This window comes from Plutella xylostella, chromosome 11 (genome assembly GCF_932276165.1).
Source record: "Plutella xylostella chromosome 11, ilPluXylo3.1, whole genome shotgun sequence".
Lineage (NCBI taxonomy): Eukaryota > Metazoa > Arthropoda > Insecta > Lepidoptera > Plutellidae > Plutella > Plutella xylostella.
Genome location: NC_063991.1, coordinates 615,566 through 737,019, shown reverse-complemented (window position 1 = coordinate 737,019; position 121,454 = coordinate 615,566). Strand labels below are relative to the sequence as shown.

The following is a 121,454-nucleotide window of genomic DNA, read 5'->3' as shown; positions in this document are numbered from 1 at the left end:
GAGCCACTGACTTGTTTACGGGACGAGGATGAGGCGTTGACCTTTGTGTTTAATATAAATAGTAAACAACTCACATTAAAACCTGTGCTCCAGTTCAAGAAATATAATTTCACAACGGAGAAAGTCAGCTTAGCCAGAATTTAAGTATTTGGCTGTAAATTTTAATGACTGAATCTCATTGATAACCGGTAGATAAATTTACTCTTCAATGTAGTTAACTAGTAGGTACGTACCTTTCTACCTATTGCTAATACATAATTATTATCTGTCGGTACCTACTCAAGATAATCAAACGTATTGTCACTGCAACAGCGAGGTCGAAATAGTGATAAAATAATCTAGATTGTTAGTGCCACATTTTGTACAATAGGTAGTTAGATTTTGAAGGATACTTACCTATCTCTGTTCTGCACTCTACAAGTTGTAGATTACATAAATTTACTAGAGAGCTAGCTAAGGGTGATTCTAAATGCACTACAGAAAAACTGTGATGATATTACTAATTCATACCTAAGCCTTCCTCTCTTGAACCAGTAGGTACAAGATCTAAAGTCTGTTTTTTAATCTCAGATACTACATTGACAGATTCAGAACGGTTCATCAACAATGACGTATCGTTCTATTTAATCGCGGGACAATCGACTGTTGATGATCTGTTCAGGATCTGTCAATTTAGTATCTGCGATTGAAAAAAACAGACTTTAGTACATAGCCATGATGTTTTAACAATGTTCTAATATTACATAATAGTCAAGGATGTAGCAATTGATATTCTATTGCATTCAAAGTTGGTCATCTTGTGGCTCGGTTGTGTCTGGCATGTATTCGTGTTCTACATTTTATTTACAACTGTTGGTAATGTAAGTTTGACTTTTTTGACTGAACGTTTTCTATTCTATTCTCTGTGGGGGTGTAAGTACCTGCACCTGGCTCTCTCGAATGGAACCTTTGTGCATGTCCCCAAGGTCTAAACTGCCTTCCTAAGCTTGGACCATTTCCCACCACGCTGGTCCACTGCGGGTTGGTGGGTTCACATATATAGATGTGCTAAAATGTAGGTTTCCTCACAATGTTTTCCTTCACCGTAAGAGAGATTGTACTTAAATTCAAAGAAGTCATTGGTACATGTCAACTCCGGGATTCGAACCCGCATCTCTGGCGTGAGAAGCGGGCGCTTACCCGACTGAGCTACCACCGCTCCGTCTGAACGTTTATAATAAAACGCCTGCAGATAGAGAACTAATGTAATCCATAGTAAAGTAAGCTTTCTTTCTGTGTACGGTCATGTGGATACTGCCGACAGAGAGGTAGCCGGTAGTGGCTTGGTGGGTTAAGAAGTTACTTGTGGCTCTAACCAACGTAGTGTTCTTTTCTCTAAAAAGAAAGTAGGTACCTACCTAGTTGATCTATATGAACCGAATGATGTTCCATGATGATGATGATGATGATGATGATGATGAACTCTACAGAGTCCACAGAGTCAGCGTTGTTCTATGGCACCTACCGACTCACAGACTCACAGAGCATTAGGTAGATATTATTATTAGGAGCCCGTTATTATTTTGAGGAATTTGCTGTTCATATTATGCCATTGAGTAACACCCGAGTCCGCGTTGTTCTATGTATTATGCCGTTTTTTGACGTAATCATGAGAATACATTTTCTAAACACTAATGTTTACAACAAAGAATGAGAAATTATTTGATTCACTTGATGGTATTAGTTGTGGCTTTCCATTTCTCGTCTCTGATATTTGTGTTTCATGTTTTTGTCGTGTGAGTGAGTTTATATTTGCCCTGAAGGCTTAGCACGGGGCGTAAGACGTGCACGCAAAGATAGGTTACGTTTTTTTATCCCAATATTCCCACTTGAAAAACATTTATGAAAATCCGTTTGGTCAGATAGTTTCGATGCCGATAGGTGTGTGCTTTTACCTTATGTCGTTTCTATACGCTTGTAATATTAGTTCTATGCTAGGTATGAACTAAGGTATGAACCTACCTACTTACTGCGTAGGGTACCTTAGGACAGTATTAGAGCGTTTGTAGACGTCCGTTTTTTTCACCGGATAACGGACCGTCAATAAACGGCTATCCTTGTATACATATTTTTTTTACCGGATGGATGGACTGCCGTCTATCTATATGCGTTAGTTTTGAACTGGTAGTCAGAGATTACACACGTGTGAAATGTCGAATAATAAGAAAAAAAAACTCGTATTGGCCTACTATTTGTACAAGAAGAAACAAAAAGAAATAGAAAAACGTAAAAGGTCATCGTGGGTGCATCCTATATTATTGGAAAGGGTACCAGCACGAATTATCTTGAGACTCGATCATGAAATGCGTACTTGCGTCTATGGCGACATGGTGACAGAAGAAAGAAGACGGGGGTCAGATCTCCAGTTACTTCTTGTGGTCTATACCTATACCTAATTTTATTTATTATTTGTTGCAGGTCCGCCATAGGCGATAGGTTTGCCGATGCTCGTCTAGTGAAGAGATCGTTGAATATTCATAAAGGTTAGTTCCTCCAAGTCTAGGGTATTTTATCTGTTAGTTGGTAGGATGGTAGTTAGTATCTAACTACCTAGTTATTGATTTTTAATTAATAGTAGATAGTAGGTATTTGATGAGTAGTTAAAACAGTCGGAGGCGAAGAAGAAAAAAACTACGGATGCCCCTTTCAATGGAGGAGCAGTACCTAACCTCTTCGCTTGGCGCGCTCCCCCAAATTGACAGGCTGGCTGTTGTATTATGAAGCTACAATTCGAAGTTCTATTTAAAAAATATTTTATGTAGACATATCGCACCTTTTTTGTACAATATCGAGTCAACTCATAGTTTTGGGATTTTGACTTTTTGAGCTGGTACGACTGAAAACTCACTGCTCAACAAAATGGCTTTGTCTATCTAAGTAGGTACCTACATGCGATACCAAATTCTATAAACATGAACTATGAAATGAAAGTTAGACACCAGAGGCAAATTAGTGAAAAATCACTTAAGTAGTCATTTTTGTTTTTCGCGTTTCCCCATAAAGTCGGTTTTTTGAGTTAGGTCATAATTGTATTAAAGACGCGATAAAGTTCAGCACATTCAGCAACATATTTCCCCTCACAGACGCAAACATGTCGTCGGCGCGGCTGCAGGCGCTGCGGGCCGTCATGGCGGCGCAGCCCCGCCCCCTCGCTGCCTACATCGTGCCCACTGCCGATGCGCATAATGTGAGTTAATGGTCTACTACTTGGTGGAGGAGGTAGTCACGGTAGTCATGCAGAGTTAACTGTCTTCTTCTTAACCCTCTACTGCATGAATTATGAAGGGATTGAGATAAAAAATATTTTTTACTTGAATATCGTTTAATAAGGGATAATAACAAAATTTTTTAGTAAAAAAAAAATTTAGCGTACTTGGTATATCCATGCCATTTATGGCTTCCCATGCACTACATAGACAGATGTCAGTTTTTGTGAAAATATTTCATATAATTAATTTTCTATTTATACATACGAAAACTATAAACTTTTCATAGTTGGATTGAAAAATGGTAAATTCTGTTTGTTTCTATTAAATTCAAACACAGGTAAAGCAGGTCCTCATCTCCACAGTACGTTTTTTTTGGGATGGTCCAGGAGATTCGTGTCTACCTGTAAGATTTTCTGTTCTGCTAGCATTTGATAACATTGAGGAGTTTCCCTTGCCAGACATTCTGGGATATGGTAGCTGGACTACTGCAGAAGGCAAATAAATATTATCACAATTCCTGAATTGCTTTATTACAGCTCTTTTTTCGGATCAGCAATTTATCAGTCACAAATTATTATTAAATCAGAACATATATATATTTTTAAATAATACAAGTAAATTTAGTTAATTAGTACATTTTAAAAGTAGGAAAATAAGTCATTAGTGACATTACGTAAGGAATCATCATCAGGTATTGTATTTTTTTAGGTATAAAAAAGCGAAGTATTTGTTCTGGAAAGATAGGATAAAAATCTAGTATGTATGTACGAGTGCATAGGAAGCCATTTCTGGCATAAATATTATAGCCTGAACGCATAGGAAGCCAGAAATGGCTTTCTCAGATAATTGAGAAAATAAGATATATAAAAGTAATAATAATTAATTAATTGACAAGTTCCAGAAAATATAAGATATGCACAAAAGGAAAACATTTTTTTTACTACCAACAACGTACTATTTATATTTTTTGCAGAATTTCAAAGTTTCAGAAAAATCACATTCACAGAAAGCAAGCATTGCACCTGGGATAAGGTGCGATTGTATTCGCAGATGGCACATACCATGGACAAAAAAAATATGTTTATATAAACAAAGAAGTGACTAAAAGTATAGCAATATCATTTTTTAAATATATTTTTTTGTTGGGGTAGAATAAAATATTAAATTCCAAGAGCCATTTATGGCTTCGTATGAAGTAAAGGGTTAATGAACCCCTGTCACTGGAGGAGTGGAAATATACAAGCCCATGATTATCCTTTTAGCATGTGCTTAACCCAGCGCTGTCAAATTGGCACAGTTAGCCTGTTTTCTACGTGTATACCTACGCCATTAGTGCGCTTAGGTATTATAATTTTATATTCTTTATAAAATAAAATAAATCAAATAAAAAAGTCTATAGCAGTCAACTGCTCGACGAATGCCTCTTCCAATGCACGCTACTGGATATAGCTTTCCGCATCCAATCTTTACCAACCACTTTTTGCAAGTTGTCACCCCATTAGGTGCCCCTTCGGGGATTACAGTCGTGAGCATATGTATGTCACCCCACTGTTACGATCCTCGTAAGAGGTGCGGGCCTACTTAATCATAAATACAGGCTACATGTGAGCTTAGTTATGATAGTAGTCGTCAAAACTATTCTGTTATGTTAATTTTTACTATGAATAAAGATTTTGATTTTGACCCCATTATTATATATTTATTATGTTTTTAAACCAATCCAAACTCTTTAATCCCCCAGTCCGAATACATCTGCCCGACCGACGCGCGCCGCGAGTGGCTCTCCCGCTTCACGGGCTCGGCCGGGGTGGCGGTGCTGACGTCATCACGGGCCCTTATGTGGACCGACGGACGGTACTACACGCAGTTCGAGAAGGAGGCGGATATGGAGGCTTGGAATCTTATGAAGCAGTGTGAGTATATACCTATCTCAATCAACAAACTATTTAGCCCTACAACAAGTCCTTGTACCACAAAAAGATAGGTAAGCTATGTGTAAAGGTTTGAGCGGTGACGGAAGATTGCGTTACTTACTGTATAGGTCAATATGGTGATTCTTGATGCCGCTATATTTTCAATTGAGAGGCGAATGAAGATATAATATCTTGGGTCTTTTATAGAACCACATTTTGTTGGTTGGGAGGAATAGACAGTATAAATAGTGATGGAGTGGTCCTATATTGTGGAGGAGTGATGCTATACAGTGGAGGAGTAATGATACGGTGCTGACGTCATCGCGGGCCCTCATGTGGACCGACGGCCGGTATTACACGCAGTTCAAAAAGGAGGCGGATATGGAGGCGTGGACGCTTATGAAGCAGTGTGAGTATGGGTACTGTAGTGGAGGAGTGTTCCTTTTTAGTGGAGGAGTTATGGCACTACGCCTGCCCCTCACTATAATAAAACTGGCGAAAATTTTATGAAAGTACGAAAAAAAGCGTTAGTGACGTCACCCAGACAACTTAGTATGTAGCAATGAGAGATACAGAGAACATTAATAAAAAGCTAGGTTGAATATCTATCTTACGCAAGAATGATACTACGGTGGAGGAGTGTTTCTGTTCAGTGGAGGAGTGATCCTTTCCAATGGAGGACTCATTTATTTCGCTCTATACAGCGTTTCATCAAATAAGAAATCGGACAGAAACAAAAACTACCCTTATTCGAATGCAATAAGGGTTTTGACAGATGTCTTATTCAGTGAAACGGTCTATTAAACCTATATTTCTCATCCCCAGCTCTGCCCGAGACACCCACTATGGAGAAGTGGTTAACGACTAACCTAACTGAAGGGTCTATAGTCGGTGCCGACCCGACTACCATGAGGAGGGAAGAGTGGACGCCATTGCAGGTCAGTAATGTCTATGCCTAGTGACGTTGTTTAAAGAGTAAGTACGTGTGTTAAATTTGAAATAGACCAGGGATAATTGATAAGGAACTGATAACTGGGTAAATGTAGTGTCTGTTATACGCCCGATAGGTGCGGTGCCTAAGATTGAATGCGACTGACATGGTATTCACATTGGATGCAATCTCAAGATATTTTCATACATGGATATTCTTACCTTCCATCTGTATTACAGCAGGCGCCTATGTTTAACAGTATACAGCGATTGAAATATCTCGGATTCTCCTTAAAGAGATCATCCGAAAGTTATTATTGTGCCTTGAAACAATTTCAGATGTCTCAAAAATAACCCAGAACTTATTAGATTTCAACAAACACAACCAGTCCTACATTATTATAACGTCACTGTATTGCAGAATATTCTGTCATGGAAATGTATACTTAACTACATTATTCTACCAACAGACGGCGCTATCCAAAGCGAACATGGAGCTGCTAGCCGTCAAGGACAACCTGGTAGACGTAGCCCGGGTGCAACTAGACGACGCGCCGCCGCCGCGCCCCGCCAACCCGCTTATTGTGCTGCCGGTGAAGTATACTGGTGAGTTGTTGTGATGATTTTTAGGGGCCTGCCTCACTAGGACGCCATAGCGTCGTCGCCAACAATAATGCCTTTGCCATATATTTTTTTGCTGAACTTAACGACTTAAGTGACAGACTTTTTGTGGAAGGAAAATTAAACTTAGCAATTGCAATCGTGCAACGCACACGCAATAAGCAGAGAATCGTGTGCACCCGCACCTATCACCTTTCGTTGTATCATATCATAGTATAAGAAGCACTATAGTCTAGCTCTAGTGAATTTTTTGTGCTATATCTTGTATGACCCTATTTTTACCCTCATTTGCTTAAAAGACCTCCTTTTCTAACACTCAGTAGATCCTAATATAACAATGTCTTTACAGGCAAAAAGTCGGGTCAGAAAATTGCAGAGCTACGTGAAAAAATGCAGGAGAAGAAAGCTGCAGCGTTGATCATCACCGCATTGGATGAGGTTGCTTGTAAGTCACGTTATTGCTACTTTTTTATAAAACTTTCATGTATGAAAATTCATGAATAGAATTTTCAATTTCGATAAACTTGAGCACAATAATTAACTACTGCACAATCAATATCAATAATATATAAAGTGGGCCGTAATAAAAATACTGGCCCGAAATCTTCTATTGCGCTTGGCTGCCATAATCTTGATATTCAACGAAACGATGACGCTATTTCGACATGAGTTTCTCAAGGTTCCAGGGCCTCACCATATATGTATATAAATTCCTATTAACAAGTAGCTTAACTAACAAACGTGCCATCACAATCCCCAGATACGCTTAACCTGCGCGGCTCAGACATAGAATACAACCCAGTATTCTTCTCATACCTCCTCATCCGTCCCGACAGTGTCATCCTCTTCTGGCACCAGGGGGCGTTGGAGGCGGCCGTGGAGGCGCATCTGCGGGATGAGGGGGTGAAGGGGGTGGAGGTGAAGCGGTACGGGGAGGTGTTTGGGTATTTGGAGGGGTTGGCGGTGAGTTGGCTGAAGTAGATTTTTGAGTTATTATTGTTGTGATCACCATTAGACGACCGAATGGCGTAGTGGTTAGTGACCCTGACTACTGAGCCGAAGGTCCCGGGTTCGATTCCCGGCTGGGGCAGATATTTGTTTAAACACAGATATTTGTTCTCGGGTCTTGGATGTGCCCGTAAAATGGCAATAGGCCCGCCCCCTATTACATTGGGACTAACAAAACACTCTGGCGAAAAGTGGGTGCAGCAATGCACCTCTGCCTACCCCGCAAGGGAGTACATTATTTTATTTTATTGAACAATATGGTACACAAAACAGCAATTAATCGTAACATGAGAAGAGGTATTCATATATATAATTAAGAACTAGATTAACTACCTAGGTATGTATACACATCATGAAAATCTTAAGCTAACACAAGTTTATAAGTATACAGCAGCAATGCCTATACAAAATTAAATAATAGTAAATCTATATACATTAGTACAAGGCGTGAGTGTGCGTGTGTGTGTGTGTTTTATATCCACCATTTTGTTTTACAGAAGGAGCTATCGGAGACTGGGGACGGCAAGCACTCCATCTGGCTGTCTCACGACGCCAGCGAGGCCATCCACACCGCTGCTGCCGGGGTGACGTATTTGTATTTATAACATAGATCTCTCAGTACCACCTTTTGTCCATAAGCTTCGATTCTTAGCCCTCTTGTACTACCTATTCTGCTCACCCTCTGGTAAAATGTAGCTTTTAGCATAGCATTTTTATCGATATAAGCCGTTATATTGGCTTCGTGGCCGTATCCCAGTATTTTGTGCATTATCAGAACATCCAAAAATAATTCAAAAACAAATTAGAAAAAATGGTCCAGCTGTATCTACTTGAATTTTAGCAATACTATAACATGAAACACACTTATTAGGTCTTGGTGGTGCCAGAAATATAGCAATATCTAGGCTCCGGTAATAACCTGCTTGTTTACTTTCAGGTGGCTACATTGAAGAAACCACTCAACCTTATTTCGGAAATATCACCCGTGGCTCTCGCGAAACAAATAAAGAATGAAGTTGAACTTCAGGTGTGTTAACATACAAATAAATAATGTTTATCTTATACTTATGTTAAAAAATGTGACATTATCTTCCCCTTTCAATGGAGGAGTGGTGTCACCTTCCCTCCTCCACGCTAGTATTTCTCCAATAGTAACAGTTTTCCAAAATGAGTGTTGAAATAACTAAAGCCTTATTATGTTGTAGTATGTTTCGCAAGGCTAGGTACTTATGCAAGAAAACGTTAAAATTATTAATATATGTATAAGAACATAAAGACAAAGGTACCTACACTTCTTCTTGCCTCTTGGACGTCCATTAAAAGCATATAACTATAACTAAACCTCCCAGGGTTTCCGCGCCTGCCACGTCCGCGACGGTGTGGCAGTCATCCGCTTCTTCCGCTGGCTTCACGAGGCGGTGTCCCGCGGGCGCACGGTGACTGAGATACAGGCGGCGGATAAGCTGCTTGAGTTCCGCAAGTTAGTATTATGCAAATATGTGACAAATATGCATTTTCTGGATAAACATTAATGATTTAGCGAGCTATCTGCTTCTTCCGCTGGCTGCACGAGGAGGTGGGCCGTGGCCGCACGGTGACTGAGATACAGGCGGCGGATAAGCTGCTGGAGTTCCGCAAGTTAGTATACAAATTTGTGACAAATATGCAGTTTTTATAAACGTTGCTTGTTTTAAATCTATTCTCCGTTTGGAAAGGGCTTCTTGTCACAAAGGATGACCATTTGATTTACCTAAACCAATAATTATGATGATATCCAGCACGAGGCAGTGTCTCGCGGCCGCACGGTGACTGAGATACAGGCGGCAGATAAACTGCTTGAGTTCCGCAAGTGAGTAGTTATAAGCTTTTACGGGGCTTATGACCCCAAGTTGATTTTAAATTTTGCAATCAGAAATTAACCTGTTCCTACCAACGAGTTGCCCTTATCATTTTGTAAAAGTACATTAATACATTAAGGGTGGGTTGCACCATTTAACTTTAACTATTACAAACGTCAAATCTCTTGAAGATTGATCCCTCTCGTCAAGGGATTTGACGTTTGTAATAGTTAAAGTTAAATGGTGCAACCCACCCTTAAACTCAATGCGTAGTAGTGTCAAACTTGTGTTCACAGCGTCTTGGTGGCGGTATATAGATAGATAGATAGATATTCTTTATGTATATATCAATTTGATAAAACAATAGCATTCACACAAACATACCTGGCCTTAATCATGCAAAGACTTCTATCTAGCGCCCTAGAGGGCGTCCCCAGATACGATTAGTTACCTGCTAGCGATCCCCAAACCTTTTCTCTAAATTTTTACCCTACCTTTTATATATTTATCGGAGTTTCAACATATTTGACCGATCCATTGCAACTTTTGGAAATTTTAAGAGTCCTTTAAAACGAATTTCACTTCTTTATGATGGATGAGTTCACAGGTACACCTAAGACACACCGATTACCTTACCTTACCTTAGTTCCATACTAAAATACATAAAAAATATCTACCAAACAGAGACGAAGAAGACTTCATGGGCCCGTCATTCGAGACGATAGCGGGCGCGGGCGCCAACGGGGCCATCATACACTACGGGCCCTCTAGAGACGGACCTCAGACGGAGATTAGAGTTGAGGATATGTTCCTACTGGACTCTGGAGGACAGTACAGGTAATTGATACACAATGTGTCATCATAATATATCTTTGTAAGACATATTTAATAAAATATACTTTATGGAGGAGTAAAAGTATGGCCACTCCTCCATTGAAAAGGGATAGGATCCTCCGATCTAGTAGCAACGTAAGTATTGTGTTCGTATGACGTTGCGTTACGTTAGGCGTATAAGTACTTATTAAAGCTACTAGACTCTGGATGACAGTACAGGTAATGGAGGTTTTTACGATATATTTCGTCGCAAATAACCATAAATATACTTTATGGAGGAGCAAAAGTTGCCACTCCTCCATTAAAAGGGAAGCGTGAAAAATTCCTCACAATGTTTTCCATCAGTAGTCGGTACAGAATGGGGCAGAGAAACCTGACGTCGCCCTCTTAAATTCACAGTGTTATTATATACTACATGAAAAAAAGATTCATTTGTACCTACATACATAGGTACCTAAAAGCCAAGTATTGAATCCAAGGCCTCTCTTTAAATGAATGTGACCCGTTACGCCACACTCTCTGTTCAAATAGGAATATTCTATATTCGACGTAAATTCTAATCGTGATCGATATTATATATTCCAGCAATGACTGACTCACTCAATGATTCCTTCAATAGCGAAAGAAACTCCTTAATTTTATTCATTTTTTTCCAGGGATGGCACAACAGACATAACCCGCACTCGCCACATGTCCTCATGCAGCGCGGAGCAGCGAGAGACGTTCACTCGCGTGCTGAAGGGACAGATCACCCTCGGCGCCGCTCTCTTCCCTAGGGGGGTTAAGGTGGGCTATAATTTACTTATTTGCAGTAATTCTGACGAGGCTAACTTTACAACTGAAATAACAGTTAGGCTACGGCCGCACAGTCAGGAGGCTTGCTTAGCGCTTAGAGCCTTCGCGCTTATCGCGACGAAACAACCAACACGTTTGCTCACTTCGATACACGCTAAGCTCCAAGCGCGCAATGCGGCCGTTAATGGGATTTCTAGCTAATTTTGCCACAGAAACAAGTGCCGACACCAAAAAACTAAGCTTCAAATGTACCTATAGAATCGCATACAATCTGTCAATATGAGCAACCTATAAATAACGGTAAGTCAGCGCCACAACAGACATAACCCGCACCCGGCACATGTCTTCATGCAGCGCGGAGCAGCGGGAGACGTTCACTCGCGTGCTGAAGGGACAGATCACGCTCGGCGCGGCGCTCTTCCCTAGGGGGTTAAGGTGGGTTCTAAACTAACGTAGGATGATAAATAGTAGAGACTAGACAAAAGCGAAAGCACGATCATCACAACATTCACATCACAACCCGTGACGTCCTTACTGTTGGGGCAATAAAGTAAGGGTTTTAGGTCTAATCCACCACGGCACGGCACCAGCCCAGTACCGGTTGGGGGACCCCAACACAAGCAAGCTTGTTCTGAGTGACATGTCGGGGTAGTGTTGAACCCGACTGTCAGATGTTTTCAAGCTGACTGTTTTTTTAATGAAATCGGAAGGATCCGATAAAGTTTGACCCCCAGTGACTTCTAAATACCCTGTCTAACAAATATAACCCTACTTTACCCCCAGGGCAACGTCCTAGACACTCTCGCCCGCCACGCCCTCTGGCGGCGCGGGCTGGACTACGCGCACGGCACCGGCCACGGCGTGGGGCACTTCCTCAACGTGCACGAGGGACCTAGTGGGGTGTCGTGGAGGCCCTACCCTCACGATCCTGGTTTACAGCCTGCCGCCATACTTAGCAATGGTAAGTGAAGAAAAAGTTTAGTTTTTCACCAATAGATGGCGCTGAAGTGGAATTAGTTTGAGAGCCTACATCGCGGTATTGAAATTTTACCGCTAGCTGCGATAAAGATACAATAACGCATACGTTAACAGGTTTCTACAATTGAGATATGTTAAAACTTTCGCATCTTAGCGTAGGTGCGTAGTATTTGTCATCCCTCAAATACAAAAAGTGGTCAAATCAAGAAAAGGTTCGATAACAAAAATGACTTTAAACTAAGTGGATCCTGACTGCCGGAAGTCCTCATTCTCATATGCGTAGAATATGTTTCTATGTCCAGTAATGGATGATTACGAGCTGATGATGATGCATGTCTGTTTGTTGCAGAGCCTGGCTACTACAAAGTGGGGGAGTACGGTATCAGACATGAAGACCTGGTGGAGGTCGTCGAGGTCACCAAAGACTCCGACCATCCCATGGTGAGACAAACTTGATCAGTTGAATAAAAAACCTTCCATCATTTCCTTGTTGCTAAGGCCCTTCTCCGATACGCCCGCATGACTTTTTGTCTCGGAGACTTTGCCGCGACATATGCCACATACATATACATGGAGACTCTCACATTACGATACTGGTATTCTACGCGTAAATAGATAGATAGACAGATAGAATATTCTTTATTTGTACACTCACATAAAATAAACTTACATAACTTAAATACTAACACATTTATGTGCAAGCAATAAATGTATATGTGGCATACTTCGTGGCGACTAGTCTCCGAGATTAGAGTCGCGTGGGCGTATATCGTAATGGGAGAAGGGACTATGTAAGCATTGTGGAACATACCATACGCTAATGACGGTCAATTATATTGCTGCCTTGCTTTGTCAGTATACGGACAGAAAGAGACAGATATAATAAAGTTAGGTTAGTGCATATATTAAATGCCGACATAGCTTAAAGTTCTTTTGTGCAACTTGGCATCTATTTGAGCTTAGGTGCATTTTTCATAACTGCATTAAAATGGTTTCTGTGTTTAAAGTTTTTTTTTATTTCCCATCTCTCAGGCTAAAGATTTGATGGGTGACTTCGACGGGCGCGGTGTCCTCGGGTTCAGTACCCTCACGATGGTGCCGCACCAGACGGCTTGTGTAGATGTAAAGTTGTTGGATGACTTCGAGGTACGTACAATATTATATTTAGAGCGCTACATTAACAATACATTATTCTCGTGTGGGGTTTTTACGCACTCACGCGCGTATAGACCGTTCCACCGGATACTTGATATGGCGAAACCCTTATTACATTGGACTAAGGTTGGATTTTGTCTGTTTAAGTCATGTTATTTGATGAAACGCTCTATTATTGCGTTTTGTTGTTAGGTATATCGACGGTGGAAAGGCAGAATGTTTTATCCGCCACTTTTGGCGAATATGAGTTATATACACCGTTGGAATCGCCTGATTTTTCTCTTTCGAATGGTGCGGGTCTCGTTTCGATCTGAGCACTTTTTTGGCGCTTAAGACATCGGTGATTTTGGAAATCTTAATACTTTTTTCTTGTATTAAGAGCCACTTTTTTAGTCATTTGTATGCTCAAACATACATGATCAATAATAAAGTTATATAAAACATTTTACCCTTACTAAAACTGTAAAACACTGTGACCTAATTCATTTTGAATGAATGTGAATTTGTATCATTAGTTACTTAAGAGACCTACCTGATTGCGAAATAAAACATTATGGATATAAAACTAAATGCCTTCTTGTCAAATATAACATAAAAGCACTTAATATATTTTACGTAATTTTAATTTAAGCCTCACTGGCACTTAAACCATTTTACCGGTCAGTTTTACTCGCGGCGTTTGGCGGTTAATACAACTTTACCTAAATCTGTTTAATGGTACAATTGGCACTTAAGCGGTTTTTTGCGATTTGTAGATAATTGATATAAGTGATATAAAACAATTCAAAAGAATCGCAATGAAGCGGTTTATACTGTTTAAGCTGTTTATTATTATTATATCCAGAAGTATATTGCGTGAAAATGCCAATATATAAATAGGACAGGTTGGAAAGGTGTCGCTTCAGTACCCCGCCGGGACGTTCATTCGGAGATGACGTGCGTCTATGCGACAGTTGGCGCCGCGTGCGCAGCGTAATTACGTAGGTACAAACTCAGATTCGTTCGCCAGTATAAAACTATAAATATTTTTTTATTATAATATCACCAGATAATTACATTAAATTATTTAATATCTATTATATATTACGGTTCTAAATAATAGTGTTGCTATAATTAATATTTATTGAGTTATTAATAAAAATATGCACTTGGATCCTTTCTCCTAAATTGCTGTTTCTATGCAAGAATGCAAGTAGGGAATTTTAACGTTTCTCTAAAAGGATCCAACCAAATATTTATTTTTCTATGACAATATGGTTCTTAATGTAAAATATTTTTAATGTATTAAAATGACATTACTTTTTATACATAATAAAAATATAGGTATATCAGAAATAAACTTATTATTAAAAAATTTACCAATATCGAAATCTAGTCAGAAACAGGATTTCTTTTCTACCTATATAAAAATCTTACTGAAAATGTGTTCCCAAGCGCAAAACTCTGGATAAACTTAACCGATTTTGATAATTGTTAGGTAATTATACGAAATAGAAGACCACGTTTTAAGTGAGTGACCACGAGTACCACGACCTGTTTGTATCCCATAATTTTCAAAATAAAGTATTTTAACGAAAAGCAAACCTTATAGGAAAAAGTAGGACATGAATTAAATTAACTTTTACTCTAACTTCACTTCATCATCCTCCATAGCTGAAGAGTGCAATATCTGGTATATTGCATCTATCCTGCTTTTTATGTCTCCGTAGGAAATCGTTCCCTGGTACTTTGCCACTCTTCAGCGATCGTATGGTCCGTATCAATTCGTCTTATTTGAGGGTTGGATATTTAAATTTCTGTCAAGATGCAGGATAGTCATAAATCTCATCATTAATCATCATCACGACCCATTACGTCCCCACTGCTGGGGCACGGGTCTCCTTCCAATGAAGGAATGGTTTAGGCCTAGTCTACTACGCTGGCCTAGCGCGGGTTGGTGGGCCCCAACACAAGCAATCTTGTGCTGAGAGAGTTGTCAGACGTTTTCAAGCCGCCCGAAGGCCTCTGACTAGCCTTAGCGACCTGCCGATTTTATTAATCATATTGATTACGATTATGCATCAAGATGCAAGATGCTCCTAGTATATTTGCATCTGCATCCAACTCCTCGGGTGGTGGTTAGGATCATTAAATCTTCGGCAATATGGCCATACCATCTTGAAAGTCAATCTTCCATAGTAACAAGCAGATAACCTGGGTTTTGTTGCAATGTTCTTCAAGATGCTTTGTATAGATCCTTCATGTTTCCTATGGCAGACGATGGTTGTGGTCTCATTTCTGGACATAGAGTCACCCCTAGCAGCGTTTGTCCTTTTATAAACGTTAAGTCTTCCTTGATGGTTGATCATATCCCATGTTTCTTTAGACATACCATTCATTCTTTAAGTGTTCCTTGTGCCTTATTATTTCTTCGCAAATTTTTAACAACACGTCTTTGATGTCAGACCTTTGATTTTTGAATGAGACCTCGTCCAGACTTAGTGGATGGTATTTGTTGTCGATCTGGATACTAAGTTATCTTCTAACTTGTGGGTCCTGCAGCTTATTTACACGACACCTTTGGCAGATCTTGTGGCCTGCTCCTAAACTCCCACTATCTTTAAGCAGATTTTTCCATCGACTTAGTGGTGATCACTATTGACATCAGCAACCCTCTTATTCCTAACATCCAGAAGTGTCTCCATTTTCGACTAATCGTCGGTCGATTTGGTTCTCGGTCCGGCTGTCGGGTGAGACCTAACTCACATTGTGATAGTCCTTTGGGGTTACCACCACTAAACATTAGCCATTAACAATCCTAAAGCATCGTCGCTTGCTTATCAAATCTAGCGTATCTTGTATGAATCTGACATAGAGACTGATGAATAAGTAAAACTGATCACTTGGATCTCAATCTCAAAGTGATTTCGCGGTGAACAATATGTTAATAAAGTTTATAATAACATAATGCTTCGAGAAAAGGATGGTACGGCCGTGCCGCTTCTTTGCTCGACTTAGTGGGGGCACTGCCGTGCCCCCAGATATTATGAAATTTTTGTTTTCAATCTAGCTGACCTTTTATACTTTCCCTGGACTTCCACAAATGTTTCTAGACTAAAATCGGTTCAACCGTTCTCGAGTTCTGAGGTCTAAATTATAAGTTCATTTATTCTTTAAGTCATTCATCTTAGATATAAATTGCCTTAGTTTGGCGGTTAATTCATTCTTATGGAATGTTTAAGGTAACATAAATTATTATAAAACATTATGCTGGTGTGATGGTTAAATCTCCTTGGTCTTTACATTGTTTTTTACTTGTATTTTATTACAATGTGAATGTCGTTTAAGCCAATTTTACCTGACTGAGATTTCAGATGCATATGTCTTATGTCCCTTATTACAGTAAATAGAATATGTACATTCATTTTATATACAGAATTACATAGAAAACTATTTAAATTTTACGTATTTTAATTTTCAAAGCCATAGCTAGAATAAATACAGAGATATGATTTTTTTTCGAAAATTTCAAACTTTAAATCGCTCTGGTGAACATTTTAAGTCATGGCGCTTCAAACATTCTGCCTTTCCACCGTCGATATATGTATAGTTCCAAGGTATATACTTCGTTTTTCCTATTGTTCATTGCGCTGCGTGGTTAGGGCTCTAACTAATTGTATTAAGCGTACCATTTGCGTGACAGCTCTCTTTCGTTCGTTTTCTGTAGTGACAATTTATTGACACCTGTGTTAGGCCGCCTGTCCACCAGAGCGGAGCGGTGTGCGAGGTAAAAATCGACCAATGAAATCGCATGACCGGTGTTTTATTGCCTCACATCACACACCGCTCCGCTAGCCCGCTCCGCTCTGGTGGACAGGCAGCCTATAATGTTATAAAATATGTTTCCCCACACACCCCGCTCCGCTAGCCTACTCCTCTCTGTCTGGTGGATAGACAGCTTTATTTTATATTATTATGTTTCCCCGACAGCTATCCTACCTGAACGCGTACCACGCGCGTGTGCTCGAGACAGTGGGGCCAGTTCTGCGCTCGCGCAACCTTATTCAAGACTTGGAGTGGCTGCAAGAGGAGTGCAAGCCTCTCACCAGGGCTTAGAGGTCAGTTACATGTCAGCGCCGGGATTCGAACCCGCATCTCTAGCGTGAGATGCGGGCGCTTACCCGACTGAGCTACCAGCGCTCCAATTTAGAGATAAGATCTCAGTTTGAAATAATACAAGTACCTACTCTGCACTGGCCTTATGAGCGTACAGGTCAGTTTGGAAAACACTAAAATATTCATCCTAAACTAAAGGTGAAAGTTACGAGTATTCAGTGAGTAGTTCCCTCTTCTGTCGTGGCGCTAGTGTTGCAAAAATCGTTCAATGTTGCTTTTGATATAATACACTACATCGCCTATCACGGGCTTAGAGGTCAGTTTGCAATTCAATATGATTAGTTTATTAGGTACCGTAAGTAGCTCTATTCATAATTCGTATCATTATTTCTAGACCTCTATTTTTCTTATTTGTTAAATAACTATAAAAAAATTGTTTCAGATTCAATGAAATTGGAAGACGGCATTTGTAATTGAAACATTTAACACATCTAAGTATTCGTAACCATGGATTTTAATAACTAATTTTATATATTTGTAAAAATGTGTTTAGTTTATTCTATTAATTTATGATAATCGCTTACTTTTAACAAACAATTATTAAAGCTGCTTTATATTTTGAATACAAATGTTTTTATTATTGTAGGTACCCTTATTTGTAGGTACATAGGTACAGGGTGTTACAATAGTGGCATAATAAGCCGAAAGGGGTTGACTCAGTGGGTCCCCAGAAACAGAGCCGTCAGCATAAATTTTCATCGATGGGACTGTCATCGTCACTACATCTACATAGTGTACAAAAGTCCCTATATAAGATTATAACAAAAAAAAACATCGTGAACGTGAAGTAAAATTCATCGAGTTATTTTGTATGAAAATAATGAACAGCGCCCCTGGCGGTCGGTAGCAGAACTAAAATTTTCCTACAAAATTCATCGAGTAATTTTACTTCACGTCACGATGAAAATTTATGCTACGGGCTATGTAGGTCTAGTACAGGTTTGATAGAATGACGAAAACTATAAAAGTTTACGTTTTCACGCATACTAGGTGGCGCCTCTAATGGAAACTATCATAAAACTTTTGACAGATAATGTATGCAGGTGACAGAAGGAAACCAAAACTTTTTTCGTTTACTTAAATTGCAAAACCCGTAGTAGGGCCCCTGGTGATATGTCACTCAGTGACTCTCTTTTCGTGCACCATTACTTGGCATCAAGTTGCCTACTATTTCCATAGCAACATTAAATTCATTTCATTTTTTGCATTGACTTGATTGATAATACATAATAATTATCATGGCCATCTTTTGATAATTGATATTATCCTGTCCCAGACTTAAAGATGGCAGACAGATAGATAGAATTTTCCAGCTGCCTGCTATGTACTTATATTTAGGTACCTACTTTTTGCACCAGTCGAGTAGGTAGTGTAAGGTAAATGTAATTTTTATGGCGCGGAATAGTCGCCACCTATAGTTTCCACTGACAAAATTTTTAGTTCGACATTCACATTTGTCCTTGCAAAGTACATCGATGCTGTCAGTCTGAATGCGCCAAAGGGTGATAGCAATAGACCTTATATAAACTTATTTGAATTTTAAATACGCTTTCTACAATACTGAGGTAGCTCCTAGCTATAGCTATCGGTAATACTACAATCATACTTTTATTCTCACAATGAGTTAGATAAAAAGGGAAATAAAGTTATCGCATTATCATTATGATATTATCAATAAGTAATATTGGATAATTTAAATAATCAATTAAATTGGCGGTATCTAATCTACCTATTTGCTTTTTAGTCAAATAATTCCCTCCGAAAGTATGGCTGTGTTTTGGGAGCATTTTCTGTTATTATGGTAAGTAAATAAATTAAAATTCTATGGATATTCCTATACTTAGGTCATTATCATTATCATGGACCTGCGATTCTCGAATGGTACTTTTTTTTCTTAAACCCAGGATATTATTCTGGGGCCTTCAATGTTTCGTAATATTGATATCTATTTAATTAGAGATGGCAACAGGCACAATCCCTATTACATTCTAACGAAATAGCACTGGGGAAAATTTGGTGCAACAATAAAACTATGCCTACCCTACGAACTGTACGAACAGTAGTATTTTTCAGTTAATTTAAGTCGCCAACTAACATTTCTAATGCATTTTTCAGCGTCCTACCAGCCTCGCTAGTAGCTCACATCCCCGACTCTAGCTACTCGTACTATGGCTGGTCTGAAGCTGGTTATGGTACGTAAATAAACAATCATTTTATAACTACCTAATGATCTACTGTATAATCATTATACTTACAGTTTATTATACTTTACATTATATTATACTATAATGTACCATCCTGTCAGGCCCTTAGACCTGTCCCCTCATGATCTTCCTGAACTTGGGCCATTGTCCGCTGGACTGATAGGCAAGGCAGCTACTGCGGTTACATATATCTAGAATTTTCAGGTTTCCTCCAAAGGACTAATTGGTACCAGTGGTTGATGACAAGACAGAAATGTTTGCCCGCATCTCTGTGGCGAGAAGCGGGCTCTTACACCTAAAGATAAAGAAAGAAAGAAAGATAAAACTTTATTTGACAATGGCAGCAATCATACTTAATTATACACCATAATACAGAAGTTATGTATAAATTTGCTGTCCGCCAAAAAGACGTCCACTCAGCTATTGCAGCGCCCTTGGCCACAGCCAAGGACACCGCGCTGGTATTTCAGTGGAGGCCTCTGATTACACCTACTGAATAGAGTGGCGAGACAGTATCCTCAGCCGTCACTACTACTACTCGTATCTTACCAATTGAACGAGTGCTCGGCTGAGGATACCGTCTCGGCACTCTACTCGGTAGGTGTAATCAGGGTTACCCAGTCGGGTCAGTCGTCAGTCAGTCGAGCTACCACCACTTCTCTCTCTCTCTCTCAACAATTTCTAACAAACCTCCACCCAATAGGTAATAACCACCTCCAACCTAAGTTTGTTATTCCAGCTGTATAGTAAAACCTGCATTAATTATACTCATGTTCTCCCAGCTCTACCAACATCTCGTCTCGACAATGCGGAAAGTGCGAAGCGTCTGATGGCACTGCGTGACGTCATGAGTGTCAACAACATCGACGCTTACGTCATACCCACGGCTGATGCTCATCAGGTAAGTTTATCATCACATCATGGTAGCCCTGTGGGGGTGTCGACTTGCCTTGGAACCTTGCCAATCTATCCTTGATTGTGTTTTCTTCATCCTTAAAAACTGAGCGTCCCCCAGTAGGCGCGGCGTATTCCGTGATACAGAGTAACTCATTCATGCAATTCATTCATTCAAATCAAACCCAGTTAATAGCCCTGTGGGTTGACGACTTGCAAAATGTAGCTAGTAAAGATTGGATGCGGGATCTTTAGTAAAGATCGGCATTCAAGCGGTGTAAAGCGCATCCAGTAGCGTGCTTTTGCGAGGCCTAAGCTTATGTCCAGCAGTATACTGATATACGCTGAAGAAGAGAAGATGGTGTTGAACAAAGGCCTCTCTCTGCGCCATCTTGCCTGTTTTTTATACCCTGTATAATGAACCGTCGACACATTACCCAAAGAGCCTCCTTATTACCTAAACCTTTCCACTTTTCAACCCTCCCAAACCGTATCCAGTCAACCTGCATAGCGCCAAAGTGGAGTCACATTCAGCAATAGTCGCTGTTTGCCCATGCTGCGACCGACTGACCGTATACCTTACCACCACCGACAAATTCGGTGATAGGTACTACGTCACTTGAAAAGATCCTTTCCTATAAACCCTAACCTAACAACCAACCTCTCTTCCAGTCAACCTACATAGCCCCCTCGAACGCTCGCCGCGAGATTCACATTCAGCAATAGTCGCTGTTCACAGATGATACTACGTCACTTAGAAGCCTTCTTTCCTATACACAAAACCCTCTTAAATTGTAACAACCACCCTCTCTTCCAGTCAACCTACATAGCCCCCTCGGACGCCCGCCGCGAGTGGATCTCCGGCCTGTCCGGCTCATCCGGGACGGCGGTGGTGACGTCATCCGAGGCTCTGGTCTGGACCGACGGCCGCTACTACACGCAGTTTGAGATACAAGTGGACCAGCAGCTGTGGACGCTCATGAAGCAAGGTGAGGGGGAAGACAAGTCATTTGGCAACTTTTACAGCTTGTTATGGAGATGCAAAGGTAACAAATCTACTCTGCTTTGTTAAATTTAGCATAAGCCCTATGACAGCTGTCAAATCTATGTCAAATCCATACATGTTATTTGTCATTTGATGGTCATTTGTTAGTTTTCAAGGGAAAACCAGGCATAAGGATCTGTCAATTAAACTTTATAGGGTTCTACGTCTGTGGGCTTTTGCTATATTTGACAAATTACAAATATGCACCTCTGCCTACCCCGCAAGGGAGTACATTAGTACAAGGCGTGAGTGTGTACAAATATGCAGGTTTCACCACCACGATTTAATCCTTCACCAAAGGATGTTACTACTAATTCCGTTGCAGAAGTAGCATTAGCAGACTAACTATCTCTTTACATATTCTGTTCTCCGCAGTGAACGCTACCATCCCGCAATGGCTGTCGACTCTCCCCGCCGGGTCGGTGGTGGGGATCGACCCCTCCACCTACACCCGGACCGAGTGGACTAGTCTGGAGGTCAGTTATTTAAGACTCCTCGTAAATAACTAGTAAAGCAACCCGCAATGGACCAGGAGGGTCACTTTATACTGACGTAAAACTAACAGTAAACGTGATCGTCGTGCGTCGTAGAGTCGTAGTTCGCGCAGCTCCGAAACTTCGTTTTTCGTCATATAGAGTGACCTTCCACACGCCTTATGACGTGGTTTTCAATTATATTTATTCTGGTGGCTAAAAATCTATGGCCTATACTTTTGCCATTATCATGTCTGTGCAGCGAGCACCGGATTCGATACTATTTTTGAATCTACACGAAGGGTCACTTTTACCAAACGCTAAACGTATTTAAATCAAATTTTAAATACATTTTGTACTAACTGACAGACGTATGACAGGCTACTAAATACGTTGAGCGTTTGGAGAAATTCCACCTAACATATGGAAAAAACAAATGTCACTTTTGGAACTAACTTTGCCTTAAGTATATTTTGACAGTGACAGTTGACGATACGCAACGAGCTGATCTGTCATGATTTTATTTCTTGTTCCAGGCTACTCTAGCCAAGAGCCAGATAACTCTGACAGCGACGCCAGCGAACCTGGTGGACGTGGCGAGAACTAACATCGACGACCCCCCTCCACCGAGACCCAACTACCCACTACTGCCTCTGGGGGTTGAGTATACTGGTGAGATAGTCGATTAAGTCGATTTGAATTGGTTTAGGGTGCCCGCACATAACTGACAGATATTCGGACTGATTTACATATAAAGTACCTACTTACTATTTTTGGACGACTTGTACTTATGACGATTGCGTTGCTCTATAAGTCACTATTGCACTGAGTAGGTAAGTAGGTACGTACTATTTTCTCCTACAAAAGGTCGATTACTGATTGTGAGTCGTGTGCCCTTATGCTTTTGTATTATTCTTTAAAGTTGAATGTGATCATTTAAGGGTTATTTTGGACCCAAAATGTGTTATTATAAACTATACAGGGTGTTGCAAAATTGGTATACTAAGCCGAAACCTACATGTGCAGCATGTTATATCTATGCCCGAAACTAAAATTCGCGATTTTTTTTTCTATAGTAAAAGTCACGTGACCAACAAAGTTTCTATGGAAAATAAATTTTTTTTTCGCGAATTTCCAAATTCTGATTTCAGTTTCGGGTCGGGCTTAGATATACCATGCTGCACATGTAGGTTTCGGCTTAGTATACCCTTTTTGCAACACCCTGTATAGGTATATTTATAAGTAGTAACTATCTATATTTATTAACAGGAAGGCGAGCAAGTGAGAAAATATCGGATTTGGTGTCACAGATCAGAGACAAAGGAGCCAAAGCCTTGGTGATAACTGCACTGGACGAAGTCGCGTGTAAGTTACCTTTGCCTTAAAAAGTTTTCCCGTGGGAATTCCGGGACAAAAAATAGGCTATGTTCTTTCTCAGGGGTCCAGACCTAGTTTTGGCGTCACAGAGTATCAGACAGACAGACACAGTTACTACAGTTACAGCATTTATAATATTAGTTAGTTAGGATTCTACCATATTAAAACAGAAGTTTATGAAAGTGTAAGCGCTAGTGGTGAATATACTTAATACTTACCATTGTTTTTGACAGAAATTTTCAAGATCTTTGTATGGGTTTTTTACCTTTTATCTCTTGATTCCAGACACTTTGAATCTCCGTGGCTCGGATATTCCCTACAATCCAGTATTCTTCGCGTATCTCATCATACGAGTGGATATTGTAAGTTATCTTTCGCTATCTACTAGCTGTTCCCGCAAGCTTCGCTTCGCCTTAAGCTGCGTACAGACCGGCCCAACCAACGCCCAAAGAGCGCCGAACGATGGATATTTATCATACACAATACAGGGCAGATTGCAGCAACAAAGGTCAACGAAACCCGTTCGGTGGCGTTCGTTTGGCCGGTCTGTACAAAAATACGTAGACTGTAGAAGAAAACTAAAACAACCCTTATAAAATTTAATCATACATCATACCTTTTTTTATTTGCAGACCACAGACAACGTAATTCTGTTCTGGGGACAAGGCGAGCTGGCCCTGGACGTGGTTCAACACCTGGCCACAGAGGGCGTTAGTGTGCTAGTGCGCCCGTATAGAGACGTGTTTGAGTACTTGGATGTTTACACTGTGAGTAGAAATACTCTTGTAGCTATAACCTTTTTATATGTATAACACTGTATATTTAAGTTATTCTAATCCAGCCACTACCGGCTAAGGTCTTCAGTCCAGCGGGCAGGAAGGCGTCCCACGCTGCGTTTGCCTGATCGTGGTCTCCACTCGAGAACTCGTCTATTCCAACGGTAATCGGTTCTTCAGCAGATATGAACAGCCTACTGCCACTTCAGCTTGCATGATGTGTGGCTGGATAAGGAAGACCGAGGTCCGAGTGTTGTGGCGCTCCTTGGGAGAGGCCTATATGTCCAGCAGTGGATGATTATTGGCTGATTATGATGATGCGATGATATGAGGATTATTAGTAAAAAAAATATTTTTGGTTACTTAGAAATTATGAAATAAGTAAATATTTGTTTCTGTATGCAGGGTACGCTGGCAGAGGGCAGCACTATTTGGTTATCAAAGGACAGCAGCCATGAGATTTTCATTGCCGCCGAACACGTATGTTTTTTTTTATCTCTAAAATAATTTGTCAATCCAGATGTAGCGATAAGTAGATTACAGTGTCACAGGTGTAGAAAACTCTTGCCCATTTTCTTATTTGAGTAAATCTACCAAAGAATAAACATAATTTAATTTGTATAATTCTCATCATCACGACTCATTACGTCCCCACTGCTGGGGCACGGGTCTCCTTCCAATGAAGGAAGGGTTTTAGGCCTATTTAATTCTATATTGCACAAATATAACATTAACAATGTTTTAATCGCAATTTATTAATGAGTGTGTTCATTAATTTACAGGATGGGAAAATCAAGACGGAAGCTACGATTTCACCAGTCGCGCTCATGAAAATTGTCAAGAACGAAGTTGAACTCGAGGTAAAAGTACAATTTGGTACTTATCATAGTTCATAGTATATAGGTATATAGGTATTGGAAAAAAGTTTGTTTTCAAAATTTTCTTCATGATACTTTTCCCTAGAGGGCGCCACTTATAGACAGAAATCCCACACTTCCATAGAATACGCTACCAACCCGTACCTACCTCCTTTACTATTTCATCATCACAACAACGCATCACGAGTCCGTTCACGGTCTCCTTTCAGTGCAGGATTGGTTGTAGGTCTTAGTCATTTTATCTTAATTTAATTATTGTAAACATTACAAAATAAGAGCCTTACCTACAAAGAGTGGACTTAATGCTAAAAGCAACTTCCTCCCCAGGGTTTCACGACAGCATACTTGTAACATTAAAAAATAGGAGTACCTACAAAGTGTGGACTTAATGCTAAAAACAAACCTCTCCCCAGGGTTTCACAACAGCCCACATCAAGGACGGCGTGGCGGTGGTGCGCGCGCTGCGCTGGGCGGAGACCCAAGTCAGGGCCGGGGTCCAGGTCACTGAGGTGGAGCTGTCCGACAAGCTGGATGAGATGAGGGCGTATGTATTGTGATTGTGACGGTTACTTACGGTATAAAAGCACCTTTCTGTCTTGGTAAATTTGCCGGCTTTAAAGTGGATGTTGTATTTATTAGATTAGAATTCGTAGCATCCTTGCCGTATAGATGAATGTGCCGCTGGTTCATATCCGGCTCGAAGGACCATAAATGTAGAGGTAATCATATATATTCTATCATCCAACCTGCAGGAGGTACTTGCAGGAAAACCAATAAAAAGGTGTGCAAATAAAAAAAGGAGTCAGATAAGAAAGAGCAAAACAAACCCTTGATATAATTAACAAAATATTCACCAGTTTCTCTTAATCCAGAGAGGAGTCCGACTACATGGGCCCATCATTCGCGACGATCGTGGGCGCGGGCGCCAACGGAGCCATCATACACTACAAGCCGTCTCGGGAGGGCGAGCAGACTGTTATTAAACCTGATGACATGCTGTTGGTGGACTCTGGGGGACAGTATAAGTGAGCAGTGATTCAGAATTGTAGGTACCTAATTCGCGTTGAGATTTGGATGATGCTTCAGAGGAGACACCTTAAATCGGTGTACCAGTACGTTTCTATGTGCGTCATCACCGGCAGGACACCTTGGTTGAAGGTTTTTGTCGACTCTGACCGTTAAGTGTGACCATTATGGTCAATCTAGCGTTGCTCTAACCACGACTCTACTATCTCGTTCCGTTAACAATAACGTTTGCATGACAGCTCTCCGAAACTTTGTAGGTATTTCAGCTGCTGCTGCACGGGTACCTTATCGACGTAGATAAACGTCATTAAATCGCACCTCCTCATAAATACGGAGCTGTGATTGTTGGAACTCTTTGTCACGTCTTTAAGCTGGGCTACGTAGGCCTTCAGCGAGCAAGACACCTTCTTTTGTTGAATTTATTGACTCTACTCTATTATTCCAGACAAGGCACCACCGACATAACCCGCACGCGGCACCTGGCGACCCCCACGGAACAACAACGTCTCGCGTTCACGCTGGTGCTGAAGGGACAGATCATGCTCGCCACCGCCGTGTTTCCGAGGGGGTTGACTGTGAGTTTTATTAACTTAGTTATGTAGGTATTTGGACCATCATAAACCCTGGGATCTCCGTGGTGTCTCCGGGAAGTATTAGCAAATCTAGGTTTTCTACAGATTTTCTGGAGTGTGCTTGGGTGGCTAACAGGTAGATAGGTAACAGTGCATATATAGTCCACCTTGAAGGCTAAAGGTGTAAAATAAGCTCCCCCGTGTAGGTATCATCGTTTCTTAATTCTTCTCTATATTGCCTCGAAGTGTCGTACATTAATTCACTTATTGATATAACTATAACCCAGTGTCACCCCGTCTTCTTTTTCGCAACTGTGAGCTACTACCACACTTCAAGCTATCTACCTCTAACTCCTATACCCTCGCACTCCAGCAGTGGAATCCTCCATCTCTGGCGGCGCGAGCTTGAAATAGGGGCCAGTACCTACTACCATAGAATAACAAGTACCTACATACTAGTACTCGTTATTCTATGCTACTACATAGTTTAACAATATAAAAGCCTACTGATTAAGTTAATCTTAGGCCATATTGTTATTACTATTAACTTTCCTTTTTTTGTGTTTACTTAAATAAGTAGTAATAGTATAACTTTATTGTACATAAAAAACTTAAAATAACATTTATGACTTAAAATCTATAATACAATAAGGGCGGCCTTATCGTTAAAAATAAGCGTTAGGTACTATTATTACTCTTCCTCCAGGGCACAGCAGTAGAATCCTTCGCCCGAGTCCACCTCTGGCGGCGCGGGCTGGACTACGCGCACGGCACCGGCCACGGCGTGGGGCACTTCCTCAACGTGCACGAGGGACCCAACCGGATTAATGCAGCCCCTAGAGACGACCCGGGGGTGCAGCCGGGCATGGTTTATAGTAATGGTAAGGATATTTTAACAATCAAATGCTTACCAATGCCCTACTGAATGAACCAACCTAATCTAACTGCGATTAGGTAATTTCCCAATTGTTGCTACCTGAAAATTACGGGACCCTGACCTACATTTTTTCTGGTATAAATTAGTGTCGGTGTTAATTTGTTGTACTTACGTGTACTAAAATGGCTATACAATGAAGTTATTTAGAGGGTGTAATGGGTTGTGTGTGTGGAAGAGCGAAGACAGTGGCGCAGTGGCTGATTGCTGATGATAAAATCTACTTAGCGTGCCGTTTCCAAATAAGAACTACAACTGAACTAGAATTTGTCACTGGAAGGAATAGCCATAGGTTTATTTTCCCCAGACCCAGACATGATAATAAATTCTACACTAAGATATTGTCCTCAGAGCCTGGCTACTACGAGGTGGGCGAGTACGGCATCAGACACGAGGACCTTATGGTTTCCATTGAGATGAACAAGGATGTAGAGCATATCTATGTAAGTAACAACTCTGCCTTTACTAGCACTCTGTTTAAATGAGGTGTTTAATAAAAACAACCGTTCCGGATCAAAGCTGGTTTATTACTGCCCACACAAGTGTATGAAGGTAGGTGCGTATACAATGACGAATGCACATACATATCATCTCCTACGGCCTTATTTCGAAAACCTGGAGGACAAGGAAAATAAGTTTGTTTAGGTACATCTAAAGAACTTTCTACAACTATCAATTAAACAATTAAATCTTATAATTAACAATCTTATTTCTAGGTCTTAATCTACTTGAATAGGATTCAGGCTCAGTGGGCGCGAGCTCATTGTCAGCAGCCGCCGGTGCCCCAGCCGGCGGTGACGTCACCGCGGCGCTGGTCCCGCTATCGGGCACGCTCGGCTCTGCGCTCGACGTCACAATGTGCTCGGGCTGTCCTTCCTCCTCCCTACTATTATTTTCTACCTCTAAAATAGTCTCCGATCTATTTCCACTAGGGAAGAATGATGTTCCCGTTGGGTAAGATAGTTGCTGGTGAGAGTGCGGGGACTCAGTAACAGGTGCAAGTTCACCGTTGGAACGTTTAATCAGCTGATCAATATGCCGTCTTTCACACTCGTTGAAATCAATGAAATATACAGAAAACATTCTGTTACCAAGCCTGTCTTTGATTACTCCCTTACACCACATTGGCTTTCTGTTGATGAACCATCTAGCCCAAACTAAATCACCAATATTAAAACTACGCTTACAAATATGTTTATTCGGTTCCTGACTTACAGAAGATTCCACCTTATTCGGTGGTAGAATAAGGTCGAGTTTAGTTCGCAAATTTCGCCCAAACATTAAATAGGCCGGCGTGTAACCGGTTGTACAGTGTATTGTGTTTCGAAATTCAAACAAATAATCATTCAGTTTTTCATTCAAGGTCTTAGAATTTACAATATTGTTTATTATAATTGATTTGATCATTTTCTTGCATGTTTTTACTGAATTTTCAGCTAAACCGTTACTGCACGGGTGGTATATCGGTGATGTTACGTGCTCCACCCCATTGTTTTTGCAAAATGCCTTAAATTCATCAGAATTTATTTTAACATCGTTATCTGATACGATTATTTTTGGCAGGCCAAAAGTTGTGAATAGGTATTTTAATTTAACTATTAAGGCATTACTACTAGTGCTATTATCCATTAATATACATTCTACCCATTTACTGTAGGCGTCCACCACGATCAGATAGTTCTTTTGCGTAACTGTCATATAGTCTATATTAGAGATGCCACGAATATTCGGCAACTATTCGGTATTCGGCCTATTCGGCCAGTTTTTTCAGTATTCGGTATTCGGCCGAATAGTGCGTACTATTCGGGCCGAATACCGAATAGTAAATCATGTAAAAATGACTTGTTATTTTAATCAAAATTGTGTATTTATTTCCAAATCACAACATTTTAGTACTTAAAGTTAATCAGTAGTAAGTTGTGCTGTATAAAAACGAGCATTTCAGCATTTTTTGGTAGCCCACGATTGCGCTTTTCATTGTAACCATCCTCAGAAAATAACCTCTCACTATAGACGCTACTTCCAGGTGAAGAAAGATAAGTTTTTGCAAATTTCAAAAGGTTCGGGTACTGTTTTTTGTTTGCTGACCACCACTTGTAAGGATCGGCCATCCGATATAGGGGAACTATTATCAAATAAAAATTCAACTCGTTTGCCACAGCATCTGACTCCTGATAATTAGCATTTCTAATATAATCTTCGACTTCTTCAAAGCAGTTCTCGGAACAAAAAAAAACAGGTTGTAGCGCCGAATATTCGGCGGCCGAATATTCGGCGCTTCGGCCGGCAGCGTCGCCGAATATTCGGTATTCGGTATTCGGCCAATTCACTATTCGTGGCAACACTAGTCTATATGAATTCGCTCCCAGGGAGCGGCGGGTCGCGGCCAGGGCGCCGGCGGGGCGCGCGGGGGGGCGGGGCGCAGCGCACAGCACGAGGCGCACGCGCTGATCAGCTGTTCGATGTCGGTGTCAATGCCCGGCCACCACATTTTTGCCCTAGCTAAGGCTTTTGTCTTAACCATGCCCATGTGACCTTTGTGCAATTCGTTCAATAATTGATTCCTATGTTCTGAAGGTACAACAACCCGGTGCCCGCGCAATAAACATCCCTGCACTATCTCCAATTCAGATTTACAATGAAAATAGGGTCTAATTAAATTACAGTTTATTTTCCTCGGCCAACCTAATTTCATATACCTACACACTGTTTTTAAGACCGAGTCGGACTCCGTTGCTTTCTGAATTGCCGAGAACGTAACTGGCGCAACGTTTACGTTAAATAATTGAATAAATCGTAAGTCACTAACTTCGTCTTTATTTTTCATTTCCGAACCGGAAATTGGAGCTCGTGAAAAGTAATCAGCTACACTATTATTTTCGCTTGAGATGTATTGTATCGTATAATTGTATGCAGACAGGAATACTGCGTACCGTTGCAGTCGAGATGCTGCCATCACCGAAATGCCGTTTTTCTTGCCGAATATCGATAACAACGGCTTGTGATCGGTTTTTAAAATAAAAGGTTCCTGTCTACCGTACAAGTACTGATGAAAACGTTTAATGCCGAATATTATTGCCGTAGCCTCTTTTTGTATTTGGCTGTAATTTCTTTCATTAGATGACAAAGACCTAGAACCAAAGGCCAAAGGTCGTTCTACTCCGTCCTTACAGAGCTGTGACAACACGGCCCCGAGCCCTTCCGGCCCTGCGTCTACCGACAGTAGCACCTGCGCCTCCGGATCGAAATGAGCTAACACCCTATCTGATGCTAACTCTCGTTTAGCTAACTCGAACGCTTGTTGTTGTCGCGCGCCCCACTCCCAGGCCGCGCCGGCCCGCAGCAACTCATGCAGCGGGCTCAACACCATTGATGCATTAGGTATAAAGGTACGGTAATAATTTACCATTCCTAGAAACCTCTTAACTTCGGTGACATCTTTAGGTTTTGGAGCATTAATAACGGCCTGTACTTTTGTTGGACACTTATGTAAGCCGTATTTATCTATTACATAGCCCAAGTACGTTATACTGTCCTGGAAAAATTCGCACTTATTCTTTTTCAACTTAAGACCGGCCTCCTGTAACCTTTTTAATACCAATTCGAGCCGTTCTAAATGAATTTGCCTTGTTGGCCCCGTGACTGCGATATCGTCGATGAAAACGCAAACCCCGTCGATGCCCGCGAGGACAGATTCTATGGTACGTTGGAATATCGCCGGCGCGTTGGCCAGCCCGTACACTAGGCGCGAATATTTATACAACCCTTTCGTTGTACTGATCGTGGTGAGCTCCTGAGAGTCCTCGGACAGCTCCAGTTGGCTATAGGCTTGTTTTAAATCAAGTTTTGTGTATTGTTGCCCACCTCCCAGTATAGCGAATATTTCCTCAATTCGAGGCAGTGGGTATTTATCTATATACAAATCGTTATTGATAGTTAATGCGAAATCGCCGCATATTCTTATCTCCCCGTTGGATTTTACCACTGGCACTATAGGAGTACCGTATTTGGAGTACCTTAACGGTATCAGTATACCATTATCTACTAGTCTTTTCAATTCCGATTCCACTTTATCTTTCAACGCGAAAGGCAACGGTCGAGGCTTGAAAAATTTTGGAATTGAACCTTCTTTCATGTGTAGGTCTACCTTAAATTGATTAAATTTACCCAGCTCGTCTTCCCATAAGGCGCTGAATGAATTTAATAAACCGTCGACATCTGTAGATAATGGTATCACACTATTATGATTCAAGGAGGTGAGCACAACACCAAATTCAGACATGAAATCTCGGCCTAACAATGGAGGGCCCCCATTCTTGATTACAAAAAATTTAATCAACTTATCTTGACCATTGTATGTAACCCTCACTTCTAGAAAACCTAGTGGTGTTATTTTATGCCCATCATACAAACACATTCTAATATTACACTTTTTTATAGGTAGCCTTGAAAATCGCTCGAGATATAACTTCTCAGACATAACTGACATTCCCGACCCCGAATCTAGCTCCATATCTAATGTAACCGAATTAATACAAACAGATACTAACAATGGTTTATGATGTACATACCGTAAATTAAATAATTTACATTCCTCGCATTCCGAGTCACTGTTACTCAGATCACTTGCCGTCGGCACAGATTCATCTGCAATATTATTTAACCGCACTTTATTTTTGCACATTTTTTTTAAATGGCCTTTTAGCCCACATCCTTGGCACTTGTACGATTTGAAACGACACTTTTCGGTTGCATGATTTTTCATGCCACATACCGCACAACGAGATACACCGCTGACGTCCCCGTGCGCGTGCGCGTGGTCGCCGCGCCCGGGGGCCCGCGCCGCGTGGCGCCGGTGCTCGCCAGACCCGCCGGCCTGGCCTCCTCTGCTGCCGTAGTACAGTGCCTCCTCCTTCAGAGGCATGTCGCTCAACCCTGCGCCCACACTCCTCGCGAGCCGCGCGCCGCCCGCCTGCTCCGCCAAGTCTATCGCCTTTGACAAGGTCAACGTGGCTGGGTCCTGCTCGAAAAGCTTGTCCCGCTCAGGCCCTATGCCCAAGCCCAGAACAAATCGATCCAGCAATATTGTGTCCAAGGCAGTCAAAAAGTTGCAATTTGCGGCCAACCCTCTAAGCCGCGCCGCCCATTCGTTCAACTTTTCGCCTGGACTTCTTGTAGCCGAGTAGAATTTCGCCTTGTCAGCATACGATGGTTTACTTGGGGCGAAGTGTTTGTCGAGTAATAAAACCACATCTTTGTAAGCCAACGTTTCAAGCTCACTCGGGTACGCGAGGTTACGCGCCAAGCGAAATGACTCCTCCGAAAGATAGGTTAGAAGAACTGCACTTTGTTCACTTTCCGTTATCTTATTAACTTTAAATAACTGCTTCAAACGTCCGTTGAAAATAGTCCAATCATCACATTTATGATCAAAAGGGCTAATGTTCACTTGAAAAGCCATGATAATTTGAAAGTAGGGTACTTTGAACTGCTCCTCGGCGCCACTGAGGTGTTTAATAAAAACAACCGTTCCGGATCAAAGCTGGTTTATTACTGCCCACACAAGTGTATGAAGGTAGGTGCGTATACAATGACGAATGCACATACATATCATTAAACATAAAATACAGGGAACAAATCCAAAGAAACATATTTTTATGATCCAGGAGTATCCTTTTTAGAATTTAAAATAAATGAGTCATTTGGAATTTCATAACAATGCATTACCATCGCTCCTATGACGAAAGAAAACATTGTGAGGAAACCCAATACTTATCTAGATTTAGATTAGTTATGTGAAGGCAGGCTAAGGCAGTTTCGACCTTGGGGATATGCACAAAGGTTCCACTCGAGGGAGCCAGGTGCAGGTACTTAAACCCCCACAGAGATTAAAATAGTATTAGCAGTCTACATTTTTATCAAGTATTTTACGAGAGAATCCGCTCCCGGTCTCTGTAACTTGTTGCCATTTTGACCCATCCTGTAGCTGGACGCTCAGCGGGTCAATGTTTAAGTAGGTAGGTTCTGATTTTTAGACATTTATGTCTCTACTTCTTCCAGGCCGACCAAATGCGAGGAGACTTCGCGGGTCGCGGCGCCGTAGCGTTCCACACGATCTCGCTGGCGCCGCACCAGACCTCCAGCCTGGACGTGTCACTACTCACTGATGAAGAGGTAAAGTATCGTGGATTAAGAATAAATATATAATTAAAATGGCGGACGTACAGGCTATCTCGCCCTGTGAATAGTTCTTCCATTTCCGCTTATACATAGTTAGTATATAATCTATGAGTTCTTAGTACTCCTACTTTTGTAATAGACATTTTTGTAGTGTTTCCTGGTAAGTTATTACTTACACTTCACTATTGTGAATCTTATCGTTATCTACCAAATAGGTGTTATTTCCAATCAGGCTAGAATTATATGCTTTCGCGCGGCCGAACATTAACACCGCTCAGCGCGAATTGTAGGTATGCCTCGAAGGAGGTGCAATTTTAATAAATCGTGTTAGTAGTTAGTGATAGTAAATATTACCGGTTGGGCCGCTCTTTGTGTGACCCAGCGACCACTGGTAACATTTAGTTACTATCATTTAATTAACAATCCTTTTAGTATAGACCTATTCCATCCTTCTGGAGTTAAGCTCCTGCCTTTGGTGACTTGGCTATGTTTGGAGCAGCAAACCTCACTGGCCCACTAAGTACCTACTAACATTTCCCTCAATTTTCCAGATAAAATACCTGAACGACTACCACGCCCGCGTCCTATCGACGCTGGGCCCGATACTGCAGAGCCGCAACTTGTCTGAGGACTACCAGTGGCTGGTGTCAGAGTGTGCGCCAATAACTAACGCCGCCATCTTGTTGACGGCGACGCCATTGCTGCTGTTGGCCGCGCTTTGTCTATGGTTTTAGATTTGGCATTTGTGATTGGTATTCTGTTGTTAATGTTAAGTTTAAATGGTGTAGGTACCTACCAAGTACCTACCTACTTTTTACGAATAAGATTTTATTACTTGCAATAAAAATTGTAAATATAATTTATGAACTATTCACAATAACTTTTGTTTTATTTCTGAGTGCGTTTAGATATCTCTGAAACTTGCAGATAAAAACATTTATCACCTTATTCATAGAAAATTTGTAAGGTATTTTAGATAACTAACTGTTTTGCCCCTCTCTGTCAAATAGCTAAAATATCCTATAACTCTTCTATGAATAAGCAGGTTAGTATCAATCCAATAAGAATAGGATACCTAATTCTAACCAACGAGCATAAGTACTTCTGATTCTAACTAATATATTAGTCTATGCTAATAACTCCGTTTTTTAACAAGAGGCGGATAGAAGGATGATGGTATGTAAAATGACTAACTAAATGCAACTAACTTTGAATTAAACCTAAATCATAATAAAAACACAATACTGATTAAACCATCACATTTAATCAAAGAAACTTACAAACTGAAGCTTGCCACTAACATAATTCACTATGATTTTACAATAACATATCAACGGTACAGTTTAGTCCTTGCTGCGGTAGTTCTTGATGTTGACGAGCACCCACGCGGGGATGGCCGTCCAGCCGATCACCATCGCTGCCGACAGGAACAGGAGCTCCTGCACGAAAAAACTTTATGTTAGTATAAGTTTAGTGGCCCAGTTTTGGGCGTGTATTATTTAGGGACTTTGTTGGTTTGTCTTCAACACAATAAGAAGAAGAAGTATAAGTTTAGATAGACCGCTAGATGGGTTTGTTATTGATGTTGATATACTTGTTTAATTCCACCAATTATAGTGCCATATTTTAGCGAATCGCGATATAGTGGTGTTTATCTATGTCTATTCTATTCTATTTTACTATATATTTTTATATCTTATCTATGTCTATAATGAACTGTTGTAGCAGAAACAGAATATTATCAAGCTAGACTAAGGTTTATTTATCTTTACGGATGAGAAAGGATTTTCCAGTTTATTGCTGACTATTTAGGGTTTGGCCTAAGGAACAGGTGATATCTAGCTTGAGGAGCATTTCTTGAGTAGAAATTTCCTCTAAAATAGAGTGCTTATACATACTAGACCCTATCAGAGAGTCATTATTAGGTAGACATAATTTTCTTTTTATTTTTATAGTAACTACCCAACATAACCCAATAAGTTTGGAAGGTCAATACCGCAATTTATTTAAAGTTAATGTCACTAAACATAACTTTATCGAACCTAACCTAACTTTTGCAGTAAATTACGTAATAAACAAAACAATAAAAATCCTCTAAAATATGTAAAAGAAACACCTGAAAATTCCTTTAGTAAGTAGAAAAGCGAAATGTTTTTCAGAAACTCTTTAGGGTGAATCTAAATGGAGTTAAATTAGGATTTTTTGAATAGATAAAAATACTTACACCCTTGGAAACCTTGTTCCTGGCAGGAGTGGAGATGGCGCTCATGCTGCGCTGCTGCACAACATTCCTGGAGACTTGAGGAGTCACCCTCAGTAAGTTACGGATAGCCAGCATGATGAATACTTGGAAATTTAATCACTTTTCCCGAAACACTTGGCTGAAAAATTGGATTTTCAAGTGAATTTTGACATAACACGACAAACGTCAAACAGAGAAACGTCTGCGTTCCGAGTTTTTGATGCAAACTTGACAACGACGGTGGATTTAATCGTTGGATATTATGGCATTTGAGTTGATATTACTAGTCATTTGATCCATATTTTGTCCAAATGGGACTAAAAATACCATTACCAGCTCATTTGATATTTTTTTTCCAAATACCTACGGAAAATTTGTTATTATTTTGAGTATTAAAATTGATGTCTATGGATCCACAGGTAAAGCAGCAATGCATGAAAATTTTCGATGAAATCTATGGTTCGTAAAGTAGATTTTCTAATCAAATAGAAAATTAGTCGTAAAAACAATCATTCTCATTAAGCCATAAGCTGTATCTGATAGATGATATTAATTTCATGTTATGAATCTTAAACGACGACTTTAATTAACGTTTTATGAGTAAAATAGCTGAAATACACGATACATAATGTGACAAGGTTCTAACTCCGCAAATATATTCATTCCGTGTCTGCTAGCTTTACCCTCACATTTTGATTTTGTGGATGGCCTTCTTGAGGTGGTTTTAGAAGACTATTTCGTAATTTCTTTAGAAAACAAAGTTTCCAGTCGACTTAACAGTCAAGATTGTGTTTAGATAAGTCAATGGCCCGATATTCAAGAGAGTGATCAGCGGTGTTTACCATATTGCCAGGTATTTATATTGTCTATCTATTTCTACGTTGTTGTGGAGAGTTGAGGTACTATTATTTATCATTACCACACACTGCATTACATGTCATCTATCTACCTGCTTAGGTATATTGGAGTTTTAAATAAATAATGCTTCTTACTCGCTAAATTAATAATGTGTGTAATTTTAGTATTCCTTACCTGTGTGCTTACATTCATGCTGTGGTGATAGTTTGAATGATTCATTTTCATTGGTAACTTAAATACATCTGTAACATACGAAATGCAGTAGGGGCATGATGCATGTTTAACAAGATGTAAATTCAAAGTTTGTACATATAGGTACCTACTTACATCCAATCAAATGTGTTATTGCTGTTACCTCTATCTTTTAAGCACACCTTATATACTTATACGAATTAATAATGGTATTAAAACCTAGCCAACTTCATCAATGGTAATAATGATAATCAATTATAAATATTTGTAACACTCATTAGACTTATTTATTTGATGTTGAAAAACCTCAAAAAGTCATAACAAATCCAAATTTCTTCTCTTTCAGACAAAACCTTGGTAATCATGGCTTCCAAATCAGCTGATATGTCTGCAGTGGCCTCTAAAAGGGTTACTAAGAAAGAAGCTATGCGGACAAGGCAGAAGACTGCACAGTCTAAGCGCATCCGCAACAAGCTTGTGCACTTTCCCTTAACCCCTCGTAGTCTAACAAGCCCACCACATCTACAAGTCAATAAAAATGATGATGCTAAAACTTATGGTAGCCCTAAACCAGATGTCAGAGCCGATTCACCAAAAAGTCCAAAGAAATTGGCTGAAAGTATAAAACCTTTGCCTAAAAGTCCCAAAAATAAAAAATGCAAAGAGGTTTTAGAAACTACCAAGGAGTATTATCCAAATAAAAAGAAAAGAACAGTTTTTAGTAAGAAAGTAGTTTTGAAACCAAAATATGAATTAAAAGTTGTAGAGAGATTGAATAAGAGGAAACTTATAACACCAAGAAAAGGTTAGCATACTTAGTACTTATCCATGTTAGCATAAAATTATGGTCTTATAATTTTATTTCATGAAAATCTTCATTCACATTCCTGTTGGGGGGTTTAATCTCAAATACATAAGGTTCAAAACCATTTTAATCTCTTAAAATATGTCATGGCCACAGCAAATTTGTAAGTAAACCTACTTATCTACTTTTTCTATTATTACAAACCAGTAACATCACAATTCCAGATTCAAATTTCTACATTCCCATAGTAGACCCTGCTCTGCCACCACAGAAGGTTCCGGAGCCAAGTTTTGAAGAGTTGCTCCGTTTAGCGGATGACATGGACTCGATGACGGATGAGGACCTGATGGAGATCCTGACCTGCCCCAGCCCCGTGTGGTGGGAGGCACCCGTCAACCCTGAGTATGAAGAAGGTAAATAAAAGTAGTTCAATTAATTATTACTTATACACTTGGGAGCAATGAAAAAGTTCCACTTGCCATTGCCATTCCATATGTCACTACAACTTATACATTACTTGTGGCTCTTGTGGTAAAAACAATGGTAAGTATAACGTACACAGATAAAGAAACTAGGGGATATTAGAATAAGAAAATAGGGGATATTGCATAAGTGAGAACTGAATCTTTCCTATTACTGTAAAACTAAACATAAATGAAACTCACAAAATCTACTGCCAGAATATATCGCATAATTTGTGGAAGGAACCTTCCCAGTTTTGGAACTACGTTAATTCCCTGCGTACTCGTGGAGGATTAGAACAAAAGGTAACCCGTGGGGTCACCGAGTACAGTGGTCCGGCTGCCGCATCCGCCTTCGCCGAGCACTTCCGGTCCGTGTTCCTGCCGGAGCCGCCCGCGCTCGACCCGCGCGCCGCCAGCGCCGACACCGCGCCGCACGCGCCCTGCGTGGATGTGCCGGGCATCTCTCTCAGTGACGTTACCAAGGCCGTGAAGAAACTGAAAGGTCAGACGTCACCTGGGCCAGACGCAGTACCTGCATTTATTATAAAAGGCTGCTTCGAAAACCTAGCAGATCCCATTGTATTTATTTTTAACCTTATTTTAACTACGAGTGAGTACCCAACAGTGTGGAAGGAATCAAGAGTTTCTCCAATACCTAAAAAGGGTACCAAGAAAACTGCAAAACTGGAAAACTACAGACCCGTGGCGATACTGTGTGCAATGGCGAAGGTGTTCGAGATGGTTCTCTACGACCGTCTCCTGCCCCAGTGTTTGCCTCACGTCACCAGCACTCAACACGCATTCTTGCCGCGACGCTCCGTGGCTACCAACTTAGTTACATTGGTAGATATTCTATCACAGGAGATCGACGCCAAATCGGGCAACCAAGTAGATGTTGTTTACCTGGATTTCCAGAAGGCGTTCGATAGGGTAGATAATGATGTAATGTTACTGAAACTTGGTCAGATGGGCTTTGTACCCAGACTGTTAAAGTTTTTTTCAAACTTTCTTAGAGACCGGAGACAATTTGTTAAATATGGTCCTTACATTTCAGATACCTATCAAACGCCTTCTGGAATAAGTCAAGGATCGAACTTAGGACCTTTTTTATTTTTGCTCCTTATTAATGACCTACCTAATGTTGTCACTAACGCAAGAATGCTGTTATTTGCTGATGATGTGAAGCTCATTGGGGTAATTAAATCTGCGGACGACTGCCTGAAACTGCAAAATGACATCGACGCTGTACTTCGGTGGAGCGTCGATAACAAACTGTTTTTTAATTTTAGTAAATGCGAAATGATGAGTTTCACTCGCTCACCTTCGCCATTGCAACATCAGTATCTGATAGGGGGAGACCCCATCGCTCGAGTGACGGAGGTGCGCGATCTCGGAGTAATATTCGACCCGCAACTGACCTTCCGTCCTCACGTCATGAAGGTGGCTAATGCTGCCTTCCAGCGACTCGGTTTTGTGCTGCGCAACGCGGCGCCGCTCACGGCCGCGGCCACGCAGGCCCTGTACGGGGCTCTGGTGCGCAGCATCCTAGAAACAAACGCAGTGGTCTGGTCTCCACATGAAGATAAATATATCCTTATGTTGGAGCAAGTCCAGAAACGATTTCTTAGATATTTATATAAGAAAAATCACGTTTACTATCCGTTTATGTACCCTACTAGGTTTCTGGAAGGACATTTAGGTTACATTTCGATAGAGCTGCGTAGGAATTTGGCTTTGGTAAAGTTCATCTTAAACATTATCCGAAACAAGATTGATTGTATGGATCTTGTTGAGAAAACAATTAAATTGTTTGTACCTGATAGGTACCTAAGGGCGCGTAGCCACAAGTTGTTTGCGGTGCCGCCGTCGCGCACGAATCTGTACCGGTGCTCGCCCGTCGCGCGCGCGCTCCACTTGCTCGGCTCCCTGCTCGCCGAAGCACCAGAATGTGATGTATTTGTGGATAGAATGAGTTCGCTGATGAATGTATGTAAAGGAATGTTAGAGAGAAGTATGAAAGTGAGTGCTATATGTTAAATTAATATTGTAACGATTTGGGTTTTGTGTTCCTGTTATGTTACAATGTACGTGTGTAAATAAATAAATAAATTAGTACTGTATTGACCTGCGTATGAAAGGCATTTGACTAATAGGCCGAGACAGAATGAATCCGGTCGCCATTTTAAAATTGTTTCTTTATGTGTGCGCCTTATAGTAAAGATTAATAGCATAACTACCTAAAACAGATGTTGAGGGGAGGCCTATCGAGCAGTGAATATCTTTACTGGCGATGAATATGAATAATACAATTGATGCATTTGTTGTTAAAAGTGATCCCTTAGGCAACCTTTTGGTATGCAACCAACCAACATAATTAATTTAGGTATATGTTTACTATGTATTATTTTATAATTTATATTACCAGATAATAGTTGAATTGATTCAGTTTAGTTCTTAAGCATCCACTGAAAAAATAAATATAGATAGATAGATAGATAAAATATTCTTTATTTGTACACACACAATTATACACATATAATGAATAATATCATTATCGTTTGATTTGCAGATCCCATATTTCCCAGACCACGGCGGCCCGCGCCCACTCAACAAGAGGCAAAGCCTACTAATTTACAAAGCAGTACAAAAATTTCAAAAATGCCTGAACTCAAACCAGAAATTAAATTAATCTCGGAACTTGAAGAAATAGGATCAAAATCAAGCAATAAAATCACCAAAAAGAGATATTTAGAAAACATCCTCGGAAATATTAAGAAGAAAGTGAACAAAAGTACCCCTTCTAATGATAGTGATACGCGAAAATCAAACAAAAATGATACTAAAATCAATAGAGTACAAACAATATCACTTTCTGAAAGCTCAGCCACCGAAGATGAACTGTTTACAGATAAAAACGAAGATATACTGAGAGACCTAGAAAACCTAGATATACCAGTTGCAAAATCCGACGATATCAATGAAAAAGTAGACTTATTATCTCCAGTAGAATGTATATTTTTGGAAGAAGACGCAGCTCCTTGTGACCCAATGGTGGACTATGTCTCTAAACAACCAGTATCAGAAATTGAGGAGAAATTTGAAGCTTCAATGCTAGAAGGCATATATAAAATACAACCTTCTTCGTCGTCCTTAATTAAGCAGACAAGGAGTCTTGTGCCAAAGAAAATCATTTTTACTATCAAAACGAACGACAAAAAGAAAATTAAACTGGATCTTGAAGAATATGAAGATAATAAAGATACAGAAACTAAACAAGAAGAAGAAGTAGAAGTTCCGAACGAAATGCCACCACTGAAAAGGTTTCCTAAAGTTTCTGAAAATGATGCTGACATAGCGTGTCCGTATTCGAATCCGTCTAGCGACAATTTTGAAATGGATGCAGTTGACAGCAGCAGCATTACCAGTCGGGAACCAGACACAATATCTGACACTAACATCAAGTTCCTCACCGATGAACAGGTAAATGGTGAAGAAAACTTAAACGGTGATGAAAATAATGACCCTCTAGCTCCAGACACAAAAACAGAATCCGATCTTGAAGGTGAAAAACAAAAGACAGTCACTGAAGATTCCATTGAAAAAGATAAAAATATGAATATTGGAAAAACAAATGAACGAGATGATGAAGAAGAGAAGATAACAGAATATGCTGTCGATGATTCTGATATAACAATTGATGACAATGAAAAGAAAAGGGAGCGTATAGTTGTTTACAAAATAATTGAGGCAGATTCCGACATAGAACAACCCGCGTCGGTTACTGAACACAACAATTATTTTAGCAACAAATCTAAAACAGCGAAAGCAAACAAGAAAATCAATGAGACAGTAAATGCAGATAAAGTTAACAAAAAAATGACGAATAAGATAAGAGTCAAAGTTAAAAGTATTAAAAGAAAAGCGAATGTCAATGTAGATAAAAGAAAAGTGGAGGATGATCTCAAAATACCCATAACTGACTCTAACGGTCCCAAAAAAGCAAAAATGCACTATTGTCGTGTATGCTCCTCAATATTCGATACACCAGAATGCAAGTACTGTAAAGAGAAAAGTATTCAAAATAACAGTATGGAGACAAATAAACTGTGACTTATTCAATATAGTGTTGTTTATTATTTTACTTGTGACCTAAGAAAGGGGTGATAAAATGTTGACTGGGTACGCTCTGTCAAAGATGAAACGATTATTATAATAGGGTACTTATTATAGTTTCCTTGGTATGATTATATTTAGTCCATATTTTAGAGAATAGAAAAATAGCAGACACGTATTTTCATTCAATAGTCAGTAGTCAGGCCTACCTGTATAGGTACTTACAGTTATTATTGTATTATTTATGATAAACTTTTCATTTCATTCGAATTTTCAATGTTTTTTTACTATCGAAGTTATATTTATTGGCTACCTATAAAATAAAACTGAAACGTAAAACATGCATAAAAACGTAGGTCTACATACAATGCAAATTTAGGCAGGCACTTACAGTCTTACAACTCTATTCCTATGTTATAGTCATGTATAAAACTGTGGCTTTTCTTCTAGTATTTGCAACCCAAAAATATGTTTTTGCCCAACTGTGGTCCAAAGGTGTAGTTCACTTCACTATAAATAAGAAAGACTATGGTAAGTAATTTAACTTGAGTACCTAAGTAGGTAAAGGTTTTTCATAGGCTAAAATAGGGGTATTATAAGTTTCACGTGTGTGTGAATCGTCTGTGATATGCTCCGAAACGGCTGACCAGGCCGTCTAGGGGGCCGTCCATTAATCACGTGAGGTCGATTTTCTCATTTTTTTCCTCCCCCGGTGATATTTGGTGAGGTTTGGGACCAACCCCCCCTCCCCCCTCGTGATGTTTCGTGAGGTTTTCAGTACCCCCCCCCCCCCCTTTGAGCCTCACGTGATTAATGGACGGCCCCTAGTACAGGTTTGATAGTCTATCGAAAACTAAAAAAGTTTATGTTTTCTCGCATACAAAGTGCGCGCGGAAACTACGCTTAAACTTTTGACAGATAATGTATGCAGATGACAATAGGAAACCTAAACTTTTTCGTTTTCAAAAATTGCAAAACCTGTACTTGACGGTCAGATTTTCTTTTAGTTTCTTTTGTGTTATAACTAGATACATTTAGTATTAACTAACTATGATTTCAGATCTCCATTCTCAAGACATAATACTGTCGACACTCGCACAGATCGAGCAAGAGATTTGCGTTAAATTCTTCAATAGCCCATTCAATTATAATGCAACTACTGCAGATAAGATTCTGTTTATTACTAATGAGAAGAAGAAGAAAAGCTGCGATCCAGAAGCGTTTGATTTTAATGGCAGTGTTGTTGTGAGTAACTATAATGCCTGTGAATAAATCTAAGACAAATTAAACTTGGCGGACGGACTCATGCCATCTTATTTTAATTCTAGGTCTGCTTATTCTCATACGTTCTCCTCTCTCTCTCTTCGCTTATCCTCAGTTCTCGAGTGGAGACCACGAACAGGCAAACGCAGCGTGGGACGTCATCCTGCCCGCTGGACTGACGACCTTAGGCAGGTAGCCGGTAGTGGTTGGATGAGGGAGGCCGAAGACCGAGTGTTGTGGCGCTCCTTGACAGAGGCCTATGTCCAGCAGTGGTCAGTGGATGATTGTTGGGTGATGATGATCCTCATACTACCTTTAGATGAGAGAGAGAGATACCATTTTAAATGAGAGTAGGATTGGTAACTAGTATGGCTGGATCTATGACACAAGATAACAAGAATCCGGCCGCCATGCTCGCATTCTTTCATTATACGCGCGCGTTATATCTATTTTGTAACAGTCACTAAATTTGTCTATGGTTTCTGTAGGACATGACCGTTGGCTACAAGTGCGTGAACCAAGCTGATATAGCGAGGATAGTGGTCGACATGCTACGAGCTAGTATCGGGACCGCTCGTGAGTATTCATTTATTTATTATTATTTTTCACATCATACATAACTAACATTACAGGCTAGAGACCTATGGCGCTACTATGGTTGTTTCTAAAATTATACCCTTCATACGAATTTCAAAAAAAAGTAGGTTGCGCACAGAACAGTAGTCAGAATCCTAGGTCATCTTCTTTGGCTATAGTAGTATTAGTAGTTACTATAACCTTCGACCATTAGTCGAAGATTATAACATATAATTTTAAGGACAGCTTATAAATCTAAAGTAAGTCCTACCTAGGGTCCTATGTACATTGTACATATAGCCAACCATCGGCAGTCCTACCGTTATCGTTATCGTTACTTCGAGAATTTCTCTACCTACCATACTATACTCATCTTAACGTTATTAAAATTAACAGTTGATGCAGAGAGCGACAAGCTAGCGAAGAAATACCAGCCGAGGGTAAGCTTTTTTTTTGTATTTGAAAGGTAACTGGACTGCTTATAGGATTTTTTGATTATACCTACCTTATAACAACCTAGCAACAGTAAAGGAAGGAGATTATACTTAATTATGATTTTCAGGGTACCTACCTACTCCACTAGGTATTATCATGTTTGTTGGCCCGTTGTTACAAGTTTCCCAATCATCTGATGTTGAAGTAATAATCATCCACTGCTGGACATAGGCCCAGGGAGCGCCAAAACACTCGGTCCTCGGCCTTCCTCATCCAACCACTACCGGCTACCCGCCTAAGGTCGTCAGTCCAGCGGGCAGGAGGTTTGCCTGTTCGTGGTCTCCACTCGAGAATCCGTCTACCCTTTCTTGGTGTACAATTAATGAGTAGTTAGATTACTTACTTATCTATCTATCTATATCAATTCAGGCGGCGACCCCAGCGCCCCCCAACCTGCTGACGGCGGCGGACCGCAACTACATCAACGCGCACTACGCGGCCGAGTGTGCGCGGCTCACGCACCGCGGACTGGACCCCAGCTACAGGCGGGGGCTGTGAGTAGCGCTCAGGATCAGCGAATACCTATGCAGGGTGTAGCAAAGAAGGGTAGGTACTTATACTAACCCACGTATACTTACCCTTATTCTATTTTAGCCTACGCCGATGAGTATACCCTTTTTTGCCACACCGTATACTGCACACGTAGGTTTTGGCTTAGAATACTCTTTTTGCAACACTCTGTATAAACAGCGCTCGCAGTCAGCGTTATCTAGATGAGCACCTTTTGTCGCGCTTATAAAAAAATGGCTTGCTAACGGAGAGGTAGAAATGAGAAGCCAGGGTTTAGCTTGACACAAATTTATTTAGAGGTCAAGTGTGGGTCTACACTACACGATCAGTCAGTTTTCAGTTGGTACGGATAGGGACTCCCCTGAGTCGTAGAGTATCGGCGTGGAATCCCGATAACGCGACCGGCGTGGAAGTCCTCTTCTCCAGTGCCCAGGTAGGTAGGCAGGCAGGTCACGTGGCCGTTGCGTGCGCGTGGCGTGTAGCTCGGCTGCGCGGCGTGGACAGCAACACGGAGGTAGGGGGTTGCCGAACCAGCACGGAGAGGGCGAGCCGTAGAAGCCACGTAGCAGATCCGTGTAGTCGGTAAACTGTACCGTGGACGTAAGCGTGGACCTTGGAGTAGTAGCGTGGACCTTGGACCCTGGAAAAGATGGAAATCCAACGCATCAGTACACCGTTATCGTCTAGGTTCCACATACCGTCATCAAGACCTACAGCAGAGCACCTAATTTAACTTGATTGAGGCGGCAGTGAAAACCAGAACGGAATACCTAACATTAATTAAATAAGAAATAGTAATAATAAGGAAAGGCCGAAAGCGGTACACTAGCTGCAGCATAATTTGAATAAAAGTATTCAATGCATCTAGGCAAGCTAGCGTATTCAAAAATAAAAGAAACAGGAAAGCTGATGAAACATCTAAATGATAATGCGTAATTGCATATCCGCCATCTTGGCTGTTATAAGTGCGCAGTAAGTTAAGTTAGCTAGCGCGTAAGCAAGCGAATAAAACAAGAAAGGAAGCTACATATACGTTAGACAAATTTAAATTAACGCTTTTAAAATACAGTAGTACACGTTTAAAACACAAATAGGTTCCTAAAATGAGCTAAGCAAGTCTGATCACACTTAACCCGATATTGGGGAAGACACGCACAAGGTACCACTGGTAAGGTCTAGGTCATTCGACACTTTAGAGCGGGCTAGGCACCTAGAGGACTGCCGTGAGGTAGGGTCACGCGCAGTCGATGCCGTAGCCCGTGGACGAATGATCGAGAGCCAGTGGTCACCGAGTGGGGCTGCCGCGAGAGGTGGGGACATGAACAAAAGACCGCTTCGCTGGCTAGGGATGGGAACGCGTCGATAATTTGAAGAATTATCGACGCGAAGATTAAGTTATCGATAAAGTCGATACTTTTAAAAAGGGAATTTACAATTAAATTATGAAGTTATTTACTAATATGTAAGTTATTTATTTAGAAGAAATAAATAACGTTACACTTTATAAAGCGAGTTACAGTTCGGTCCAAAATACTTGATAAGTAGATAGTTCTTGAGGCTGCGACTGCTACGACCGAGTCTGCGTTGTTCTATGTGTCAACTAGGGCATGCAATACCGGAACTATTTTCAATACCGGTATTGAGTTCCGGTAATGCAACTCAATACCGGGATCCCGGTATTAGATTTCCTTGTAATAAATGGCATATATTGTGATTAAAGGTCGTATAGGTCAAAATAAAACGAGAAAAAGCAAAGAAATTCAGTTTTTTTAAATAGATTTTTACGAGAATTGAGTATTACAGTTTAAATTTTACAAGAAATTATTATTTTTACATCCAGTGTCCGTTTACGCATGGGCAACAGAAGTATCAAACGGTTGGAAACAAGTGCGCTTTCACAGAAGATAGGAATACTATATCTTAATCGCTTTATTATAGCCTAAAAAAGTCCAATTCCGGTATTACTTCAATACCGGTATTAACTTTCAATACCGGTATTGAAAAAAGCGTGAATTTCGTCCCTGATACCGGTATTACGAATACCGGTATTGCAGTATTGCATGCCCTAGTGCCAACCTAACAAACAACTTATTTATCCATTCTTTCAAAGATTGACTGTTGGTACATCAGCCAACTTTATGGGCTGCTGCCTCTGCCTTTCACTAAATCCCAAACCACGGCCATCCATATCCGGCCACTAGGTACAATAAGCTTTCTTAATCCAGCGGAAACCTTACCTAAGTACGTAATTTAAGTATGCTTAGCCCTGTTCGTGAACTCCACTGCAGAACCTCTGTGTTCTACAGACACGTATCTCCTCCACAGAGACATGACAGACATGGCGGCCCCGGAGCAGCTGTCTGCGGAAAACGCTCGGTATTACCAGGACAAGGTATGTATGGTCAGGTGCAGAGAAACCTGACCCTCCTCCCATAGTAACAATGCTTCTGAGTGGGGTCAGGTTTCTCTGCCGCTTACTATATACTAGTTATCACAGTGAATATATTTATAAGTACATTCTTATTTATACTAGTAGTAAGCGTAATCTAATATACTTGGTATTGTATTGTAGGTAAGTATTTGTATCGTGCGTTCTTTTTTTTAAAGAACGCACGTTAAAGTTTTTTAACTTAGTTCAACAGAAAAAAGAATGCACAATTAAAGTACTTAAGTCACCCTCAATAATTATATAGTTAAGTACTTTTTACTCATCTTAAGTTATAGTTACACATCTTCTGAAATGGTTAAATATATTTTTTATTTTTTAAAAGGTGTGGCCGCTCGGGATTGTCATGTACGGGATAGCTGATGATGTCCGTGAGTACCTACTGTGTTTAAAACTTTACCTACGGAACCCTTTAAAGGTAAGAGTCCACCGTATCGTACACATCTCATTCAGTATTCTTTGTAAATCACGTGTGACGTGTGAACACGCGACGCGCGACGGAGAACTCCTGTCACGTCTTAATAGCGCCAGGGCCAGAACTCTATATAGGTATTTAATTGCGTTGTATTATGGCTATTAGGTTTGGTATGTTCGTAGATCATGCTTCCTAGACGTCTAAAGCCATGTTCTCCTTTATCCAGGCAACACTCCAGACCATAAGACCCTGGAGCGCGCAATGTCACAGCTGGAGCTAGCCAGCTCCTGTCTCATCTTCACCGAGATCGAAGGCGCGAGGAATCTGCTGTGGTTCGGCAGGGAGGGAGAAGATGTGCCGCACTTCGGGTTTGTGAAGGGGAATCAGGTTTGTAGTGGATTTCTTCTTATACAAATATACATAAGTAGTATACCTACGCCGGGTGTACCCTAGGCAGTCAGTGACAACGAAACTGTACCAACCTATCAGAATAACAAGCAGGTACCTACAGTTATTCTATGGTTACAATATGCAATAAATACAGCTAGCTGCGTCCTCAAAGGAACTCTACCACACTCTGTCCTCCACCTTCAGCTTCTACCTAGTAGTCCAGCTACCTGCTGTCCCAGATCTTATGTTGATAGAAATTAAGGGCTTCAGGGTGTACCGTATCAACCTAGGTACTATAGTACCTCGAAGTTACGTTTACTGTACAATTGGTCTTTACCCGATAACTCGTATTCATACCTATAACCTAACTACATGTAAAGTAGTCTTCAGCTTGCACCGTATGTAACCATCAAACAACTATCCCCAGTCCCTAAACCTAGCCTCCTTCACCTTTATTATATATCTCACCTTACATCCTAAATGGCTAAAATCTCGCCACACCTATTTGACCTATCATGAACATTTCAGTCGCTAAAGCTATCCTCGTTCACACACGGCGCGCCGGGGCACGCCGCGCACGCGCTGTCCCTCCTGCTGCGAGCTCTGGGCGCGCCCGCCGCCAGCAACCGACCGGATAGAGACAACTATGTGACCATCAACTGGAAGTATGTTGAGAAAGGTAAGAAGAAACCACCAACAGGATTCCAGTAGTTAGGTATGTGGGTAGGTGGGCATGAAAGCAGAATAATCGCCAATAAACTATTGTTGCTGTTTTCAAAGACTTATTACACCATTTTGCATCATACGCATTCCTGATACCTAAAGGGCGAACAGTTGGCCTACTGGAAACGCAGGCTAATCCAATGGAGAAGGCCTAGCACGAGGCGCAAGACGTGACAAAAGTTTTGCGTTGCGCTCATCACTCACATCGCGCGGCTTGGAGAGCGAGTGCGACGGAAAACTATAGTCATGGTCACGTCTTACGCCTCGAGCTAGACCTTCAGCTTATCTATGATTTCGTTTACCGCTGTGGCCGCGCTAAGTTAAGCTTAACCTTGTTTACCTTTTAAAGAATCGCTCCCATTAACAGGTAAAGAGCACCTACTAGAAACCCTACCCGAAGCCTCCTGGCTGCGTCAGTTCCCCTATGACTTCAAGAGCGCGACCCACGCGCCGGCCAACTACATGTGTGGGGACGCGTGCCGGCTGGGAGAGCAGACCGTGGTGCCGCTACAGGTGAGGAGAATGGAAGGTGCTAGTAACTATAACTAGGCTCTAGGAGTGACGTATCTACTAGAGGGTGATGAAGGGAGCTAGGAGTGACGTATACAGATGCTGGAGGTGGTAGCGCATCCCCTTGCAAAGGATTCTCCGACCAGGCCAGGTGCTGCGGCACCAACGGTTAGCGTTGTGGCTCTGTATAATTATATTGCAGTGTAGCTAACAGGGTGTCCACTCAAAATGCTCCAAAAAATTCCCTGACTTTTCCCTGACCGTTTCAGAAAATTTCCCTGACCAAAGATCAAAATATAAACCTAATTTAAGTAATTTGAAGACAAAATCTTGATTTCAAAGTGTTGCGTTCATTTTTTTGACACTTATTAAAACTTGATTGCGTAAAATATGTATACAGGGTCGGCAAAAGTGGTATATTAAGAGGCAAGTATAGCACTTAACACACACTAACGTCGTTCTACTTCTAGATATAATAGGTACAATCTCCATGATTTTTTAGGATATTAACGATACAATAAATTACTAGGTTTATAGTAGTGTTGCCACGAATAGTGAATTGGCCGAATACCGAATACCGAATATTCGGCGACGCTGCCGGCCGAAGCGCCGAATATTCGGCCGCCGAATATTCGGCGCTACAACCTGATTTTTTTGTTCCTGGAACTGCTTTGAAGAAGTCGCTACAGATTATATGAGAAATGCTAATTATTAGGAGGCAGAATGCTGTGGCAAACGAGTTGAATTTTTATTTGATAATAGTTCGCCTAGATCGGATGGCCGATCCTTACAAGTGGTGGTCAGCAAACAAAAAACAATACCCGAACCTTTTGAAATTTGCAAAAACTTATCTTTCTTCACCTGGAAGCAGCGTTTATAGTGAGAGGTTATTTTCTGAGGATGGTTACAATGAAAAGCGCAATCGTGGGCTACCAAAAAATGCTGAAATGCACGTTTTTATCCAGCACAACTTACTATTGATTAATTTTAAGTACTAAAACGTTGTGATTTGGAAATAAATACACAATTTTGATTAAAATAACAAGTCATTTTTTACATGATTTACTATTCGGTATTCGGCCCGAATAGTACGCACTATTCGGCCGAATACCGAATACTGAAAAAACTGGCCGAATAGGCCGAATACCGAATAGTTGCCGAATATTCGTGGCATCTCTAGTTTATAGTTTTTTCTTTACTCTAATTTGCTATAGATTCAAACTGATAGGCACCTCAAGCAACGCAATTTTTGTGATCAAAACTGCGCCTAAGTTGAACAAAAACAATGTACTTATTTTTTTAATAGCGAAACCACAACTCTATAATATATTATGCTGAAGCGATTTTTATCAAGGAAAGTACCTATGTCAGTCACGAGCTGCATTTATCTCTATAGCACCCGAGCCCCGGGAGATGAGTGCACAAACGATAGCAAATGTTTTTCTAAATACGTATTTCTCGAGGTTCCCTCTTAAGCCTTAGGAGGTCATTCTAAACAACTTTTGTCGTGCGAGTATTGAAAATTTCCACAAAAAAATGCATCCGCCTTGCAGCTTCCGTAGCCTAAGTTGCTATACTGCCTAGTTTAATAGTGTCACCAAAAATTTACTGATTACCATCGAAGTAGAAATTGACACCGAAATAGAAATTGAAACAGAACCATTTTTTTGTATGGCTCTCGTCTGTCTGACAAAGTTGTTAGTTGTGTAAGTATTTTTTTATGAAATTTGATTGAACATGCAGTAAAAAAACATTACCCTCCTCCTTTGGCAGTCGGGTAAAAATAGAATAAAGTTTGTTTTGCTCTGCTAAATTAGTAAAAAAAAATATTATTGATTAATAGATGCCGCGCGGAGGCATCGTATGCAATCTCTCTGACATATAAAATAATTAGCCAATTAAGAACCTCCTCCTTTAATCCTGCCCTAAGCGAAAATTGACTAAAAAAAAGTTGCTTGTAAGTGTTTGGTGGACTAGTGCCGGTGTCGTTCACTACAGCTTTCTTAAATCTGGCCAGACGATTACGGCAGATATCTATTGTCAGCAACTGCAAACCATGATGGAAAAGCTAGCTGCTAAACAACCGAGGCTGGTCAATCGCTCTGGGCCACTGCTGCTTCAGGACAACGCTAGACCACACACTGCACAACAGACGGCTACCAAATTAGAGGAGCTTCAATTAGAATGTCTTAGATATCCACCGTACTCTCCGGACCTTGCTCCAACAGATTACCATTTTTTTCGCAATTTGGATAACTACTTGCAAGGAAAAAATTCAACTCCGATGGGGCAGTCCAAACCGCCTTCAAAGATTTTATTGATTCCCGCCAAAATGGTTTTTTTAGTAAGGGGATCAATGAACTACCTATGAGATGGCAAAAGTGCATACATAGCAATGGTACATACTTTGATTAATTTAATATATTTCATTTAAAAAAAAAAACGACTTTATGTTCCTCCTATAGAAAACGCCAATTTCATATGTAAGGACCTAATATACTAGAAAAAGGTCATTTTTCCCTGACTTTCCAGGTGGTCCATCAATTTCACTGACTTTCCCTGACCACCTAGAGCTTCCCTGACTTTTCCCTGACTTTCCCTGACTTTCCAGATAGTGGACACCCTGAGCTAAGAAACTTCGATACCGCGATTTAGGATTTTATAGACATTTTCTTCGATTCCATCTGTGTGTTGCGTTCCGGGCGCCATCCGTTGATTGTGTGGCTAGGTGTCCATGGAGCAATGAGTGACGTATCTACTATCTAGTGCATGTCTAGAGAACCTCCTGGCTGCGTCAGTTCCCCTATGACTTCGAGAGCGCGACCCACGCGCCGGCCAACTACATGTGTGGGGACGCGTGCCGGCTGGGAGGCCAGACCGTGGTGCCGTTACAGGTGAGGGTGGTGAAGGGAGCTAGGAGGCTGTAGGAGAGACGTAGGTATCTGCTGTACCTTAGCGCATCCCGAGCAGCCGGTGACTAGTTACCCACAGGTGAGAGTAGTGTAGGGATCTAGGAGTGAAATATGGAGATGCTGGATTTAGTAGCGCATCCAACGCAGCGCAGGGAGGATCCTCCGAGGGTGATGTAACCAGGCGGGCAGCTGCACAACGGTACCTAAGCGTTGGGGCTCTGTATGTATGGCAGTGTATCTGAGATTTCAATCGTGTAGGATTTCATTGAGATTTGCTTCGATTCCATGCATGTTCTGTGGATTGCGTCCTGGGCGCCATATATCTGTTGATAGTGTGGCTAGGTGTCCGCCACAGACGTATCTACTGTCTAGTGTAGGTAACTCCTGGCTGCGTCAGTTCCCGTACGACTTCGAGAGCGCGACCCACGCGCCCGCCAACTACATGTGTTCGGCCGCGTGCCGCACGGGCGCGAATTTTGAAATTCTGGTTTCAGATTCGGGCTTAGATATAACATGCTGGTTTCGGCTTTAAGTATACCCTTTTTGCAACACCCTGTACTTATAGGGATCCTTTCGAACTATGTTACTTTCAAATTATGCCTATACGAAACCTACTAAGCCACTATACTAACAACAATTTACCTATTTCAAACAGGACAGGCTTTGGTACCGCACTCTGACCATGGGACAAACCACTGAACTGAGCGACATCGACCAGGCCATCCTAGACGCCTTGTATCTGAGGGAATGTCAGAAGCGGACCGTATCGCCGTCGGTAGCGGCCGCATCGCCGGTCGAGGCCTTTGAGGAGGATAATGCTGCATTGGTGGAGGCTGGAGAGGGTGAGTAACTTAATGATAGTAGTTTTGTACCGAAATTTAGAAAATGGAACATAATTTTCAGGTTTATTCAAGTACTTAAATATAGAAACAAGGTGAAAATGGCGGCCGACAAACTGTCAATACTTATCTCTATGTCCACGGGTATTATATCCATAAAATTTCGCACTGAAACGACTAAATATACTTAATACGTGCGAATAAAGAAACAATCTATAAATGGTGGACGGAGTCATGCTATATTGCTCTAACTTCCGTCATTTCAATATTCTGCCATTTTGTGTTTTCAGACAAACGAATGGCGTAGTGGTTAGTGAACCTGACTACTGAGCCGAAGGTCCCGGGTTCGATTCCCGGCTGGGGCAGATGTTTGTTTAAAACACAGATATTTGTTCTCGGGTCTTGGATGGGCCCGTAAAATGGAAATAGGCCCGCCCCCTATTGGGACTAACATAACACTGACGAAAAGTGGGTGCAGCAATGCACCTCTGCCTACCCGCAAGGGAGTACATTATAGTACAAGGTATGAGTTTTTGTTCTTCTGTGTTTTCAGAATCACAAAATGACGCTGTAACTGTCGATGAAGCCATAGACAATTCAGATCCAGACCAGGATAACCAAACAACAGATGACACACAGCCAGAAGAAACCACGATTTCAACGGACACCTAATTTATTAAATAATGTTAATAATTTAAAATATCGTTTATTTCGCTTCAACAACGATGTTTTTTTAAATCAGTAAATAGATATATAGGCAGTGTGCAAGTAGATATTATAAACACTGCATAGTATTTTAGGTATCACAGTTCGTATTTAAAAATCACAGTAATGACTTCAACTCTCATTTAAGGAGAAATAGATGTATAAAAAATAATGACCTAGGTCCTACCTAATACCTAGGTACTTAGACAAGTTGACTGTAGGACAGCTTAGTGTTTGCATCGAATTCGACCTTTTCAGTAACATATTTAAACAAGGAAACATTGCATAAAATGCATTAAGTTATACTTCTCTAAAGAACTTACTATCAGATAAGGTACAGAAACTACAAAAGTAGTTACCTAAGTAAATTAAAGTAGTTTGGGAATCGGTACCTTCACATTTCAAATACAAATTTCGTATTTTCATCACAGTTATTAATATAACACTAGTAAGTATTTCATGAATAAATAAAATATGGTAAGTATAGCCATTCATTTACTGTTCAATAATAATTATTGTATCAATGTTTATTCGACTAGACAACAAAAAAATACCTGGTCAAAACATCATGTTCAGTTTCATATTGTGAAGATATTATGAATATTCTCGTAACATACAAATATAAAATGTATACAGGGTGTTGCAAAAAGGGTATACTAAGCCGAAACCTACATGTGCAGCATGTTATATCTAAGCCCGAAATTGAAATCAGAATTTGGAAATTCGCGAAAAAAATTTTTTTTTTCCATAGTAAAAGTCACCTGACCAACAAAGTTTCTATGGAAAATGAAATTTTTTTTTCGCGAATTTCCAAATTCTGATTTCAGTTTCGGGCTTAGATATAACATGCTGCACATGTAGGTTTCGGCTTAGTATACCCTTTTTGCAACACCCCGTAGATTAATTTAGATAATCATCATAAAGTTGTGACACGGCTAGCTACCTACCCATGATAACAAGTCCTAACACAAACATGAATATGACATGGTTTCTCCTGTGTTTACTCGCGGTTGACTGGTACAAAATGCTATTAGCATTAAGTCCACCCTTGAACAAAATATCTACTTATACATTTTCTATAAGAAACTGTGCATCATCCATCCATAAATACAAATATCCTGCGGGTTGACTGGCAGAAAATGCTTTTAGCGTTAAGTCCACCCTTTGTACTTTTATTTGTAATATTTGTACAATAAAGAGTTAAATAATAAATATTTACACTTTGAACCATAACGAAGTCTACAATATTAGTACAACTTGAAAAGATACTTACCCCTTCCTCAGATATTACAATAATACATACATTATTGTCTGTATGGTTCGACATAAGTGATTTGACCAATGCAACTATTACATTTATCTATTTTATGCATAAGAATGCAAGGTTTGGTACAAGGAAATATCCAATATTCATCTGTTGAAATGACATTGAATGACAATATAATTTTGTAATTTTTGTTCATCTTTAGTGAACCGTAGTATACAGGATTGCAATTAGAGTCAATACCACAGCTCCTATTTAACAATAAGATGCATCATTACATTTGAAATTGTAGATAAAGACACAAAATTGTATGTTGTTACTCTGTATTAGCAAAGTGTACAATATTAAAAGGTTGTCTGGCAGAGATCGCTTGAAGTAATAAGACTTCCTTGTGTACCCTCATTAAGTTACAACTTGTCAATTTAATTATTCTTTTTGGTGTACAAATGAAGAGTATTCTGTCATTATTCTATGTATAAAACAAAAGTAAGTTGGTGTTTTATGAATACTTAAATCTAAAAACAGTCTTCTTTCTTCGGCTTCAGGTACAATATAAAATGAAACACTCGATCACAGTTTTACCAAGTCATTTATCTTAATTAATCATAAACTAAAATTATAATTTAACTTTTCAGTTAAGTCCTTACACCTATTTATATTCGTGAGGATGAATAAATGTGACTTGATTTTTTCGTGAATTTTCTCAAAACAGAAATGTATGTAACTTATACATAAGGAAATAGAAATAATTAAAACTTTTATAAGTATAGTAGAGCACGATATTGAAATTCTACTGTAAGTACAAAAAAAAGTAACTTTTTATAAATCAACAAAAAACGCGTAAAGTGCTTTTATTGCAATCTTATTACATTGCACCACAAGTGCTACAGTTTATTATGATCAATGTCTGTGTTACATTCAAAACATAACCAAGTCACACACATACGCAATGCATTGAAGTTAATAAAAAAATATAAGTAGGGTACAGGCCCTTAGTTCAGCATTTCTGAACTTAAAAACACAGTCTAACTTTTGTAGACATAGGCTATAATATATGTATAGCCAGTTTAAATATTATATTCTTGTCTATTTCTTATTTTTCACGAGTCTATTCAGCTCCACACCACAACACTCACGAAAAAACCAAATGACCATATTTAACATCCACACCCCCAATTTATCTACATGTAGATAAAATTGAACCGACACAGACTCTGCGACAACGAAGATATAATCGGCCCGTATCCCTGAGCGTTGTCATACAACTCGAACAGTGGCGCCGCCACAAGCTTGTAGTTTTTGGGCACAGCGAACAGGGCCCGGTCTTGCAGTTGTACTAGGAAGAGACGTTTGTGCTCTTTTGGCTTCGTGATGTGGGGAGGGATGTACGGGTATTGGGGCGGCTCGAAGTTTGGGCGCCACCAGTTGCCTGCAAGAATAGAATAAAATAGAATTTTATTCAACGTAATATTATGCAATTATTTGCAGATTGCCAAGTTTATGAGTCATTTCAAAATGGCTCAGAAAAAGGGGGTTGAAAACTTTAGCATAATATGGCTTGGTAGGTGCTTAAGAGAGAACAGCTTTAAAAATATACTGAAGAAACAGCTTCTGCCCATTTTATAGACAACAAACCTCTGATGTATTAGATTTCTAAGAATAAGGGCACTTTAGCATAGATCTAGGATATGCCAAACTGAAGGAAGGCAATTATCCCACCAGAAAATAAAAGGGAGCAGCTAGGCACCTCAGCCAACCACAAAGGTGAATTCATTAATAAACAAACTTGTTAGGTAGTACATAATATTATGTCAAAAGCATACCGATAGTGTCCTCGATGACCCACTCCTGCTTGACACCGTCCTGCCGCCCCAGCGTCTCCGTCAGCAGCCGCTTCAGACCCTCAATCTCATCCTGGAAATGGGAGATACAACATTTTTTAGTTATGACAAATAGCTGTTGGAAGGTAAATAAAAAGATGGAATACAAATCAGTGACACTGTAATGAGGGGATTTTTATTAAAAGAGGCAAATAACAAAAGGAGAGCAAAAGAGGGATCTAGGAGGGAAAGATCTATACTATTAATCCCTGCACACAGGCATTTTATAAAATTTCCCTTGCTTTCTCAGGGAGGACTGTCAGATTCTAGTGCTACTTAACCCACCAGGAAGAATGTTTAATGCTTGAACCTTTGCTTATATTTGATACCATATAATACACCACTAAATGCCAGTGGCTAGAACTATTCATAGGGTTTTTTTTTTCATAGGGTTAGAAATATTTTAAGTAGTGGCAAAGGATTTAATACACAAAATTCACAGATTCCTTTTTCTGCATCTCTTGCATAAAGTATGGACACAACAGTACACATAGCAGTATCTATCCTCACCTCGCCAGGGTTGAGCTCTCCGCCGGGCAGCTTGAAGAATGCGGTCCCGAGCTGCAGCAGCAACACGTGCGGGAGACCGTGCTCGTGCACCAGCAGGACTCCTTCCACTGACCTGGAATATTAACAAGACGTGATAATGATTAGAGAAGAAGAGAGTGGTTGGGTTACCACCACCGAACATTTACAATCCACAGCGCAGCGGGGTTTTAAGGGTGTTATCTGATTAGCTATGGCTACCAGCCAGGCAGAAGTTTATAACCAACTAAAATACTGGATGTACTCAGCAAAATTATGGAGCCAACAGAAAAGTTAGGTTATGTTTTGTTTACAACAAAAACCCACGGCATTTCATGTTTAACTCAAAGATGCTTTCGTGATACACAAAATATACTGGAAATAATACCTCCTCATGCCAATTTTCACAAACTCCTCCCTCATTCTTTGGAATCTGGCTGGAACTGACGCATCTTTTTCAAACAGCGGTTCTTTGGTCCCGAATGTGTAATTCGTCAGGGGATATAGATTTATCGACCTATTAATGGTTAGACTAGAGTTGTTTTGGCTGTTCTGGTGCTGAACTCCTGGCCTGTTGCCTGCCCATGGCTTATTTCCTGGTGCACCCTGAACCGCCGCCATAATTCTGATATTATACCTAAATCACAGATTCCGCCACTGAATTTATAAATGAAATAGACAAACTATGTTGATTACTATGTGAATTATAAGTTGCAGGCTGTATTTTAACGTAAAATATGAAAAATGCAACGATAAATAATCACAGCGTCTTTTGCTCACTCGTCAGCCATGACAGTTTAGTGATGGGAAAAAAGAAGCGGTACGGTCAGTGCGGTTAGTTACTAAGATAATCGAATCGGTAAAAGTTATTCAAGTGGTTAAGTGAGCTTTGTCGTCAGATTGCCTGAAAATAAAGTTGATGTTGAACCATATCATGGATATCAATAACCAGCCTCTATTGCTCAACTCGTACTGCTTATTCTGAGATTAAGAAGTTATAACTATCACAGATTAAAAATTGACAGCTCAGCCACAGATTAAGCTAGATCAGCTGAAACTGTCATTGGTTCATGAAATTTTTACACTTTGTATTTGTTTTTGTTGGGGATTTGTTTGTATTTTGTTGAATTTATGTATTTCTAGGTCTGCCGCAATGTCCCAACAGTTAGAACTTCTTACAGAGAACCCGGGGCAATGGACAGCAGTCCTATATGTAACCCCAGAAATACAGAAAAAAGAGATCAAACCATTTGTCGCTTGTAAGTTTTCAGTTTCTGCTTATCTAGATAATTTGAGAAGCCGTTAGTATCCAGACTAAGGCGCCGTAGACCCGGGTACGATCCCCCGCCGTGGCAGCCGATAGATGATGGTAAAAGCCCTCTTTAGATTATAATTTAAACAAATTGTTTCAGTGTCTATAAAAGAGCTGGAAGGCACACCAGACAGCAGAACATCCAGTCTGGTGAACGTGGACAAGTTTGCGGCAGTCCGCGCCGTGGTCCGGCACGTGGCACGGAGCAGAACCGCTACAAAGGAGCCATGGCAGTTGGATGATGTGCAGACGTTTCTGGAAGGGCTTAGGTAAGGGCACAAGCCCACATACACGGTGACTATTGCAAAAGTGGTGTAAGAGAGCTGAAAGGGGGTCATTTTGTACAGATTCTCTACAACCACTTTTGTAAAATCAAGAAAAAAAAAGTTTATAAAACAGACTAATGTACCTATCCTATATCCTATGTAGTCTCATGATTTTCATCCTCATTAATGTTAAAGTGGCATTTTGGGTATGCCCGAAAAAACAAACGTAATATTAATGGTCAATGCCCATTTCATTTGGAATAGGACCAACATTTGCACTTATCAAAAAATATTGGTTAATTTGTTCCAATGTGTTAGCCTACCAAACTACCTACATAAAGCATGAAAGTTCACATAACCTCAACATTGTCAGGTTCACACCAGAATGCATAGCAGAGCTGTCTCCGCTGCTCTGCGCTGATCAGATCTACTCGGCGCTCCCAAGACACCTGCGTGTGCTGCCCGGTCTGGCGGGGCTGCAGTGGAGGATTGATGTGTCTTTGAGGTATATGCCTTTTTTTTGACATAACATTATCAGGTTGGGTGTAAGCTTCCTTTTGTGTACTTGATGTAAGTACTGTTTTTCATTTCTGTGCCACTCTTGACCACTGTTTCACTGCAAGACTTTAGACTACCAACACCTCTTCAACTGTCTCTAGGTGACCATTCTTTGGCCGCCTTTGGTATCATCCCCCCAACAAATATTTGGGTGTAATTTTTTATCACAAAACAGTGGCTGGTGATCGAACCTAGGGCCCTCAGCATAGGAATCAAAGTCACCACCCTCACAACTACTCCATCTCATCTTCATCATCATCACCAGCCGATATCTCGCGCTCATAACCTAACCAACCAATCACAATTCACCACCCTTTCTTCCAGCCAATCAAACCTCGCCACCGCTACCGACTCGCCAACGCCGGCCAATCAGATCTACGCGCGTTCTACTCACGTCATTCTGACTTTACAACTGACAGATGGGCAGACAACCACATACAGGTTGTCCATAGCTAAGTTTCATGAGCTGAGGTATGTCGTAGCTAGTTGTTTAAAAAGTGTTATAGTGCTGGAGAGACGGAAGTGTATGAGGCGAGACTGACACAGGACTGGTTGGGGGTAGGTACAGGGTTAATCAGGGAATATAATTTATTTAACGTAAATTTTACAATTATACAGGATGTTGCAAAAAGGGTATACTAAGCCGAAACCTACATGTGCAGCATGTTATATCTGAGCCGAAATCACAATTTCAAAATTCGCGAAAAAAAAATCCGTTTCGGCTTAATATACCCTTTTTGCAACACCCTGTATCTTGTTGATCGTCAATATTATGGAGTCTACCACCATTTCACAAAGGCTCAGTCATTGAGGAGAAGAAATGGCTACAGAAACTCCTTAAGTATATTATCACGCTGAAAATCAAACCTTGATTCATTGCAATAAGGTTCATTTTTGCATATCATGAAAATCTACTCTCCTTTTCGAGCCGGTCTGTGTGAATGGACCTTAAAGTGTTTGTAGTGATGGTGATGACCGTATAGTATTAGTGAACTACTATGAAAAAATCAACTACAGTGCCACAAACTTATCTGTTCCGGTGACAGCTCAGATAAATCCTAACTTCCTAACTAATATTATAAACGCGAAAGTAACTGTGTCTGTCTGTCTGTTACTCTTTCACGCCAAAACTACTGAACGGATTTGAATGAAATTTCGTATACATACGGTCTAGCTAGACCCTGGGAAAGAACATAGGCTACTTTTTATCCCGGAATTCCCACGGGAAAACTTTTTAAGACGAAGCGAAGCGCGCGGGAACAGCTAGTGTCTAATATTTCTTAATTCTATAAGATTTTATGTTTGCTGGTATTGTTAATTCGCTCTTGCGGTAATAATAAACCCATCTAATCTTTTACAATATACAATTCATTAGTAAGTAATGAGATATGGATCAATTTAGTTCGCTCTCACCGGAACAGATAAGTTTGTCGCACTATAATGGAAAGAGAGCAGTGACAGTGGCAGTGGTCAACTCACGTGAATTGCACTGTACACTTGTCCAAAATTAATAATGCACATGCAGATCTTCACGCCCGAATCATTAAATCGTAAGAGCCTTAAAAAAACTCTTGCATTTTGCACCTTGTTCGAAAGAAATAGGAGTCAATATCATGTGTCACATAATCGAAAACAACCGATCTGTCAAAGATTTCTATGCGCATTATCAATTTTGGAGCACTGTACCTATGTTTATTTTGATAGTAAGAGCGATTCCGATCACCAATACACAAAACCTACAAAAGCAATAAGAAAATTAAACTTTCTTAGAATAAATCTTAAATTGTTGTAATTAAATAGTTATCTACTAATATTGCATAGATTTTAGAAAATTATCATTGTTACTAGTTATAATGTTAAATTACGCTGGATCGAAAACCTTCCATGTACATAGATTCTGACAGTACCTAGACTTGTTTATGAATACCTAGCACGGGGTGCAAGACGATCACGTCAAGACGTGATAAAAGTTTTCCGATGCACTCGCTCAAAGCCGCGCGATATGAGTGAGTGTCACGTCTTGGCGTGCGCGTCTTGCGTCCCATGCTAGGCTTAGTTAGGATTGATTATTTATAAATTATACCAATTATGAAATATAAATAATAATAATAATTAATCCGAAGCTTATTGGATAATTTAATTACTTACCGGTCTAAGGCCTAAGGTCCTCGGCCCAGCGACATATATTTTGCATAATATTATAAAAATACGTAATTATTTTAGGTAACCTATAAGTAGATCCCTGAACACTCCACGTATCTCTTTCTTGGGCCTGCTCACACCATTCCGTGTTAAAATTGTCCAAGTCGTCCCGCCATCTCTTTCTTGGTCTGCCTCTGCGCCGGCGGCCGTTGTTGGGTATCCATTTGGTGGCATTTTTTGCCCACCTCTCCGGCTGCAGTGTTCAGGGAGAGACCTTTGCCCAGCAGTGGGACACTAGAGGTTAAGAAAAATAAAAAAAATAAGTAGATATTAATAATATTAATATCGAACTCTTATTATGAATCTTGTGATCTTTAACTAATAATATAAAATGTAAACCCTATCCATTCCATTGCGTTTAGAGCATTAAAGTGCCTCCTTAAGTTTAAAATCGTGTTTAAATAAAATATATTTTGATTAACATTTGCGTTATTTAACTTTAAAAATACGTACAGTGCTCCAAAATTGATAATGCGCATAGAAATCTTTGACAGATCGGTTGTTTTCGATTATGTGACACATGATATTGACTCCTATTTCTTTTGTAAGTGTTTTTTTAAGGCTCTTACGATTTAATGATTCGGATGTGAAGATCTGCATGTGCATTATTAATTTTGGACAAGTGTACAGAGGTTTTAAATTTTTTTAAGAATAGTACCTAAGCCGAAACCAAGTAAAAACGTCTAAGCATATCTACATAGTTAAATTTATGTGTAAAAAAATATTAACTGAACTTTCGACTTACTGGGTAAGTACTATTTTTGAAACACCTGTAAGTACCTATACGACGGACGACCGAATGGCGTAGTGGTTAGCGACCCGAGCCGATGGTCCCGGGTTCGATTCCCGGCTGGGGCAGACATTTGTTTAAACACAGATATTTGTTCTCGGGTCTTGGATGTGCCCGTAAAATGGCAATAGGCCCGCCCCCTATTACATTGGGATTAACATAACACTCTGGCGAAAAGTGGGTGCAGCAATGCACCTCTGCCTACCCCGCAAGGGAGAACGTACAAGGCGTGAGTGCGTGTGTAAGTACCTATACTTACCTAAATTTCATCCAATTCAGTAAAGCAACACTACTGCAGTGCCTACATCACAAAAATTATAATTTCCTTAACCTGATTACCAGTGCAACTTGCAAAACGATAGAAACTAGGGGAGTGTTAACCAAATTGCAAAACACAGACCCTTGACAAAACTTTAACTTGCATTTTAGCAATGGACTCTAGGCTTTCCTACCCAGGTATTAAGGTGTGTAGTGATGTTTTGGTGAAGAATGTCCCCTACTGCACTAGTTACTCTAGTAATTCACATTTTGATGGTGGTTCTTGAGATGATGCTGGGACAACACGACGGCTGCGGTACTATGGTGTGTTGGTGTCTTTGGATTGTGGTTAAGTCGAAGATAACTCTAACTCAGTAGGTAACTAGGTGGCATATTGTGTATTTTTTATGTTTAGTTTATTTTAAAAAACTGCGAGTATGTTAACTTGCGTTACCTTTTCGGCATCGTACGGAACGGACGCGTCGCATTCAGTATTCTTTGTATAGAAATTCACACAAGTGCGTCCACTTCATCGGCATTGCCGATGCATTTATCCATAAATTTATGAAAATCCATTTGGTCCGATACGTACGATAGGTACGATAGGAAGGTTTAGGTTCATATTTGTCCACTAACCTATCTCGAAAACTAGCATCAATAATCAACAAAAAAATAACTATACAATAAATCTAAACACACCAGAACAGAGAACCGTAGTACCCCTCCACCGACAACCCTATATTTGAGGGGTCGTTTCTACATTTAGCCCTCGCGCAATATCAGATGTCCTGCCATCTCTTTCTAACAGAGGGGAAACTGTATATGACCGTCTCTTTCCCTCTCCGATGGTGGCGTAGCTGTTTCGCGCTGGGTTGCCAACTTAGCCGTTTTGCGGCTAGATCTAGTTTTTTTTTCTAATCTTATTTGTTTTGGTTATTATTTTGACATGTGGTTCTAAGTTGTTAATGTAATTATCATGATTTGTATATTAATATGGTAAATTTTCTACTAATTGTTTATTTTTTATTGCGATTTAATCTGTGAAATACCTACTTATGACAAAATTAAATTAATTAGGTACTAAAGGTATTTCTATTTTCGGCCTTTTTTTTACAGCGACTGTTCTCTTGGTAATTTGTCCTACATCTAGCCCGACCTAGCCCCTTTTAGGTAGATACTAGGTAAGCGTCCACTTATCAGTAACATACGTACCGGACCAAAAGGATTTTCTTAAATGTATCAAGAAACGGCATCGTCGACAATGCCAATGAAGTACTTAGTCCCCTTTGTGTGAATTTCTATACCTACTACAAAGAATACTCAATGCGATGCGTCCGTTACGTACGATGCCGAAAGCTGAATACTTCCCATTTAGGTTCCTCAAAATAAATGCCGGCATTAGTAAACCTAGTATGGCAACACTGGTTTCGCGCGCTAAATCGATTTTCTACTCCGCTTTTCCCAAACCCACGAGTGCCGTCAGTGTGTATGAAAAATTGTGGAAATACAGTGTTTTATCCGTGTTTTTAGCTCAAAAACTGTGCAAGAGATAGTTTGAAGTGGTTTTCTGTGTGATCCTTCTTAGATTTGCTGGTCTTTGAGTCCTTATTTGGAGGATTGGGGTCCGAAGAGGATAAGGTAGGTTTTGGAGTCTCCTGTTTTTCTTTCGGCGAAAATGTGACTAGTGTTTGGGCTTTGAACGTGCTGTTGTGGACCTACGGTTTATTTTTAAGAGAATTAGTTAATAGATTTATATTTTTAAGAATTTTATCGGTAGTAAGTAGTTACCAAGGTAGAAAAAAACCATTAGGAAGGTTTATTTTTAGATATAAGTAGGTAAGTAAGTAGTTACAAAGCCTAATGTAAGCCGAAACAATATGCGTAAAGTCTGTTTTTTTAAATCTCAGATACTAAATTGACAGATTCTGAATGGTTCATCAACAGTCGATTGTCCCACGATTAACTGCCAGTTTCAATAACTCTATCTATAGCTGACAGTTACTTTCATACTATTAATATGTCAAAATCAATCATAGTACCTACTGGCAGCTTATACAAGTAAACCACGTATCTCTGACTGGCAGCAATCGGTAGATAAGGTCGTGAAACTGGCAGTAACGCTGAGTTTCAGAAAGGAACTTTAAGCTAATGATGACCTTAAATGTATACCTGCCTTGCTTCGACAGTATACGGACAGAAAGAGACAGACATATATTTAATGCCGACATTAGCTTAAAGTGCCTTTCTGCAACTCAGCGTAGTGACGTATCTTCTATTGGCGCATATTGACGAGACAATCGACTATTGATGAACCGTTCAGAATCTGTGAATTTAGTACTTATCTGAGATTAAAAAACAGACTTCAGGTAAATACTTATACCTAATACTTTCAGATCGTTGTAAACAGCCCCCATACTTACATTCATATTTAGATACAGGATAGCTTAGTTACAAACCTTTTTTTTATGATTTTCTTATTTTAAACTATAACTTTCAACCTTAGACAAGTAACTGCCATACTTTATCTATGGGTGCTTCGCTTGCAGTTACTTATATGGCGGATGCATAGGTTTGGGCACCGGAAATTGCCAGTTTCGAGGCGACAGACTCTCCTCCCCTCCCTAATTTCGGTGTAAGGGGTGCAGTCTAGACCAAATTACGTTATCTAGCTATTAAAATACCTATATAAGACATGTTTTTGTAAATAAGTACTAGATAGGTACTTTCGTCTTACATGCATGTAAAACATTAAATACTTACCCAGGTATCTTACAAAATATATTATGTGAACCCACACCATAAAGTAATAGATAGGTACCTGCTATTATACCTTCAGACCCTACCGTTGGAAGATAGACAGTTTTAACACCTGTAAATCTAATACTTAAAAATGTCTGGAAAATTAATAAAGCGTTTTGAAAAACACTGACTCTCCTTTTACCTAAGTATATCAAACTACCCATGTTTTAATACGGCCCATTACGGCACAATAAGTGCGTAGGTAGTCATACGTCGTTTAAACCTAAAGTGGGGGAAAAACTATCAAAGCTGTCCTCTTCACTTACCCTCAATAGGGCACGAGGGAAGCGTGTTAAATATTGTGCAGAAACTCAGAATAATAACTTCCTAGGTGAAAAACAACAAACGCCAGGTTATGGGGGGAAATGTGACAGCAAAGAGATTGTGGACGCGGCGTGTGGCGCTAGTGGTGGTAGAGTCTTCATCTTTATAGTAAAAGTCTGGTTTTTAATCTCAGATAAATTGACAGATTCTGACTGAACGGCTCATCAACAGACGATTGTACCTATACCTACGTGACTGTTGATGAACCGTTCAGAATATGTCAATGGGCAATGTCCGAAAAAAAACGACAACGCTCATAATTTTTCTGATGATATGAATAACCCTCCGTATCATCCTAAAAAAAAATCAGATTTTTTCATATAATAATAAAAACTTTTAAAGTTTCAATAAACGGGGATTCCACGGAGGTCAAGACTTTTTCCATCGTCTCTCTCATGTCTGTTGACAGACAGACAGGTAGACAGGCAGACAGACAGACAGACACACTTTCGCATTTATAATATTAGTTAGGATTAGGATTTATAGTTAATCAAATGTGTGTCCATTATAAAATAAAACTTAAAAAATTAAGAACACTGGAAAAATAATAATAAATATGTATATAACTACTATGTAAATAAAATCTCACGCATATTTTTTATCCAACCTGCACGCGTGTAATGGCATTTTTTATTCAGCCCATGAGTGTTTTGTTTCGCGTCTGTTGACAGCGGCTGAATGGCAGACTCCCTTTGCCATTTTGCGTGATCATTGAGAAAAAAGTGCGTACAGTTCTTTGAACCTTGCCCTTGCGTGGGGGCTTAGAATAATGACGTTCCCTCGTTTTCCGTTGAGGGTGGGGGTGGATTTAGTTTTTTCCGTAGTTCCTTGATGGTTTTTTCGAGTTGTAAAGTTTCCGGTTGTAGGAAAAGTAGGAAGATAAAGCATCTATGTTAGTAGGTACACGTAAAGTCTGTTTTTTAATCTCAGATACTAAAATGACAGATTCTGAAATCAACAGTCGATTGTCCCTCCAATAGAACGATAGGCCACTTAATCGCGGTACAATCGACTTTTAATAAACATCATGAACCGTTCTGAGAGATTAAAAAACGGACTTTAGGTGCTAGTCTCAATTTAAAATAAATATAGTACTTACCTAGTAAAGTGCAAAATTTTTATATTCCACCTCCAGTTTCCACTTCTCCCACACATACCACCCCATACCTTTATGCCTATATAAATAAGGTTGCTTTCCGCAGCGGACGTCATGCCGGCGCGGTGGTGGTGAGATGGACGCGCTCGAGATGGAACCCATTGGCAAATATAAGGCGGACAGGAACGGATCCGCTAAAGGTGAGTAGGCCTAGCATGGGGCGCAAGACATGCACGACAAGACGTGACAAAAAGATTGGCTTTGAGAGTAGGTAAGGAAAACTTTTGTCACGTCTTGGCGTGCGCGTCTTGCACCCCGTGCTAGGGCTTCAGGGTGAGATTTTGCCAGTGAGTGACCTACCTAATAGAAGCTGGCTGGTAGATAACTACCAGATAATATATAGGTAATAATATAATAATATGATAGAAGGGTGGATTTCAACAAGTCCTAAAAAATCTTCATTTCCGTGGACTTTTTTATCTTTAGGTTTTTTATATTGTAAAAGCGCTTTTATTAAAGTTTTTGATAATGTTAGTGTTCTTACTTAATGGTAAGCAGATAAGTTAAAAACTTAACGAGATACAGATGATCAAAAATTTCGTGCCACGGCGATGACACATGCGTTCACGGCAATGAAATAAGCGTCCACGGCAATGAAAAAAAACATCCACGGCAATGAAACTAACGTCCACGGCAATGAAAGAACTGTGCTATGTATATGAAAGAATCAATCCACTGCAATAAAAAAAAAACTGTGAGCGAAACGCAAACTTAGACAGATTATGTATGGTAGAAATATTTGGATAAATATTGGAACGAAAGAAAGAACGACAGTATGTATAAAATAATAAAGAATGTAGTATGGAATTCTTTAAGTAGTATAATGGGGTTCGTATTGCGACTTATAAAAACGAAATGTTTAATTTCACATTAATATCGTTCACAACATATAATTAACCTTACCTATTATAACATCTACGAGTATATTTTCATAAAGTATAATATTATACATGTTGCCAGTGATGACCTACGGTGCCGAGACGTGGTCTTTAGGCCTCTTAAATAGGCTCGGAGTCACCCAGCGAGCTATGGAAAGGGCTATGCTCGGCGTATCTCTACGTGATCGAATCAGAAATGAAGACATCCGTAGAAGAACCAAAGTAACCGACATGGCCTATCGAGTCAGTATGCTGAAATGGCAGTGGGCCGGACATATTGCTCGAAGGACTGATGGTCGGTGGAGCAGAAGAGTCCTCGAGTGGAGACCAAGTACCGGCAAGCGCAGCGTTGGGTGGCCCCCCGCGAGATGGAGGAACGATATAGTCAAGTCGGCGGGGAAGCACTGGATGCGGGCCGCCTCCGATCGGACAAGGTGGAAATCATTGGGGGAGGCCTATGTTCAGCAGTGGACGTCCTATGGCTGAGATGATGATGATGATGATGATGATGATGATGATAATATTATACAGTATATGAACTGTTAATTTTATGTAAAGTTCATAAAATATATTATGATATGACATGATCTGTGCTGAATTACAAATCACCGAACAAACCACCAAAAGCACCAAAACCTAAAGATAGGTGCAGTTAGGTGCACATGTTCGTCAACAGCGAAGTGGGCGCAGCATGTGCACTTAACCGCTTCTCCACGCTTACGTCATCGCACCTATCTTAAGGTTTTGGTGCTAGGGGTTTTGATGGTGTTGTGTAATTTTACACAGATTACCTACGTGATATGATAATATAATATATATAATATTTTATGAGCTCTATGCTAAATGAAAGTATATTTTAATTGATATAATAATACGAAATGTATTTTATCATCATCAGCCTTTAATCATCCACTGCTGGACATAGGTCTCTCTCAAGGAGCGCCAAAAACACTCGGTCCTCGGCCTTCCTAATTCCAGCTACTACCGGCTATCTGCCTAAGCTTGCACATTTTGACAGCTATGTCGGTAACCTTAGTCCTGTGACGGATAACCTATTTTCTGATACGATCCATTAGAGAAACCCCAAGCGTAGTTCTCTCCATAGCACGCTGAGTGACTTTAAAACGGTGGACTAGTCCCACTGTCAGTGTCTACGTCTCTGCACCATACGTCATCACTGGCAGGGTGTACTGGTTGAAGACCTTTGTCTTCAGGCTTTGAGGAATGGCCGAGGAGCATATATATGTGACGATGATTCCCGAATGCAGCCCAACCCAGTTAGATGCGCTTTTCAGCCTCCTTGTCGAAATTGCTTCTGCCTAGCCGAATAGTCTGCTTGAGGTAGACATAAAGTTGTCTCACCAACGATCACCGGCTCCCGTTTGATGTGAACATTCTACATGACTTTCTTCTTGCCCAAGTTCATACCAAGGCCTACACGTTGGCAAGCAGCATTTAGGCTACTTAGCATCCAGCTGAGTTCCTGCGGAGATATATATTCTATGCTATTCTATTATCTGCTGGGGGTGTAAGTACCTGCACCTGGCTCTCTCGAATGGAACCTTTGTGCATATACCCAAGGTCTAAACTGCCTTTTTAATTTTGGAACAATTCCGACCACGCTGGTCCACTGCGGGTCGGTGGGTTCACATATCTAGATGTGCTAAATCTAGATATGCAAAAATATCCTGACGATGTTTTCCTTCACCGTAAGAGCGATGGTATACATTGTACTTAAATTTAAAGAACTCATTGGTACATGTCAGCGCCGAGATTTCCACCCGCATCTCCGGCATGAGAAGCGAGCGCTTGAGCTAAAACAGATCTTATTCATACATAACGTTAATTATAATACTTATTTTGTGATTGATATTAATGATAAATTATACATTTAGTTTTTATATATTGCGATACGCGCCCGTTTTATCGAACTGAAAAAAGAGGTAATTTGACAAGTCCTGTAGGTAATTTCAGTGATCGGTATTACCTGTATTAGGTATGTACAAAAGATGGTAAATATATTTTTATTTGCCTGATCATACATTTTTATTTTATTTTTTACATACTATGGCGATGAAAACTAATGTCACGGAAATGAATAACCTGGCCACGGAAATGAATAACCTTGCCACGGAAATTAATAACCAGGCCACGGCAATGAATACACATTATTTTACAAGACATGGCGATGAAATTTTTTTCATTGCCGTGATTTTTTTTCATTTCCATAGCAAATTTTGGCCACGGAAACCACGGAAATGAAAGCATGGCGATGAAAATCAAGCCATTAAATATAAATAATTAAAAAAGTATTAACTATTCGAAGAAACAAATACTTTATAAGATGAATATTTTCAAAATGCTTTCTTTTGAATGCTTACTCAAGAAGACAAACTTAATTTTATAGAAGTTATATCTATCCACGGCGATGAAAGAAAAAATGTCCAGTGACCAAAAACAAATATAACTTTCACTTTAGCGCGAAAACGTGGGCACCTGTGTACCTCTTTCCACGTCGAGTAGTTAGGCGACACTTGTAAAAAACGATTAGCGCACCGTGGGGGGGACCCAAGTTCATAGATTAAACAATATCCTTGATCATGTTTAGGTCACGGCGATGAAATGTAGTTCTGGGACACATGATTTTTCACTTACCGTTCGTTATATTCTTTATTTATTTGAATAAATGTATTTCGTAACAATACTTTAACTATTAATGTATCAAATGAAACTAAGTTTAAATCTAAACACTCAATATTTTTTCATCATTGAAGAATAATACAAAACGAGATGACCTGGGGACAAACACGGCAATGAAAGATTTGGAGGTTTAATATTTTTTTGTAAAATATCCATTAATCCTATTGATAAAATATTTAGTGCTCCATATGAATTACTATTCCACATAACCGGAAAAAAATATTAGAAAATTAGAACTTTGTTTTTTAGTAGCGATTTCATTGATGCCACGCAAATTTTGGCCGCGGGAAATTCACCCAGAAGTCAATGTGAAAACATAACTTCTTCGTGCATTGCCATTGGTGAGATTCAGCGATTCTTCAACTGTATGTTTATCAAATTAACGTCAAAATTGGTCAACCTACTGAAAATAATGAACTCTACAACATATGACAACATCAACAACAGGATAAAATTTAGTTTAGCCACGTTTAGCGCTGATAAATACCAAATCAGTAGGTACCTTGCGTCTGTATAATATGTATAATAGTTACCCGATAAATATGGTCTTAACTAGTTGTGGTAGTAAACCTAACTAATGTTCTAAATTAACCTTTCAGCGGCAGCCTGGAGGAACATGGTGGACGCGGATCTCGATGACGTCGCGTTCTTGGCCGGTAAGCACTTTCACAATCATAATCACACCTAGCATGGGACACAAGACGAGCACGACAAGACGTGGAAAATAGTAAAAAAACCATACACACTGAAAACGATACAATCCACGACGCAACATGCCTCTGATGGTAGTGTGAGAGCTGCCTAATTTCTTTGGTCCAGCCCCTGTATTTTGTAACTTTTTGGGCGTTAGCAACCGGTGATAATTATTGGTATCAACTTAGAGACTTATTAAACGAAAACACAACAAATTTTAATGAATTAAATAATGCTCTAAGATAACAGCCATTTTATAACAACCAATCCCACTCGGCAAAATACTTACGGGGGCAGGGCCTGAAAAACCTGCTAACCTAACCTAAACGGCCATAGGTTTCATACAAATTAAAACTCTGAAAACACTTACTGGTAGTAAATAAAAATGTAAAAGGTACCTACATAAACAAATGAAAGTCCTGAAAAACACCCAGCTAAATAAAAACCCAATAAAATACTAAATAATTCACTGTAATTCGTCAGATACAGTACGCCTCGCCTGTCGTTTGTTTCTCTCGAAGTCGAGCATAATTTATAAGCTTACGTCCTGTAACCAGAGATTTCACTCTACCCCGTGTTGTGTATGTAATTCTAAAGCTGCAAATTGACGGCATTAGGTTGACGATGACGTGTCGCAACCGTCAACTGGTTTCTGTGTATATCGAGTAGTGTGTCATATCGCTATTATAGCCACCAATAAACTTAAAAATACATAGAACTCTGGGTTCTATCTCCCGAGACATCGGTTCGTTATGGACATCGTTAACGTTTAATGTGGTTTCCATCAATCAAAGAACCGTATACCAATGTCGAATCGCGATATACCGCGTGATGTTTATCTGTGTTGGTCTTTTAAGACTAGTAGTGTAACTAGGGTACCATGGAGAGTGGACACTACTTTTAAGAGGTCCTACAGCCTACGTGTAAACACATTCTGTACCTATGCTGAAATAATTATGCCATTTCAAGCGTTTATTTGTCATCTGAAATCGTTGCAGTCGTTTAGGAGCTATTTCAGCATCCGGAGCCACATGAAAAACACACAGACACGTGAAACATATAAAAACTCTCTTTTTGTATTGATTTTAAATACCACTAAAGTGCCGTTGCGCCTGATGCAGCCACATATCGTCGGCCGCCAATTTACGCCCTAAAACCTACCCTTTTTAAGGTAAACACATTTGCTATGCTGACATAATTACGCCGGCTCACGCTTCGCTTTCTTTTTGCGTGCATTAATATTCAGAACTTGTGCAATGGAAAAAAGGGGTTAATTTGGACTGATCAAATTAGCTTTGCTGGTGAAATGAGAAAAAAGATATAAAGGACCAAAAAATGTACTTGTACTTACATTACAAAATGGTTGGTCATAGGTCTAAGGGGTGATTTTACAAACTAGACCCTTCACCAAACATTGTTTACACTGCAAAGCAAGAAAGAGAATGATTTAGCTTGTTATGTGAATGCTATATCGACACCTAAAATAGTTTTACCTACATAGGCAAGGGTCGCCTCGACCGATCAAATATTCATCAATGTCGCATCAATCAAGTGTCAGAAAGTTACATGATTAGGTAAGGGAAGAAAAAACAGAGTATAGGTACATAGATATCTACGTATTGGGTGCAAAATGCACATCTTCTACCGTATCGAACATTCAGCATGAAGGCATTTTTAATGATATACCTACTTGTAAGTATATCGAACATTAGCAGCCGTGTCTACAAAACAGTAGGTACAATACTCTTTATTTGCACCAAAACAGAACAAAAAGGCGGCCTTATTGCTTATTTATAGCAATCTGTATCTGTACCTTACAACCTTTGGACGGAAGAGAGTTATAAAAATAAATAAAATACACTAAAAACGAGTAAATAATATAACTGTCTATATAGTGTCTCAACTAAATCTTCCTCCACAGACTCGGACAAGGCACGCGAGGCGCGCTCGCTCCGCTCCGCTCCGGTGGCGGTGTGCTCGCAGCGGCGCGCGCTGTGCCTCGCCGCGGTCGTGTTCTCCACGCTGTTTGCTATCGCGCTGCTGCTGGTGTACGCTGCTCCTTCACCCGGTATGTACGAGGCTCGCTCCGCTCCGCTCCGGTGGCGGTGTGCTCGCAGCGGCGCGCGCTGTGCCTCGCCGCGGTCGTGTTCTCCACGCTGTTTGCTATCGCGCTGCTGCTGGTGTACGCTGCTCCTTCACCCGGTATGTACGAGGCTCGCTCCGCTCCGCTCCGGTGGCGGTGTGCTCGCAGCGGCGCGCGCTGTGCCTCGCCGCGGTCGTGTTCTCCACGCTGTTTGCTATCGCGCTGCTGCTGGTGTACGCTGCTCCTTCACCCGGTATGTACGAGGCTCGCTCCGCTCCGCTCCGGTGGCGGTGTGCTCGCAGTATGTAGGGTATAATAACCTACCGATAAGAAGTTTACAGATGAAAAAAAAACAGCTGTTCCATACATTTCACTATAAGTACTTACGAACTGCAATCGTACATCGTAGTCATATTTATAAGTACTTACCGAGGCGAGGCCGGTGCGTGGTGCCTTTGACGGTGATTACGTGCAGCGACCTTATAACACAACATAATATTATTATATCTGGCAGCTGCTGGGTTACCTTTATAGTTTATGTTTAGTAACTAGGTATTTATTACAACACATTTTTGTCCGCAGACTGCCCCTGCATGCCGGACAACACGCTGATCCCGGGCGCCACGCCCACCGACTCCGAGGCCGCCGCCGCTGCCGCCAACAAGTAAGGAAACCCCATGTGTACTGCTGTTGTACCTACAATCCGATAATATAATAGGAATACATAAATGAAGAGCATATAGACTTTTTCAATGTTCCTGAAAATTAGAGGCAAAGGACTAATCATCCTTTTGAGTTTGCTCCACATTCTTATGTAGGTAGGTACCACTAACTACTACGAGTAACCTAGGTTAGCTTTACCTGACAGTCAGGTGTCATCACGGCGACGCACCGCAGCAACAGCAATGGGTCCTCACCCTTTTTGGAGAAACAAGGAGCTGTGCTCGTTTGGTCGTTGCTAGTGTTATTACACTAATAAGTTTACCGTTTTTATTTGAAATTTTCTAGTGATTTACTTACCTATAAATATGCATTATCAGGGACCGCATAGCCTCCAACGGGCTGGTGTTCCCGTGGCGCGGCGCGCGGCTCCCCACCTTCGTCATACCGAAGGCCTACAGCCTGTGGCTGCACCCCAACCTGACTACTGGCGAGATGAGGGGTGAGTCACTTAAGTTTGTTTTAGCTTTGTGTATATCAGAAAGGCTAGCCCGGGGCGCACTTAAGACGTGACAAAAGTACTCCGTCGCGCTCGTTGCTAAACTTTTACGTCACGTCTTAATTGCGTTCCGTGCTAGCCGTTCAGTCTTCTTCTTAGCTAGTCGATTAGTTAGGTACTTGGTTTATCGTCATCATCGTTAAAGGATTATGGCCAGTGAGAATCAAGCATCCGCTCTTTGAACTGTGTATAAAGTGATCGACAACTGGGTCATAAAACAGAGGCACTATACTGTCAGCCAGAGATAATACTGTCAGCCAGAGAGAAGTCTGACATCAGGGATCCATGGAGCAGTGGATCTAGCCGCTGAAGCCAATGCCGCAGTACACTAGGAGAATGGACTCGGGTTGGTGAGACCACTCAGAACAGCGTCAGTAGATAACTGCCCGTGGTGCGCCGGAGAATATAGTAAGGAAACCACACATCTAGTAGTGTTTGTCAACGTGGTGAAAAAAATATGGTCAGTCAGCAAAATAGCGTCAGTAGATGACTGACCGGTTGCACCGGAAAATATCGTGAGGACACCTGCACATATAGATGTGTGAACCCACCAACCCGCAGTGGACCAGCGTAGTGAGAAATGGTTCAAGATTAGGAAGGCAGTAAAGACGAAGAGGATTTGAACAAGGGTTCCATTTGAGAGAGATTCTGCTGTTACTACTACTTCATGTACTTTTATAGTCCTTTTTTATTTGCCCATGCTCTTTCTAGGGCACTCTATTTTGACTATTCTGTCTAATAACTAAACATTCTTTCCCTTCACAGGCGAAGTCTCCATAGACTTCAAAGTGGACCGAGACACAACCTTCGTGGTCATCAACCAACGCGACATGAACGTGACCGAACGTGCGCTGTTCAAGTCGGGCGGCGCCGCGGGGCCGAAGATAGCGCGCGCGCTGGACTACCCACCCGCCGACCAGACTTATATCGAGTTTAAGGTTAGTACTGTGGGGTTACCACCACCGATCCTTAGTAATTAACAATCCTAAGGCCCGGCGCCCAGTAGGGCGTGCAAAACCGGAAGCTTTTCAAAACCGGTTTTGAATTTTCGGTTTTCAGCCTCAAAACCGGGTAACCGGTTTTTCACCGGTTTTGATATTACTTAAATATTTTTTGTCATACAGTACTAATTAAACAAGGAACCCATATTCTTATACAAATACAAATACAAATACAAATAAGTTTATTTACCAAAAAACACAGTTACATTATTTGGATAATTAAATAAAACAGCATAATGAGGGTACTTTGAATTATTAACTCCAATGTTACCGGTAAACTCTGCACTAGGCGAGCCTGTATCGCAGAGATCGTGAGCAATTTGATTGCCAGAGACGGAGAAGGCGGTATGAGCGGGAGCGGATTAATGGGTGGTTATGAGTAGTATTATTAAATACATATAAATCTATTTTATGGGTGGGATAGATAAATATATATATGTATGTATATAAAAATATATGTATGTATTAGAATGTGAGTGTGTGTAGTATAATATTGTTTACATATTTATAATTATGTGTAATTTACAGTTTCGATAATTATAGTGTACAAAAAAGAATTTATTTATTTAAAGATATTCAGTTGAATTATAATTTAGTTGTAGTATGTTACATTTAGGCTACTTGAGCGATGAGTTTTTCAGTTTGGTCGTAAGTCTTAGATAGAGATATCCACAAAACATACGAATAAAACATTTTTTATGATATTATACTTACCTATTTTTAATCAACCATATGACAAATTAATAATTTAGCGAACAGGAAAAAAAGTTAAATAAGAATTATCACAGTACTTACTGTTATCACATCTAAAAAAAAGTGTGTGGCACCTTAATGGTGTTTTTATATCGTTCTGTTATCATCAATAATTGTATATTTTAAACATACAGGCAGATTTTGAAAAAAAAACATTTATAGTCTGATTCTTACGACCACTTTATAGTAGCAGTAAGATGATGAATGTTTTTTTGATGTACCTATTACAGATTTGTTCATATCAACGCAACGAAAGAAAGCCTAACTCATTGATGGACACGACTGCATTTGATTTGACGTCCTCAACACTTCATGAAAAAAGTCCATAACGTCGAATGCAGTCCCCGCACTTGGCCTAATTATATTTTCAACAACGGTCAATGCAGTCCTGTTTTACCTAGAGTTTGTATGAAGACCACCTTGTTGTGCTTTATTGGGCCAGATTTCAACGTTATAATTATGTGCACCCAGAGTACCTTTTTTTCACACAGCAATAAGTTTTCATACAGCAAAAAATGTGAACTCACACGCACACATCGGTCACTGACGTCGTGTTTGCTTACTGCGCCTAGGCAGAGTGCCGGCATGTGCACCAGAAAATCGTCACTCAATTTCCATACAATATTTTAGTGTTTTTTATGAGTTTCACCATTAATCTAGTGTCCATCAGTGTGCCAACCGATATACAAATTCTTTTATTTTTAGAGTTTATGGGTTCAACTTCTAATGTATGTAAAAAAGTATATAAAAATACGATCAAAATCGGTGAAAACCAGGTTTTCGGTTTCCGGTTTTGAACTCTCAAAACCGGTTATGAAAAACCGTGATATATTGTCCGGTTAACCGGTTTTCCGGTTAACCGGTTAACCGGTTTTGCACGCCCTAGCGCCCAGTGATGGCATCGGCAAGAATCAGGATTTTAGGACATAGATAACATAAAACATTAAGGACGCTCTTCGCCAATCGAGGGTTGGAAATTTAAGGGTGTATGGATCTGACACATGTTTGACAGTCAAGCGACGCTTTTTGGTAGCTGTAGAAGGTTTCATTATACTTCAGAGAGTGAAGTTTTGAAGTCATAAGCATCTAAAGAAACCTAGACATCTATCTCTAAGTAAGTAAGTAGCATATCTACCGTAGAGATGATCAACGAGAAATTCTGAACGTAACTGAACGTGCGTTGTTCAAGTCGGGCGGCGCCGCGGGGCCGAAGATAGCGCGCGCGCTGGACTACCCGCCTGCTGACCAGACCTATATCGAGTTTAAGGTACGAATAATACTGGAGAAATGGAAAAAAAGGTTTCTGAGGCTTCTAGGAATGGTCTATAGTAGAAAACATCGAAAGTAAACCTGTGGAGTTTGCACCACCGAGCATTACCAATTATTAAGCAGCGTCGCGCGCTTGTCAAATCTCCACGTCAGATTTGACAAGCGAGCGACGCAAGTAACTATTATGAAGATAGATGTTTGACGCTGCTTATGGATTATTAATTGCTAATGCGTCGGTTGGTACGGTAGCTAGAGAAGTGGACTAGTTAGAAAGTTTCTTAGACTTCAGAAGGTGGTATAAACATTGTAAGGAAACCAGCACATCTACATCTAAGTAAGAAGCATAATATCCAGCGTGGTCATCAACCAACGAGACATGAACGTGACTGAACGTGCGCTGTTCAAGTCGGGCGGCGCCGCGGGGCCGAAGATAGCGCGCGCGCTGGACTACCCGCCAGCCGACCAGACTTACATCGAGTTTAAGGTATTATAATACTTGAGAAGTGGAAAATAAGGTTATTTAGACTTCCAAGAAACCATCGAAGAAACTTTAAAAGAAATCGTATAGAAAACCTGCACATCTAGATCTGATATCTACAGCTATCTACCACCACACCGACACAATCCTTAAGCAGCGTCGCGGGCTTGTCATATTTGATATAACTTTTATGAATCTGACAGATGTTTGACCGTCGAGCGACGGCGACGCTGCTTATGGATTGTTAATTGCTAATATGGTTACACGGTCTTTACACGATGATGATGACACAGAATTTTGCGTGCGACCAACAAACTTTTCGCCCACAAAGTAAATGATGCTTAACAAAACACATTCTGTGGCGAATGGCTTTTTCTTTCTTTCTTCTTTCTTAAATAAGCGTTTTTTTTCCAGGACAAGCTGCGTCGCAAGTACAACTACACGCTGAGCCTGCGCTTCATCACGCGGCTGGAGAGGAGCGCCGAGCAGCGCGGCCTGTTCCTCGCCGGGAACCATAAACAGTGAGCTATATATATATACTTATTATACAGTGTGTTGCAAAAGGGTATACTAAGCCGAAATAGGTCACCTAAGGCCCTAAGGCGAATTTCCAAAATTCTTGAACGAAATTTGTTCAGTTACTATTGATCTCCTGATTTATCCATTTTCGGCTTATTATACCACTAGCTGTCCCCGCGCGCTTCGCTTCGCCTTAAAAAGTTTTCCCGTGGGAATTCCGGGATAAAAAGTAGCCTATGTTCTTTCCCAGGGTCTAGAACGTATTTATACCAAATTTCATTCAAATCCGTTCAGTAGTTTTGGCGTGAAAGAGTAACAGACAGACAGACAGACAGACAGACAGACAGACACAGTTACTTTCGCATTTATAATATTAGTTAGGATTTTTACTACATTACACCCTAAACCTTAAGTAACCTAAAGTAAGTAATAGAAGCCCAGGATTAACGAAGACAGTCGTCCAAAAAGCGTACAACGAATCAAGCGTGATATAGCGCTATAACGTGGGTGATCACGTCGGGTTCACCATACACTAATTATTGAGGAGCGCCGAGCAGCGCGGCCTCTTCCTCGCCGGGAACCATAAACAGTGAGTAGTTTCCACTAAACATTAGCAATCGACAATCCTAAGGGAGGGGCGGTTAACACAGAGAAAACTGGGTACCAGCGCCCCGGTAGCTTTAGATTAAATATTTTCTTGCGCTTATCGGCGCTGCCGCTGCCGCTGGTTAGTCAAATATATGAAACTTACAGATCTATAGGAGTCGGCAGCCAGCGTTCTATTATGTGTATATATCCCTGTCCCTGTTTGTCCCTGATTGTCCGTAAAGTATGAAGTTGGTAACTTGTACTTGGTCAAGGCAAGCATCTGTACCTAAGTACAGATGCTTGCCGGTGGTGATCGGATACGCAACAGAAGCACTAAATAAATAACTACAATCAGCTGCATAAGTATATAGCTATACACTTTTGATCCTTGTCAATCTGAAACCGCCTATCCATTCATTGAAACATTGTTGGTTCGTCAGTTTGTCAAGGTACAGAAGTGTATAACTACTAATAGAATAGGTATTCTTTATTTGTACACAAAAATATAAACAAAAATGACAAAAAACTTAATCGAACACATATGTACAAATAGGGGCTTATCGCTTAAAGCGATTTCTTCCAGGCAACCTTTGGGTGGAAGGATATTTCGATGCAAAGGGTTAAGTGTACTTATTCAGTTGACCGTTCAATAAAAATGTTTATAATATTAATTTTTAATCACTTAATTTTTATCTTCCAGCCGCTGCGCCATGTCCCGGTTCTGGCTGACGCACGCGCGCTCCGCGTTCCCCTGCCTCGACGAGCCGCACTTCCGGGCCTCGTTCAAACTCACTGTGGTCCGGGATCGGTAAGATATTGTCTATTTCATCATCGTTATTAATCATGTAGGTACCAAAGACAATATCATCATACTTCGCCGGTGTTCCGCAAGGAGGTGTCTCTTCTCCTCCACTTTTACTTTACTACACCCATTCTATAACCTCCTGACACCTGGCGTGCTATGAGTAGGACATTGAAAAAAAATATAATATATAGTTTAAAAATACCTATATTAAAAGTTTTATGGAGTATCCCTGTTATTCCTTTAAAGTTTTATAAAGTACCTATCCCTTAAACAATTTGTTCTTTGACAAAGTGACTAAACAGTTCAGTAGTATTTTTTTTAAAAAATTTAAAATTTTAATAACAGTGTATATGTCGCAGGCATCTGGTTTAATCTCCTGTTTGATTGAACCGCTAGCCCGTTCATTGGATGACGCTACTCAGTTGAATGACTAAAGAACAACTCGTCAAGTGGTTGACTGTAACGTCCAACGTCTTGACTGAACGTTATTCAGCGAAGTCGTTAAATGGGATATAGTATAGCAACTTTGTAATGCCTGGTTAGGATAAACATGACCAGACAAGAGTCAACAAAAAGACTATGTTACAAAGCTCTCATCTCACAAATTAACTAAACAATAACAATAAACGTAGGTACCTTGATATTGTTGTTTATAATTATCCAGTTTCAGCACATTTTTTTCTTTGAAACTATCCGCCGGCGGTGTAATAATAGGTAAATTCATGTTGTAACACTATTTTAACACAAATAACACACTTTAAAGATAATTCATTTGCAAAAAACTAACAATATAGGTGCTTTTTGTGTCAGCTGTTAGCTGTTAGACGCCATATTGGTTTTATTCACCACCTGACTGATTTTAAGTCAGCTAACTAGTTGGACGTTTTGTGACGCTTGTACAATCAACGTTCGGCCTAGTCATACAACTGAATAGCGTCATCCAATGAACGGGCTAGCGGTTCAATCAAACAGGAGATTAAACCAGATGCCTGCGACATATACATTTATACCTCTCGGGGTCAGGAGGATAAGCTATTTAACGACACCTATTTGCCTCTTCCATATAGAAAATACTATAACTATGGTTGTATTTCTACGTCTCAACATCTATTCTATTCTGTTATAGATTTCACGTGTCACTGACCAACATGCCGATAGTGGCTACTGAGGAAGCTGGCTTCTACTTGGGACACAGATTGGTAAGCGTTTCATACCTACCCACGATGTTAAATAAAAATAAATGTTATTTGTGAATTACATAGTCAACTTTTTATCTTGAAATCCTGACGACAAACACTTACGGCGTATCAAGGCGGGAATAAGATTCCGCTAGGTAATTGCTTGACGAAATTCGAAGTTTTGGATCGCTGCTGCGTTAACTAAAGGCTGATTCACACACTGTTTAGTGCGTGTGTTTAGTAGACGTACCTACATTGCTTGGCTTGTAGTATGTACTTATATAGTATTTGCAAAACTTTTGAATCTGCCGTAGATACTCAGCTGTAGTGACAGCCCTCTGAATCTTCATTACTTCAGCAGTTCACCCAACGAACCAAATTGCGACCACAGCAGATCATCCATGTATTAACTAACTATCCTATCTATGTGGTTGTCTGAAAGATATTACTTTTAGTAATAAGGCCGTCGATTGTACTATTTATTTTCTTTTCCATGTTTGTAAAACTGTTTCTGTTTGTGAGCAATAAAGAGTATTTTATCTCTATCCCTCTTCCAGCTACAAGACGAGTTCGCCCCCTCCCCGCCCATGTCGCCTCATATGATCCGTCCATCGCGGTCGAAATACAAAAAAAGTGTAGTTAAAAAGGCAGTCCAAAAAGGTGGCCTTATTCCTTATAGCAATGGACAACATTTCAAAAAACTAAAGCTGCTATAAATCGAAAACCATTTCGAGATTTAGCTCTAAAGGCCACAAAAAAAATGTTTTTGTATTTTTTGGATGTATCATTTTCGAGAAAATCATAAAATAGTAAAAAAGTGCTGATGACGTCATGCATCAGGTGCGATGCATTTTGATGATCAAAGCGTATAGATTTAAAAACAAAGTAACTGTCACTTTCATTTTTGATTGACGTTGACGTTTTATCGTGACGTTGTTGTTTATTTGGGTCATTTTCATTAATTCTGTTCTGACACTTTCTGACAATTTTTTATTTTTATTATTAAGAGATGACCTCTATTTAATATGTCCCAGAGCATGCCACCGCCTACACAGCTGAAAAAATGCTTCTGCTTAATTTTTTAACATGATAAGTACCTACTTTCCATCATCAGAAATATCAAGGTTATTTGAAAATGACCCATTTGTTGGTTGGCATGTAAACAAAGTTTAAATGTCACTTGTCAGTGTCATTTATGTTTTTTTGCGAGACTCAGGCAATAGACAAAAATAAAAATTGAGCCTAATATGTAACGTCACTTCCGGTTTTAAAATAATTAACTTTAAAGTTAAAAATAACATGCAAAAATTTATGTATATACAAAATAAAAAAATACGGGTCCCCTAATTTTCTATAAACTTTCCGAATAACTAATAAAAATATAGGGTAAAGAAAATGAAATGTTGTCCATTTTTACCAGACAACCTTACGATTACGTCCACGGCAGATCATCCATATTATATAACCATGAACTAACCATCCCTCTTCCAGCTACAAGACGAGTTCGCCCCCTCGCCCCCCATGTCGCCTCACATGATGTCTATCGCGGTCTGCCGGCTGCAGCGCCGCGCCGCGCCGAGCCCGCCCGACGCCACCACGGAGGCGGCTGACGAGAAGAGGGTTAATGAGGACAGGCCGAAGATTGTGAGTTTTATGGACCATGGTTTAAGGTCGAAATTATGACGATTGATGTTAGTGATCATGTCGGGGTCACCATAGATTATTTATCAAAAACCCTTGTAGCAAATGCGCGTTCAACCTATTACAGCGCCGTATTTATAGCGTATCGCGATATAGCGGCGTTTATCAATGTCGATAAACTCGTTTAATAACAGCGCTGTATTTATAGCGATTTGCGATATATGTAGAAACATTTATCTACGTCGATGACGAACCCGTGTAGCAAATGCACGTTAACCCTATTACAGCGCGTTTATCTACGTTGACAAACTCGTTTAATAACAGCGCTGTATAGCGATTTGCGATTTAGAGCCATTTATCTACATCGATAACGAACCCGTGTAGCGCCCCCATGTCGCCTCACATGATGTCTATCGCGGTCTGCCGGCTGCAGCGCCGCGCCGCGCCGAGCCCGCCCGACGCCACCACGGAGGCGGCTGACGAGAAGAGAGTTAATGAGGATAGAGCAAAGATTGTGAGTTTTAGGGTTAAATTATTAAGGGCTACTTGCACAAGCATGTTAAATGTAGATTTAGCGTTAAATCTCGATTTATGACGTAAATTTGTATGAACTGAAGTTTATTAAGTCACGATTTGACACTAAATCTAGATTTAAGATTCTTGTGCAAGACGCCCTAAGTTTATGTGTATTTTATAGCTAATTGTAATATAGCGTTGTTTATCTAGTTGATTAAAAACCCGTGAAGCGGATGCGCGTTCAATCTAATACAGCGCCGTGTTTATGGGGTATCGCGATATAGCAGCGTTTATCTACGTCGATAAAAACCCCGTGTAGCAAATGCGCGTGCAATCTATTACAGCGTCGTATTTATGGCGTATCGAGAAACAGCGCGTTTATCTACGTTCATAAACTCGTTTAATAACAGTGCTGTATTAACAGCGATTTGCGATATAGAACCATTTATCTACATCGATAACGAACCCGTGTAGCAAATGCGCGTTTCATATATTTCAGCGCGTTGTATATTTCTACGTCGATAAACTCGTTTAATAACAGCGCTGTATTTATATCGATTTGCGATATGGAACCATTTATCTACATCGATAACGAACCCGTGTAGCGTCCCTTATGTCGCTACATATGATGTCTATCGCGAATTGTAATATAGCGTTGTTTATCTACGTCGATAAAAAACCCGTGTAGCGGATGCGCGTTCAATTTAATACAGCGCCGTATTTATGGCGTATCGCGATATTGTGGTGTTTATCTACGTTGATAAACTAGTTTTATAACAGCGCTGTATTTATGGCGTATCGTGATATAGCAGCGTTTATTTATGTCGATAAACTCGTTTAATAACAGCGCTATATTTATAGTGATTTGCGATGTAGAATCATTTATCTACGTCGATAAAAATCGTATAGCAAATGCGCGTTCAACCTACTACGTTGATAACGGCGCTTGCGATATAGAACCACCTATCTCCGTCGACAACGAGCCCGTGTAGCCCCCAATGTCGCCTCACATGATGTCTATCGCGGTCTGCCGGCTGCAGCGCCGCGCCGCGCCGAGCCCGCCCGACGCCACCACGGAGGCGGCTGACGAGAAGGGGGTTAATGAGGATAGAGCGAAGATTGTAAGTTTTATGAACCACGTTTTAAGGTCGAAATTATGACGATTGATGTTAGTGATCATGTCGGGGTCACCATAGATTATTTATTAAAAACCCGTGTAGCAAATGCGCGTTCAACCTATTACGTTGATAGACTCGTTTAATAACAGCGCTGTATTTATCGCGATTTGCGATATAGGTAGAACCATTTATCTACGTCGATAACGAACCCGTGTAGCAAATACGCGTTAAACCTATTACAGCGCGTTTATCTACGTTGATAAACTCGTTTAATAACAGCGCTGTATTTATCGCTATAAATTGCGATACAGAACCATTTAACTACGTCGATAACGAACCCGTGTTGCGGATGCGCGTTTAATCTAATACAGCGCCGTATTTATGGCGTATAGCAATATTGCGGTCATTATCTACGTCGATAACGAACCCGTGTAGCAAATGCGCGTTCAACCTATTGCGTCGATAAACTCGTTTAATAACAGCGCTGTATTTATCGCTACAAATTGCGATACAGAACCATTTATCTACGTCGATAACGAGCCCGTGTAGCGCCCCCATGTCGCCTCACATGATGTCTATCGCGGTCTGCCGGCTGCAGCGCCGCGCCGCGCCGAGCCCGCCCGACGCCACCACGGAGGCGGCTGACGAAAAGAGAGTTAATGAGGATCGAGCAAAGATTGTGAGTTTTAGGAACCACGTTTTAAGGTTGAAATTTTGACGATTGATTTTAGTGATCATGTCGGGGTCACCATTGATTATTTATTAAAAACCCGTGTAGCAAATGCGAGTTCAACCTATTACGTTACTAAACTCGTTGAATAACAGCGCTGTATTTATAGCGATTTGCGATATAGGTAGACCCATTTATCTACGTCGATAACGAACCCGTGTAGCAAATGCGCGTTCAATCTAATACAGCGCCGTATTTATGGCGTATCTTGATATTGCGGTGTTTATCTACGTCGATAAACTCGTTTGGCGTATCGCGATATTGCGGTTTTTATCTATTTCGATAAACTTTTTTAATAAAAACGCTGTATTTATAGCGATTTGCGGTGTAGAAACATTTATCTACGTCCATAACGAACCCGTGTAGCAGATGCGCATTCAATTTATTACAGCTCATTTATCTACGTCGATAAACTCGTTTAATAACAGCGCTGTATTTATCGCTATAAATTGCGATACAGAACCATGTATCTACGTCACTAACGAACCCGTGTAGCGCCCCCATGTCGCCTCACATGATGTCTATCGCGGTCTGCCGGCTGCAGCGCCGCGCCGCGCCGAGCCCGCCCGACGCCACCACGGAGGGGGCTGACGAGAAGGGGAGGGGTGAGGATAAGGCGAAGATTGTAAGTTTCAGAACTACGTTTTAAGGTCGAAATTATGACGAGTGGTGTTAGTGATCATGTCGGGGTCACCATAGATTATTTATTAAAAACCCGTGTAGCAAATGCGCGTTCAACCTATTACGTTGATAAACTCGTTTGATAACAGCGCTGTATTTATAGCGATTTGCGATATAGAACCATTTATCTACGTCGATAACGAATCCGTGTAGCGGCTGCGGTGGTGTCTCAGTGTGGCTCGCCAGAGTCGACGTCACCACGGAGGTGGCTGAAAAGAAGAGGAGAAGCGAGGATAGAGTGAAGATTGTAAGTTTTAAGGTTAAAATTATGAAGTTTGTGATCATGTCGGGGTCACCATAGTTATTGAGGTTATAGATTAAGTATATATATTCATATTTTTTTTTAATGTTTATTGGGGAGAGTTGAGTATGGCGTCATTTTAATCAGCAGTATTTCATTTTGGACATTACATGGGACCCAGGTCCCCCATGTCAGGTGTCACCTGACAACAACGAAGTAAAAATAAGGCGGTTGTCATAGAAGAATAGACTGTTTAGCGTATCGGTGACAAACACTGAGTAGAAGGATTCAGACAAGTTTTCAATCGCTGACTTCCCAGAGTGGACTGACAACGATCACAAAATATGACATCTTTAAACCTCCCGAATTTTCCACCCACCTATGGATTCCTAAAATCTTTCACTTATCAACCTCCTTCCCCAGGTTAACCAACTACCCACGAAGCTACCCACGAAGCTCCCCTCAGTGGTGACTGAAGCTGCTGACGGGACCACGGCCTATGAGGACGAGCCATCACCGCCGCCGGAGATCAGCCTGTACAGCGACCAGCAGGCCATCCTGGACGACGCCGGGTGAGTGAAAGCTGCAGCTGGATATCTTTCTAAGTTTTTAAACATCCTGCTGCTGCTACATGAGTTCTTTATCGACGTCGATAACAGTGCTGTATTTATAGCGTATCGCGATGTATAGGTATTGCAAAAAGGGTAAGTATATAGTTAATAGTTAATATGCCGAAACCTACGTGTGCAGGATGACGTTATATTATTATACTTACCCTTTTTGCAACACCCTGTATATAGCGTGTTTCATGTAAACTTTAGTTTATATTCACTCGTCCACGTCATATTTTAAAGTTAAAATCCTTAAATGTCTTTCATTGCAGGCCGCTACTCGAGTGGGTTCAGAAGACGATCTCCACTTACGCCTACGAGCTAAACACTTCGTACCCACTGCCTAAACTTGGTAAGTACCATTTTATTAATCACTTAGCTGTAACGCTCACAGATAAAGAAACAGTATTAAAATGGCGGCCTGAATCACGTTGTCTCACCACATTTATAAGCCTGCTAAATTATACTTATTATTATTTTTATCTACTCCCACTTATTTAACAGCCGATATTTGCATAAGTATAGTTTCTTTTACCGTTATAGTTATCAGCACTCTGTCCCGGCTACACAGCACCGTTATCGACGTAAATAAATAAACGTCACCATCTTCGCAATTAACATAACGTGACATGATTGATGCAACGTGCATTAAACGAATTTATCTACGTCCATAAAGGTGCCGTGCAAACATCTGTAACGTAAACGTTTCATATGGGTAATCCACGATAATGTTGTTTTACAGATATCGTGGTAATAGAAGGCGGCAGTCCTTATTCCGAGGGTTGGGGTCTGATCGCGTTGTCACCGGCCATGCTGTCGGACACCAAGACCATCTCGAGACTACTGGCGCAGCAAGTGAGTCTTACCAACTTTTTGCTATATTAAGTTATGTAAGCGATAGCGCTCGCGACCTATCACGTGAGTACAACTGTACAGCGAAAAGCGGATGACTCGCTTGTGAGTCACCTCTAACAACTGGGCTTATATTACACATTTTGCTCCGAAGAGAACGCTTCTAGAGCTAAAGCCGTTTCCAAAACTGTACCTATGCTTTAATATAAACTATACAGTACAATTTAACCGTGATAGGCCGGAAAATTACATTTCGTCAAAATGGAACACAAAATCATTGGCAATCTGTCTGTGTATAGAATATTTTTTATCTCCCCCAGTGGTTCTCCGGTCTGGTCTCCCCGCGCTGGTGGAGCTCGCAGTGGCTGATGTCGGCCGTCACCACCGTGCTCATGCAGCGCGCGCCCGCCTTCAACGACGAGCAGCGAGCCGACTTGCTGCTCAGCCATGTTCTGCCAGCCTTGAGGTTTGTATACAGACAACTTTGTCAGAAAACAAAGAATTGCTGATGGGTGTAGAAAAGGAACAGTAGAGGAGACAAAACGCTACCTTGTGGAACACCGACACCATTTAGTAGTAAAGGAATAGTAGAGGCGGCAAGACAGACCCTTGTGGAACACCGGTAGATAAGTTACAAAATGAGGAAGACATAAGACACTACCTTGTGGAACACCGTCAGTCAGATGAGCTACTTCAGCTTGAATAAGATTAAGTTCATTATTTCTTATCGATGTTGTCTTCAATAGTTTGAAACCCGGTACAGCATCCTGCCTTCCTAGTCTCTAAGTTTAGGCCTTTGGAAACCAATCATTATATTAGTCAAATGCGCCACCGATTATACCAATCTTACTTATTTATGTACATTACAGACTGGACTCTAGTAGTTCAGCGAGGGCGGTGGCGGCGCCTCGACTGGAGATAGCAGACATTGAGGCCACCACTGATGAACTGTCCATACACAAGGTATACCTAAAAATTACCTACCTACACAAGGATTACTCTAAGCTATTTCTGCAGCCTTGGTGGCATTGGCATTACTGTTTTTTTTTATTTAATCCTTTATTGCACAAACATAAAAATAGGTGGACTTAATGCTATGTAAGCATTTTCTACCAGTCAACCCACAGGAGATGTAAGAAAATTTATTATAAGGTGTGCAAAAAGAAAAAAACACTTTCACTCACAAAATTTCATTATGAACATCAAATATTCGTCCAATGCTGAACAGATGACTCTTCCAAGCATCCCTATTATAATTATGTATAGCACTGACTTTCCTTACCCAATGTTAATAACACCTCTGGATGGAGTCCCACGCTATGTCTCCAGTTTAGAACTTCCTCCACTTTACCTAGCTCTAACCGGTTCTTTGGCAGAAAAGGCATGTCCACAACTACATACTTCAGCTTCCAGATTCTCATGCGACATGCATTATGATTAAAAATGTTTTATATGTGATCTTATCCCCCAGGGAGCAGCAATAGTGAGCATGGCTATAGAAGCGGTGGGCGAGGAGGCCGGTCGCGCCGCGCTGGCGCACCTACTCAAAGTACACAGGTATGTTGTTGAAGAAGAAAATGTACCGTTATAAAATTTTAGCCAACATAATAAACTGCAATTATTATTATTTAATTTGAACCCGCAAATCTCTCTCCCCGCAATATGTACCTTAAAACTTAGAAAGCTTGGTACTTAACTGGAAAATAATGCTTCACATTACGACCCATCACGTCCTCACTGCTGGTCTCCTTCCAGTGAAAGAATGTACAGAGAAAAAGTACCTACTGGGGTACCAAAGTTTCACTTGGTTTTCCTCCCCATTTGATAATACGTGGGTAATAATAATTTAGGTATATCAAAGATTTTCTCACGAAATTACCATTTCAACTCTCATAACACAAAACCCTTCTACCCCTCCCAAACAGATCAGCGTCAGCGGACGCGCGCGACCTCTGGAAGGCTCTCGCGCGGCCGGGCGTCCCACCCTCAGCGTGGGACGGGTGGTGCGAGCGCGCCGGGTACCCACTACTGACGGCACACGACAGGGGACCTGATAGACTGATCACTCAGGAAAGGTACTTAAAAAACTTTCTAAAAAGTAGTTAAAAATAACCTAACCAACGTTAAAAAAAACCCCCGACATTCAACACTAAAACTCGCATAACTTTTGAACGGCTAAGCCGATTTTGATAAAATGTGGCTGAGAACATTCCAAGTTACAGTACCTATGACTCAAAGAAAACAAATCGAAAATCCGTTCAGCCGTTTGGGAGCTACGCTGTCACAAACATATACACAGATACACAGACACCGATCTTTGAAGATGATACTCGTATAGCTCTAACAGCGTAGTCTAGAGACATGTGTTGAGGGCGTCCCACTTTCGGCTTGGGACGGGTGGTGCGAGCGCGCCGGGTACCTACTGCTGACGGCACATGGCAGGGGACCTGATAGACTGATCACTCAGGAAAGGTAACTATAGTACTTCACTAAATATCCTAACCAAAACCACAGAGTAATAACTAAGACTACAAGACAAGACTACTACTACTACTCCGACATTCAACACTAAAACTCGCATAACTTATGAGCGGCTAAGCCGATTTTGATGAAATATAGCTAGGAACATTTGGGATAACATTAGCTATGACTCAAAGAAAACAAATCGAAAATCGGTTCAGCCGTTTGGAAGCTACGCTACCACAAACAGATACACATACTCGTAGATACAAAGACTTTGCTATCTAGCAGCGTAGTCTAGAGACATCTGTTGAGGGCGTCCCACCCTCGGCTTGGGACGGGTGGTGCGAGCGCGCCGGGTACCCGCTACTGACGGCACATGACAGGGGACCTGATAGACTCATAATTCAGGAAAGGTAACAAGATTTAATAACTAAAACTGTCGGTGACATATCATTCCAGCTTCCTGCATATCTTATCAGTTAAATGGCATCATAGTCTTGGAGGAACAGGAAATGAAGGACTTATCTGAGAGAATAACCAAACTAGATCCTACCTTTTAGTAGCAAAGATTCAATCGATGTTTTGTCACAAAAAAAGGCTAACTATCATCGCTACCATACCTTTTCCTGTACATTCTCATCAACTTTCGCGGCTATCCCAACATTTAGTAGAAGCGACCAATCCCCTTTTCGTTTACTAAATGCTTCTCTTAGGCTGAAGAAGAAGTTTACTGTAACCCTCTTCCCTCCAGATTCGTGATGGCGGCTGACCCACCAGATCCAGAGCCAGGGTTCGACACCAGCCTGCTGACGGCTGACCTGCGCGCTGACTTGGATGAGATCTTCTATGAGCCTGGTGAGTGGACTGGCTGGGAATAAACATGGGTAAATTCCCATAGAAACTGTCACATTAGGTCTTGTGTATGAAGAATGCAATGAATGTGATTTCCGAAGTAGTTTGACCTAATAGGTCATGTGTTTAATAAAAACAATACGGAGCTTGGCATTTACTCCGCGCATGGTGCCTCATTGATCAAGATCCTAAGTGCTGGGCCATCTGGATTATGTCTATATGTCATAATTACATGTTGATGAGACTTTGCCCTAATAAAGGTCTTCGCACATTATAACAAGTCCACGCCAACGCGGCAGCAACTCTACTCACACTCTCGATGAGTAGTCAAATAGTTGATCCACCCAATGGTCACTAGTGGAAAACGCATCAACTTTTCTTCCGATTTTCGAAAAATATTACCGTGTACCGCTTATCAACGTGCACTCCGTCCTTCGATTATATAGTGAATGATGGCGGGCGGGGGGAAGGCACGGGGCGGACGGGTGGGCTGGCAAATGGTTGCCTGTCACGCGTCAGTCGCAAACGCATAGTCGTTGCGTGGACAACGTGTGGTCGTTGCGTGGACGACCACACCACACTTATTCAGTGTGACAGAACAGAACTTGAGTGTAAGGATTTGTTGCTATTTAAATCCATCTACTCATTCACATAAAAACCACCAATCCTTCTCCCCCAGAAACCAACCTAACAGAAATCCTAGAAGAAGACATCAACGCCACCACCACAACAACCCTACCACCGCCAACAACCCGGCGACCAGCTGTCAAACCCACCAAGCCGCCGCCGCCGCCGAAGTGGTACATACCGCTGAGCTTCGCTGTGGGCCCGTTGAAGCCAGAATACGCTGGGAAGAATCTTAGTGAGACGGTTAATGGGTGAGTAGAGAGTAGAGGTGGTTTTTTTTTGGGTTTTATTACCTGATTGGACCAGCGTGGTGTGAAATGGTCCGAGTTTACGAAGGCACTTTAGTCCTTGGGGATATATACAACGGTTCCACTCGAGAGAGCCATGTGCAGGTACTTACACGACCCCCCACAGAGTATATAACAGAATACAATAGATGGTAATACTTAGCCAGAGTTAATCAAATAATAAGCTTCTTACCTCGCTTTTTGCCCTCAAATTTCTCGGTGTGAACCCTGTAAGTAATCTGAGTAGGCGTATAACCATCCAGACTATATAAGTACTTATCAACGTACTTATTTACTTTTCAGGACTGCAGCAAACAGCACATTGGGGTCGCGGTGGGCGGAAAACGTGACGCATCTGGTCTGGATGAACGACACTGAGAGTGAGTTATTATTCTTATATTCTATCTTCTTTTAGCGTATCGGAACCATATCCCATATGATAGTTTCCCTTAGAGGCGCCACTTTGTATGCGAGAAAACGAAAACATTAACAGTTTCCCACAGAATATCAAACTTATAATAGACGGAGGTGATTTCGCTATACGTTTGCACCCACGGCATAAGTCACGAGCCGTATCGCCGTTTTTAAAAACTCAATTTCCCCCTACCGATCCAAATGGTAATCAAGCTAGCTGCTATGTCCGTTAGATACGTCCATTAGTTTGATATGAGTTAGTATCTCCTTCGGCAGCAGTCGTTAAACCTAGTCAGACCGTCGGCTGTAAAAAAAAACTGACTGTGGGTCTGCGTCTCACTTACCCGACAACTCTCTCAGAACAGCTTGCTTGTGTTGGGGTCCACCAACCCGCACTAGGCGAGCGTGGTGGACTAGGCCTAAACCCCTTCCTTCATTGGAAGGACACCCGTGCCCAGCAGTGGGGACTGCTATGGATTGTTCAATGCTCTTAATGTAATTTACATCTTGTTCCAGTGTTGATCCCCGACCTCGGCAAGCACCAGTGGGTGCGCTACAATGTGGGGGCCCGAGGGCTGTATAGAGTCGCGCCGCAGGACCCTGTTGAGGGCGAGGTAAGAGCTATTTTTGAATACCTACCCCGTAACGGTCACCGCACATATAAGCGTAACGTAAACGGATCGCTTCTTTTTCTTCTGTCAACCAGTAGAACGCGAGCTTGCGAACTCCTGGTTGACAGGATAAAAAGGCGATCCCTTTACGTTACGATGATGCATGAAGAAGCCTGTCTATGTGATGAATCACCTGTTCCGTTTATAAATAAGTCTTAGAGTACCTTGGGCAGTCAGCTGACTGGCTAACCCCTTCACCACGGTGCAAACCCTAGATGCGCCTAGTGTCTCTTGTTTGTCATCGACACGCTAACAAGAAGAAGCAGAAGTCCAATGATCACAACCTAACATACTCAGCCCTACATACAGTCATGTATACTCCCTCCAATAATAATTTATTCACACACAAAAATAGGTTAGGTACTTACTTACCTAAACTATAACCTATTTGTATCTCTTTTAGTCCATCTATGCAAAGGTTGTCGGGAAGAGATCGCTATTAGCGATAACACCTCCATCTTGTTGTACAACAGTATAAGGCAGATAAATCTGACCCCTCACAGAAGCATTGTTAGTATGAGAGGGCGGTCAGGTTTTTCTGCACATGACCATACCCTGATGAATTGGTGTACAAATAAAGAGTAGGTACATTACTTATCTATCTATCTATGTTCCCCCAGTCCGCATCGCTCCGCCACCAGCGCATCGCGGCGCACTACGGCGGCGGGTCGGCGGCGGAGCGGGCGCTCGCTTTAGACGACGCCTTCGTACTGAGTCGAGCTGGGCGACTGTCCGCGGCGCGGGCTGCTCAGGCTGCAGGTATTTTATAACATCTCTAGGTGGATATCAAAGGACTTGGGAGCCACAGCAGGGATTAAGGGTTTAGAAATTGCGATGCCGGATTTCTTTAGTAAAATGGGATACTTTTGGCTAAATGGGACGCGTGTCGCGCTAAGTTAGGATTTACGTTAAAAATTACGATATCCCCATTTGAACTTTTTATAGCTAAAGTCTGCTCTCCTTGGAAGGACGCTTACACAATATATTCTTGCATTTTTCAGTTAATATATGTATTGATATTTACCATAATCGAATGAATTTGGCCCCAATGGTTACAAAACTAACATACCTATCTCCCTCCCCCAGCGGAACTGAAATCCGAGACCCACTGGGCGCCGTGGAAGGTCCTACTCCAGCAGCTGGCGTGGTGGCGGGCCCTACTCCGACTCTCGGCCGCCGGCCCTCGTCTGGACGCCATGCTCCGAGAGACACATCCACAAAGCCCCAGAGCACCCGCGTCCAGCGAGCATGTGTGAGTACAACCAACCACCACATTCATAGAGCATTTTGTCAGATTTTAGATTCATTTATTTGCTATAAACATGGGTCAAAAAAGAGATCTTATAAAATAAAAATAGTGTCTGGCAAGTTTCACCGAATGTTAGGTATATGCAATATAGTGTCATTTAAGTAAGTAGGTACGTGACAACGAACCCGTATAGAGACAGCTGTCTTATTCAGTATCTTTATAGTATTTATGTCAAATCGCGATATTTATGTCAAATCGCGATATAGTAACGTTTATCTACGTCGATAACTAAGCCGTGTAGCGATAGCTGTCTTATTCAGTATACTTATGAAATCACCATATTGATGTGTTCTCGCTTGATAGTGTTTTATTTTATTTTGTTTTATTTTATAGTGTTGTTTATGTATGTATGTGTTAGTGTGACACGGCTGCTCACGGTACTGGCTGCTTGGTGTGGTGCTTGTAGTGGTCCTGTGGCAGTAGTGGCGGCGGGGACGGGCGGCGCGGAAGGTGCTGCTGCAGCAGCTGGCGTGGTGGCGCGCGCTGCTCCGGCTGTCGGCCGCCGGCCCGCGTCTGGACGCCATGCTCCGGGACACGCCCCGCGCAGCCGCCGTCCCCCGCGTTGTAGCGAAGTGTAGTACACCCGCCCACACTTCTACATCTACATACACAGTCGTGTGACACGCGCAACGTGCAACCGACGCGAATAAGATATAGTCAAGTTTAACTATCTATGTCGATATAACGAACCCGTATAGAGACAGCTGTCTTATTCTGTAAAAGCGCCTTATTTATGGCGAATCGCGATATAGTGACATTTAACTATCTATGTCGATATAACGAACCCGTATAGAGACAGCTGTCTTATTCTGTAAAAGCGCCCTATTTATGGAGAATCGCGATATAGCAACATTTATCTACTATGTCGATAAAGAAACCCGTCTAGAGACAGCTGTCTTACTCAGTATCTTTGGAGTATTTATGTCAAATCGCGATATTTATGTCAAATCGCGATATTTATGTCAAATCGCGATATAGTAACGTTTATCTACGTCGATAACTAAGCCGCGTAGCGATAGCTGTCTTATTCAGTATCTTTGGAGTATTTATGTCAAATCGCGATATTTATGTCAAATCGCGATATAGTAACGTTTATCTACGTCGATAACTAATCCGTGTAGCGATAGCTGTCTTATTCAGTATCTTTGGAGTATTTATGTCGAATCGCGATATTGATGTGTTCTCGCTTGATAGTGTTGTTTATGTATGTATGTGTTAGTGTGACACGGCTGCTCACGGTACTGGCTGCTTGGTGTGGTGCTTGTAGTGGTCCTGTGGCAGTAGTGGCGGCGGGGACGGGCGGCGCGGAAGGTGCTGCTGCAGCAGCTGGCGTGGTGGCGCGCGCTGCTCCGGCTGTCGGCCGCCGGCCCGCGTCTGGACGCCATGCTCCGGGACACGCCCCGCGCAGCCGCCGTCCCCCGCGTTGTAGCGAAGTGTAGTACACCCGCCCACACTTCTACATCTACATACACAGTCGTGTGACACGTGCAACCGACGCGAATAACATATAGTCAAGTTTAACTGTCTATGTCGATATAACGAACCCGTATAGAGACAGCTGTCTTATTCTGTAAAAGCGCCTTATTTATGGCGAATCGCGATATAGTGACATTTAACTATCTATGTCGATATAACGAACCCGTATAGAGACAGCTGTCTTATTCTGTAAAAGCGCCTTATTTATGGCGAATCGCGATATTTATGTCAAATCGCGATATAGTAACGTTTATCTACGTCGATAACTAATCCGTGTAGCGATAGCTGTCTTATTCAGTATCTTTGGAGTATTTATGTCGAATCGCGATATTGATGTGTTCTCGCTTGATAGTGTTGTTTATGTATGTATGTGTTAGTGTGACACGGCTGCTCACGGTACTGGCTGCTTGGTGTGGTGCTTGTAGTGGTCCTGTGGCAGTAGTGGCGGCGGGGACGGGCGGCGCGGAAGGTGCTGCTGCAGCAGCTGGCGTGGTGGCGCGCGCTGCTCCGGCTGTCGGCCGCCGGCCCGCGTCTGGACGCCATGCTCCGGGACACGCCCCGCGCAGCCGCCGTCCCCCGCGTTGTAGCGAAGTGTAGTACACCCGCCCACACTTCTACATCTACATACACAGTCGTGTGACACGTGCAACCGACGCGAATAAGATATAGTCACGTTTAACTGTCTATGTCGATATAACGAACCCGTATAGAGACAGCTGTCTTATTTTGTAAAAGCGCCTTATTTATGGCGAATCGCGATATAGTGATATTTAACTATCTATGTCGATATAACGAACCCGTATAGAGACAGCTGTCTTATTCAGTATCTTTGGAGTATTTATGTCAAATCGCGATATAGTAACGTTTATCTACGTCGATAACTAAGCCGTGTAGCTGTCTTATTCAGTATGAAAATGAAAATGAAAATGAAAATGAAAAATATCTTTATTGTTAGAAAGTATACATACATTGTGTCCTGGCTCCCAAACTAGGATACCCTGTACTATGGGTAGCCAGGTTTTTTACTCGGAAAGTACTTATAGGCCGGCTCCATACGTTGGCCCCAACGTTGGTACCAACGTTGGACTGCAAATTGGGAGAGTCGTACATACGTTGGCTAATAAACTAGTTCTGTCCCGGCAGAGCCAACGTGAAGATGACCGATACAGAAATCTTAACTGCTCTGAGGCGATAAATATGTGCTCATTAATGATTCCCGCTTTTTTAAAATCTTCAATTGAAAAGATCATGCCCATATTCTGTTGAATGCCGCGCCATGCATCAGCTAATACATTTTGATTTTTATGTTCCTTTCGAGTTGCGTCCCATGTTATTGGATGTGCTTGTCGTTAAGTTCAATAAAATCTGTAACTTTTTAATTTTTCCATAAAGGTGACGATTTTGTGGATGAGAAATCCATTCTCGCTCGACGTCCGCACTCGTTGCGTGTTGCAACAGCACTGAGCAAAGCGCCAACGTATGGGCGTGATCGCCAGCGTTGGCGCAGATTCCTTTGATAAAACCGACACGAGACGGCCAACTCCCAACGCTCGCCCCAACGTTGGGGCCAACGCAATTTTCTAGATCCATACGTTGGACGAGTAGCGTTGGGACCTGCGTTGGGGCCAACGTATGGAGCCGGCGATAAACATTTAGGTACTACTGACAATGTTACAATTTAAGGTTATGTACATATGATAGATAAGTAAGCGCAGACAATAGTTACAATTATATACTGTAGGTATTCATTCTCATTCGGCACAAAAGGTAAACAATCGCTGTGCGTCTTCTTAATCAAAAAAACTACAAATAAACTACAGCCAAAACAGATGGTTTAATTACGAAATCATAAAAAAATAATCTTGCAAGTAGGTATTTCATTTCTCACGATGTTTTATTTTATACTTAACTTAGTTTTTAAAGAAACTAACATACTTAAAGTCTAACTAAATAAGTAACATAATATAAGCTTAAAGTGTAACTAAATAAGTAACGTAAAAGCGTACATATGGTATAACCATTTCGTACAAAATACTTAGGTACACATAAATTAGGTACAAATAAAAACCAAATTGAATTAGATTAAGAACATTGAAAATATTAATAGGGAGAAATTTAAGTTTAAGAAATATTGTGTGTGCTGAGGGTAGGTATAGTGTTTCGACTTAATGTTGTAAATGTATATATGCGTTATCTATAAGTATTAGGGTCGATTATTGGATGATGTCTACTTCACGAACTTGACTTACCACAATATTAGGTAAGCCAAGTTCGTGAAGTATATTTGTTAAACGGTCCGTATGGTGATTGTAACTGTGTGCGTGATCCTCTTTGTTGAGTACGAATAAGATACAGTATATGTTGCAATAGAAGATAAAAAGTATTTAGTTTTTTATTTTATTTATTAATATTTAATTTTTTTATTCGTGAGTAACTGTAGGGTAGTAAGGGGTAGTAACTGGCCACTTAAGCACCTTGGCCACTTTACGTGTGTGCTCCATCTAAATGCATGATCTGATTTAGGTGATTTATATATCTAATGATTCACTAGATCCTGTTGATTGTTTTTTTGATCAATTTAATAATCAATAAGAACTATTTATTTAAATATCTTTATTTTAATGAAAAGTATCACTTTTGTGTAGTAACTGGCCATAAATTTTAGTAACTGGCCCTCTTATTTTGCAGTAACTGGCCACCTAATATAATTAACTAAAATGACAAGTTTTAACCTTATAACTACTGCAAACATTATAAAAAACCTATTACAATTAATGTGTTATGACGTAGTTAATGTGTTAACACTTAATAATGAGAAATATCTAATATTTCTTAACAAATAAACAGTTCATCATCATCATCATCACGTCCTTACCTGCTGGGGCACAGGTTTCCTTCCAATGAAGGAAGGATATTCTAACAAAATTTAATATAAAAACAATACTTCTACAATTTAATACTCCTTCATTGTAATTAGTGTAACAACGTCACAATTCTCATATTATTATGACAAAAAATAAGTTTCTTATCTATAAATCATCACAAATCTTTATAAACAATCATATTGAATTATTTCAAGTTTATATTAAGTCAAATCTTTAAATCTTAGCTTCTTCTTTAACTAATTTTAAGATTGTATAAAATACAACTTGCTACATACAACGCACGCGTGTAACACGAGGTAGAGCTGGGCAAAAAAATAAGGGCTATCGGAGAGCGGTGGTAGCTCAGTCGGGTAAGCGCCCGCTTCTCACGCCAGAGATGCGGGTTCGAATCCCGGTGCTGACATGTACCAATTAGTTCTTTTAACTTAAGTACAATGTATACCATCACTCTTACGGTGAAGGAAAACATCGTGAGGAAACTTGCATGTCTAGATTTTGCACATCTAGATATGTGAACCCACCAACCCGCAGTGGAATGCCAGCATGGTGGGAAATGGTCCAAGCTTAGAAAGACAGTTTAGACCTTGGGGTTATGCACAAAGGTTCCATTCGAGAGAGCCAGGTGCAGGCACTGACACCCCCACACAGAATATAATAGAATAGGGCTATCGGAAATCCTTAGAGAGGGACACGATGACCCTGAAGTCTGGCCACATGCTCTACCATCGGGAAGGTAACCAACTGTCCCAAGGTGGCGTAGGATTTCTTGTCAACAAGTTAGTGGAGATCAGTAGTGTGTCGAATCGGGTAGCGTACCTTGTACTTAAAACTAACCGAGAGGGATTCCTTGAAGGTCGTACAGGTATATGCACCAACCTCGACACACTCTGACACAGAAGTCGAAACAGTATAGTTACGAAGATATCTCTAGGGCTATCAAGTGTGTATCACTGCTAAGACCCAATACACCATTGTGATGGGGGACTTCAACGCCAAAGTGGGAGTACAAGAATGCAAAGAATTGAGGGTAGGACCCCATGGCTTTAGTAGCAGAAATCGGAGACGGCAAATTCTTGTTGACTTCCTCGAATGAGACAGACCAGAATGGGCTGTACTTGATGAATTCTTTCTATGAGAAACATCCCCGGAGGAAGTGAACATGGTCAAGCCCCGATGGTGTAGGACGAAAAATGAAATCGACTTCATTATGACTGACAAGCGGCACATATCCAGAGATGTCTCAGTGATTTACACAATATGATTTATACATTTTAAACTGGGAGTGATCACCGACTTCTTGGAGGCACTCTGAATATCAACTTCAAGCTGGAGAGAAGACTGATGAAGCAGGCCCTTCGTCCCACGCTGCACCAAATTGAAGTTGGCATGGCAACACCAGCTTCCAAAGAGAACAACACAGCCGATTTGAATCGCTGCTAACCACTACGGATATTGACGAGGATACAGTCCAAATAATGAAGGCTGTTTGTGGGCTGGGCCACCATTATCTTGAAGAGATTTAAGCATATATCCTCAAACATAAAATAGTTCTCAGTAACTGGCCATGTAGTAACTGGCCACTAGAATACCTATGCCAGTTACTACTAAATATTGAACGATTTTTACAAATTTTTTACCACAGAAAATGCTATTTAAAACCAAGGTAATAAGCTGTATTTTAAGTTAATTTACTTGCAAGTAGCAAATTGGGGTAACTGGCATAGGGGGGCCAGTTACTAAAAATACTATAAAACTGGAACCAGTAACTGGCCAAGTCAAAAAATGCAATAAAAAATCAAATTAAGGATTAAATCAGTACAAATTATAATTGCTTGACTCAAAATCTATCGTTGTCACTATTTAAAGTCACTCTCAGAAGCTGGGGACAAAAAATATCGCCTCTCGAAATAATGTCTTCGCTTAACGTTTTCTTAACGCACAACCATTTTAACAGACGCACTGTCGCCGACTGTCAGAAAATTGCGGGTATTTTGAAGACCAATCCTTCAAGCGGAATGAGTGTGAACTAAAACGAACGACAACTTACTAATGGTTAGTGTCAAGCTGTAACAGATGGCGTGCTGTCATCGTATTTCTTATTTTAGGCGAATAAAAAGCCGTGTGGCCAGTTATTGGGGGTGGCCAATTTCACCAGTGTTTACCCTAGGTTTAATTATTTTAATTTATTTTTTTAGTTTTATTTGTATTATGTGCGGATTATTGTATTAGAATTTCTGTGTCCTCATATGATTTATTAACGAGCCAGGCAAACAAAATTATTTTACATTTGGAAGTGGTGAGATTTAACAAGTGTAGGTTTTTATTAGCCTTAGAGTATAAAGTAGGGCTTATGGCAAAGTAGTATCTTTCGAGTATTAATGTCAAATCGCGATATTTATGTCAAATCGCGATATAGTAACGTTTATCTACGTTGATAACTGCGCCGTGTAGCGATAGCTGTCTTATTCAGTATCTTTGGAGTATTTATGTCAAATCACGATATTTATGTCAAATCGCGATATTTATGTCAAATCGCGATATAGTAACGTTTATCTACGTCGATAACTAAGCCGTGTAGCTGTCTTATTCAGTATCTTTCGAGTATTAATGTCAAATCGCGATATTTATGTCAAATCGCGATATAGTAACGTTTATCTACGTTGATAACTGCGCCGTGTAGCGATAGCTGTCTTATTCAGTATCTTTGGAGTATTTATGTCGAATCGCGATATTTATGTCAAATCGCGATATTTATGTCAATTCGCGATATAGCAACATTTATCTATGTATGTGTTAGTGTGACACGGCTGCTCACGGTACTGGCTGCTTGGTGTGGTGCTTGTAGTGGTCCTGTGGCAGTAGTGGCGGCGGGGACGGGCGGCGCGGAAGGTGCTGCTGCAGCAGCTGGCGTGGTGGCGCGCGCTGCTCCGGCTGTCGGCCGCCGGCCCGCGTCTGGACGCCATGCTCCGGGACACGCCCCGCGCAGCCGCCGTCCCCCGCGTTGTAGCGAAGTGTAGTACACCCGCCCACACTTCTACATCTACATACACAGTCGTGTGACACGTGCAACCGACGCGAATAAGATATAGTCAAGTTTAACTATCGCCGTCGATATAACGAACCCGTATAGAGACAGCTGTCTTATTCTGTAAAAGCGCCGTATTTATGTCGAATCGTGATATAGTAACGTTTATCTACGTCGATAACTAAGCCGTGTAGCGATAGCTGTCTTATTGAGTATCCTTGGAGATGCTAAAATCACAGCGCTGTATTTATGGCGAATCGCGATATAATCACATTTATCTATTTAGGTCGATATAACGAACCCGTATAGAGACAGCTGTCTTTATTCTGTAAAAGCGCCTTATTTATGGCGAATCGCGATATAGTGACATTTAACTATCTATGTCGATATAACGAACCCGTATAGAGACAGCTGTCTTATTCTGTAAAAGTGCCTTATTTATGTCAAATCGCGATATAGTGACATTTAACTATCTATGTCGATATAACGAACCCGTATAGAGACAGCTGTCTTATTCTGTAAAAGCGCCTTATTTATGGCGAATCGCGATATAGTGACATTTAACTATCTATGTCGATATAACGAACCCGTATAGAGACAGCTGTCTTATTCTGTAAAAGCGCCTTATTTATGGCGAATCACGATATAGTGACATTTATCTATCTATGTCGATATAACGAACCCGTATAGAGACAGCTGTCTTATTCAGTATCTTTGGAGTATTTATGTCAAATCGCGATATAGTGACATTTAACTATCTATGTCGATATAACGAACCCGTATAGAGACAGCTGTCTTATTCTGTAAAAGCGCCTTATTTATGGCGAATCGCGATATAGTGACATTTAACTATCTATGTCGATATAACGAACCCGTATAGAGACAGCTGTCTTATTCTGTAAAAGCGCCTTATTTATGGCGAATCGCGATATAGTGACATTTAACTATCTATGTCGATATAACGAACCCGTATAGAGACAGCTGTCTTATTCTGTAAAAGCGCCTTATTTATGGCGAATCGCGATATAGTGACATTTAACTATCTATGTCGATATAACGAACCCGTATAGAGACAGCTGTCTTATTCTGTAAAAGCGCCTTATTTATGGCGAATCGCGATATAGTGACATTTAACTATCTATGTCGATATAACGAACCCGTATAGAGACAGCTGTCTTATTCAGTATCTTTGGAGTATTTATGTCAAATCGCGATATTTATGTCAAATCGCGATAAAGTAACTTTTATCTACGTCGATAACAAACCCATGCGATAGCTGTCTTATTCGGTATCTTTATAAAAGCGCCGTATTTATTGCGAATCGCGATACAGTGTCGTTTATCTATGTATGTGTTAGTGTGACACGGCTGCTCACGGTACTGGCTGCTTGGTGTGGTGCTTGTAGTGGTCCTGTGGCAGTAGTGGCGGCGGGGACGGGCGGCGCGGAAGGTGCTGCTGCAGCAGCTGGCGTGGTGGCGCGCGCTGCTCCGGCTGTCGGCCGCCGGCCCGCGTCTGGACGCCATGCTCCGGGACACGCCCCGCGCAGCCGCCGTCCCCCGCGTTGTAGCTAAGTGTAGTACACCCGCCCACACTTCTACATCTACATACACAGTCGTGTGACACGTGCAACCGACGCGAATAAGATATAGTCAAGTTTAACTAGCTATGTCGATATAACGAACCCGTATAGAGACAGCTGTCTTATTCTGTAAAAGCGCCTTATTTATGGCGAATCGCGATATAGTGACATTTAACTATCTATGTCGATATAACGAACCCGTATAGAGACAGCTGTCTTATTCTGTAAAAGCGCCTTATTTATGGCGAATCGCGATATAGTGACATTTAACTATCTATGTCGATATAACGAACCCGTATAGAGACAGCTGTCTTATTCTGTAAAAGCGCCTTATTTATGGCGAATCGCGATATAGTGACATTTATCTACTATGTCGATATAACGAACCCGTATAGAGACAGCTGTCTTATTCAGTATCTTTGGAGTATTTATGTCAAATCGCGATATTTATGTCAAATCGCGATATAGTAACGTTTATCTACGTCGATAACGAACCCGTGTAGGGAAAGCTGTCTTATTCAGTATCTTTGGAGTATTTATGTCAAATCGCGATATTTATGTCAAATCGCGATATAGTAACGTTTGTCTACGTCGATAACGAACCTGTGTAGAGACAGCTGTCTTATTCAGTATCTTTGGAGTATTTATGTCTTATCGCGATATTGATGTGTTCTCGCTTGATAGTGTTGTTTATGTATGTATGTGTTAGTGTGACACGGCTGCTCACGGTACTGGCTGCTTGGTGTGGTGCTTGTAGTGGTCCTGTGGCAGTAGTGGCGGCGGGGACGGGCGGCGCGGAAGGTGCTGCTGCAGCAGCTGGCGTGGTGGCGCGCGCTGCTCCGGCTGTCGGCCGCCGGCCCGCGTCTGGACGCCATGCTCCGGGACACGCCCCGCGCAGCCGCCGTCCCCCGCGTTGTAGCGAAGTGTAGTACACCCGCCCACACTTCTACATCTACATACACAGTCGTGTGACACGTGCAACCGAGGCGGATAAGATATAGTCAAGTTTAACTATCGACGTCGATATAACGAACCCGTATAGAGACAGCTGTCTTATTCTGTAAAAGCGCCTTATTTATGGCGAATCGCGATATAGTGACATTTAACTATCTATGTCGATATAACGAACCCGTATAGAGACAGCTGTCTTATTCTGTAAAAGCGCCTTATTTATGGCGAATCGCGATATAGCTACTTTTATCTACGTCGATAACGAACCCGTGTTGCGATAGCTGTCTTATTCAGTATCTTTGGAGTATTAATGTCAAATTGCGATATTTATGTCAAATCGCGATATTTATGTCTTCTCGCGATATTGATGTGTTCTCGCTTGATAGTGTTGTTTATGTATGTATGTGTTAGTGTGACACGGCTGCTCACGGTACTGGCTGCTTGGTGTGGTGCTTGTAGTGGTCCTGTGGCAGTAGTGGCGGCGGGGACGGGCGGCGCGGAAGGTGCTGCTGCAGCAGCTGGCGTGGTGGCGCGCGCTGCTCCGGCTGTCGGCCGCCGGCCCGCGTCTGGACGCCATGCTCCGGGACACGCCCCGCGCAGCCGCCGTCCCCCGCGTTGTAGCGAAGTGTAGTACACCCGCCCACACTTCTACATCTACATACACAGTCGTGTGACACGTGCAACCGAGGCGGATAAGATATAGTCAAGTTTAACTGTCTATGTCGATATAACGAACCCGTATAGAGACAGCTGTCTTATTCTGCAAAAGCGCCTTATTTATGGCGAATCGCGATATAGTGACATTTAAGTATCTACGTCTATAACTAACCCATATAGAGACAGCTGTCTTATTCTGTAAAAGCGCCTTATTTATGGCGAATCGCGATATAGTGACATAAATTTAACTATCTATGTCGATATAACGAACCCGTGTAGCGATAGCTGTCTTATTCAGTATCTTTGGAGTATTTATGTCGAATCGCGATATTTATGTCAAATCGCGATATAGTAACGTTTATCTACGTCGATAACTAAGCCGTGTAGCGATAGCTGTCTAATTCAGTATCTTTGGAGTATTTATATCAAATCGCGATATTTATGTCAAATCGCGATATAGTAACGTTTATCTACGTCGATAACTAAGCCGTATAGCGATAGCTGTCTTATTCAGTATCTTTGGAGTATTTATGTCAAATCGCGATATTTATGTCAAATCGCGATATTTATGTCAAATCGCGATATAGTAACGTTTATCTCCGTCGATAACTAAGCCGTGTAGAGACAGCTGTCTTATTCAGTATCTTTGGAGTATTTATGTCGAATCGCGATATTTATGTCAAATCGCGATATAGTAACGTTTATCTACGTCGATAACTAAGCCGTGTAGCGATAGCTGTCTAATTCAGTATCTTTGGAGTATTTATATCAAATCGCGATATTTATGTCAAATCGCGATATAGTAACGTTTATCTACGTCGATAACTAAGCCGTATAGCGATAGCTGTCTTATTCAGTATCTTTGGAGTATTTATGTCAAATCGCGATATTTATGTCAAATCGCGATATTTATGTCAAATCGCGATATAGTAACGTTTATCTCCGTCGATAACTAAGCCGTGTAGAGACAGCTGTCTTATTCAGTATCTTTGGAGTATTTATGTCGAATCGCGATATTTATGTCAAATCGCGATATAGTAACGTTTATCTACGTCGATAACTAAGCCGTGTAGCGATAGCTGTCTAATTCAGTATCTTTGGAGTATTTATATCAAATCGCGATATTTATGTCAAATCGCGATATAGTAACGTTTATCTACGTCGATAACTAAGCCGTATAGCGATAGCTGTCTTATTCAGTATCTTTGGAGTATTTATGTCAAATCGCGATATTTCTGTCAAATCTCGATATTGATGTGTTCTCGCTTGATAGTGTTGTTTATGTATGTATGTGTTAGTGTGACACGGCTGCTCACGGTACTGGCTGCTTGGTGTGGTGCTTGTAGTGGTCCTGTGGCAGTAGTGGCGGCGGGGACGGGCGGCGCGGAAGGTGCTGCTGCAGCAGCTGGCGTGGTGGCGCGCGCTGCTCCGGCTGTCGGCCGCCGGCCCGCGTCTGGACGCCATGCTCCGGGACACGCCCCGCGCAGCCGCCGTCCCCCGCGTTGTAGCGAAGTGTAGTACACCCGCCCACACTTCTACATCTACATACACAGTCGTGTGACACGTGCAACCGAGGCGGATAAGATATAGTCAAGTTTAACTATCTATGTCGATATAACGAACCCGTGTAGAGACAGCTGTCTTATTCAGTATCCTTGGAGTATTTATGTCAATTCGCGATATTTATGTCAAATCGCGATATAGTAACGTTTATCTACGTCATCGATAAAGAAACCCGTATAGAGACAGCTGTCTTATTCTGTAAAAGCGCCTTATTTATGGCGAATCGCGATATAGTGACATTTAACTATCTATGTCGATATAACGAACCCGTATAGAGACAGCTGTCTTATTCTGTAAAAGCGCCTTATTTATGGCGAATCGCGATATAGTGACATTTAACTATCTATGTCGATATAACGAACCCGTATAGAGACAGCTGTCTTATTCTGTAAAAGCGCCTTATTTATGGCGAATCGCGATATATTGACATTTAACTATCTATGTCGATATAACGAACCCTTATAGAGACAGCTGTCTTATTCTGTAAATCGCCTTATTTATGTCAAATCGCGATATAGTAAAATTATCTACGTCGATAACTAAGCCGTGTAGCGATAGCTGTCTTATTCAGTATCTTTGGAGTATTTATGTCAAATCGCGATATTTATGTCAAATCGCGATATAGTAACATTTATCTACGTCAATAACTAAGCCGTGTAGCGATAGCTGTCTTATTCAGTATCTTTTGAGTATTTATGTCAAATCGCGATATTTATGTCGAATCGCGATATAGTAACGTTTATTTACGTCGATAACTAAGCCGTGTAGCGATAGCTGTCTTATTCAGTATCTTTGGAGTATTTATGTCAAATCGCGATATTTATGTCAAATCGCGATATAGTAACATTTATCTACGTCAATAACTAAGCCGTGTAGCGATAGCTGTCTTATTCAGTATCCTTGGAGGTACTACAATAAAACCGCCGTACTTATGTCAAATCGCGATATTTATGTCTTCTCGCGATATTGATGTGTTCTCGCTTGATAGTGTTGTTTATGTATGTATGTGTTAGTGTGACACGGCTGCTCACGGTACTGGCTGCTTGGTGTGGTGCTTGTAGTGGTCCTGTGGCAGTAGTGGCGGCGGGGACGGGCGGCGCGGAAGGTGCTGCTGCAGCAGCTGGCGTGGTGGCGCGCGCTGCTCCGGCTGTCGGCCGCCGGCCCGCGTCTGGACGCCATGCTCCGGGACACGCCCCGCGCAGCCGCCGTCCCCCGCGTTGTAGCGAAGTGTAGTACACCCGCCCACACTTCTACATCTACATACACAGTCGTGTGACACGTGCAACCGACGCGAATAAGATATAGTCAAGTTTAACTATCTACGTCGATAATGAACCCGTCTAGAGACAGAGCGATCTTTAATTTGTAGCACCGCGATTAATAATAGGTATCCTTGAGGTGCTACAATGAAAGCGCCGTGTTTATGTCGAATTGCGATATAGCAACGTTTATCTATGTCGTCGATAAAGAAACCTGTATAGAGACAGCTGTCTTATTCGGTATCCTTGGAGGTGTTACAATCACAATGCCGTATTTATGGCGAATCTCAGAAAATTGTATCTAAGTATAAGGGATGGGGTGAAATTCGTGTTAGAACGAACTGTCGTAAGTCGAGTTTGCTCATTAAGTACATAGGTGTCCCGTTTGTTATCAGCTCTGCCAGCTCATCCATTCTAATTACAAGCCTTATTTTCACTATTTCTCACCTACAACCTTAACCACAATATTTCTCCATTCAGCTGGCTTTCCAGAGCGCTCCTAACATCCAGCGAGGATTCGGATGTTTCTGCATTTGATTTAAGGAGATTTATCTACCAGCTCTTTCTATCAACATTATCGTTATCTTATTTTATCTCTCTTTCAGCTGGCTCTCAGGCGCCCTCCTATCAGCCAGTTTTGGATGTCCTTCCCTTTAATTTAAGGAGCTTCATCTACCAGAACTTTCTTTCTAACATTTCCCCTCTCTTGCAGCTGGCTCTACGGCACCCTCCTAACAGCCAGAGTTTGATCACTTTCCCTTTGATTTAAAGAGATTCATCTGGTAGCTTCTTTCTAATATTGCATTTATCTCTCCCCAGATGGCTATCCGGTGCCCTCTTAACAGCCGGCGTGGAGTGGGGCAACCAGGAGGTCATACAGCAAGCGCTGAAGCTATACGACGCTTGGGACAAGGACAATGCCACCATACCGGACTTTTATCAGGAGGTGAGAGCACTGGACTCTTTTTGAAAATAAATGTTTACTTAAATATTTTGTGTAACACGGGATTTTTTGGGTCGTGAATAAAATGACTGTCCCCTAAATGCACCTTGGAAACCATTACAGATTAGATTTCTATATCATTAGAAATTGGTGTCAGTTTGGTTGGGACATAGGTAGACGGCTGATCATGTGCGCCACCTTACGACTGGCTGTAGTTGAATGATAGTGTTGTACAGTGATGGACCCCTCTTAGAGTGCCATTGCTGCAGAGGGAGACGGTTTTTCACAGCTTAGCTTAAAAAAAGGGCTAAAGTTCATTATAACCATGCAACATATCTCAAAATTGCCTTTCTATGTTATGAAGCCCGCCCAGCGTCGGGCTTCATAACATATTTCTATTAAAATTCTTAAATAGATAAACAATAGGCAGGATAGGTCCTTAATTATGATATCGAAAACAAGCCAACACTAAACACCTTCCACTCCATCCCCAGGGCGCATTCACAGCAGCAATCCTAACCTACGGCGCGCCCGCCTTCCACCGGCTGTGGGGCGCGCTGCTCGGCTCGCTGGCGGCGCCGCGGCCGCTGCTGCACCTGCCCGCGCTGCTGGCCGCGCTGCCCGCCGCCGCCGACCGCTGGCTGTTCTACAGGTGACTATACAGTGATGCTATTGGCTGTTGTATAGGTAACTGTGGCTACACCTCAGGTAACTATAGTGACATCTCAGGTAACTATAGCGACAGCTGATTTATATACGAACAAGCTTAGACTTCAATAATATACAGAAACTACATTGGTCCTTCGGTCCGGACATCTAAGATTACCGACCGACGTGGAAGTGAGAAACTAATTTTGTCGCTATAGATAGATTTCCCGTCAAGCCTTTAGGTGGCGTCTTTTCCGGGGCAGCAAAAACACCAGAAACACCTTTAGAGAGCCGAAAGTGAGTGAAATTTTGTCAGTGAGCTATTATATCGCTTTCTGGTCTCGCTATCTAGACAGCGTTCGCTATATATTCGCTAGTGGTTCCTTGGCTGTGGGGCGCGCTGCTCGGCTCGCTGGCGGCGCCGCGGCCGCTGCTGCACCTGCCCGCGCTGCTGGCCGCGCTGCCCGCCGCCGCCGACCGCTGGCTGTTCTACAGGTGACTATAGCGTGATGCTATTGGCTGTTCATGGGTAACTGTGGCGATATCTCAGGTAACTATAGCGACATCTAGCTTCTATACGAGCAAGCTTACACGTCAATAGTTATATTGATCCTGCGATCGGTCCGTCGATCCGGACAACGAAGATTACCGATAGATTATCTTCATGCTTCATGGAAGCGAGAAACTAATATTGCCGCTATAGGTAGGTTACTAACTATTAAATACCAACAGATGGCAGATTTCCTGTAAAGCCTTTAGGTGGCGACTTCTTCGGGACAGAAAAAACACCAGAAACACCTTTAGACAGCCGAAAGTGATTGTTTGTTTTTGTCGGTGGGATATTATATCACTTGCTACTACACCTACCTCACTATCTAGCTAGCGTTCGCAATATATTCGCTAGTGGTTCCTTGGCTGTGGGGCGCGCTGCTCGGCTCGCTGGCGGCGCCGCGGCCGCTGCTGCACCTGCCCGCGCTGCTGGCCGCGCTGCCCGCCGCCGCCGACCGCTGGCTGTTCTACAGGTGACTATGAAGTGATCCTATTGACTGTTCTAAAGGTGAATATAGCGTGATCCTATTGGCTGTTGTACAGGTAACTATACATAGCGACAATATAGATCCTTTGATCCGGACAGCGAAGGTTACTGACAGATGGCATGGAAGCGGATCTCACGCGTCGGCTGTCTGTTCATGGCACTATGAACATCAGCCCGTTATCAGTTACTGCTGACTGTGCTGACTGCTGGCCTCTCCCAAGGAGCGAACAAACACTTTATGTCTTCTTATCCCCGTTCAGTTGTTTTCGACTCAGTCACCTAACTAACTGATACTCGTACGTTTGCAAGTCCATAATTTCCAATTCAGAACTATCAATCCTTATAACTCGATTTCCCACTTCATCACACTGTCTAAAGATCTTATTGGTGCTAATTTAATGTTTTATATCCTAACCTATTTGTGCTAATGTAATGTTGTTTATTACAGATACGCCTACACTATGCTGTCGCCTGAAGCTCAGCGCAGCAGCGACTGGAAGGTGTGGGTCACCTCGCTCTTCGCTGGAGCTTGCAGGTAAACATAGTTTAAAGTTCTCTAATCATTATTGATGATATAGGTAGTTATTATGTAGCTAAGGGCTGATTTTTCAATGGTCAGATAAGGGTTATCTGGGGAATAAAAAATTCTGATGCGGTCACGTCTGACTATTTGTATTAGACAGTGACAGCTACAATTTTATTCGTAAGAGAGCGTTTATCTGACCATTGAAAAATCAGCCCTAAGTCTCTTTACCTACCTAACCTAGAGAATACAGATACTCACTGTCGAGACTCAAGACAGAAGCTAAAAACTGTGTCTAAAAGCTTATTCCTGGTGAAAGGATTAACTAAGTAGTTAGTACACTCGCGAGCAACCAAATCGACTCAAGCCTTGACGGCGCAAACATACATTAATACAAGTAAAATTATGAATAGAAATAATAAAAATGATATGTCATTTAAAAGCTTAAGATGTCAGCTTTAATTTGATATCATTATTATTGAAATCCATTCATCATTTTTGAAATAAATGATGTCTGAACGCAATTGTAGGAAAAACGGGAATTTAGGAAAAAAGGGTATGGGTATCGTATTATACAAATTAAACAAAAAATGTTAAGATAAAAATTTATTTATTTAAATCAATACTTTGTATTGCCCCCTCTTGCCCTAATTACAGCCTGCAGCCTGTTTCTCATAGACCTTATCAACTTTTTGACAGTTTCCTGAGGAATGCCGTCCCACTCCTCTAATAAAGCTGTCTTCAGCTCGTCCACGCTTGCAGGGACTGGATTCCTGGCCCGAACTCTTCTTTTGAGCTCGTCCCATAAGTGTTCGATGGGATTCAGGTCAGGACTGAGCGCAGGCCAGTCCATCGTGCGCAATTCCTTCTCTCTCAGAAACTGCCGACTGACTCGTGCCGTGTGGCAGCGGGCATTGTCGTGCATTAGCACGAAGTCTTCACCGACAAATTCTGCATAGGGCACAACATGACCGAGTAGAATGTCGGTGATGTACCGATCAGCTGTTAACCCGCCTCCTCGGCCGCCTCCAGGCACGAAAACAAGTGCGGTTTTTCCCTCTAGAGAAATACCAGCCCACATCATGCAGGAACCGCCGCCATATGCTACTGTTTCAGCGAAACAACATTGGGCAAATCGTTCCCCCGGACGCCGGTAGACCCGGCCTCTCCTGTCACTGCCATGCAGACACACTCTGCACTCATCAGTAAACAGGACCGACCGCCATTGCGCAATGCTCCAATCGAGATGCTCTCGAGCAAACTGAAGACGCGCTTGTCGGTGGCCTGCAGTCAATTTGGGGCCTGATGCAGGTCTTTTTGGTGTCAAGTTGGCTTCCTTCAAGCGTCTTCTCACTGTCCACTCGCTGACAGCCACTTGTCGTACACGTCTCAGTTCTTGCTGCACATCAACGCCCGTAAGGTGTCGATTGCGCAGCGAGGTTGAGACAATGAAGCGGTCGTCTCTCTCTGAAGTGCAGCGGTGGCGGCCCGTTCTTGGTCTTCGATTGAAGGCACCAGTCTCTTGGAACCGTCTGTATACTCGGGATACAGCAGACTGGCTCAAGTGGAGCTGGGCAGCGACTGCTCGCTGACTTAACCCTTGTTGCAGCAAGGCAACAACTTGAGCAGCTTCTTCTGGTGTGGTATCCATGGGTTTGCGAAAACAAGGAATACAATGCAACGAGATGTGTACCGGTCAACTTGCAACAAGCGACTGATAAGGTACACCGGATGTGGAAAGGTTTTATAGCGGGATCAGGTAGCGCAAGGCGTGGATTCCTAATGAGGTAATTAACACTGACGGGCAATTAAAATGCGTCATTAAATCTGCGCTTAGTTTTTTTTTATGGTATTGATCTTAATTGAAAGCCTAATTCTTCAGCTTTCGAATGACATATCACTTTTATATTTACCATTTATCGTTTTAGGAAAATCAATGTATATGTGCGCCGTGAAGGCTTGAGTCGATTTGGTTGCTCGCGAGTGTAGTTCACTGTATCGATTTTTTTGAATCGACAGATAAAATAGTACTTACAACGTAAAATTTTAAAATGAATGTTACCAACAATCATATAGCTGTGTTGCAATTAAATACAGTGACATTTATCTACATAAGATACCTACCTACCATCAGATCTCTCTTGTATACTTCACTTTCTAACTCCAAATTTTTACTAACTCGTCCACTAGATGGCACGGCGCGAGCACGACGTGGCGGCTGCTGCGCGCGTCCCCCCCGCCCCCGCCCGCCGCCCTCGCCGCCGCCGCCAGCTGTCTGCACCAGCCGCACGACTACTATCAGGTAAGTTACCTAGCTAATACTTAGCTACTTTGTAAAATATACTATGAGTCACATGACGTGTCGTTGACGGTTCTACCTTTTTTGGCATAAGATTTTTTTGCCTAATCTCGTATTGCATAGTAACGTTTGGTCAAAGTCTCGTTACGCCGAAAATCGTAGGTATGGCATAAATCTCGTTTAGTAAAAAGTTATTTCGCATAACATTGTTTAGCCTAATAATGGTATGGCCAAAACTTGAATAGCCTAATAATGCTATGGCATAGGTTTATACAAAGTAATAATATTCGTTTGGCTTTAACTTTGACGGAGCGTCTCCCTACATAGCGCAAACTGTTGCCTTGTATTGTTTCCGCTGTTTGGAAAACGCTCCGCTCCGCTTCGCTACGCTCCGCTTTGGTTTTGATGAACATGTGCACCTAACACGCTCCTCCTCGCTTTGCTCGTCGTCGTACCAATTTTTAGGTTTCGATCTCATGGGGTTTTTTAATAATTATATTGGTCGTTAACTTTCGATTTTTTGATCATACAATATTGTGATTTTCGGGATGTAGGAGAAAAATACCACAATTTGTACATTTACTACATACTTAATATATTATTTAATAAGATAACATTAGGAGAAACAATATTATACATAGGTATAGACGAACATAAATTTGAGCAAACGAAACTTAGGTGTTTAAAGATTGTGCCTAAAGAGTTTTAGACGAAACGAGCCTTATGCCACATAAGTCTTGGCAAAGTGATGGTTCGGCCAAAAAAGTTTAGACCATACGAGTTATGCGAAATGAGTTTTGGTCAATAAAGATTATGCCAGATGAGCGGAACCCGTCGTTGACAAGTGAGTAAATGCCCGTTTTTTCGCAAAAAAAAAAACAAACGGCAGTTAAAATGTATGGATTTGACAGCTGTGAAAGGGTTCATGCAGGCTGTAAACAGGTGGAACGAACGAAATATGGACAATCAGACCAGAAATAGAAGATAATCACTCGTAAACTCGCCCTCCAGGTGGCACTATTGTTCCGTATCCAGTCATAGACCAATATTCTGACGTGATTAAATCTACCCGGGCATGAAAATAAAGTCCTATTCAATTAAAACAGCCACGCGAAAGCAACAAGGCGCTATAAGCTGGATTAGGATATGTTACCATTGTCTAAGGGTATGTAATTGTCACTTTCACACTTATAAATCCTTTATCTCCCATTCCAGTTCAAAGAGCTATTCGGCTCCCTCCCCGGCGGTCAAGCAGCTCTAGACACGATCGCTCTGAACGCGGCGTGGGTGCGGCGCGCCGAGCCCGAGCTGCTGCGGCACTTCAACAGCACAGAGTATGCTGGGGTCTAGAGGGGACGGTGTATGTAGATGATGTCATAGTTAAGCCTCATAAAACGCCCCGGGTTTCTTAAGGAACAGCTAAAGTACCATACAGTTACCACCACTCCGACACATTAGAAATTAAAAATCCATAAGCAGCGCCGCGCCGCTCGCCAGTAAAACATCTGACAGATGAAGACGTCAAATTGACAGATGAAGACAAGCCAGCAATGCTGCTTAATTCGTCTAGAGGGGACGTGTATGCAGATGATGTCTTAATTCTGGCTATTCGTCTTTTGTACTGATGGCGCGTCATAAAACCTGTAAGTATAAGAACAGTAGCTGTGCTACCACACCGACTCATAAGCGTTTGACAATCCTTAAACTGCTTCAATCGCTTGTCAAAACTGACGTAACTTTTATGGATTTGACAGGTGGTTCCTGCGCAATATCAATTTACGGGGGGTAGCCAGTGTTGCCATTTGAGCACTCTGCAAAAGCTGTCAGAGACCATAATCTCTTTAAAACTAATAAAATCTCATCGTCAGCCTCCCTCAAATATTTAAAATGCTGAAACAACCGTCACCGCGCCAATTAAAAAAACAATGGGGGCAATTCTACAATAACCATAAAAAATATAAATTTAAAAATGTTGTTTGCTACAACTTTAGTGGGAGACTTTCTGACAGTCTCCCCTTGACCTTTGGTTTTTATAACGCCACTTTTAAATAATTATTTTTTTGCGAAAACTTCAATCACGTATTTATTAAATGTTCGCCATTACTTTAACTTTAATAATACCTACAGATAAAACAAAATGGGAATGCTTCAAATAAGATATCATGTGCTCATAATCCTAGACATTAAAGTATCTTTCACGACAAATCAATTGTGTAATATTGTGGTAACTACCTACCTAGATCTAGACCCTCCATTACATGAGCTGGATTCTAGAATAGCATTAATCATTCATCACTATAGTTAATTAGTTGGTGTCAGTTATTTCCCTCCTGCTGTTGTGTTCTAGCACAAAAATATTGCCATCCTTAATTTATGATAAATGTATCCAAATATTTATATGTATAACTATCCATATTATACACAGTTATCTACGCACATAAAATTATTTTATATAAATAAAGTATTTATCTCGCCTTCATTAGTATGTACAATATGTTATGTAACCGCCATCTTAAAATGTTTACATAAAATATAATCATTTCAAATACCTATCTCATAGTTTGTAAGCCGAACGTAGAAGTAAGTACAAAATAATTAAAATTTGTCTATGATCTCAAAAAATATGTCCGTTTGTAGACTGAACGTTAGGTTAACATTTTTGTAAAATAGCGTCACTTTTTAAAAAAATCCGTCAATATCTTTTTTATTTTGAACTTTTCTACTTGTGACCAAAGAATCTTGTATATTTTTGTAGAGAAAAAAAAACTTTTTATATGGAACTTTTTCTAGAAATTCATCTTAGTCGTTAAAAAAAAATATCCGACCATTAGAAAAACAATGAATGGAAATGAAAAAGTATCAAGTTTGATTAAAGTAGCCTCTTTACTGATCGGTGTTGCCATGTTTAAGATTTTACCAGTTTTTAGGGTAAAGAAAGAAGGTTTTAGCGAAATGTTGATATTGAGAATGAGAGACTTTCTGAAGGCTCATTAAGAAAGTATAATTAAATCATAGATGGCGCAAGTAATTTCATACGACGACCAGTTCAGTAAAAAATGTAGTGGTCATTGTATGAAGGTATTACTAGCGCCATCTATGATTTGACTAGTTCTTTTTTTATGAGCTGTCTGAAAATCTCCCATTAGATGTTTGTAAAACTAGTCGGATTATAAAATCTTGAAAAAAATTCAACTATTTTTACGAAATCTTAATTTTAATAGACATTAACTAGTACTTGAAATACTTAGTAACAATAATATCATCACTATCAATGTGTAAACGGATAATTTACTGTTATTATGTAATGAATATAGTGGTTTTAACTACTTGTAATCGTAGGTAAGTTGTTTTTTTCCTACTTGTGATCTCTTTATTTTTAATTCTACCAGCTACTTTGTAAAATATAGCATGGATCCTATGACGTTTGAGTGACAGATGCGTATACATGCTTAATAAAAAGGCTCCAATTTCGCTAGTGAAAGTTCGTTTTCCCTTGAAAACCAACTGACACATAAAATATTACAGTGACACAAACTTATCTGTTCCGGTGAGAGCGAACTAAATTGATCCATATCTCATTATTTACTAATGAATTATATATTGATATAGAAGAGAGAGATTTATTGAAGTCACAAGAGCGAATTACCACTACTGGCAAACTTAAAATCTTATAGAATGAAGAAATATTACACATTTACGTGAGCTGTCACCGGAACAGATAAGTTTGTGTCACTGTATATGGATAGCTGTCACTGGGCTCACGCATTTTACAAAGTATAGTTCATGTCCGCGGATTGTATGAATGTGTGTAAATAAAACGTGTAATTTTTTGTAACTGCTTTTGTAATAAACTTTCCAAATGTCAACTTATCGTATTATTTCATCGATCCTGTAGTGATAAGTACCTGCACTTATTATTAAGTAAGTACCTACCTATACCTATGTAATGAGAAGGAACGGGAGATAAAACTTGCTGACTGCTTACAGAAACCAGATTTTTTTAAAGTACTAACAGCAGTATAGGTACGGATGGACGGTAGGTATAATGGCCCTTTATTCGTAGGCTTCTTCCTACTCTCACATAGAGCTTGTACAAATTAGGCCTCGAAACGCCTAGTTTCTTCACGGTCTTATAGAATGGCCACCATTTATTTTTCTTTCTTTATCTGTGCTCGTTATACCAACTGACCACAATCTCCTGGCATGCGGAAAACTTTTTACAAAATAAAAATTTAAATCATTTCCTTCAGCGTAAGTTATAATTGGGTAGGTACAAATAGTTACAACCTTATCTATCGACAAACGCGAAATAACGATAGTAACACGCACAAACAGACAGAACTAACATTGCCAACACTATGAAACAATAGATCACATTCCAAATCAACTTATCCCCATGTTTTTCTACACACTTGATAGTTTTTTCTCGTTTTCTCAGGGTATTTCTGTTATAAGACCGCTTTGGCAAATTTTGTCGGAAGGATTTTCTTCTGGTTTTCGAGGTATCATTTTTGTGCGGTGGCAAGTCAATTTTGTACCAAGAATTGTGTTTGTTGAACTCGTAGGGCTGATTGGAGACACTTTCGCTGAACATTGTGTAAGTATTGGTTTGTTTGATTTTCGGATAATACTTGTTTTCTTTATCAACACGTAATTTTGACAACTAAACTCATACTGTGATTTTGGTCTGCTTCAAAGACTACAATATTTATGGTCTGATTCTCCATTGATTCTGACAATGTTTCATGCGCGAGGTCGTTATTATTCTGGGAGAGGTACCTGCTTTAGAGCGGTGGTGGCGTAATGGATTAGGCCTCGTCCTCTCAATCGGGAGGCCGTGGGTTGAAATCCAGGCCTGTACCAATGAATTCTTTCAATTGTGTTTTCAATTAAGAAGCTCAAGTACAATAAGACCACGAGCTCTTACGGTGAAAACATCGTGAGGAAACCTGCACATCTAGATTCTAGATGTGTATCCTAAGTGCATTGTACTTATCCCAAAACGGCGATATGGTTCGCAACCTATCACGTGAGTATAAATGTGCTGCGAAAAGTGGGGGGCTCGCTTGTGAGCCACCTCTGACTACTCCTTCGGGGATTACAGTCGTGAGTGCATATGTATGTATGTAAGGTACCTGCTTATAAATTAATTACACCTTTATAAACTTAAATGAATATAGTAAAACCACCAAACGTACACGATATAGGTTTATTTCCATGACTTTCAGCATTATTCATAGTTTTAGCAATAAATTACATTTTTATAATCCACAACTCGGACCACCATTTTTCATCCCAAAAACCCAATTGCCTCCTTTTTCTGACATCTCGCCTGACATCTATTCCCTTCTGTCAATCAAATGTCAGTCTCCCTCAAGAGCGGTGTTGCCACTAGTCCTCGTAACATAATAGAATCAATTAAAATATGAATTAATGTTGTGAAATAATACCCAATTTAGGATACTTTCACAGTGAACCTTACACTCGTCCATCCTGACCTCGTGTATGTCCTCATACACGGATCAAAGTAGATACAAAGGCACCTTACACTCGGCAAGTGAGACTGACTATCGATAGTATTAATTATACCTAATATCATTAAGTAGGTAGGTCTACACTAATATAATGAAATTATTAACTTTAACATCAGACAAAATATTTGTATAAAACAATGACTTTACAATCAATCAACAGTTATCAGTGCAAATTGTAAACGTTAATTACTACTCCTTGTACATTGTAATAACAATTTCATAAAAATGGACACAATAAGACGTTATTTTTATATAAGTAAACGAAGAGATAACAATCTGATAATCCATCCATTTCTAGTAGAGAACCATGTATCCAGTACTTGCTAACCCATCCATTCTAGCAATACTGGATACTTAACAAATCAAAATCTGCTAACCCATCCATTCTAGCAGACTTCAATTATTCCTATCTTGCAGGGAATCCAGTACCAGCTAACCCATCAATTCTAGCTGTACTGATAGAAAACTCATTAGTCCTGCAAACCCATTCTTGCAATACTGCAAACCCATTCTTGCAGGACTAAGATATTACTAAGTTACATCTTCTTAGAGCTTGAACTTAATCCATCATAATTCAACATCGATTCATTAAATGACCTTGGTCCTTAAAATTCATCCATTAAGTATTTTTACAATAACAATCGTCTGGATCCTTGGTCCATATCTTAATACCCTGATTAACTTTAAATAACATTAACTTTACTTTGATAACTGTTGTTCTTCAAATTATCCATTTAAAGTCCATCAATCCATAATATCCATATACATATCTATCAATATTATTAAATAATTAAGTATATAATGTTAATATTAATTCTGGATCTTTGTTTTGTTCCATGATTAACTTTTACATAAAATACTTTGATACAGACCAACTATAAAGTCCTGACAATAAAGAGTGCGATTTTGCTAAGACTTTTTATCATTGTCATTATTTGCTTACAGTTAGGTACATTCATTTTAAAAATAACATGCCGATTGATAATAGCTTTTTAACGGATATGTTCTTAAATAAAAATAATAAATCGATTTAAATACAATTAGTTAGGTTCCACTTCCGTTTCCATGACTTTATAGTTTTGCTGTAATTGTTATTCTTCAAATCATCCATAAAAATTGCATCAATCTATATCTATTATATCCATCAAAACATATATTACTTACTCCTTACAGATTAAACTACAATGTCACGCATTAATATGAAACTCTGAAAGTTATTCACTCCACAACTGGTATTAAGTACTTATAAGTATCCTTAAATAATGTTTAAACAATGAAATATATCAGAGGAGCAATCGTAAGTAAAAACCTAGGTAAGTACCAATTAACCTGAGATGTCAGAAAAAGAACTTAGTTACATTTTTTTTTTTTGTGGATTTTGATGTCTATCCAAAGTCAAAGTCAATTTGTTTTTTTTTTTTATCGTGTACATTTTTTTTTTAATTACTCTCCGTTCGGATAGGGGGGGCTCTTTCTGTCTAAGGAGAAGAACGGAGGCAAGAAACTCCTGAGCCATCTTTTCAAAAAAATACTTAAAACTAGTTTGGTACTTATACAATACTTATAAGCTTAATAATTATTATTATAATAATATGAGCAGAGCCAAGTACTTATCACAGCCATGCATTAACGTCCTCTAAGTAATCATCAATTTTATATCAAGCTTTATTTTCCAGAGTTTCTCTTTAATGTATCCTGAATACAAATTAATTATTACCTATTATCATGAACATAAGATATATCAGATGCAATCTGCTATTAACTGAAAAGATACCATTAACGTAACGGCACCAGTAATGGACACCTTAAGGATTTTTTACAAATGATTTGGCTGTTACTCGCTCAATTTTTGAGTTAGAATATTGAAAGTTGGTATGAATCGTAGGAATATCATGCCGTTTAAGATGAATGAACACTAGCTCGATTTAAACTATTGGTTTTTCAGTAAATTGTATATTTGTAAAAAATACCTAAAACCACAGTGATGGACACCCAAACTCCAGTTATGGACACCCAATGTTGGACAGTGTTTTTTTATTGAATTAAAGTATAAAATAATATTTTATACTTATATTATTATAATTGTATCGATTATGAGTAATCATAAACCGTAATTATGAGTAATCATAACCGTTTACACAAACAGGCTTGGTTGCCAGTTACACTATTGGATCCATCAAAGATGGCTAATACAACTTTCTGAAAAAAAAGTTTTACATAAACACTAAAATTTCTAATTCATAACATTAAAAAACCTATCCTCCTGCATTTTA

At 40.8% G+C, this 121,454-nt stretch overlaps 8 protein-coding genes across 8 annotated transcripts; 6 read left to right on the top strand and 2 right to left on the bottom strand.

Annotated features, from left to right (window-relative positions):
- The first annotated feature begins 1,690 nt into the window (after nt 1-1,690).
- On the top strand, nt 1,691-18,038 carry LOC105385019 (xaa-Pro aminopeptidase ApepP). Its single transcript, XM_048623863.1, has 18 exons — nt 1,691-1,775; nt 2,458-2,522; nt 3,123-3,226; nt 4,990-5,161; nt 5,987-6,099; nt 6,562-6,697; nt 7,062-7,157; nt 7,473-7,675; nt 8,218-8,304; nt 8,658-8,747; nt 9,070-9,200; nt 10,243-10,395; nt 11,049-11,178; nt 11,971-12,148; nt 12,515-12,606; nt 13,198-13,311; nt 17,290-17,417; nt 17,858-18,038. Exons 1-17 carry the CDS (start codon nt 1,714-1,716, stop codon nt 17,413-17,415), a joined length of 2,052 nt encoding a protein of 683 aa, XP_048479820.1. The 5' UTR covers nt 1,691-1,713; the 3' UTR covers nt 17,416-17,417; nt 17,858-18,038.
- Nucleotides 18,039-19,125: 1,087 nt separating this feature from the next.
- Nucleotides 19,126-34,598, top strand: LOC105385046 (xaa-Pro aminopeptidase ApepP). Its single transcript, XM_048623862.1, has 18 exons — nt 19,126-19,276; nt 19,591-19,667; nt 20,462-20,580; nt 21,391-21,562; nt 21,994-22,094; nt 22,628-22,763; nt 23,361-23,456; nt 23,754-23,830; nt 24,101-24,235; nt 24,650-24,724; nt 25,027-25,104; nt 25,536-25,666; nt 25,995-26,147; nt 26,594-26,723; nt 27,427-27,601; nt 28,006-28,097; nt 33,715-33,828; nt 34,386-34,598. The coding sequence occupies exons 1-18, from the start codon at nt 19,242-19,244 to the stop codon at nt 34,566-34,568; spliced, it is 2,079 nt and encodes a 692-aa protein (XP_048479819.1). The 5' UTR covers nt 19,126-19,241; the 3' UTR covers nt 34,569-34,598.
- Nucleotides 28,161-33,223, bottom strand: LOC125489126. Its single transcript, XM_048623861.1, has 2 exons — nt 32,226-33,223; nt 28,161-28,269 (listed from the first exon to the last, which is right to left on the bottom strand). The coding sequence occupies exons 1-2, from the start codon at nt 33,113-33,115 to the stop codon at nt 28,257-28,259; spliced, it is 903 nt and encodes a 300-aa protein (XP_048479818.1). The 5' UTR covers nt 33,116-33,223; the 3' UTR covers nt 28,161-28,256.
- Nucleotides 34,599-36,748: 2,150 nt separating the features above from the next.
- LOC105385016 lies at nt 36,749-42,516 on the top strand. Its single transcript, XM_011555320.3, has 4 exons — nt 36,749-36,929; nt 37,473-37,931; nt 38,156-38,344; nt 40,965-42,516. The coding sequence occupies exons 2-4, from the start codon at nt 37,490-37,492 to the stop codon at nt 42,503-42,505; spliced, it is 2,172 nt and encodes a 723-aa protein (XP_011553622.3). The 5' UTR covers nt 36,749-36,929; nt 37,473-37,489; the 3' UTR covers nt 42,506-42,516.
- An 899-nt stretch (nt 42,517-43,415) lies between these two features.
- Nucleotides 43,416-54,536, top strand: LOC105385045 (zinc metalloproteinase nas-6-like). Its single transcript, XM_048624276.1, has 11 exons — nt 43,416-43,753; nt 44,260-44,347; nt 44,744-44,787; nt 45,212-45,336; nt 47,678-47,744; nt 48,124-48,169; nt 48,440-48,600; nt 49,132-49,282; nt 49,694-49,839; nt 53,404-53,590; nt 54,141-54,536. The coding sequence occupies exons 1-11, from the start codon at nt 43,559-43,561 to the stop codon at nt 54,257-54,259; spliced, it is 1,329 nt and encodes a 442-aa protein (XP_048480233.1). The 5' UTR covers nt 43,416-43,558; the 3' UTR covers nt 54,260-54,536.
- A 1,590-nt stretch (nt 54,537-56,126) lies between these two features.
- LOC105385015 (cleavage and polyadenylation specificity factor subunit 5) lies at nt 56,127-58,776 on the bottom strand. Its single transcript, XM_038116451.2, has 4 exons — nt 58,350-58,776; nt 57,947-58,058; nt 57,380-57,470; nt 56,127-56,985 (listed from the first exon to the last, which is right to left on the bottom strand). Exons 1-4 carry the CDS (start codon nt 58,580-58,582, stop codon nt 56,738-56,740), a joined length of 684 nt encoding a protein of 227 aa, XP_037972379.1. The 5' UTR covers nt 58,583-58,776; the 3' UTR covers nt 56,127-56,737.
- Nucleotides 58,777-59,017: 241 nt separating this feature from the next.
- On the top strand, nt 59,018-60,770 carry LOC105385014 (COMM domain-containing protein 5-like). Its single transcript, XM_048624117.1, has 4 exons — nt 59,018-59,220; nt 59,374-59,542; nt 59,913-60,044; nt 60,422-60,770. Exons 1-4 carry the CDS (start codon nt 59,115-59,117, stop codon nt 60,636-60,638), a joined length of 624 nt encoding a protein of 207 aa, XP_048480074.1. The 5' UTR covers nt 59,018-59,114; the 3' UTR covers nt 60,639-60,770.
- A 4,009-nt stretch (nt 60,771-64,779) lies between these two features.
- LOC105397679 lies at nt 64,780-117,277 on the top strand. The gene is made up of 29 exons (XM_048624184.1): nt 64,780-64,985; nt 67,673-67,766; nt 71,804-71,860; nt 73,819-73,965; nt 74,563-74,644; nt 75,021-75,142; nt 75,965-76,137; nt 79,115-79,221; nt 80,508-80,615; nt 81,739-81,811; nt 83,282-83,434; nt 87,141-87,289; nt 87,601-87,680; nt 88,071-88,183; nt 88,501-88,646; nt 89,050-89,143; nt 89,652-89,737; nt 90,106-90,255; nt 91,395-91,498; nt 92,175-92,373; nt 92,713-92,789; nt 93,340-93,437; nt 94,115-94,253; nt 94,581-94,746; nt 109,018-109,144; nt 109,636-109,793; nt 111,274-111,360; nt 113,539-113,650; nt 114,863-117,277. The coding sequence occupies exons 2-29, from the start codon at nt 67,703-67,705 to the stop codon at nt 114,995-114,997; spliced, it is 3,306 nt and encodes a 1,101-aa protein (XP_048480141.1). The 5' UTR covers nt 64,780-64,985; nt 67,673-67,702; the 3' UTR covers nt 114,998-117,277.
- Nucleotides 117,278-121,454: the final 4,177 nt, after the last annotated feature.

Bases quoted from the DNA above. Each gene is read 5' to 3' on its own strand.
- LOC105397679 (XM_048624184.1), top strand. From the start codon at position 67,703: ATGGACGCGCTCGAGATGGAACCCATTGGCAAATATAAGGCGGACAGG. The intron at 75,143-75,964 runs GTGAGTCACTTA...TTCCCTTCACAG, and splicing joins GACTACTGGCGAGATGAGGG to GCGAAGTCTCCATAGACTTC. The intron at 93,438-94,114 runs GTAAGAGCTATT...ATGTTCCCCCAG, and splicing joins AGGACCCTGTTGAGGGCGAG to TCCGCATCGCTCCGCCACCA.
- LOC105385019 (XM_048623863.1), top strand. From the start codon at position 1,714: ATGGTATTAGTTGTGGCTTTCCATTTCTCGTCTCTGATATTTGTGTTT. The intron at 1,776-2,457 runs GTGAGTGAGTTT...TATTTGTTGCAG, and splicing joins GTGTTTCATGTTTTTGTCGT to GTCCGCCATAGGCGATAGGT. The intron at 12,607-13,197 runs GTGAGACAAACT...CCCATCTCTCAG, and splicing joins AAGACTCCGACCATCCCATG to GCTAAAGATTTGATGGGTGA.
- LOC105385046 (XM_048623862.1), top strand. From the start codon at position 19,242: ATGGCTGTGTTTTGGGAGCATTTTCTGTTATTATG. The intron at 25,667-25,994 runs GTATGTATTGTG...CTCTTAATCCAG, and splicing joins AAGCTGGATGAGATGAGGGC to AGAGGAGTCCGACTACATGG. The intron at 26,148-26,593 runs GTGAGCAGTGAT...CTATTATTCCAG, and splicing joins GACTCTGGGGGACAGTATAA to ACAAGGCACCACCGACATAA.
- LOC125489126 (XM_048623861.1), bottom strand. From the start codon at position 33,115: ATGGCTTTTCAAGTGAACATTAGCCCTTTTGATCATAAATGTGATGAT.
- LOC105385014 (XM_048624117.1), top strand. From the start codon at position 59,115: ATGTCCCAACAGTTAGAACTTCTTACAGAGAACCCGGGGCAATGGACA. The intron at 59,221-59,373 runs GTAAGTTTTCAG...AAATTGTTTCAG, and splicing joins GATCAAACCATTTGTCGCTT to TGTCTATAAAAGAGCTGGAA. The intron at 59,543-59,912 runs GTAAGGGCACAA...CAACATTGTCAG, and splicing joins ACGTTTCTGGAAGGGCTTAG to GTTCACACCAGAATGCATAG.
- LOC105385016 (XM_011555320.3), top strand. From the start codon at position 37,490: ATGGCTTCCAAATCAGCTGATATGTCTGCAGTGGCCTCTAAAAGGGTT. The intron at 37,932-38,155 runs GTTAGCATACTT...TCACAATTCCAG, and splicing joins ACTTATAACACCAAGAAAAG to ATTCAAATTTCTACATTCCC. The intron at 38,345-40,964 runs GTAAATAAAAGT...TTTGATTTGCAG, and splicing joins CAACCCTGAGTATGAAGAAG to ATCCCATATTTCCCAGACCA.
- LOC105385045 (XM_048624276.1), top strand. From the start codon at position 43,559: ATGATTTCAGATCTCCATTCTCAAGACATAATACTGTCGACACTCGCA. The intron at 49,283-49,693 runs GTAAGAAGAAAC...TCCCATTAACAG, and splicing joins CTGGAAGTATGTTGAGAAAG to GTAAAGAGCACCTACTAGAA. The intron at 53,591-54,140 runs GTGAGTAACTTA...CTGTGTTTTCAG, and splicing joins ATTGGTGGAGGCTGGAGAGG to AATCACAAAATGACGCTGTA.
- LOC105385015 (XM_038116451.2), bottom strand. From the start codon at position 58,582: ATGGCGGCGGTTCAGGGTGCACCAGGAAATAAGCCATGGGCAGGCAAC. The intron at 58,059-58,349 runs GTATTATTTCCA...TTAATATTCCAG, and splicing joins GTGAAAATTGGCATGAGGAG to GTCAGTGGAAGGAGTCCTGC. The intron at 56,986-57,379 runs GTATGCTTTTGA...CTATTCTTGCAG, and splicing joins GGTCATCGAGGACACTATCG to GCAACTGGTGGCGCCCAAAC.